The sequence below is a fragment of the Halichoerus grypus genome, chromosome 3, assembly GCF_964656455.1.
Source record: "Halichoerus grypus chromosome 3, mHalGry1.hap1.1, whole genome shotgun sequence".
Classification (NCBI taxonomy): domain Eukaryota; kingdom Metazoa; phylum Chordata; class Mammalia; order Carnivora; family Phocidae; genus Halichoerus; species Halichoerus grypus.
Window position 1 is genome coordinate 142,221,172 of NC_135714.1, and position 144,179 is coordinate 142,365,350.

A 144,179-nucleotide genomic window follows, 5' to 3' on the forward strand; every position below is an offset into this window, starting at 1 on the left:
CTAGGGTCATACAGCAGTGAAATGGTGACAAGTGGTTGGATACCAGCTTTGTCAACTTCTTTTCCTTCAGCTTTTCAAAAGGCACTAATTTTGTTCTTAATATGAGTTTGGCACTGGGCTGGCCATTGTAAGCTACAAAATTCCCTCTCCTGCCTTCATTGTTTTCTCTGAACAAGCCTGCAGTCTGAATGAAAGATAAATGAAACATATGATTCTAGCCTGAATCTAACCTGACAGTAGCTTTGGAGTCTCAAAATCAATATTTGTAATTTTGACAGATCTATTACATTAAGATTTTTCTCCTGTCTTATTAATTTTTTTCTGTCCCTCCATTGCTCTAGGAGCTCAAAGAAAAGAATGATTATTGCTTTACTTTCCCAAGAACATATTTTAGTTATTTTCCAGTCTTGGATGCTTAATTTCTCAATGCTTCAAACTCTCTTTTTAAAAATTGTGGTAAGATACACATAACAAAATTTACCAATTTAACCATTTTTATGTGTACAGTTCTGTAGGGTTAAGTATATTCACATTGTTGTGTAATCAGTCTCTGCAAGTTTTTTTGTCTTATAAAATTGAAACTCTACTCATTAAACAACTCCTCCTTTCCCCCTCCCCTTGGCAACCAAAATTTTATTTCCTGTTTCTATGAGTTTGACCACTCTAGATACCTCATTTAAGTGGAATAATGCAGTATTTGTCTTTTTGTGACTCGCTCATTGCACTTAGCACAATGTCCTCAAGTTTCATCCATGTTGTAGCATGTGACAGGATTTTCTTCCTTTTTAAGGTTGAATGATACATGATCTTTTAAAAAAATTCTTTTTGTAATCAGCTCCTAACTGGAAAGGAGAAATGACTTAAATGATCTAGAAAGACACCCAGAATAGAGGTAACTATTTAATAAAGACTTTACCACTGACCTACATCTTGGGAATGTGTGAAAGAAGTTGATGAATGCTGTTTGGAAAGATGGGCAGGAGAGATTGGAGAAGATTGTTATACCTAAACGAAAGTGTATTCTAATGTATCTTTTCCGTTGGAATTTAGAAAATGTTATACTTAATAGTTACACACTTATTTTCACATGGTTCTGTAAAATTGGCCCCCTGATACTCAAAGAACAAGTAACCAAATCACATTCTAAGTTAGCTTTGTGAGTAAAGATTTCCCATTGCCCCTGCTTTTAAGGGTTCCACTGATATTCAGATTTATGGAAGATAATATTAAAAACACACCCCGGGAAGGCCTATCATTGTGAAATATCAAGTATCCAAGTGAAAAGAACACATTTAAACTCAAACTTCAATAGATATTTGTTGCTTTTTTGCTGTTCAGTATTCCTCTTCCTAATAGTATTTTGAATTTCTTTGGGAGAACCACCTTCCCCATTCTCAGCTGTGTGGTTTGTGTGACGATAACCCACCATTTTCAGCTCAAGTGGGTTCTTACCAGCTCGTTAATCAGCATTTCCCATAGTCCTTGACCACAGCATTTGAATGGTTCAGGGATGAACCTGTAACTCAATCAGAGCTAAAGAGATGCAAGGAGATATTTCCTGACAAGATCAATATTCTCTTGGATGGTCTGATTTCAGAATGTGAGCTCTGGGATGGGAAGTCATTGTGCACCGAAAGAGCTGGTCCACTCTGAAACAAATAATGCAATATATGTTAAGAAAGAAAAAAAAGAAGAAGAAGAATGTAGCAGCAGGGGAAGAATGAAGGGGGGGAAATTGGAGGGGGAGAAGAACCATGAGAGACAATGGACTCTGAAAAACAAACTGAGGGTTCTAGAGGGGAGGGGGTTGGGAGGATGGGTTAGCCTGGTGATGGGTATTGAGGAGGGCACGTTCTGCATGGAGCACTGGGTGTTATGCACAAACAATGAATCATGGAGCACTATATCTAAAACTAATGATGTAATGTATGGGGATTAACATAACAATAAAAAAATTAAAAAAAAAAAAAAAAGAAAGAGCTGGTCCAGGTGTGGATGTAGAAAGAAGCCTTGCATAAGCCCTAGGATAATGCTAATATGGTAGAAAATGAGTGGAGAGATCAAGAAAATTGTGTCCTCACCGACATGATTTGAACCGCTGGATCAGGATTCTCCTAAAGATAGAACTACTTCTGGGGCATTATTTGAACATTGTGGCTCTAACATTAGGAATTACTCCTCTGTTTCATAGAAAAGACAACTCTGGGGCAAAAGAGAGACATAATATAGATGTGAAAGAAAGAAAGATTGGTTAACTATGAAAGAGAATATATAAAACAGTTATTAAAACATTTGGAAGGAATATGCAAAATGCTGTCATGACATTTCACTTTAAATTAAAGAAGGCAATGCAGCATAAACCTGAGGAAAGCAAACTGTTATGTATTTATTCATTTTTTAAAAACAACAAACTTTTTGCTTCCATATTTTGGGACAGCAGCAATTAAAAGGGGCTACTGATAAATCTTTGCAATTCCTATGTTCTTTGAGTTGCGGAACCTAACCATCATTCCTAATAGGGTTTGTTAAATTTGTATCTTAAAAAGCATTGGTTTGAATAGCTCACATGATGACTCATTGTCATAAATAACAAACTATAGAAATGATCCCTGAAAGTATAGTCTTTCATTGTCATAAATAATCTTTGCCTAGGGCACCTGGGTGGCTCAGTAGTTAAGCATCTGCCTTCAGCTCAGGTCATGATCCCAGGATCCTGGGATCGAGCCCCGCCTCGGGCTCCCTGCTCCATGGGAAGCCTGCTTCTCCCTCTCCCACTCTCCCTGCTTGTGTTCCCTCTCTTGCTGTGTATCTCTCTGTCAAATAAATAAATAAAAGCTTAAAAAAACTAAAAAAACCCCAAAACAAAACAAAATAATCTTTGCCTAAGAAAAACAGGGTAAATAAAAAGCTATTTTCTTTTCCCTTTAAATTAACTTACTTTCCTGAAATGAAGAATAAAGTCTCACATGTGAATCTTCCAGTTAAACATGGTGGGCTGTATGTACTTACTTACTTCCCTTTCCTTCTTAGGCAGAGAATTAGAGAAACGCCAGTACAGAGACATCAGCCAACCCTTGACCTCCCCCTGCCCCCTCAGGCCGGAGATTGGATAATTTCCTGGGAGAATTTGATCGGCCTAAGGGAAGAGTCTTGGTGATACTGATATTCAGGAGCCTCCTACTAAGAGAGGGATTTTAGTCTGAAAACCCTTCAGTGACATCTACCTGTTGACAAGCCAAAGAACTTCTATTGAGTTTTAGCATCTCACTTGTAAATGTAAATTCTCACTAGACTGTCAGTGGTATCAGGGATCTGAGTAAAGTTTCTTATAGAAAGATAGGAACCAAAACAACAGAAAAAAAAAAAAAAAAAACAGGCCTTATAGAAAAGGGAGATAATGCAAGTAATGGAACGGAACTAAAATGGAGAAAAACAACACAAAATAAAGAAGCTATTTTTAGAGAGATAAAAGAATGTAGTATTCACGAATGAGAACAGAACAATAAATAGTAAGTTTAGAAGCAGAACTTGAGGAAATCTTCCCCTTCAGTTTTCCCTCCCTTCCCGTTGTCCTCCGTGCTATTCCTTATGTTCCACATATGAGTGAAACCATATGATAATTGTCTTTTTCTGTTTGACTTATTTCACTTAGCATAATCTCCTCCAGTTCCATCCATGTTGATGCAAATGGTGGGTATTCATCCTTTCTGATGGCTGAGTAATATTCCATTGCATATATGTACCACATCTTCTGTATCCATTCATCTGTTGAAGGGCATCTGGCTCCTTCCACAGTTTGGCTATTGTGGACATTGCTACTATGAACATTGGGGTGCATGTGCCCCTTCTTTTCACTACATCTGTGTCTTTGGGTTAAATACCTAGTAGTGCAATTGCTGGGTTGTAGGGAAGCTCTATTTTTAGCTTCTTGAGGAACGTCCATACTGTTTTCCAGAGTGGCTGTACCAGCTTGCATTCCCACCAACAGTGTAAGAGGGTTCCCCTTTCTCCACATCCTTGCCAACATTTGTTGTTTCCTGCCTTGTTAATTTTTTCCATTCTAACTGGTGTAAGGTGGTATCTCACTGTGGTTTTGATTTGAATTTCCCTGATGGCTAGTGATGTTGAACATTTTTTCATGTGTCTGTTAGCCATTTGTATGTCTTCTTTGGAGCAGTTCTGTTCATGTCTTCTGCCCATTTTTTGACCGGATTATTTGGTTTTTGGGTGTTGAGTTTGAGAAGTTCTTTATAGATCTTGGATACCAGCCCTTTATCTGTAGTGTCATTTGCAAATATCTTCTCCCATTCTGTGGTTGTCTCTTAGTTTTGTTGACTGTTTCCTTTGCTGTACAGAAGTTTTTTTATCTTGATGAAGTCTCAAAAGTTCATTTTTGTTTTTGTTTCCCTTGCCTTTGGGGTAGCAATTCTCATATCAGACAAATTAGATTTTAAACCAAAGACTGTAGTAAGAGATGTAGAGGGACACTGTATCATACTTAAAGGGTCTATCCAACAAGAAAATCTTGCCCCCAACATGAGAGCAGCCAACTACAGAAACCAACTATTAACCAAAATAAAGAATTATATTGATAATAATACTTTAATAGTAGGAGACCTCAACATTCCACTCTCAGTAATGGACAGATCATCTAAACAGAAGATCAACAAATAAACAAAAGCTTTGAATTGACACATTGGACCAGATGGACTTCGTAGATATTTACAGAACATTCCACCCTAAAAAACAGAATACACATTCTTCTCGAGCGCACACAGAACTTTCTCCAGAATAGACCACATATTGGGTCAAAATCAGGTCTCAACTGATACCAAAAGATTGAGATTATTCCCTGCATGTTATCAGACCACAGTGTTTTGAAACTGGAACTCAATCACAAGAAACAATTTGGAAGTAAAGAGCTGCTAAAAGTTTTGAACCTGGGGAAAAAAGAGAATGTCCTAAAAGCTTTCAGAGGGAGAGAGGAAGAGAGAGACTCAGAGAGAAAGGTCAAATATGAAGGACCAGGAGTCAGAATGACTTTGGTCTTCTCAACAGCTATACTGGATGCTCACCCACCATGAAGACATATATTACACAGTAGAAAGTCAGTTGATAAGGTCAAGAATAGAAAATAATAATAGTATAGCATTAGAAACATAGAAGTAAGCAATGTAAAAGTAGATTTGTCAGTGGTTGCCTGAGACAATAGCCTCAGAGGTAGGAAAAGAGAAGGCAGCTCTGAGAACTGTCTTGTTATTGGTCAAACTCTAGATATGTTTTACTGTGCCAAATATTAAACTATAAAAAAGAACAATATGAGAGATTTCTTCCCAAATTTATTCCTTTTAATAAACATTTTATTTCATTAAATTTAAACTTTTTGACCCATTTAAAATATTTTCTTCAGTAATCCCTTCCTTTATCAAGCGTCACATCATCCATCCAGCCATCTATTTGAATGCTGTGAGATTACTACATAATAATTTGGATAACGAGGTTAGTTTCCTTTCTCAAAAATTGTGTCTTTCTTTTTTAGAATATTTTTGTGTAGTGGTTAAGTGGGAGGTGGAGACTGGCTAGATTAGATTCTCACCATGCCACATATTTGCTGTGTGACTTGGGAAAGAGACTTGATCTCTCCTGAGCTTCTGTTTCTTCATCTATAAAGTGAAGATTTGAATGGCACCTAGCTTACAGGGTTGTTGTAATACACTGAGCTACTGTTGTAAAGTTTTAGAATTGTACCTGGCATGTAGTGCACTCTCTATAAATGCTAATTTTGATTGTTATTACAGGCTACTTTTTAATTCAAGCTTAGTAGTGATTTCTGTGTCTTCATGAAACATGGGTATACATTTAAAGTAGGAATACTAATTACACACACACACACACACACACACACACACACACACAGCCCTGGGATGTATCTATTAGGAGTACAATGTAGTTTTCTTGGCATAACCAAGTCTTTGCTTAGGTAATATGGATGTCCAAACTTTTCATTTTTACGATCTGATTTTAACAGTGTTTGTAACACAGGCAAGATTCTTTATGTTTCATTACAAATCCTCTTAGTTTTGCTTTGAGATCTAGTGTTGAAATATTTGAAATAGTTCTGGTTATCATTTTGGTTTAAAAACTATTTTATTTTTTTGCTGAGATACAAAATGAAGGTGTGAAGATATCTGTTATTCTCAAAGCTTTCTTGTCCTTTCTGGCTGGAAAGCTGATTTCCAGCTTTAGGCTCTGAATAAAACCCATTATAGTTATATCGTATGTCTTTTCAATCAACAACATTCATTTGTTACTTCTTGTTTTTAAGAAATTTTATTATGCCCATGAGGAATACAAAGAAGTTTAAGAGAAGTGCTTATCTCTTACTGAGTTCATGGTCAAAGAGAAGAAAAGCAAATGTATCAAATTAAAAGCAATTATAGAAATGCCACTGGAAAGAATATGCTTAATTTCCAGTTGAGAAGGTGGCTGGTAATGAGATAGTCATTTCATTTTGTAATGTGGATTTATAATTATGTCAGAGGAAAAAGCACTCAGTGTAGAAGATCATATCTTAAGATGGAGGATTAAAAAAAGTTTGGTATTTTGCTTAAAATGTAAAATGGCTGGATTTTGGTTCTAGGTTAAAATTTTCTAAAAATCTAGAAATCTTATGCATGGTAGGGAGGGGGAGGTTTGGGCAAGGGAAGACGATATACTGAAGCCTGCTGCATTAGCTTTGTTTTAGAGACTGGAAATCAGTTTAATCAAGGTCTCCTGTGTTGTCCAATGACTTGAAAAGACGCATTTCTCCAACAGAGCCCCAATATAGTCAATATAGTTAGCGGACTTTTTTGGGACCCTGTCTGAGAAACTTGGAGCCCCCTTAAAACACCATCTTTCTGGCTTCTAGGAATTGCATGGGCTGTCTCTTTTCCCTGAAATTTTCACCTTCACAGTCCTCTTGACCTTCTGGTCTTGAGATAGACATCACTTCTTTTTTTATTTATTTGTTTATTTGAGAGAGCTGGTGAGAGACATCATGAGAGGGGGGCGGGGAAAAGGAGAAGCAGGGAGAGGGAGAAACAGGCTGGAGAGAAGGAGAAGAGACGTGGGGCCGATCCCAGGACTGGGATCATGAACTGAGCCAAAGGCAGATGCTTAACTGACTGAGCCACCCAGGCGCCCCAACATCATTTCTTTAAAAGAGCCTTTACTAACTTTTTCCATTCCCCAACCATAATCTTTGTAGCAACTGTTATTTGGCTCTATTAGGACATTCAATTGCTCTTTTCAAATTGCCTCTTGACAACTAGCCTCTATGTTCCCTCCGGACACATCTAGTCAGGTAGCATGTCTTGTTGAGACATTTAGGAAACTTTATCTAAGTAACAAAGGACTGGTCTTTCATACAGTGGTTCCCTAAATAGGCTCTATAACAATTTTTAAGCTTTATATATGCATTTTAAATTTACAGAATGTGTTAGTCTGATAAATATTCAGAATCTTCCCATTTTCTTCTTTCTTTGCTATCTCCTTACACATAGCACAGTGAAGACCTCAAAATAGTGGCATGTTAGTCATGTCTGTGTAGAAGATATATTATTACCTTGACTCAAAGTTCTGAGAGGATAGAAAATGAACTAGCAATTCTCACAAGTTGAAGACATGTTTAGTAAGAAAATATTGTCAGTAAAGTAGATGTTGTTTAGACTTCTATTCTCTAAGTTGGTTATGTTTAGTACTCTCAACACCTAAACAGTTATGTTGGACATGCTGAATTAACTTAATGGGTTGGTTGCAGAGTCCAGGCACAAACCTCTAGGGACCCCATGTCTGGTTGACCATGGCTGCACTCCTCTTTCCTGGCTCACGACCAGCACAATGCAATCATGCTGTCATCAGGTAAAACAGCCTTGCAACTGATTTCCCTCAATCCTTACAGCTTGTTTAGAGACATAGGTTAAAAAGAAAAGAAAAAGGAGTCTCAGTGTCTCAGTGGTCCTTGGTAAGTTGTCTATGAATGTGCCTGCAGGACATTTGCAGCCTCTGAGTCATGTCTGAGGACCCAGAAATGTCTGACTGTATCATCCATGCAGCAAGAAGTAAACTCAGCAATTTACCACTTGAGCTTTATTAGCTGGCTGACTAACCTACTGTTTTTCCTAACACAGTCTGGCATGCATGTTGTAACAGGGCCCTGATTAAAATATGATTAATCAAGTTTTGGTGGAAAATGCTCACGATGTTCTGTTCAAAAAGTAAAATGACTCAAAGATGACTTTTTAGTGTGGATAAAATCAGTGACATTGGCCTAGTAATGTACTAAACCAGTGGTAGACTCAGAGCCATAGCTTTATCAAGCTGTTAAGAGTTGAAGCCTGGAATCAGTGACAGCAGCATGATCTATGATTAGCTTCAAGATGACGTGTTTCAGAGTCCATGTTCCAAGACAGGGTAACATTATTTATAGGTATTTGCAATAGCGGAATTTTAAGAGCACAGGGGAAAAGATCAACAGCTATTGTCCAAGTTAATGAAACATAAACCCATTGCACATAAAACTAGCTTTGGCACACATGTACCGCTCACATAAAATAAAGACAATGGTAACTATGGCTGCTGAAGGGAATGGTCAGTTTTTCCAGATTAGGAGTCATTTGAGACAGTAAACAATTCTGAAATAAACTGTCAAAAACACAATGATTGACTTGCTTTGAATTCCCTGTTATCAATACATGTAACTCTTCAGTTTTTTTTGTTATATCCAAATGCATTGAAGAAGTATTATTGATATTTATTTTTTGAGGAATAAAGAAAAACCATTGAAAGAACTGGTCTGTAACAATTTTGTTCTCCAAAGTATACAGTAAGCTTCTTAAAGTCAACATAGTATCTTTTACTTTGTTTTGTGCCCCTCTACCTCATTCTTCTATCTCCTATATTTACCACAATGTGTGGACTAATGTAAGCACTTTATTCATTAATTTTTTAAATAAGCTGTTACTGAACACCTACTACGTGCAAGGATAATGATAAATGCTGGTGACTCACTGGTCAGTGAGATATTGACTTAAATGTTTGGAGGGGGCAGACAGGCAAAATAAACAGGCCATTTCAAGGGCATGAATTTAGAGTCCAAATAGAGCCAATAATGGATGCTGTGAGGATTATGGTTGGGGGATGGTAGAGATTAGGAAAGACTCCTTGAAGGGACTGATATCTATAACTTGAGGTCAGAAGGTTAGAGGACAATGGAAGTGAAGAGGATGTCAGAGAAAGGGGGGAGCCATGTAATGCCTAGAGGCCTGGGAGACCGAATTTTGAGCCTGGTGAGCTCCATATTGAGAACAGTGTGACATGGGACTTGAGAGTAATTTGTTGGATTTATTTTCACTTACAAAAGAGACGTTAAAATTGATATGACATAAAGGAAAGCATTGTTCAACACTTAAGATACCATGATTTGAATGCATATTTGAGGTACTCAAAGATCTTTATTCATATTGTGGGATGAAATTTTTAGTAATGATAAAATTAATTTTATCTTGATAACATGTATTCTTTTTCTACTTAAACCTCCAAATAAGGTGTGTGAATAAATCTCAGTATTCTTGAAAAGGTACGGTATGGCCAAGACATAGGGCATATTGGATTTATCTCCTAGAGGAGATTATGTTACATTGGTGTTTTTTGTTTTTGTTGTTTTTGTTTTTGCTGTTGTTGTTTTAGCAAGATCATTCTCATAGGAGTTGGTAAAAGGAGAGGAAGGAGAGAGATTGGTGGTAGTGCAAAAGAGTAGAAGATTATGATGTATCTGAAATAAGCATAGTCCAAATTAAGGACATGGGGGTGTTTGAAGTGCTAGGGCAGATCTGTCCCAGAAGTAGATATGCAGTTGTGTCATTAGAAGAGAGATGGAATTTGATGTAGTAGATTGAGCATGCAGGAGAAAGGACAGAATCTGGGTACATGCTGGTGCTGAGGCTATAGTTGATCAGCATAGAACATTGCTCTTCTGCTGCAGAGTTTGAAACCAGCATGGAGCTGGACAAAGGGGTCAAACACTTACAGATGGAACTATTACCTTGATTGCTGATAACATTGGTTAGGGAACATGGCTCTACCTCTGAGGCCAAAAGCCTTTGTGAGAATTTCACCCAGTAGTTAGACATACTTACTTTCCTCTGGCTTTGGAAAGGAGAATGAATCAGAACATAGGCTATCTGCATGCAGGTGGATTAGATAAAAGGAGGGTCCCTCTCTCTGAAGCTCACTGTCAAATAAGCCGATCTCTCTCTCTCTCTCTCTTTTTATGGGGAAGGGTTAAGAAGGGCTGGAAAGAACTGGAAGTGTTGCTCTAGGTGATGTTCCTTCATATGAAAACTTGAAGTCAGGATAAGTGGACTACATTTGAGAGGAGAGCATGGCATGGTGATGATGATGATGATGATGATGAAGATGATGATGATGAAGATGATGATGATGACTATATGAAGATTGCTGACATACATTGAGTAGTTACCATGTGCCAGGCATTGTTCCAAGTTCTTTATAAGCATTGACTTCTTCTTTTTTTTTTTTTTTTAGTATACAAATATATTTAATGCACTTAGTTTACTCTGGGCATCAATATATATATATAGTTATTATTATTAACATATAATAATACACAGCACTCACCACAACACATACCCTTCCCAATGTCCATCACCCAGCCACCCTGTCCCTCCCACCCCCTTCCACTCCAGCAACCCTCAGTTTGTTTCCTGAGATTAAGAGTCTCTTATGGTTTGTCTCCCTCTCTGGTTTCTTCTTGTTTCATTTTTCCCTCTCTTCCCCTATGATACTCTGCCTTGTTTCTCAAATTCCACGTATCAGTGAGATCATATGATAATTGTTTTTCTCTGATTGACTTATTTTGCTGAGCATAATACCCTCTAGTTCCATCCACATCATTGCAAATGGCAAGATTTCATTTTTTATGGCTGCATAATATTCCATTGTGTGTGTGTGTGTGTGTGTGTGTGTGTGTGTGTGTGTGTGTGTGTGTGTATACACCACATCTTCTTTATCCATTCATCTGTCAATGGACATCTGGGCTCTTTCCATAGTTTGGCTATTGTGGACGTTGCTGCTATGAACATTGGGGTGCAGATGCCCCTTTGGATCACTACTTTTGTATATTTGGGGTAAATACCCAATAGTACAATTGCTAGGTCGTAGGGTAGCTCTATTTACAACTTTCTGAGGAACCTCCACACTTTTCCAGAGTGGCTGTACCAGCTTGCATTCCCACCAACAGTGTAGAAGGGTTCCCCTTTCTCCACATCCCTGCCAACATCTGTCGTTTCCTGACTTGTTAATTTTTGCCATTCTGACTGGTGTGAGGTGGTATCTCATTGTGGTTTTGATTTGTATTTGCCTGATGCTGAGGGATGTTGAGCACTTTTTCATGTGTCTTTTGGCCATTTGTATATCTTCTTTGCAGAAATGTCTGTTCATGTCTTTTGCCTAATAAGCATTGACTTCTTAAATCCTTACAACAAGCATGAGATATAGGTCAGGAAATGGAAACACAAGTAAGTGACAGATCCAGGATTTGAATCCAGGCAGCATGGTTTAGAAATTGGTCTCTTGACAAGTAATATTCAGAGAAGGTGGAGGAGGAGAATAATGAATAGAAGAGCAGGGTGGCATGAGCCAAGACAGGAGGGGGTCATGTGGTCAACATCAAGTACAGCTGGGGATATAACTGCAGAGCTTCAGTGCCATGCTGCGACTTATGTACTGTTATCATGATGAGCTTCAAAATATAAGGAAACAAAGCAAAACAAAACAAAACAGTTGTTTATCCTGAGACTCCAACATGGAGAGCAAATTAATGGAAGCATTAAGGTAAACACCTTAAGACCTTGAATCGATCAATTTCCTATATTTTAGGTTTTATTATTATTATTATTATTATTATTATTATTATTATTATAAGTCTAAGTGCAGTGGTTTCTTCTGTGTAGACATAGCCTTTAACACTCAATTTGACCTGGATGGTATTAAATGGACATTCAAGTAAAAAAAATTCTAATTTTGTTGCCTACAAAGTACAAATGAATTGTATAGCCCTGCTTTCCATTGCACTTTGTACAACCAATGTAAGAATGTGAGTTGATACTTAGATATCAAGAGATTGAGATTTGGCTCCTGCCTTTGCCTTAAAGAATTAAATAGCATTTGTAACCTTAGTTCTTCTATCATGGGGTGAATGATGTGTACATCCCCCATGGTACCCTGCAGTGCTATTAGAAGGATGCAATGGATCATGAACCTTTGAACTAGGTTCGGAAGCTCTCTGAGTTTCATCTTTGCTGTCATTGTCAGTTGGGGATGCCAGTAAAAACACCATCTCATGAGCGAGATTTCTTGGATCTTTCTGCTGTGAAAAATTGGAAAATCAGTCAGATGTCCCTATTACTTTTGTGAAAAACCTGCTTTGAAGAACCCTGCAGCTTAAATTATAGGGCTTCAGTGTGAGATCTAGACATCTTCACATTGAACTGTGTGCTAAGGCAAACACGCTGAAATCTCTTGACTTATTGAAAACACAGTTCTAAATTATACTCAGTGAGGTAATAGTTTCCTTCATTGTGATGCAGTGTGTGCTGGTCTTAGGACGCTGCACCTGGGCCCTCTGCTTGCAGTTTCTTCTGCTAGTCTCATTTGGAGATTTCAAGATGGTGTATATCTCCTTAATTGTTTCTTGACAGACAAGTTAAGAATACCAAGCGGGCTCTGGTCTCCCACAACAGGCAAAAATGATCTTGTAGGCATTTGTAATGTATAGCATCCTGCACCTCTGAAGATCTTTGATACCAACATCTGTAAATTGTGAAATTTCTGTCATTTCTCTTACCTGCTAGATTTTAATTCACAGGCAGTAGGTGCTTCTGACTGTATAGAAAATTAGCAACAGTATGCCATCTAAGTTTTCAAGAATGTGCTTGAAAAATTGCTGATGGCTCTGGTAATGATATCAGAGTGAAAAACTGCTTACTCATCCATTTTATGTGCTCTCTACTCCTCTGTGCTCCCAGGTAAACACAACAGAGCACTTGGCTTTTATTGGATGGCATTTGGTTTGTCATTAAATATATAATACCATTAAGCATTTATTCACTAGTCAACACAATTCAAATGCAACAGGCCCCCTGCACAGCAATAGTGCTCAACCACATGCATATTTACAAAAAAGGGGTTGTTTCTGAATATGAAGACCCTTTAAGAAAGAACAATATCAAGTTTTAATGACCCAATGTAAGAAAAATGCTAACGATCATCGTGATAATGATGAGCCTGCTTTTGGCTCCCAAGTCCCGGAGGATACTTACATATATCTATATATTCCCCACCTCACATTCCCATGCAGTCCACCACCACGGTCATTTAAGCTGGCCCAGAGGCAGACTTTCTGGATAAAAATCCAGAGGTCAGGGCACCTGGGTGACTCAGTTGGTTAAGTGTCTGCCTTTAGCTCAGGTCATGATCCCAGGGTCCTGGGATGGAGCCCTGCTTTGGGGTCCCTGATCAGTGGGGAGTCTGCTTCTCCCTCCCTCTCTCTCCCTCTCTCCCCACTTGTGCACTTTTTCTCTCTCTCTCAAATAAATAAAATCTTAAAAAAAATCCAGAGGTCACAGAGCTTTGTCCCTCTCCCAAGCTCAGCAATAAAATAGCCCATGCTTCTTCTCCTGGGGAAGAGTGAGGAGGGGCTGAAGAGACACTGAAAGTGTGGCTCTAGGTGGGGTTCCTTCACTTGGAATCTTGATGACGGAGTAAGTGTGCCCTCCAGTGACCATTGTTTAAGAGCAAGGTAGAAAAAGGAAAAGAACATTAATATGATGATGATGTGCTCTTTAGGTAGCTTATCCAAAGCAAGAACAATCAAGATTTTTCCCCGGTTCCTTTATCCTCTCCTTTCTGAGCTCTGCCTTGGTGCTGTTGGAGGGGGAGCAGGCTCCTCTCGCATTTTCTGGCATGAGAATCATAAACCCATCTTGGTGTTTCTATCATCTTTTGGAAACTTTGAACCTGAACTGAAAGAAGGGAATAGGCCCTGTACTAATGTCTCAACTCTCTCTAGCTCCTCTTCAGCATCTTTCCCTGATCCAAGAAGGGCTTTTTCTCCTCCCAGTGGGGTGGTAAAATGCTATTTTGTATTATCCAGCATCCTCCCATGTGCTCTGGTTAACTTTTTAAATCTCCATGTTCTAGTCTTTCATCTCGGTTCTTTGGGTTATACAAATTCTTTTTGGAGCAAAGCTTAGCTTTCCCAAGTGAAAGCCTTGTCTCTAAATTGGGCTTTTAGAGCTTGTTTTGTAAATCCAAAAGATGAACATTTCTCCTTTTGGTTCTGGGTTCTGCCTTTCCCTAAATGATGGATACCTCAGTCCTACTGAGTGGAGGACTGTCTATTACTAAGAGTTACCAAGGATGATATCTTCAGATGCTATTTCACAGTGTATGTGTGATAGGACTATGTAAACAACATTCCCTCCCTCCCACTCCCTATACAGAAGGTGTTAACTCTGTTACCTTCTAGATCACATCACTGCATCATTACTTCCTTCCTGATCTAACTCCCACTTTAGCCCTTATCAAGTAGCCTTGATGATATGATATATATTTGTCTCAGAACTAAGCAGCCCCAGGGAGAAAAGACTTCCTCAACCTACATACTAAACTAAAGGAAGTTTAGGACCTCCAGCCCTAGCGGTAATTTCTGTTCTGGTTCCTCTAGCTCAACCATATCATGTATCCAAGACTCCTGACACACCTTCAGAAGGATAAAGGAACATTCTTTCTTTCTTTAGGCCCATCTCCAGTGCCCACTGGGACTAAACAGAGTAGGTCCAAGACCAGGCCACTTAGCAAGACCTAAATGCTCAGTAATAAAATTACTGAAGATGAAGGTCTCTAATTCAGGGAGGGCTTTAGAGATTGTCTTTGATTTTCAGAAGCTTCTGAGATCACATCCTGGCTATGTGACCAGCACTTACTAGCATAATTAATTCTCCTGGCAAGGAGTTAGTGGAGTGGTGATTTTACATCTGAAATCTGCATTAAGGAAAGAGATTTAGGAGTGAAACGTGTAAAGTATCACGCAGAACAGGCTTTCCTTTTGCCCTTCTGGACTCACACCTGTCAGCTGTCAGCTCGGGCTCTGTTCCAGTTTTAAATGCTGGATCACAGATCCACTGGGTCCAGACAGGGACATTCCAAACCCAAAGGCCACTCCCCCTTCTTCTGTTCAACCTCTCTGAGGAGCTGAAGAGGCAAAAGCTATTTCTGTTTGGTTATAGACTAGGATTTGATCTTTATAGATGGCATTTCTATTCTTAATATATCTATTTGCTTTTGAGGAACTCATTTCTTTATAATCACCCTCCAGTACCCTTAGAATAGGTGCCCCAGCTGGGTGCTGTCATATCATCATGTATCTGTCTCCAAAGCTTGTGGTTATTTGTAAGTGCTTATTTCATGCTTGTCTTCTCCTTTGGGTCATGAACTTCATGAAGAGTCACCTTAATATCCCTAATCCTTAGCCCAGAGTTTGGCACCATGTGCAGATGGGGCTGAGAAGATAGTGGGATTTTTTTTTTTTCATTTACCCTCCATAACACTCTTAGAAATAACCCCTATCACCATTCACAAAAATTGGATATTAAAATTTCATCTGTCTACCTGACTAGATATGACCTTAGGTTGGCATTTATTCTTTGTTTCGTAACCCATCAGAACATTTAAGATACTTGTTGGCTTTAAAAGGCTAATCGTCTAAACATCTAACATGTCTTTTCATATATTCCAATATTGGCCAACTGGGACTTGTTCTCCAGTAAGTTTAATAGGACAAAAACACATTTCTCTTCATATTCCTTGAGAAGGAAATAAATGAACGTCCCCTGTAGTACTTATGCCCTTAGGAAACAAAAGAAATGATGATTTTACTCCATGGGCTCAGCAGTTTATAATTATTAATAATGTTAATGACTAAATGACTAAAGAACACTCTCCAAAGTCCTTTAGTAAAGGATTTTCTTTCAGAATTCTCTTAATTGACATCTCTGAAAATTATCCTTTCAGCCATAGAGTGTGGATCTTATTTTGCTGAATTTCTCCCTAGATATAGTTATTATCTTTTCTTGCCTTCATCTTCTTCGCCTTTCCCGTCCCCTTCTCTTGCCCCTTCTTCTTCTCTTTTCCTATTATCATTAAGTCTGAGTGCCATTATTCCCTTTACTCATTGCAAAGTCACACTGTAGTTACTTTTCGGCACACCTGTGTACCACACTCATGGGCTGCCTGCAGCCTTGCTAATGTTTCCATTTTTTCCTTTGTAAGCATAAATATCCCTTGTCCTTTACAGAGGGCTTCACTGCCTGCAGAAACCTCATCCCCGTAATTCTAGGAGCCTTTTACTTCTCTGGGTATTTCTGACCTGAATTTTGGCCAGCTGTGTCTTACAAAGTCAGCAGGTTTTCCCCAAATATTATCATTCAGTGTTTCCTATGTGAAATCCTGTCCTTTCCAATGTACTTGCAAGAAGGAAATAGAAAAAACAACGTGGATATTTATATAGGATCTATTCTCTTTACAGCCAACTGCTTGTGAATCCTTAGACAATTTCAGTGAGAGCAAAGTAAACTGCTGATAGGGGCTGGGCAAATAGAGGTTAAGATGGTTGAAATCTTTTCTAATGTTCCATTGGGAGTGACTGGGCTTGTGTAACCTCCAGACAGCCGCCTGAGGTAATTCCCTTGATGTCAGGGAATCTGAATAAATTTCTAGAATTCAAGGCATTACTATTCCCTTTGCACAGAGGAGAAGTACAAAGCATGCAGATTGCCCCCCAGGTCTTTAGGCAAGGATCCAGTAAGTTCTGTAGAGTATCTTAGTCCTAGGAAGGGTTGAGGTGGGAATGGAAACTGACAACTGACACCTTGAATATGAGATATAAAAGTAATTTTGAGCCTTGCTGAAACTTAACCCTTAGAAGACTCAAGAAAAAAAAAATTGTGTTCATTGCATTTCCATGAAAATATTAGATAATTTTCTTTTGTTTCTCAAAACTTTAACTTAATTAGCCAACAGGATATATTTATTAAGGTATATTTATTAGGTAATTTTTTTTGCCTTCTCTCTGAAATTCTGTTCACATCTGAAATAACTTTGAACCTGCTTGACATTTTTCTATTCTGAGTAGTGATTTTTCCCTAATTGTCTTCAGATATCTATTCACCTAAGGGGATTTATGATGGAAGAAATGTAAATAGAATGAATGTGAAATCATTAAGCTTTTGACATGCAAAATAACATTATGCTGTGAGATAATATCCTTTCCAATCAGATCATTTTCTTGAATTTTTTTGAACTTCTTTATTTTTGCCTTTAGAATATCAACATCTAATCCTTGAAGAATAATTTCATCAAGAAAGTTTAGAGAAAACACTCCTGTAGGCCAAGAGGTTGGATTCAATAAGAGGAGAATATAATGCAGGGGAAAGTCCATCCCTTCTAGGCCTGCATGGTGAAAGTGGAGGAGGAGAAGAGGGAAGAATGTGTGTCCTGATTTTTTCTCCCCATGTGTAGCGTGTTATGAGAGATTCCAAGGGAATGGAGCTGCTGTGGTCATCTTACTTAGGACCCTAGAAAAGAGGCTGCTTCTTGTGGGATAGCCAACCTCAACTTGGTTCTTGGATGACATAGCAGATCTAGAAATAGTTGAGGGTCTGGATGGGGACATTTCCAGGGGCGTTGCTCTTTCTGAGGGAAGTAGCTGTAAGTTAGGGCTGCAGAGCATACTGCCTTGGCCTGGTCTGAATGCAAGGTTTAGCCTTTAGAGAGGCCCAGTGAATCAGTGGGAGCCAAGATGTGTCTTAGTGCAGGAGCTCTTCAGGAGCATTTCACGGACAAAAAGAGTGGATCATGTGATCTCCATGACTGGAGGCCAGCATGGTATCTGGCAGCCTTGCTGTAGAGACCACAGAAACAAGAGGATACTAATGCCCAATCTTCTCCATCCCACCAGGAGGTTAGGTGAGCTACACCCTTCCTGTTTACACACTTAGATGCTAGCTATTTGGGAGCCTGTGTGTGTGTGTGTGTGTGTGTGTGTATGTGTGTGTGTGTGTGTGTGCATGTGTGCACGTGTGTTTTCCTAAGAGATAATGAGCACTACCAAGGGGTCTATTAAAATTACTAGGTTGGGTTAAGTTTAAACTATATTGGATCTTTCTTTCTCTTCCTTCCCTCCCCTCCCTCCCTCCCTCCCTCCCTCCTTCTTTCCTTCCTTCCTTCCTCCAATTAACAAGTGGTAGGAGATTTGGAGGAAGACTAAATTTATTTTTTGCATTCCTGAGTACTTCCAACCTTTTTTAGGTATAAACCTTTCTCTCTAGGTCCTAATGCCACCTTATGCCTTCTGTCATATGAGTAGTAAACTAGTCAGTAGTAAAGTGATACTAACTAGTCAGTAATAAAGTGATACTAGTCAGTAGTAAAGTGATACTAACAAAATTTTACTTCCTTCAGAAATATTTACATTTAAAATAAGTCCAGGAAAAGTTCAATACCAAAATCAAAGAAAGGGAGGCAATAGCAAACTTTCAGACTTCTTGGGTCAATTGAATGAAGAATTTAGGCAATGATTTTTCTCTCAAAGCTCAATGCATATGTATATGCTGAGCTGGGGAATGAAGTACCTACAAAATGACTGTTATCTACTCCAGGCCACAGGAATCCCTATTATTGTAAAAGTTTTCTTTTTCCATAAAATGGAAGGTGTTTGTTTTGGAAGCTAAAATGGAAGTTGAGTCCTTAACCTGTGGGATCTAATGTTATCTCCAAGTAGGTAGTGTCAGAATTGATTTAGATTGTAGGACACTCAGCTGGTGTTGGGGTATTGCTTGGGAGTAAAACCCCACACATTTGATGTCAGAAGTGTTGTGAATGTGGGGGTCATGTGAGAGTGAGTGAAGCACACAGAAGGAATGTGTTTTCCCTACTTGTACTCAGGAGCAGCTCAGTGTTAGCCAACTGTCCGGGAACAGGTGCCAAGTGCGAAGCAGGGAAGGAAAGGACCTGATCAGAAGGGACAGAACTGGCCCTCGCCTTCACTACAGGGGTTTGCAGTGCATCTCATATGAGGCGTCAGCAACATTGTCTATTGTTGCCTCCCTGCTGAGAAGCAAATATCAATGTCATCAATCTGGGGGTGGGTGAAGAGAGGTGAGGGGGTTGGAATATTTTTGGGACACATCTTTAGATATCTTTAGCTGTTTCCCAAATAAAGTCTGGAGAATTTTATGTTGGTGTGAATCATAGTTCACTGTCACAAAGTGCAAGTCTGTGTCTGTTGTTTGGCCTTGGTTGGCTGTGAAAGATGAACCTCAGCCTCGGTTAATTACGAGCATCATAAGCACAGTGGAAAGAGTAAAGCAGGTTGTTAAGGTAAATAAAAATTTGTTGTGTTGAAGGTGTAAACAGTTGTTCTGTCTAGAATGGATGGAATTTCCAGGCTATAATTGCAAAAGATTGCATATTATGGGAAAAAAAAGAGGTTGCATTATAGACCATGTATGAAAGTAGTTATAGGCAAAATAACTTTTAGTTATATCGCCTTTCCATGGATGTTATATGTTACATAATTAACAGCTTTAGGACAGTATGGCCTAGAAAAGTGATTTTGTCTGTGAGCTTTGGGGTCAGAAAGTCCTGGGTTGAAATTGTGGCTCATGGCTCAGCCTTCTTTACTGGCTGAATGACCTTAGGCAAGTCACTTAAAGTTTCTGTGAGACAGTCTCATCTGCAAAAGTAGTGGTAACAATTATTATTACAAACTATTTCTTAGACTTCCAGATTTTAATTTATGTCATTGACTAGGGAATCATGAGAGACCCAGAAGTAAGTATCTCACTCTATTCTTCTTGCATTCAGATTAGAGAACTGGATCGAGTGTAGTCTGTTCCCTTCTCACACATATGTACACTTGTACACATGCACACACATACACACACATGCACAGATATAAAGGAGTTGAAGAAATTCCAGAGAAGTGAATTCAGAAATTATTAAAGTTCATAAGTGCTATGGAGGAAAATAGTGCAGAAAAGAGGAGTAGGGAGTAATGTGGGGGCAAAGAGGTAATAATTGTAAATAACATTTAAAAGAAATCCTGAAGAAGATAAAGGATTGAGCGTAGTTGGGGAAAGAGTGAGGTAGGAGAAGGAATTGCCTGTACAAAGGTCCTGTGGTGCTTGATTTTTTCCAGAAACAACAAGGGACCCATGTGTTAGAATAGAGTGAACAAGGCAAGACTGGATGTAGCAGGATATGAGATCAGAGCCCTAAAAGGGCCGCAACACCTAAGACCTTGCAGGCCATTCTATGGATTTTGGTTTTCCCTATTACTGAAATGAGATGCTATTAGAGAGTTTGATGGGACCACTTATGTTTTATTTTAACAGGGTCATTTTGGCTGCTGCACTGAGAAAAGACCGTAAAGGGACAAAGATAAGGTCAAAAAGACCCAAAAGGATGCTATTGCAATAATCTATACAGGAGATGATAGTAGGTTGTAAAGAGGAAGCCTGGCAGTTTGTACTCAGTTGGTAACAGCACGACATGCTGAGATTGAATGTGTGGTATAAGAGAAAGAAAGACTTCAGTCTAGGCTCCTGGAAGGATGAAGTTGATACGTACTGAAATGCAGAAGGTTTGAGAGGGAAGATCAAGAGCGCAGGTTTGGACATGTTAAGTTTTGAATGCCTATCAGACATCTAAGTGAAGCTATTGAGTAGGTATGTTTGGGTGTGTGATTCTGGAAATCAGAGATGTCCTGCCTAAGGTTACAAATCTGAGAATTATCAGTGGATAGATGATATGTAAAGCCATGAAGCCAGATGAGATCATCGCAGTGAGGGTCAAAGAAAAGAAATGGTCTCAGGACTCAACCCTAGAGTACATCAATATTAATAGATTGGAGAGAAGAGGAGGAACAGGTAAGGGAGACTGAGATAGAGGGCCAGAGAGATAAGAGGAGAGGCAGGGGAGTGTGGTTTGCCAGACAATAAGTAAATCAAATGTTAATGAGGGGATGGAGTAAAGAACTGTCGCAAATACTGCTGAAGTCAGGTGAAAGGCAGCTGAGAACTGAGCAGTGGGTTTTCACGAGCTTTTAGAAGCTTGGAACTTTCAGCCATTCCCCACCCCTGTCCCATTTCCTTCAAGAAGGGGAAAGGGGCTGGAAGTGGAGTTAATGATCAATGATGCCTATGTGAGGAAGGCTCCATAAAAAATCCCCAAAGCATGGGGTTCAGAGAGTTTCTGGTTTGATGAAAACATTTAAATGCTGGGAGGATGGCACACCTCAACTCCATGAGAACAAAAGCTTCTGTACTTGGGACCTTTCCAGACGTTGTCCTATGTATCTCTTCATTTGGCTGTTCATTTGCATCCTTTATCCTATCCTTTAATAAACTGGTAAATGTAAGAAAGTGTTTCCTTGAGTTCTGTGGGCTGTTCTAGCAAGGAATGGAACATGAGGAGAGGGGTTATGGGAATGCCAATTTATAGGTGGTTGTCAGAAACACAGGTGACCACCTGAAGACTTGTGATTGGTATCTGAAGAGGAGGAAGGCAGTCTTGTGGGACTGAGTCCTTAACCTGTGGGATCTAATGTTACCTCCAGGTAGGTATTGTCAGAGTTGATTTAGATTGTAGGACACTCAGCTGGTGTTGGGGTATTGCTTGGGAGTAAAACCCCACACATTTGATTATAATTCACATTTGATGTCAGAAGTGTTGTGAATGTGGGGGTCATGTGAGAGTGAGTGAAGCACACAGAAGGAATGTGTTTTCCCTACTCAATAGTAACAAAGACTAATCAGAGTGGGCTCAAAGATTAAAGAGGAATATTGAAGCCTGAAATCTTTTGAGGTATTTTGTTGTAAAAAGAAGAAGAGAAATAGAGCAGTAACTAGAGGAGCATGTGAAATCAAACAACTTTTTTTTTTAAGATGGAAATAATTAAGATCCAGTACAGAAGGAAAATGTGATCGTACTGGAAAGAAGTGGGAGAGTCATGAAGCAATGTTTTCGAGTAGATCAGAGGTAATGGGATCTAATGCATAAATGGAGTGTTTGTTTGCTTTGCTGGAATCATGGACAGTTTATCCAAAGTTATTAGAAAAGGCAGAACATATGGGCATAGATACAGGTAGCTTGGTGGATATAGTGATGGAAGGTTATGAAGATTTTCTGATTGCTTCTATTTTCTCAGAGAAATAGGATGCCTGGGTCTTATTTGAGAGATTGGAGGAGTGAGAAAGGGAATGGGCCAAAGAAACACAGCAGGTTTGCCAGGCAGTGCTAACAGTCTTCTTGATGCTAGAAGAATCATCAGTTTGAGCATCGTGCTTTTCTCTGGTCCCATTTGTTTGTGTGGATACAGATATGGTCTAACAGTTGAGTCAGATTTAACCAAGAGCTGAAGTTTGCCAAGTAATTATGAAGTAGTAAGAGAGGAAGAAGGGATTTGGAAGTATATCCAAAATGACTGATTGTAATTATTGATCATAGATTTCAAACTGGCCAAAGAAGTGGATGAGAAGATGACGGAGGGGAGGGACAGTGAAAGATGCCAAGATCTATGGATTGTAGACCATGGTCGGTCAAAAAATTAGCAGAACTGGGAACTAGAGGGAGTTAGCTAGAAATAGTGGTTAGTGGTAATTTAAATGCTTGCGATGGGTATCAGGTTAAGGATTTTAGATTTTATTATTAAATGGAAAGAAGAGGAATGGCAGGATCTGATTTCTTCTCCTTTCTTTTCTTTTATTCTTTTTCTTTTTAACTCACTCTAGCTGCTCTATAGAGAATGAGTTATAGTTGCAACTGGAGAACATGAGCAACTATAGGAGATGATGAGAACCAGAGAGATCTGGCATGTATGATGGAATGAAGTTAACAAAACTTTCTAATAAATTGGGTGTAGAGGTGGGCAAAAAGAAAGAATCAGGTATTGTTCCTAAACTTTTTGATCAAGCCATTGGGTGACACTTGGTACTGTAATATTGGGAGTGAAAAGAAGCATTTCCTTTAGGAGGGAAGTAAGAGCTCTCTCTTGAAGATACTCAGTTTGAGATGCTTATTAGATATCCAAGAAATATCAAATAGTGTGTATAGAATTCTAAAGCTCAAGAGAGAGGTCAGGGCTGCAGCCTGAGGGTAAACAAGAGGATGGTGCTTAAATTAGTGGGTGTGCATGAGCTCACTCATGGAGTGAGACTGGGAAGAGGAAAACATTACTGTATGTTTATGAGTGAACACATGGATGAGTATAAAGAATAAATATATTTAAACAAATAAAAAGCAAGGTTAATAAGCAATGAATTTGACTTACAAAAAAAGATAATCTCTTCTTTAATTCCCTCAGGAAGAGAAAACAAAACCACCTTCTGGGATGTTGGTCAGCTGGGAAGTTGAGCAGTTGGGAAAAACACTTTTCTGCCTCCATAAGTTCCTCCAGTCCTCTATGCTACAACACCTGCTTTACCCAGGTCAGACCATTATCAGAATCAGTAAGGAAGCTGTTTCCCCCCATCAATAGTTTTGATAATAAAACAGTTACCAAATGCTCCCAACATATTCTGGTATTTGATGAATCAATTGACATTTTTTTCATATTGATGAGTTTGATACTTTGACCAACCATATAGAACCATGAAGACAAAGGTCAAAGTTGTATGTCAATTTTAAAAAAAAGTGAGTCACTAAATGCAGCCCAGATTTAAGCAGAGGGGATTCCACAAGGATATGAATACCAGGAGGTGGGGATTGTTGGGGCCATCTCAGAGGCTGCCTGCCACAGTGACTTTATGACATATGTATACACCATGAAACCATCACCACAATCAAAATAATTGCTATTTCCATCATCCCCCTAAATTTTTCTTATGTCCCTTTATAATTCATTCCTCCTTCCACCTCCAATCTCTGAAAAGTACTGTTCCACTTTTTTCTGTCACTATAGATTAGTTTGAATTTTCTTGAAATGGAATTATACAGTGTGTATTCTTTTTTTTTTCATTCAGCATGATGATTTTGAGGTTCATCCATATTGCTTATGTCAATAATTTGTCCTTGTTATTACTGAGCAGTATTTCATTGTATGAGTATACCACAATCTATCCATTTACCTACTGATGGATATTTTGGGTCATTTCCTGTTTGAAATTATTATGAATAAAGCTGATGTGAACACTTGTGGACAAGTTTTTATGTGGAGGTGATAGTTAACTTTATGTGTCAAATTGGCTAGGCTGTGGTGCCCAGAGGTTTGGTCAAACAGCAGTTCTAGATGTCACTGTGAAGGTACTCTTTAGAGGAGATTAACATTTAAATCAGTAGATTTTTAGCAAAGCAGATCACATTCTGTAATGTGGGTGGTCCTCATCCAATCAGTTGAAGGCTTTAAGAGCAAAGACAAGTCCCTGAAGAAGAAGGAATTTGTATCAAAACTGCAACATAGAAACCTTGCCCAAGTTTCCAACCCTTTGCTTTATGGAATTAAGACTCAAGACTGCGACATCAACTCTTGCCTGACTTTCCAGCCCGCCAGCTTGCCATACAGATTTCTGACTTGCTAGCTCCTACAAGTGTATGAGAAAACTTCTTAAAATCAGTCTTTCTCTTTCTCTCTATTTTAGTACTGAGAATGGTTCTAGAGAAGCAGAATCTTATGGATGAATTTTCTGAACTGGTTCCTAGGTTTCTCAAATTGATTCTCTACTCTTATTAGATTTAAAGGCACTAATGATCCTATTTCCAACAGTAAAGAGAACACTGATAGTCCATGGCATGATCTGGCAATGGAGATATAGAAAAATCACCATTTGTACTGCTCATCAAATACTTATAATAGGTAAGGTTCTGGGTGACTATGTGTTTGAAACTTATCTTAGTCAGGTGGGACTGCCATAGCAAAATACCATAGGCTGGTGCCTTAAGCAACAGAAACTTATTTCTCACAGCTCTGGAGACCGGAAGTCCAAGGTCAAACTGCCAGCAGGTTTGGTGTCTAGTGACAGCTCTCTCCACGGGTTGCAGATAGCTGCCTTCTTGCTGTGTCCTCACATGGCCTTTCCTTGGTGCACGTAGGTAAATAGAGAGAGAGAAAGAGAGAGAACAAGCTTGCTGATGTTTCTTCTTATAAGAGCACTAATCCCATCAGACCAGAGTCCTGCCCTCATGACCTCAACTAACCCTAATTACTTCTCAGAGACCCCATCTCTAAACACCACTACATTAAGGGTTAAGGCTTCAACATATGGATTTGGGGGGGGGGACACAAACATTCAATCCATAACAACTTTAGAATACTTCTGTCAGCCTAATTAGTATAATAAGATTTTATGGTTGTTCTTAAATATGCTACCTGCACAAAGTCTTAAGGGTCTTAAAATGTTATTGGAAGTCTTTTCTTTTTATTACCTTTCTTTTTCTTTTTCTGTTGGCTTTTTAATTAATTAATTAATTAATTAATTAATTTTTTGTTTGTCTTCATTATTAGGCAGTCTTTTCTCTTGTGCTGGCAGAGAGAACCCCTGCAGCCAAGGCTTGCTTGGTGCTGCCATATGTCATTTATAAAAGAGAAACTGGCTCTTCCTGCTACTCATAGTTAAACAATATTCTGGGGAGGATTTTGATTGGCCTGGACTGGGTCACATGCCCATTCCCAGATTAATCACTGGGGGATGTATTATTCTGATTGGCTGGCCCGGGGTCCTATATCTATCTTGGAGCTGGAGATCTTGGTCAATCTGATCAAACCACGTGGACTTGGTGGAGTGGGGTGATTCTGCAAAAGCATTATAAGAGTTCACTTAACACAAAAAAGAGACAGTGGATCCATGACATCTTCTATAACTCCCCCAGGCACTCTTTGTTTCCTTCTCCTCTCTTACTTATAATTGGTACAGGCCTTAATTAAAGTCATTATTGCATTGTAATTGTGTGTTAGTCCTATCTGATTCTCCCTGTGATTATAAATTCTGTGGGGACAGAAACTGTTTATTTTCTTCTTCATATCTCCATTGCTTAGCATAGTTTTCAGTTCATAAGAGTATTTAACAAATATTCATTACTGGATTATATCTACTTAATTTTATCTAGTTAATTACTCTCTTGCTGGAGCCTTTATTGTCCCTGAACACTAGGTTTTCTCCCACCAAGTAAATCCTTCTCAGGTGTCCTTTTTGAGAGACAAAGACTTTTAAGAAAAAAAAATTCATTATTTACCTCTTACCAAAGAGTCTTTCTTTTTCCTTTTTCTTTCAAGTTTCTTGAAATAGGAGTAAAGATTTTCCACCTCCCCTCTTCCTGCCACCCAGTGATTAAACACTTATTTTTCTCTTTATTGTTACCAGTTACCTTCTTGTTGTAAAATCTATTGGCCATTTTCCAGCCTTGGTCCTTCTTTACCATGCCATGGCATCTGGCATTGATTGCCCTTTGGCTTTCATTGTTCTGTGGGTGTTCCTAATTCATTTCCTAAATCTTTGCTTACTAGAAAAACATTTTGTGTCTTTATATAATGTGCTAGGTGCCATGGATAGCAAGAGTACTGATCTTGCCATCAGCAGCTTTTAAACTAGTTGTTCACTTCTCATTTTCAATAAAATTTATACCTAAATGGCTAGAATATTCTGCCAGTTGAATTTTGTAAGCTCTGTATGTGTGCCAGTCCATTCAAAACGCTGTTAAAACTTTATCGTATTGATGTCCACTCCTGTGCTCCAGAGCCTTCACTGGCTCTTCCTTTCCTGCTAACTACTCACGGTCCAGTGGGAAGAGCGTGGTCTCCTTTGTTAGGGCCCACCCACTTAGACAGTGTAATCTCTTCTGCTTTCTTCACTGAGTCCAGCCTTCAAGTCAACCTTAACTGGCTCTTACCTAAACATTTGCTTTCCAAACATGGCCCTTCTGATTATTACGGTCATTCTCCATGTAATATGCAGGTATTAGTTTCTTTCACATCTCTACCTTTTGAGGTACTTTCAACCAATTCCAACTCTAGTTCTTCCATGATGCCTTCCTGGACTTCCCGTTTTAGAGGTGGTTACTCCCCGCTCTAAATATCAGTAGGAGTTAGATTATGCTAATCTTTAGTTTCAGGAACTCAGAGGAGCTGCACTTAGAATTTACCCCAAAGCCCAGGTGGGCAGGGAAAACTGCTCAGTATCTGTCAGGTTATAGGTTTTAACTCAATAAATGTGAGACGAGTGAATGAATAAATTACTGCTGTAAAACCAGTCCCGTAGGGGTAAAAAGTATTTGCCCAAGAATGCTTCCATTGGCTGTGCAGAGCCCAAGATGGAACTTTTCCATGGTGTTCTCAGTGTCATGCCAGAAATAATACACAGCCTGTCAGCTACTAGCGAGCAATGCTTGATTGACTCTAGCGGACAAGATAAGGGAAATCTGGAACAGAGTGAAGCAGGAATAAGCAGGCCAGCTCCATCTCTGAATGCTTGAGAACTCATTACCTTCCACAGAAGGGAGGTTATCAAGTGAAAAAAAAAGTACTGCCGGGTAACCATCCATTTTGGGGTGCTGGTTATTTAACCATCTGTCCTTTTATCTCTAAAAATTAGGTAAAAGCGTAAACAGAATGAATCAGTGGAGCTTATGTACTGACATTGCTTCCATTGACAGGTCCACCCAAGGACTTCTACTTGAGATGGAAAATTGAATAGGGATTTTAAGCAATACTTTAATTAAAGGGGATGATTTGGCAATCATCAAGTCGATTAAGAGTTCCACTTAAATAGAAGAGTGAATTAGAAGCATACTATAGGGGTGTTGGTGTAGTTTTAAATCATCAATCCTGTCTCATCAGGGAATTTACAGCCGTTCTCTAGCTCCTATTATTTATTAATGGAATAAACCCATGGGCTATGCCAATATTTCAAAGTTGCTTTTGTGACTTGTGTATCTTTATCTATTGTTGCTGCCTTTTCTGTGATAGAGGGTGCTTTCAGGCGCCTTTTGAGATTCCTTCAATCTCTATTCAACCTCAGTTCTTTAACACAGCTTTGCTGTCTTTGCTGTGACTCCTCATACATTCATGATCCCTTTGTCCTGTACTTTTTATTTCTGGTTGACGTTTTCTCTTTGGAGCGCTCCCTTTCTTACAGTCCCTTCATGCTCCGTGTCCTGCACCACAATAAAATCCCTGAGCATTTCTTTTCCCCACAGGCTGCCCTCTCCAAGCTTTGCACTACACACTGTTTTGTCTTTTTATTTTCTCATCTGCTTTTCAGTTCTAAGCCTGCAAATAACTCTGTCTCTCTGGTGCTACTGCTGTTTGTCTTCTAGGAGCCACACTTAATTTATGCTGACAGCATTCATCTTGAAGCTGCGCACTCCACACATCTCTGTCATCCTTCTGTTTGCTCACGACTCCGCCGGTGAGAAGATTTACTTCTTTTCCGCCCCCCTGAAGAAACCCTGTTTTTTTGGAAGCAAGACTGGTATTTGACAGAAGACCTCACGGAGCTCGTGCTCCCAGGAAACACGCAACCAAACAAACAAGTAAATAAACAGACACATGCAAACTTTTTTCTAGGTGGCGTTTTAAGTTTCTTCTATTCCTTTATTTACAGCATTCCAAGGTTGCAACAAAACCATTACCAACATATATAACAAAAAAAGATGTGGACCTTCTTCTGGGGCTTGCAAATTTCCCTCGAGGCTCTTCAAATGGCTTATACAAGAATTCTTCCAATAGTAAAATATTCAGGTAAAAATGTGACATGAGGTTGTAATATCTTACGTTTATATGCAGCTATGTTGTGCGTAATGTAGGCAATGCTTGTTCCTCAATTATGTTTTTAAATGCACACATCTTTTGTCTTTGACAAACCATTCACCTGGGAAGTTTTATAGTTAAACCCATCCATTTAGAGTTACTGCGAATCAGGTCAATGGCTTTAAAACATTTATGTGGAAAAAATAGTCCCCTTTCATTAACAGCATGAACTGTTCAGACAGATTTCTCCTAGTCAAAAACCGCAGGAAACTGTTCTAAGGTATAGTGAATAAATGAATAAATGAGTAAATGCTAATATGCATGGAGTAAAGCTGCCCGTGCATTTCATTCTGATCTTTGGGGTAATTTAGAACCTTCTCTTTTTTTCTTTTTGAGAAAAACTGTCCATCAAGTTCAAATATACAATGGTTAATGTGGATAAAAGACCATCAGGCATTTATATGAAACTACAAGACATCTTTTCAGTAGTCATCTCAATTTGGGATTTAAATCCAAACTCATCAAAGGAAATAAAAAAAAAACCCTATTAACACATTACACATTCTTTAAAGAAGAAAATCAGTATTTTACTTTTTTGACAGTTGAATGAAAGGGTTTAGACATATTTTAAATGGGGAAAAAAAGGCTTTAGTCCCTTTGTGGAATAAGAAGACAGAAGTACTATACTGGGGAGACTGCACAGAAAACCAGGAGAGAAACCACAGAATATGTGGCTTCAGTCCCATCAGATCAGAACATAGCAACAACTGTCTGTTAATTTCTTTTCTCTTAGCCCGAGTCACCTCCCACAAGCTTTACAAGAGCAGGGAATCTAAAACCAGCTTCAGAGCAGTTGCTTTCTTGAGACATGTGCTAATTTATTAGAGATGATTTTGAAGTTATAACATGGAGGGGATGATATATTACTTTAACTAGATTGCAAAACTGAAACACAACAATGAGCCTAACAGTTAAATAAATAAGGGGGCGGTAAGCAGAAAGAGGCAAGGCATTTGGAGAAGAGTCACTTTTTGTACGATGTGCCACATTTTACTTGCTGTTCATGATACTGAATGAATATATATTTTCACAAATGTCCTTTTATGTGCATATGGAATATAATAGGCATTCAACTATTTGTTGAATGAAAATACAATATATTATGTATATAGTATATAATACTGTACAAATACAATATGTTATGTAGAGAGAAAACTTGGTTTAATGTCATCAGAAACAGAATTTATCAACCAGTGATTTTGACATTTTGGGCCAGATGAAGCTTTGTTGTTGGGGGTTGAGCTGTGTATCGCAAGGTGTTTGGCAGCATCCTTGGCCTCTACACCCACCGGATCCCAGCAGCAATCCCCCCTGTCGTGACAACCTCAAATGTCGCCAGGTGTTGGCAAATGTCCCCTGGATGGCATGTCTCCTCTGGTTGAGAACCACTGATGAGAACGGAAGCTACAATGAGCACAATTGAGGTTAATCTACATAGCTTTCTATTCTTTCTCTTTTCAAGGCTAATTTGTGGTTGGGTAGGAAGGATGGGTTCATTTTAACAGTCAGTAAGTTAATGTGTATATACTAGCTTCGATGGGCTCCTGTAACAAGGTTTGACAAATTGGGTGGCTTCCACAACAGAAATGTGCTGTCTCACAGCTCTGGAAGCTGGAAGACTGAGATCAAGGGGTTGGCAGGGTTGGTTTCTTCTGAGTGCTGTGACGGAGGGTCTGTAGTAGGCTTCTCTCCCAGCTTCTGGCTGCCTTGGCCCCCCCTTGCCTCAGAGATGGTGCTTTCCTAGTGTCTTCACATTATCTTCTTTTTATATGTGCCAGGCTCTGTGTACAAATTTCCCCTTTTTATAAGGACACCAGCATGTCAGACAGGGCCCACCCTAATGATCTCATTTTAACTTAATCACTCTGTAAAGACCCTATCTCCAAATAAGGTCACATTCTGAGGCACTAAGGGTTAGGATGCCAATATATCTCTTTTAGGGGGGATGCAATTCAACTCATAACAGTATGATTCTAATTATTGTGCATTTCGTGCCAGAAGAGACTTTCTGGCATTTAACCATCAGCTGCTTTAACTTCTATTCTTTGGTTGGTATGTCTGACACATCTCTGCTTCCTGGGGGATGAAAATGGTATGATGTCTTTTGTGTGAATTTTTATGGCACCCAGAAGAGTGCTTGGCAAGGTTTTGTTTGAATGAAGAAGAAATGCTCCTTTCTGCGAAAGGGGAGGTGGTTTGTCACTTTAGCTCTAATTGATGTCGATTCACATCAGTGAACTTCTCTATTCTCTTCTTAAATCAAACTGACACAGTATTCATTTGAGTATTCATTGTTTTTTACTTTCATTTTTTTAAAAGAGATTTTATTCATTTATTTGAGAGAGAGAGATAGCACAAACAGGGGGAGGGGCAGAGGGAGAAGGAGAAGCAGACTCTCTGCAGAGTAGGGAGCCTGAAGTGGGGTTTGATCCCAGGACCCTGGGATTATGACCTGAGCTGAAGGCAGGTGCTTAACCAAGTGAGCCACCCATGTGCTCCTCATTTTCATTTTTAATTGAAAAAATTAAATGCACATTTATAAAATGAATGAGTAGAACACATTCAAATAGAATGTATAATCAATAATCGATGGTGTATAATCAATAGTCTCTTCAATTCTCTGGTCTTCTCCAAAGGTGACAATTGTTGACAGTTTCTTATATATTCTTCCAGAATATTCTTATATCTAGAAAATATGCTTATATTATTTTCTATGTCCTCTGATTTCTCCCTCTTCAATTCTGAACATGAACTGTCAACCACCCCCGCTTAGTTCCCCACCTCCCACACGCACACTAGAAAAATGGCAAAAACCTAGATACAGATAGCACATTCTCAAAGACAAAAAGATCCAGGCCTGTGATTTGTATAGGTATGAAATAAAAACCATATACTGAGGATTTGCACAGTACCAAACACGTGCTAAAAGCAATCTAAAGGCATGTTTTGGATCTGCCATGATCCAGAGGCACAGACATTACAGAATGCTGCGAATAAGCAGTGAGACAGGCTACAGAGATCCTCAGGAGGCCTGGGTATAATTGGATGCTGCTTGAGCATGCTGGACACTGTTGAGAAGTTCCTGAAGAGCCAAGAACAATGCCAGCAAGTCAGGCTCTTCTTAGAGCCAGCATCATTTCCAGCTCATGTGTCCCCATAGAACTTGCCTGGAATGAGATGCTTTACAGTGAAAGATCCCACGGTGCAGAAAGAGCATCCAAAACCCAAGAAGAGGAGGAGAAAAACTGCCAGAATTCTTAGTTCCAACTGAATTGACGCAAGTTGTGCAAACTAGAAAACACGAATGAAAAGAAACCTGTAGCATCTGATTTGAGGTTCAAATACGAATGTGGTGCCTTCATTTTCAAAGATGAAGAAATTGCTCTGGGATCTATTGAATAGATGCATTGAGTCATTTCGTGGTAGTACATAGTGGATTTGTGCTGAATCAGCCTCTTCTTACCATGTTCCTGTGCATGTTGTGGTAGGCATAGATTGGCAGTTGGCGGAAAGAGAATTCCCTGGGTCTATATCCCGGGGAAGGCTGATTACAATTGACGGTAAACAACCTCACAATTTAGGGAGACAGCATTAGCTCCCTGTCTTAATAGACTTAGCTGGCACTATCAAAACCATACATGTTTAAAGCTCAAAATAGAAGCACTGTGGGAAAAAAAGTCTTCTAATCTAGTAAGGTTTGTGGAAAGTTTTATCTAATAACTAAAAAAAAATTAAACAGGAGCCATGTTACATTTTACTGAATGTGAAGTTAAATATTGCAAATATGATGTCCTGGCACATTTTTATTAATTTTTGTTCATGTATGCTATCATAGACTGAGTATTTGTAAGCTTTGCTAGCCTGCAGTTTTAGAATACTAATGAGGAAGACTATTATTATTTTGCTTTCTTTCAAACATCGTAATTTCTCAGGCTAAGCTTAAAATTTTTATGGGAAAGGGTTTATGGCATGCTATTGATAATTCATGCCTGAAACAGCCTTAAAAGCACGAGACTACTTGAAAGTTTATCTTCTGAATTCTTTCCCCAAAGCTTGTCTAGAATTATCAGCACAAAGAATCCCCCATGCTCAAAAGCTTTAAAATTAAAATACTTAGTACCCATTCATAAGTTATTGAATTTTCTTTATCTTGTAGACTCCAGACTGGTGGTAGATTTGTGAACAACAGTCCCTTAGCCTCTCACAGACAGGTGAACATCCTACTAGGATCACAGTGTTGGGAAAATGCCCACTGAAAACAGCAATTGCTACATCTGTGACTTGACTAACTCCATTAATTATCCTCTGTGATAACCTCAGAAAAAATGGATGACTCATGTCTCTTCAGGAGGCAACTCCTGTCTGAACCATTTTGGTAGGCAGAATTCTAACGTGGGGCTCTGACACACATCCTCCCTGCTCTGCCCCAATAGTTGAACATATCCTATACAATCTTCTCCGCTTGATTGTGGGAAGGACCTGTGAATATGATGGGCTAGTCACTTCCACGATTACATTATATTATATAAGACTTTGTCTTAGAAGTCTGGAGGGAGAGATTCAAAGCAGGAATGGCTCTGTCCTACTGGCCTTGAAGATGTAACCTGCCACAATATAAGGAAGGCCACATGGCAGTAAACCATGGGTAGACTCCAGGAGGTGAGAATGGGCCTCAGGTAGAAGCCAGAAATAAAGAGATATTTTTTTAAAGATTTTATTTATTTATTTGACAGAGAGAGACACAGCGAGAGAGGGAACACAAGCAGGGGGAGTGGGAGAGGGAGAAGCAGGCTCTCCGCCGAGCAGGGAGCCTGATGCGGGGCTCGATCCCAGGACCCTGGGATCATGACCTGAGCTGAAGGCAGATGCTTAACGACTGAGCCACCCAGGAGCCCCCAGGGATAAAGAGATTATCTCAGTTCTATAATCACAGGGAGCTGAATTCTGCCAACAACCAAGAAGCCTAAAAGGTCCTAGGCCTCAGATAAAGTCCTACTCTGGCTGACAGTTTACAGCTTTGTGAGACCATAAACACAGGACCCAACAGAAATGTGCTAGACTCCTGGCCCTAGGAAACTGAGTTAATAAAGTCATCTTTTTCTAAGTGGCTAAGTTTGTGATCATTTGTTCTGCAGCAATGGAAAACGAACACAAAGTATTCTTATCTAGAAATCCAAATTCTTTCATGTATTCTGAAAGTTTTCAGGTTATATATGCATAGTGTAGGACACTGTCAGATTGTCTAAGATGAAATCTTGCTTAAGCAAAATGTTATTGGATGCTAGTCATCACTTTATCTAAGGAAATATGAAGTTGAATACCTAAAGCAGAACAATATAAGCATGGCTCAGCATTTTGTAAAGCAGGACACTGATAGTCTCCATCTATTTGAGAGATCACTAAGAGAAATACTTTATTTCTGACTTTGTTACAGGTTTTTTTTTTTTTATGGGAAAGAGAGAAGTGGAGATTAAGAAGAGGAAGACTTCCTCATGTTGAAAATGAAATAATAGGAAAGATGTGCCTTTCAAGCAACCCTAGAGAAGATGATATTCTCATTCACAAGGACCTGGGGACAGGCTGGATGCTTGAGCTCTGGAAAGGGAGGTTTGGCGAATGTGCCCTCAGGTTTTTTTTATCATTCTCTGGCCTGGGCTCTTTGGGATGAAGTTAAACCTATATAAACGTCTGTGCTCAGATGGGGAAGAGACCAGTGGAAAATCAGTCATGTGTTCACCTAAATTCTTGGTAAAATACATTCATAAGATGTTATCCAGCAGTTTCTGTTTTGAACACATCAATGTTACTTTCATGAATACAGTGAGTCACCACCACGCTTGTCTAGTCTACCATCTTAGATAATTAACTATCTTGTCAAGGCCTCAATATTCCTACCTGTGAAGTGTGGGATGATCATGCTTCCTTATGTTGCTCCCAGAGCTCCTAGAGCAAATAGTGAAGGAATGGGTGCTGTGTAGGTGGGAAAAGAGTTGATCTGATTGATGGCCAGTGAGAAGTTGAAGGAAGCATCCATGATGCAGAAGTTGAACTTTGTATTTTGGCTGAGAAAACCATAAAGAGTTGAATGAAGAGACACACTTTTTGTAGGATAAGGTGCAAATAGAAAACAAGTGTTGGATGATTATAGCAGAGTAATGGCAAGATGTGACTCAGCAAATTACAGACAGGAAACCGGTTTCCTCCAGGTAACAATGTCTTTATCTGGTGGAAGATAGTGTTGGCAGAGGGGAAGAAGGCTCACTGGGGACATGAGGAAGGAATTCTTGCAATCAGTAAATATTTTGGTGACAGGGTCCTTCTGTGGATATTTGTAAGGAAGGAAAGGTGAAGAAGACTGGGCCACAGCCTGGTCATTAGAGAAGTACTCATTGTTTTGGAAAAAGGAAAGTGGTAATGATAAATGGAGATCTGGAAAGAGGACTAGAAACATGGAAAAAATATGCTGTGATAATACAAGTTTGAGACCCTAGTGCTGGGCCTATTTTCTAAAGTGAAGATGGAGGTAATCTAAGAAGAAAATTAGCAAGGTAAATGAAAAGAATTTGGTCAGCGTGGAAGGTTGTTTAATATTCCCTAGCTGACTTTCTGAAGGACAAAGAATGTGGGTACAGTTTTATAGGAGGTAAGAAGGCGGAGCGTACTTGTGTTGAAGACAGGCTATGGGGCCAACTCTGCACTCTTGGCCCTCCTGTACTCCTGGCTGCTTGCCTTTTTGGGGAGCAGATAAGACTGAAAGCCAAATTATTTTGCTAGTCACAGAAACTCATATAAAAGACTTGTTGAAGAGGAGGTTAAAATGGTTGTTGAAAATGAGGTTTGTGGGGCACCTGGGTGGCTCAGTTGGTTAAACCACTGCCTTCAGCTCAGGTCATGATTCTTTAAAGTTCCCTAGCTCGGTTCTGAGAAAGGCTGTTCCAAAACTCTCATGTTGCTCAGGTCCTCAGCCCCACCCCCACATCTCCAATCTCAGCAGAAGACTTATGTTCTTTTCAGGTATCATTTATTGACTAGAAGGAAGTTGGTTGTAAGGATAATTTCAAAGCTGTCAGAAGGTTGAAGATAATCTTGTCTACTCCCTCAATTTACAGATAAAGAAACTATGAGTTAATTCCTTAGGTAACATAGAACACTTTTGTTGAGAAAGAATTAATATTGTGGCCATTCCTACAGCTTGTTGGAATTTATAGCACTCTATCAAAAAGCTGTTGTATTGACCTGGTAATTCATTTTCTGTACTACCCCTTAAATAGAGAAAATAGCAATAGTCCAGATTTCTTCCCTGTTCCCCAATTCCATCTCCTAATCAAAAATCACTATATTACTTCTAATATCTTGGATCCCATGTCCTGCTCCCCAGATTTACTTTGCTGGCTGTTTGCTTTGAGATGATAAAATTACATTCTAAAATCATGCTCTTGAAAATGCTTTCTGCTGCCATGTACTATAGTTCTGAAAGGAAAGAGTTTGAAAAGTGTTTTTGGGGTGCCTAGGTGGCTCAGTCGTTAAGCGTCCAACTCTTGGTTTTGCTCAGGTCATGATCGTAGGGTTGTGAGACTGAATTGGCACCTGGCTTCGTGCTTAGCAGGGAGTCTGTTTGAGATTCTCTCTCTCTCTCTCTCTGCCACTCCCCCCACTCTCTCTCTAAAATAAATAAATCAATCTTTAAGAAAAAAAAGAAAAGATGTTTTTGAATATCTGAATATTGGCTGTTAGGTAGAAGAATGTTTGCTCTCATTTGCTTCCAAAAAGGATCAGTGGTGAAAGATACAGGGATGCCCACTGAGGTTCAATATTCAATCAATCGCCAACCATTTCTGACACCTACTATATACCAAGCATTATTCTAGAAGCTGGGGATACAGTGGTAGTAAAATCCAGTCCCTGCTTTCTTGGGGCTTATTTTCTGTGTTGCATCAGATAATCAAGGAAAACCCAAGTAGACCTATAGTTTAATGTTGGGTGACAGTAAGTATTATGAAGAAATGACAAGCCTCTCTGAGAAGGTGACACTGAAGTAGACACTTGAATGTAGTTAGGGAGCGAGTCATGCAAAGGCCTGCAGGGATGTTGTTCTCACCACACATTGGAAAAGGCAAGTAGTCTTAATTTGGGAATACAAGAAATTGGTTTCTGTGTGATTTTATGGGTTCGCCATCCTAGAACTGTTTAGTGTCTGGATTACCTTTCAGAGACTTTACAAAGATATTCCTGCATTATTAGGTAGTTGAAACTAGTCAACCTTGAGATTTTCTTTCCAGCTTTAAGATCTGTATATTTGCCTGAGAAAACCATATGGCTTAGAACTTAAAATAAGAAAAACTTAGGAGAACAAAAGATGTAAACATGTCTTTGGGGAAGTGAACAATAAAACTATAAGTGGGAGACTATTTGGATACAACCTTGCTCCTTGTTGACATTCCCATTTGGGGAGCAAATACAGCTAAATATAAAATAGGATGGGGGCGTGATGAATCAGAAGTTAAAGTAATTTAGGTCACTCAGTTACGCACAGATGTATAACTACTCGCCAAATGATTCAGAAATCATAGGAAATGACTTATAAGAGCTGATACCAAGCTTTGTATGGGAGGTAATCTTATAAGAAAAAATTGTTTATAACTCTTGCATGATGCATCATTTTAAATTAGAACACCAGAAATGGTTGAAGAAGTATTTATAAATTTCTTTGAGCTCTTCTGAAGACAAGCATTGCCACAGACTTTCATTTTAATTTCTATTAAAATTTTTATTTTAATTTTTTATAAGTCAGGCAGCACATAAAGATAATTAGAATCACAATTTCTTTACTGTTGGAGTTTAAAAAAATGGACTGATCTATGTTTCTGTGTGTGAGCCTTAGAAAAGGAAATATATTTTAAAAATCAAATTGAAGGATGTTGATATTACCTAGAAAACTTCTAGAATTAAAATATTTTATCTTTTGGAGTAGAAAGTACATGCCACAAGTGATAGGTAAAAATGTGAGCATATTTTAACATCAGAACTTGGCATTAAAAATAGACTTACATGGACAATATTTGTACTTCATGTCTTAACTTTAGTCAAGTAATTTTGCAAACCAGAAAGAGCTCTATTTTTTTTCATGCATATGATCTCCCTTCTCCCTCTAAATTGAATACTTATCAAGATCAGTGAAAACTATACACAGAAATTAGAAAGTACACACGGTGACCAGTAGACATTACGGAGAAGTAAAGTTGAGTGCCAAAAGGGTAAAATATTTGTGAAGCATCACATTGTCAGTCAAAAGAAAGTGCCAGGAATTGAACACACAAGAGTTTCTAGTCTCTGGGCCAACTCCAAGCTCATTCTCCCTCTTAATTGACATTTATGGAGAACAGACGTGGTGCCACTGTGGTGTGTATGAAATTAGTTCTGCCTACTTCTTTTCTGAACACATATGTGTATTACACATGTATATTTAGCCAAAGAAGGGCCATATTTTGCCAAGTTCTCATCCAACATATTTTTCTAGTAGCTTAGGGGATGACTGGAAGAACTTGGGAATGAGGCCAAGGGCTGATAAATGAGAGGGGTCAGGCCAAAATGGAGGTGGGGAGATGTCATGCTTTTAACACGCATGGTTGATAGCATTGTTCCTGCTTTGCTTTTGTGTTTTCAAATGAGGATATTGTCAGGGAGACCAATGAACCTGAATTGTATGAAATATAAAAGATTACAGAAGAGACACAGCTGCTCAAAGCCAAGTTTGCTTTTAGGACGTCTTTCACGGAGACCACAGGCCTTCAGTCTATTGAAGAGTGAGAACAATTTGAACAGTGAGTGAAATAAAACAATTAACAGAGCCACATGGGGCCAGGCATTATAGTTTAGGGAAGAATACTGTACTTAGGGATAGCAATTCACAAAATGATACGTATATCATCCCACTCTTAATTTGTGTAGGCTTGTTTCTTGGTTCCTATAATTGGCCTGAGCACAGGAAACTTGTGAAGTTTAGGAGAACCTGGGGGGGAAACTCATGTTGAGAGCTCATCTCAAATTCACTCACGGTAACTGGCACTTAGATACCATTGACAAATTGAAGCTGGAGATAAGCTAGAGAATATTTGTCATATTTTCAAGGAATTTCTGACGTCCTAGCATTTGCGCAAGTTGTTCCCTCTGTAAGGAAAACTTGTGCATACAACCTAAGTTGCCTAACCCTAATTACCTTTCAGATGTTGCTCTGGACATTTTTCCTAGAAAGCCTTCTGTGTCACCCCCAAACTGGGTCAAGTGTCCCGTGTTTGTATATATGTAGCTCTTATCGTACTTACTGTAGTTCTTGTTGATTTCCTTGACGACAGGAATGCCTGTAACCTAACACCCAGCATAGTGCCTCCAAACCTGTAAGTCTTCAGATTTGCTGGAGCTCAGGGTCAAGGGGAGGAGTAGGGAAAAAATGAAAGCTGTTCGAGGGAGTCCAATTACGAAGGATCTTAAAAACTCACTTAAGGAGTTTGATTATAGTCCAAACATCTACTCAGTGTAAAGTAGAGCTCATCAACATCCTAAAGCATGTTGTAATTTAGCCAAAGCAGAAATAAAATTCAACTGATTAAAAATATATTTTATAGCAGATATCAGAAACCTGAGGGGCTCCTTTTAGTTCTACTGGCACTTTACCTTTCTAGGCATATACTTTGACATTTTATGGGACAGGGACCAACTGTTGTTCCTTCTCATAAAATGGACCCTTAGGTGCTTGAGAGATGGAGATTGTGGTGCTGAGGTGCGTACTTGCTCTTCAGAGCATCCTGTCCTGTCATTTTGTTCTTCACTGCATGTTCCTGGAGTAGGGGACTCCAAGGCAGGGGGCACTCTTACCTTAAGGGTTCCCTTGGCCTTGCCCCCGTCAACACATTCATATGGACTGAAGCATCTGCACTCAGAGGCTCACTGTTAAAACACCCACTTTGCCGAATGATGACAACTCTCCCTGTTCTCATACGATATAAAAAATTGCAACTGAAAAGTTGTCCTTCCCTGCTTTAGGCTCCCCAATGAGAGTAACCATATGATTACCTTCTGAAAACTTTGTTATGTTTCTGTTTTAAAGAACGAAGACATTTCTCTGACTTCTGGGATTCTAAGCCATGTGTATCCCTTTTGTTTATCTCAATCCCAAATGCTAAGCAGTGTCACTTTGGTTTTAGTTTGCATAGGACTTGTAATCTGGTCTGGTAGATTTTGGAGGCAGCAAATTATGGCCAGCTCTGTAATTTCCTTAAAAGGATATGATTGTCTCTTGAAAGGTTCTTGCTACTGTGGCTCAGGACCATTGAATTAGCCATAAATCTTATACGCCCTTTAGATGACAACGTACAACAATATAGTTGGTGGGAACAATAGCCTATAAAGGGTAAGTAATACTGGAACCCTGCTGGCCTTGACATTCTGACAGAGCAGGATACCCTGAGGAAGCCCGGATGGAGCCAACCTTTACTGGTCCGTGGGCAGTAAAAGAATGCAGGAATGACAGTCTGAAGGAGCCATTTCATACATGGCAAGAAATATTAGGGAGAAATAAATAAAGTCACTCTCGAGTACAACTTGTAAAGTGACAGTTGAGATCACCTCATTTATGGCAAGTGCAGGGTTGAATTTGCACTTCATTCTATGATGATTTTTAAGAGAAGGTAAAATACCATAAATATAAATTTAAAAGAAGCAATTTGATTATCACATCTTGTAAAACGTGAAGGCTAAATTGAGACTAACGCACATAGTGTTTTGAAAACAGTTGTTTTATAAAGTCTATTTAACTTTGAACTTTAAGATGACTTTTAAATTAACTTTGACTTCAAAAATATTTAAATGGGAGAACATATGATAAAATCGAAGTGGATAAAGACATCTTCTATGCATCTTATTATTGAACTAACTTTTTCCCTAAATTAAGACTCTTAGGAGAATAATTAATTTTTTAGCACCATTGTTGCACATTATTTACAATCGATTCAACACGGTGTAAATTTGGGATCCAGTGAAGGGAATATGTTTGTCTCCAGGTTGAACTTCCATCAATGGACTTAGGCCCTGGAGTAGATCATGTCGCTTGTATTAGTTTCTTGTGACTGCTGTAACCAATTGTCACAAACATAACAGGAATTTCTTCTCTCACAGTTCTGGAGGCCAAAAGTCTGAAATCAAGGTATTGGCAGAGCCACACTCCCTCTAAAGGTTGTAGGGGAGAATCTTTCCTCGCCTCTCTAGCTTTTGGTGGCTCCTGGCCTTCCTTAGCTTGCGACTGTGTAACTAATCTCTGTCTTCGCATGACCTTTTCCCTCTGCGTCCTTTCCTGACTCTTACAAGCACATTTTTATTGGGTTTAGGGTTAACCCTAGTCCAGTATGATTTCATCTTGATCCTTAACTAATTACGTCCGCAGAGATCCCATTTCCAAATAAAGTCACAGTGTGAGGTTCTGGGTGGACAGGAATTTTGGGGACAGTATTATTCAACTTATCATAATAATTATAAATTAAATCTGTCAAAAGGTAAATTAGAATCTTTTGGAGTGTTCTAGATTTTCAGGACTCCAGGTCACTGCTTAATAAATGTTCACCCCATCATACTTGAGGGGTTCTTGGGATCAGGAGGAAAATCGATTTTGCAGTGCAAATATTAAAAACACTAGAAACAAATATTCCCTAAAGTAATAGATGCCCTAAGTTTCTAAAATGAGACCAGAACTTATGCATAAAGAGATCACATATACATATTTTCTTTTCTATTGACTTGTTGCTGGATCTTTATGTGAATTTTTAATTTTGATTTTAGGGAGAATTTGGAACAGATGTTTGAAGCTTTTTTCTGTACTTAAGTAGAAAGAGTAGAAAAATGACCCAGTGCAGATTTTAGCTTATACCTATGTCTGACCATGTGAATGCTTTTCAACACAATTATCAAAGTAGATAAGACTATTTACACAGTTCTTAAATACTATATTTTATTCCTTAATATAGTTTGAATAGCACACTAGTATTTTCTAATATTGATATTTAAAAAATATGTTATAATTCTTTATTATAAGTGTACTACACTTACAGTGTACAGAGCCATGAGTATATTTTCCAAAGAGGAATGTTGGTAATTTCAGTCCTGCGTTTATTAGTGCAGCCTGTGTATGTCATCGAGACTTTAAGAGGTCAAGAATGTCTGATCTGAGAGTTTACTTTCTTACTCATTTTTATCTCTTCACTTACCTGTTGCCCTTGGTTCCTTTGAATTAGTACCGACCCACGTGGATGGTCTTTAGGTAATTGACAATTGTGCAGTTAACAAAACAGAAAATTGTTTACAAGTTCTGTTCTGGAATTCTAATATGCTGTTTGTGTGAGAATGTGTATAAGGATGGGCCATTATCTATACTGTATTTCTCAGATTGTCAGAATATTTCTCAGACATCAGAATTGAATACATTAATCATTCCTAGATATTGTAGGTACAGGTCTGTACCTAAAATAAATCTTTGTATTTCTATAAAACTTTCAAACTGCTTTGCTACCTATCTATGAATAGAAGGAAATGGCGAGTTCTGTGTGCTTTGTATATTCTGGTATCCTATATAGTGCTGAGCATAAGAGCTTTATGACAAATGTACATTCTTTCAATACTTGATGAATGAAAATCAGAAACGTCATTTTAGACAGTGCAAACACACAGACATCAATGGATAGTGATGACTTTGAAATCTCTGAGAAAGAAAGCCTCTCATTCAGTCTCTTAAATGGAAGCAGTGAGGAAAAAGCCAGTGGTTGGCTCAGAGCTCTGTTTTAGGAATATGATTACCAGAACCTACATTCAGCTAGAGGACATTTCGGACTCCCAGAAAAAGCACCAATAGCTGGCAGTGGGTGATTTCTGGTCACGGATGAACTTTCTCTTGATGTTTTCTTTGGGGAGAAAGCCCATTTCAGAGACCGGAAGTCCACTCTTGCCATTGGGTCTTGGAGGGCAGCCCTCTTGCGCTAACTTGAGCATGATGCACACACTCGCTTGGTATTCCCGTGGTGGGGCAGGCGGTGTCCTCCCTGGTGCAGCAGAAACTGTTTACACTCTGTGCAGCGAGCTCTGATGAGTCTTAGATGCTGGCTGTGTTCCCTACAAATGGAACGATCTTTGCGTTTTCGGGGTTGGGGGTCTTGATTGTCAGGGCATGTCCGGAGTTCCGGAGAGTCAGTGTAGGTGTGGAATGGAGGGGGCCAGAATCCAGGCAACTATCTCACAGCCAGTACCAGACAGGCTTAGGGAAGACACAGTATTTATATGGTGAGGTGTGTTACTAAAAGCCCTGGGCAGGGAGTCAGAACACCTGTGGCACGGACTGCCCTGATCCTTCTATTTAGTAGCTGTGATTTTTTTTAGCAAACCGTATGTGAATGTTCTGAGCTTCAGGTTTTGGTTCTGAAAGTCAAATCTTGGGGCATTAAGCGAGGTAGATTCTGCATTTCTGAGATGCTGCATTTACAATATGAAAGGCCCTCTGTTGCCTCACAAGAGGTGGATTGACCACCCGGCAAGGAATAGCGAACTATTTCTTCATGATAGACTTTCTTGTGTAACAGAAATAGGAACAAACCCCATTCAAATTGCATTCTCTATGCAACAGATTTGCTTGCCTAATCTGATACCGGAATGTAGACTCTACATCATCGGTGACAGTTCAGCGCTAGAAGGAGATCTGTATCAGCCACCTCTCTTGCACCACTTGGCATCCTTTGACCTCCTGTTTCTGGATCCTTCGGCTGCCGGTGTTGTTCCAGCCGCCACTGTGGCAACCAGCTCTGCACAGACTTGGTGGACTCTTGGGGCTCAGTTAATGTGGTTCTCTTGCTGCCTGCTGAGGTTCCGCGGTTTCATACCCAGGGATGCATGGGACTAGTTTGTCCCTTTAAGCACACTATTCTTTCCTGTTTTATTATCAATATATCAAAGGATCATAAGTAGGAATGACTACCTAAATTCTCTAGACATCATGATGCTACGCCCCGAAGAGACAAATAGGTTCTAACCTCACCATTTCTAATACAGTAGCTTGGCTTTATTTAGGAACATGTTTCCTTCGTTACAACATTTATTCTTATATCCAGGTATCCCTCACTTTTCGAAGGATCGCATTAGGCCCCTTTGCTTTTGTGAAAGACCTGTATTGGTACCTGTTTTCACTAACTGAAAAAAATCTGAGGAGGATTTTTGTTTTTATGAAAAAGGCGAAGAGTGCAAATAGCGTTCGGCGTTTGTTTCCCAGTGAGTCATTACGGAGGCAGCGCGCACCCCGAGAGTGTCGGGAGTGTCCCCGTCCCGCTCCTTGCCTGGGAATTACACTCGGCGACAAGCCTCAAGGGCTTTGAATTGTATCTGTGAGCTTCTGTGCTTTATCTCAATTTAGTTTGTGCATCCGTTAGCGAGATGTTGCCTAAGGTATCAGAAAAGCTTAAGAGAGGTTACTTTTTGAATCTGGCAATGCTGGAAACATTTTCCATATAAATGAATGATCATTGCTTCTTTGCTTTAGGTCATTTTGGTTTATGAAAGCTTTCACGGGAACACTCGACTTTCGGGGGGGGGAGGGGCAGGGAAACTACAGTTAGAATAATGCCAGGGTAAGTAATTGATTTCCTTTTGGGTATTGGATGTTAATATGATTACGTTATTAAAATACTATAATATTTGTATTTTACATAGTTGTGTTTGTCAGTGGCTCCTTGGGGTTTTGTACAAATTCGGGGAAAGGTGGAATTGCTGAAGACAAGACCTAGTATTGACCCCGGGATCGGGTGGGTGAATACAGCAGTCACTGCCAAGATGGGTAACATCGGGGTGTGGACAAAGGGCAAATGCACATCTAGAGAGAGAGAGAGAGAAAACCAATCATAGGAAGGAAGAAATATTTGTACAGAAATAATCAGAAACCAGAGGACTCTATTATATTGAAATAAACTTGTGTATAATATCAAGAAAATTAAAAATAATGTGACAGTTTTCCTTGTGATCTGTACCCAGTCACAGGACATAAACCATTACTAAACTCATATAACAGAGTAAAGCAAAAACACCTAAAGACTTGGAAAAGACAATCTCATCTAAGGTTATCTGAGATCAAATCCCTGTGCACTCATGATTCAGCCTAATTCAAGAAAGACTTACTGAACCCCTACCACATACAACACATTAAGCTACATAGAAAGGGTGATGCAGATTAAATAAATAATTGCAGACCTCAAAAGATTGACACTTTGAAGATAAGACAAGCCAAAAATATTTCAAATACTAGGTGGAGTATGATAAGCACACAAGAAACTCAAATACAATTTTATTGAACTTCCAAGTAAGATTAAATCAATTTTGGTTGGGGATCAAAAAGGACTTCATGATAGACGACAATAGCCCCCCTCTCTCGCCCTGCCACATTCACACACATATAAATAATTATTGCCAAGAAACATATGGAAACATATTTAACCTCACTAATAATTGAAGGAATATGAATTAAAACAAATGTAGAGGGAAGAATTTATTTTAAATGCTTAAATTTATCTCTCCCTATGTCAGGTTTTTGTCTCAGTAAGGCCTACCTTGACCACCCATATAAGATAGGAGCCCACATCACTGTCTTTTCCCTGACCCTGAATTACTTTCTTCATAATCTTAACACTGTAGGGAATTGTAGATACATACTATATATATACTACACTACATGTATACTATATATATTATATACCACATATATAATATATATAGTATTTTGCAGAATTTATATTAAATACAAAATACATAAAATACAATTTTGTTTGTTTATTCTACAGATAAAATAAGCTATAAACAAAGAAATAATAAATATTGTTTATCTCATCTGTGAAATGTGAGCTCAATAAGGAGAAGGACTTCAATGTATTCCGTTCACTGCTGTATCCTTAGCTCCTAGAGCAGACCTGGCAGAAGGTAGATATTTAATACATTTCTGGAATGAATAAAAAAATGAATGACTGAAAGCAAGTCTTCAATTTTTTTCCTCCACGTGGAGAGCCAAAAGATCCTAAGATCTCAAGATTAGAAATCCAATTAGTGGGGAAAGGATTCTTGCTTAGATCTCTGGCATTTTTTAAGCCCTAATTATCAGAACAAGAGCACAGAGCGTTCTTGGACAGTGGCCTGAGAAGTAATAAAATGATATTTTGCTTCTCACTCAGTATTATTCCTGAAGCACATTCACCTCAAAAACCTTACAGGGAAGAAGGTGCTGAATCCAGAAGAGGATTCAGGCATTTCTCAATGCTGTCTGAGATACCATCTTATTCGTGAAAGCCTCCAACATGCAACCCTCACAACAATAGGTACGTTTTTCACTATCAAACTGGTTACGGTTATTTTAACAATGCCCGAGCGTGAGAAAGTAGACAGCATCATACTTGGCTAGTGGGAGTATAACTTGGCCTAGAGTTTTAAAAGTATCACTTTATAACATTTATCAAATGTCAATACTTTTCATTTTAGAAATTCCTTTTTCAGGAATGTATGTTTGTCAGAAATCTGAGAAGGCAGTGTCGTGAAATGGTTATAAACATACACTTTGTAGGTCAGAAGAACTGAGTCCGACCCCTGCCTTCTGCACTTACCAGTTGGCATTAGGCAAGTGACTTACCTTCTCTAGGCTGTTCTCTCCTCATGTATGGAATGGGACTCATGATAATGAGAGTTAAACGAGGTAATGCAGGTATTTAGCACAGTGATAGGCACAGAGTAAACAGTAAATAAATGATGGTAATTATGATTGTTAGATATGCACAGAAATATTAATTTCAGTATTATTTACAGTTGTGGAAAATTAGAATCAAACTAAATATCAAGTAGTAGGGAACAGGGTAAATGCCTTTGTCATTCATGCTATGGAAAACTATAGAGAAATTAATCATAATATTTTGAGGAATATTTAATGACATAAAAATGTCCAACGGGGGGAAAAAGTTAACATGTGTTCCGATGCTTACTATATGATAGTCTCTGCTGGTTTTAATATATATATATTTTTATTTTTTATTATTTTTATTATTTTTTATTTTTTTAAAGATTTTGTTTATTTATTTGACAGAGAGAGAGACAGTGAGAGCAGGAACACAAGCAGGGGGAGTGGGAGAGGGAGAAGCAGGCCTCCTGCCAAGCAGGGAGCCCGATGTGGGACTCAATCCCAGGACCCTGGGATCATGACCTGAGCCGAAGGCAGACGCTCAACGACTGAGCTACCCAGGCGCCCCTGGTTTTAATATTTTTGAAAAATCTACACAATAAATCTACAATATAGGTACCGTTTTCTCTATTTATAATTAAAGAAACTGAGCCCATTGAGGTTACATGGTTGGTAATTGGCAGAATTTGTTGTTGAACTGTACTTACAGAGAAAACAGGAATTTTATCTATATATGTATAGATATGTATATATATATTTTATGTGTATAGATATGTATGTATCTATGTATATGCATATATATGTATATACATATCAATATGTGAACAAAGTTCTGGATGCTAAGATTTCAGGCAAGTTTAATTTTTTTTTTTTTCTTGGACGGGGAGAGGGAGGTGGGGAGGAGCAGAGGGAGAGAAAGAATCCCAAGCAGACTCCAGTCCCAGTGTGGAGCCTGATGCGGGGCTCGATCTCACAACCCTGAGATCATGACCTGAGCTGAAATCAAGAGTCAGACACTTAGCTGACTGAGCCACTGAGGCACCCCAAGTTTAATTATTTTTAAAATGCTTTTGTATTTTCCAAATTTTATGCAATGGGTATATATTAGGTTTGATAAAAGAAAAAATATGAATAGGTCAAAGTAATAGAAAAGCTTTTTTTAAAGGAGGTAGTATGGAGAGACTGATAAAAGAGAACATGGAAAACACAGAAAAGTTGGGAATCCCCGGTGTGTCTGGTTAATCAGAGGAGTCTTGTGTTAATCAGCGTGTAAGTAGAGGCAAAGTGGCTTTGAGTTTCTTGATCAACTTTATGCACAAACATTTCAGTTAGCAAATATTTTCAAGAAGAAGAGTAATTTTCTCTGAGGTTAATCAGACACAGGTTAAAGAGAAATGACTTTCATTTTGTCTATATTGGGTTTGAGGTTTCAGGATGACATATATAGCTTTTATAAGGAAAGTGGAAATACAGAGACAGTAGCTTTTGATAAAGAGGAACAACTGAAGTTATTGTTGAAATGTAGTGAGTGAGTGCAATCTCTCTGAATGAGAAAGAAATGCCATCTTGGTGCAAACATCAGCATTTAGGGGAAATGAAAAGGAAAATGAGTCAGAGAAGGAAACCCAAAAGTAACTTTCATGGGAGCAAGAAAGATACTGTATTCGAGAAAATAAGGAAAACGTAATATGTTGTTGAGATGTCAAGAAGGACGAAGAGTGAGAAAAGGTAATTGGATTTGGTGCTTAGGATTTATCCACAATTTCAGAACATTGGTGGCAACAGAAGCCGGGTTGTAAACTGTTAGATTGTGTGGATGTGAATCAAGGTTAAGAAGCCAACTATTTAAGAGGCTTGATGACTGGGAAGGGTTATTTCTATGGTGAAGGGAGAAGGGTGTGAGGTACAGGAAAATACATCAGCAGTAAAGAAGTTGTATGAAGGAGAAAGGCAAAAAGCCTGGAAAAATTCCCAAGGGATGTTGTACAGATGTGAGATCAAAAGTGAGTAGAGTGAGTGAACTTTGGCAAAGAGAAGAGGTATCATCTTTTCCCCCTCAGATAGCAAAGAGAACAAGAGGACTGCAAATACTCAGTGAGGTTTTATAGATACAGTGAGAGATTAGGAAAATTGAGGGACTTTGTTTCAGAGGGTCTCAATTTTCTCGGTCAAACGGGAAATGAGGTCATCTGTCTAGAATGGGTGGGATTGGTTACTTAAGGATAGCAAAAAAGATGTGTGAAAATCACTGTGGGAAGATGATGTAGCTCATTACACCAAGACAGATGAAACAATTTCCAGGTAGCAATGTGCCCACGTGATTTTGGAGAGCATGGTTTTCCAGTTCAGGTTAGTCAGTGTCTTTGGCAGCACTCAGGAGCCTGGAACCATGCTCAAGAAATAATATTAACAGGTAGCATTTATGGAATGATCTGCAGTTTATAAAATGCATTACACATGTCCTCTCATACAGAGTAAACTGGTAGTTGATCAAGACTGGCAATGGACAAGGTGGGGATTTTCCTGTACGGTTAGGGTGGGCTGCCTTGAAATAGTTGCCCTCAAATGCACAGAGAAGCCAATGAAACCATGCCAATGTGTGGGATGAGGAGACTAGGGATCATAATGAGGTTAAAGAGCATATTCTCTAGCAACGACAGGAAGTGTGGGAAGTTACGATTTTGTGGTCAGAGAGAATTGCGTTTTGTTTTATGACATAGATTATAGAAAAAATAAACATCTCCCAAACTTCTAGCTAGTTAACTCAATTAATGAAAAAAAGATCTCTTTCATTGATTTCTGCAGATATTTTATCATAAATTAAATTATTATATTTAGTCAGATTTATTTTTAGGCTTTGAAATATTATTAAAATATCTTTTAATTTTTATTTTATATAATAACCTGATATTTCTGGCTTCTCTCTGATCAAATAAATTTTATCTATAGCTATATCTTTATTTGAATACATCCATGTTTATAGTTATGTCTATGTCTGTATCTCTATCTATATATCTATTTTTGATTGATTGGTCTTGCATTAAACCTACATATTAACTTAGCTGATATTTCTTTTTTTTATTATTACGTTATGTTAATTACCATACATTACATCATTAGTTTTTGATGTAGTGTTCCATGATTCATTGTTTGCGTATAACACCCAGTGCTCCATGCAGAACGTGCCCTCTTTAATACCCATAACTTAGCTGATATTTCATCGTATATAGCATTCATATCCAGAAATAAAGTATTCATTCTTTACTTCTCCAAATAAAAAAGAAAAAATCCCTTAATATTTCAGGTTATATGAATCATGTTTGATATGTGTATGTTTTTTTAAATCTGAAAACTTTATTAAATTCTTAAAATAATTCTAATAATTTATTTTATTTTATTTTTAAAGATTTTATTTACTTATTTGAGAGAGAGAGAACAAGAGAGAGCACGAGCAGGAGGGAGGGGCAGAGGGAGAGGGAGAAGCAGGTTCCCTGCTGAGCAGGGAGCCTGACATGGGGCTCGATTCCAGGACCCTGAGATCATGACCTGAGCTGAAGGCAGATGCTTAACTGACTGAGCCACCCAGGTGCCCCTCTAATAATTTGTTTAAGTTGATTTGGGGGGTTTTATAGATAAAATTATAATAAATTGATTGTTTTTCGCTCCATATTTACGGTATTTTTATTCATTTTCTTTATTTTATAACCAGAACTTTCATTTCTTCATTTATTGCAAAACCAGAATTTTGAACACAATATTAATAAACTTAAGCTTATATTTTTATTTAAAGGAAATGCCTTTAAAATGCCTTTTCAGTATTTAACATAGGTATTCCTTATCATGTTACTGAACATTGGGAATGATGTATTGGAACTTATTAGATAACTTCTCTGGCATAGTTCAATAATTTTAGGAAGCCACTTCTAGTTAAGTAAAGCTCGCAAGACCACATGAGAAGTAACACCTGAGTGACCTAGGCTGGTGCTTGGAGATCTGGCTCCTGACTATCAATCTGCTCACCCGTACTTTGTTTCCACCATCCATCTCATAAATAGTAATTCTTATGTTCTGGTTCTTCTTGGTACCAACTTTCTTTAGCACAATCTGCTATTGGCCATTATCCCAGCTCTAATCAGCCGCCTTTATTCACAGACTCTGCAATTGTTTCTTCTCTGTTCCCTGCGCTCAGAAACAAACACATGTCAGCAACCTCTTCTTCAAGGCTCTTGGAACACTCCCATCAGTCTTCTGCTCTCTGGGGCTTCTTGATAGGACCTGGGCGAGTCTCAGTCTGTTCCTAAATCTTTTCAGCATCAACGAAATTTATTATATTTTTTTCTTGTTGAACTAAAATGCCACTTAAAATGACTTCTTCATATTGGGAAATTCTTATATTTCGGAGATAACCATACTTAGTTATAGTGGGTTATTTTATATGGTATAACTAATTTCTGTATGTTAGTCCATCATTTTAAAAATAGATTTTTCACACCTATGTTCCTAAGTGAGATAGAGTGTTTTTGGCATTAAACAGATTTGAGTGGGGAAGACCACATTTTTTTTTGTGAAATAAATTAAGTAATTTCAGAATTTTTTCCTAGGCTTTTAAATGTGAATTACAAGGAAATCATCAATTTGAATGCTTGAAAGATTTCTCCAAAGGGCTTGTCAGGTTTAACTGACCTCCTTCCGCAACTGTGGTTAAGCGTAGTTCTTGGATGACTTTTTCACTTTGTTACTGAAATAGTTCTTTGTGAGGTTTCTAGCTTAATTCTGGAGATTTCATATTAAAATTTACCAGAAACTTATCATCCTCATTTTGATTTTCAAATTTATTACATTTTTGTTCATATTCTTTACATTTTAAACCACAAGTTTTTTATAACTTTAGTTGAATTGTCTATTAAATAATAAGAGAATGTAAATTTAAAAATTATTTTTAATAAAAATGTCTTAACTGCATTTATTGTATTTATATTCGGTATTTTCATTTTTTTCTAAATATTCTGATTTTTCTTCAATTCAATTACTTTATCAGGAAATATTTCTAAACATTTATAAGTATTTTAATTTATAAATTGATATATTATAGTCAATGCATTAAAAGTAAGGATTAATATACCCATATATTATATTTAGTTAGACTTTTTTGTGGCTTAGTAAATGGTTATATCATGAATATTGATGTACCCTTGAAAATAAGATGTATATTGTATATATATTATAGTTTAAATAACACTATGATAAAGTATTCCTTTATAAGTATATAGAGTATACATTTAATAAAGCGTAAAATAAAGTAGCATTCATGAAAATACCACACATTTTCTTCTTTGATGAGAATTGTTTAAAAACTGTGTAAAACATATCAGACCTCCTGGATTGTGGGGCAAAGACCTGTATAGCTGTCCTACAAATAGTGAACATGTCAATGCGCGAAGGCTCATGTTTCTGCGGCCTAACTATCATGAATAAAATAATAAATACCCACCAACCACACTGGAAGAAAGACTGAATTATCTTTCTCTTCTATGGAAATGATAGTAAAAAACATTGCTATACCAGAAGAGTTCTATATCTGTCAAAGAAATTGAATTCATGAACACTTCCAACAAAGAAAGCTTTGGGCCTAGATGGCTTCAACAGCAAATTTTACCAAACACTTAAAGAGGAAATAATATCATGCATACACAAGCCCTTCTAGAAATATGACAATCATCTAATTTAATGATCTCAGCATTACCATGATTCTAAAATGAAAGATATTACAAGAAAAATAAAAAGCTAAAGACCATTACCTGTTAGGATCACAGATGCAAACATCTTTAGCAAAATCCTAGCAAATCGTGAGCGCAGGTTCCCGATGGTTTCACTCATATGTGGAACATAAGGAATAGCAGGGAGCACCATAGGGGAAGGGAGGGAAAACTGAACTGGGAGAAATCAGGAGGGAGACAAACCATGAGAGACTCTGGACTCCAGGAAACAAACTGAGGGTTACAGAAGGGAGGGGGTGGGGGGATGGGGTAGGTGTGGTGATGAGCACTGGGTGTTACATGCAACTAATGAATCATTGAACACTACATCAAAAACTAATGATGTACTATATGCTGGCTAATTGAACATAATTAAAAAAATGCTAGCAAATTAAATTCAATAGTATAAAATATGATAATACAGCATGACCGATGGGTTTATATTGAGAATGCAAGACTAGTTAAACATTAAAGAAATCAATCAATATAATTTATATCAATAAACTAAAGAAGAGAAATCATATAATCATTTCAAAAACACACAGAAGAGCATTTGACAAAATTTGACATCCTTTCAATGAAAAAACTTTCAGCAAACTGGGAATAACAAGGAACTTCCTCAATCTGATGAAGGACCTTGTTTGAAGAAGAGGAAATTTGGGGGCGGCTAGGTGGCTCAGTCCTTAAGCGTCTGCCTTCGGCTCAGGTGATGATCCCAGAGTCCTGGGATTGAGGCCCACATCGGGCTCCCTGCTCAGCGGGGAGCCTGCTTCTCCCTCTCCCACTCCCCTTGCTTGTGTTCCCTCTCTCCCTGTGTCTCTCTCTGTCAAATAAATAAATAAAATCTTAAAAAAAAAAAAAAGAAGAGCAAATTTGGACACACAGAGAAAAAGCCGTGAGAGGACACAGTGACAAGGCGTGCAAGCCAAGGAAAGAGGTCTCAGAAGAAATCAAACCTTCTGACACCCTGATCTTGGACTTTTACCCTTCTGAGCCATGAGAAATACATTCCTCTGGCTCATATCATCCAGACTGTGGTACTTTGTTATGGCAGCCTGAGCAAACTAATGCAGGTATTCACACACACACACACACACACACACACAGACACACACACACAGACACACACACAGAGCTAACATCAAACTTAATGGTGAAAGATTGAATTTTTAAGATTGGGAACAAAGCAAGGATGCCCCCTTTTACCACTACTGTTCAAAATCATAGTGAAAGTCCTAGGCAGTGCAATAATATAAGACAACTAATAAGTAGTATACAAATTAGAAAGGGAGAAATGATACTATCCCTATTTATACACAATTTTGGGGAATTATGTACATATCTCTAAGGAATCTATAAAAAAGCTCTTATAACTAACAAGTGAGTTTAGGAAGGTCACAGGATACATGGTAAATATACAAAAATAAATTATATTTCTATATATTAACAATAACAATTGAAAATTGAATTAAAATCGTTCCAAAAAAATCTCCAAAAATATAATGCCAAAAAAGAAAATACTTAGGTATAAATCTATCAATATATATACAGAATCTGTATGCTAAAAACCACAAAAGACTGATGAGAAAAGTCAAAAAAGATGAAAATAAATAGAAAGAAATGTTCATGGATTGAAGATTCAATATTGTTAACATGTCAATTTTCTTCAAGTGAACTATAGATCTAATGCACTCCCAATCAAGATCTGAAACAATGGGGTTTTTTTTTGCACATAGGAATGAAGTGATTCCAAAATTTATATGGAAAGGGGAAAGAACTAGAATAGCCAAAGCATCTTTGAATGTGAAGAAAAATGCCAGGAAAACTCACCCAGTTTTAAGACTTACTAAAAAGTTACAGGGGCACCTGGATGGCTCAGTCAGTTAAGCGGCTGCCTTCAGCTCAGGTCATGGTCCCAGGGTCCTGGGATCGAGCCCCGCATCAGGCTCCCTGCTCGGCAGGAACCCTGCTTCTCCCTCTCCCACTCCCCTGCTTGTGTTCCCTCTCTTGCTGTGTCTCTCTCTGTCAGATAAATAAATAAAATATTTAAAAAAAAAATAAAAAGTTACAGAAATCAGGAGTATGTGGTATTAGGGTAGACAGACCAGAATAGAGAATCCAGAAATAGACTCATACTGATATGGTCAAATGGCTTTTAACAAAGGTGCAAAAGCAATTCAATGGAGAAGAGAATCTTTTCAACAAATAGTGCTAAAATAATTAAACATCCACAGGCAAAAAACAAAAACAAAAAGAGAAAAACACAACACACACAAAAACAAACCTCCAACAGACCTGTGCCTTGCACTCAATACAAAAATTAACCCCAAACAGATCATAGACTTAAATGTGAAACCTAAAATTGTTAAATTTCTAGGAGAAAACATCAGAGAAAGTCTCTGTGATCTTGGATTATTTAAAGAGTTCTTAGAATTATTTGGTGTCTTTGTGATGACAAAACACAATTAAAAATGGATGAGTTAAATTTCATCAAAATTAAAAATTTCTTTGCAAAAGTTACTTTCAAGGAAATGAAAAGACAAACCAAAGACAAGGTGAAAATATTTCAAATCACACATCTCATAAAGATGTATTAAGTATGTATGAAAACTCTCAAAAGTAATATGAAGAAATATTAAAAATGAGTAAAAGATCAGATTAGACACCTCACCAAAGAACACACACAGTTAACAAATAAATGCAAATAAAGATTAGTCATTAGAAAAATGCAGATTAAAATGATAAGATATCACTACATACATATTAGGACGAGAAAAACAAACAGGTGAACAAAAAAACCTAAAGTGCTCATGAGAATATACAAGGGGAGTTCCCCTATATTGCTAGTGGAAAAGCAAAATGAAAGACAGACATTTCAGAAAATAGTTTAGAAGTTCCGTTATAAAGGTCAGTGTACACCTACTACATGACCTAGAAACTAGTCCACAGTATTATACTCAAAAGAAATAACTTGTGTTCCCACAAAAACACTTTACAGGTATTTTATTCATAATTTTCCCAACTGGAAATAACCCAAGTATTCTTCACAGGGGGAATTCATAAACATTTATGGAACTTCCACACATTGGAATGCTATTGAGCAATAAGAAGGAAAAAATTATTGCTAAATGTAACTACATGGATGAACTTCAAATGCATTATGCTGAATGAATCTTACCAAGACTAAGAAGACAACATACTCTGTGATTCCAACTCCCGGAAAAAGTGAAATTATGGGAAGAGAAAAATGGGTCAGTGGTTTTGAGGAGCTGGTCACAGAGGGCATAACTTAGGGACAATGGACCTATTCTGTACCTTGATTGTTGTAGTGTCAAACTCATAGAACTGTATATTTAATTTACATACATTGTACTGTATGTATATTAAAAATGAATAAAGGAAAACAAAAAATCATCTATGAAGAGATGATGAAGAAGATCAGATATTAAAAAAAGAACATCAGATATAAAATAAGAGGAAGTGTTCTGGAGGTATGTTAAGTAAATAATAGAATTTTATGGGTTTTTTTTTTTTGTATTTTTTTTATGTTTTGGTCTTAATTTTTAAAATTTGCTATGTTATGATTTCCTTTATTTCCACAAAAGAAAACTTGGATCAGCTTCTTGGTATTCAAACTATTCTTGTTTAAAAAAATAAAGATGATGATCTGCAATTCAACACTTAATATGAACTTGTGATACTTAAAAAAAGACATTTGTCAAACATGTTGAATTTTATGAATATCCCAATTTAATTTTAATTTTTAATTTTTATTTTTTTCACATTAAAACACTCGTAATTGAAGTATTTTTATTTTATGTACAATGAGTTAGCATTAAGGTAGGTATGTTGGATATCTATAGTTAAGGTAGATCTCTTGGATGACCCATTCAAGGAAGTTCCCTTAAGCCAACTTAATCCTTTGGGCACTGATGGAAACATGGTGGCACTTATGGAGGCTGTATTTCTGGATCAGACTGTGCCAGTTTGAGCAGACATGTCGAGAACGAGAAGCCTGGCCAGATTTCCTCAGATGGCTCCAGGAGCGCTGCTGGTGGACCCATCTTGCTCTCTTGGATGCAACGAGGCAAAAGACCCAATTTAATTTTTAAATTGAGGACGGTTTTGCTACTAACGGGTTCTGTAAATGGAAATAAGTAAAGCAAGAAATCATGTACTTAGTTTTGCCTTTCTTTTTTAATTTGTCCCTGATGCTTCTCATATATATGAATCTAACACTCTGCAGCTATGTTCTTTTATGACTTCACTTTAACACAAACAGCTTAAAGATTATGTTTGTTAACAGTATTTCTCCTTATATCAATCTTCTCATCCTGTGGAGTTTCAGTTCAATAATCATTATATATCTATAATATAGTTGTGTCTTCACATGTGTGTTCTTTCTTAAATTCAGTCATTAGTTCTCTGGAATGCACATTCATGATTTTTATAGAAAAGTTAATTAGTAAATTTTCCAAGACTTTGTTAAACCTGAAAATGTCTTTCTGTTGTGCAAACAGATGAATGATAATTTGTCTATATTCAGTCAATATGGGTGATATGTTATCCCATATGAACAAATGTGATATGATTTTTAATAAACAAATGTGATATGAATTTTGTGCTTGAAACTTATATAATAGGTTTTTTATTTAAATCCATATTTCTTTTTTTTTTTTAAAGACTTTATTATTTATTTGTCAGAGAGAGAGAGAGAGAGCACAAACGGGGAGCGGCAGGCAGAGGGAGAAGCAGACTCCCCGCTGAGCAGGGACCCTGATGCGGGACTTGATCCCCGAACCCTGGGATCATGACCTGAGCCGAAGGCAGACACTTAACCATCTGAGCCACCCAGGCGCCCCTAAATCCATATTTCTTATATATGCTTGATTTCAGTGCTCTTATTACTCAATAATCTTACTATTCCTCCAGGTGTTGGTTTTTATCTCATTCATTTTGATTTATTTGGGAATGTCTATTACTTATTGGCAATGTGAATATGGTATAGTTGGGTCCAAGGGCTGCTGGGGTCCTCAGCAGTGCCTGAAGTTCCAGTGGATAGGACGAGTTCAGGCTGCAGCAGTGGCCAGAGCCAGGAGCGTGGGCACACTCGGCTGTGGGGGCCAGCTGCAGGTACCTGTGTGGTGGCCGGGGATGGTTGCAGACACACATGTAGTGGTGGGACCCAGGGTAGGAAGCACGGGCTGGGGCCAACTGTGGGTACACTGGCAGTGGCAGGAGCCCTGGTGGTCAGTGTGCATTACTCTGTTGTCTGGGTCTTGCCACAGTGCGTGGCAGGGGACGCCGGTGACAGTAGACAGGGCCTGGCCTGGGCCCATACTCAGCTGTGAAGGCCCTGGGTGTTGTCAGTGTGCTTTCCTGTGGGTGCACAGTCTCCCTGAAGGTGTGTGCACTGCCATCGAGGGTGGCGACAGGTGTCAGGTCAGTAGCATGAAAGTGCACAGCTGGAGGGGGTAGTCCTGAGTTCCTGCATGGTGGTGGGGGGTCAGCTGCAGTAATCCAGCCTGGTATCCTGCACTCATGAAGCTGGGGAGGCCTGGGCTGCCTGCCAGGGCACTTCCTGGGCTCCAGCAGGGCTGGGGGCGGGGGAGGGAGTGGGAGGTACTCAGATGGCTAACAGCAGCATTTGCTAATACCGGTGGGGGGAAGCTGGGGAAATCTGCAGGGTGTCTGCACTGCCCACTGGTTTTTTCATTGGCAAATTTGTCTGCAGAGCAGGTCGCTGTGAACCGTGATCACTCCTGCTGGGGGGCTGCCACTGGAAACCCCTGCTTTTCTTCCTCATTTCTAGATGCCTCTACAGATCTCAGTTTTGCCAGTGTGAGCTGAGTGAAGCTTAAGTGGGACCTTCGTGCAGTGCCCTGAATGGTTGGGGAAATTGGTTGCAAACCCCCACTCTTTTTTCCAAGTGAGGGCAACTCTTCCTAGCTGGGAAGTTCCCTTTTGGCTCCGAGCAATGTTGGCGTGGGGGTTGGGATGATGCAGGCAAAATGAAGCTGTTTTCCTTCTCCTCTTGTTCGGTTATTTTTAGACTTTTGGTTTTAATATGTTGCTGAAGTTTCTTAAGTGGACTCCAGAGGGCCCCCGCCCCTCCCCGCCCAGTACTGTTTTTGTTCATGGATGGCTCTCTAATTGCCAATCTTTGTGGGGGGGAGGCAGGCTGTCTGCTAGGGGTCTCCTGAATTGTCATTTTGGAGATGTTCAGCTATTTCTCCCCCCTCCGTCACATACTTTATAAATCAAGTCATTTTTCACCCAGAAGTACTTATTATTTTTATTTCTTTTATTCTCAGGTTTTTTACTGCTGAAGAATATTTACAAAGATCTATGGTTAGTTTTTTTTTTTTAAAGATTTTATTTATTTTATTTGAGAGAGAGAGAGAGAGAGAACGCAAGCAGGGGGAGAGGCAGAGGGAGAAGGAGAAGCAGGACATGTGTGGCTCTATCCCAGGACCCTGGGACCTGAGCCAAAGGCAGACGCTTAACGGACTGAGCCACCCCTATGATTAGTTTTGTTCAATAATATATATTTGAATATAATTTGTTAATCTTTTTGAATGGATTAGTGGAAGAAAACTTTGGTCACTGCTACTCATTCAACCATCATTGCTAAAGCTGCAAAATCATGTGTATCAAATATTATTAATTTGTCTTGTTAGTGTGAAGTCATAATTATGACTATTAATTATAATTCTGAGTCATAAAATAGTGAAAATTTCAAGGCTTGTTGACTTGTTGGCACTTAATAAATGGCCATAGGCTAGCATGCTTTTGTGAAGTGGTGCTTCTGTCTGTCATTTGTCTATTTTCTTCCCCTTGCTTTCAATATGCATGTTATTAAAACCATCCTCTTCCTTAAACAATGCATTCCTTCTGATGTTGTGAGTTTCATTTGTTAGGAACCAAGAACAAATTAACCCAATTTATTATAATAATGCCTAAAACAGGAGTAATGGCTTCTGAGTAAGAACTTGAAAGCTTATTCTAAAAGTGATGTATGCGACTTAACAGCAAATGAACATTGTGATATTTAGTGCTGTTGGTCAGGGACCTTATTTTCTTATTTACCTATTATTTGCTGCTCCTTAGATGTTTGGGATTTCCACTGTAAATATAATGTTATATAATATTTTTCAAATGTGTCCTCTCAAGCCTGTGACTCCTTGGTTGATCTCACTACACAAAAAGACAAATCTCCTTTGACAGAGAAGCTGTATCTTCCTTCTCACCTCTTGGAAGTTGAAGGGATAATGAATGTCACATTTCATGCTAATTCATCCTGACAGTCTTATTCAAATCTTGGAGATGAGCATTTCCCAGGGAGCAGGGCTCTGTGCCCCATGAAATATGCAAGTTCACATGATGTATCAAAGTGACTCAGCTAAGTGGTTTCCAGGACCGTTTGTTGTCTTCTGGATGAAAATCACAAGTCCCACACTTAAAGTTGAAGACATTTTGTGTAAGGCCCAGAAGGAACTGAGAGTGAATCACCAGCTGACTTTACATGGGAAAAAAAAGAGTGAAGAAACTAAGGTCACTTAGAAAAGACTCAGGTGCCAACACAGAGAGTATCACAGACGGTTTCTCCTAAGGGAGTGCCTTCCTCTGGAGGCATTTTTTCCCCTGGGCTATGTTTCTCATATGAAAAAAGGTCCGGTTGAATAAAAAGATGTCAGTTGTTCTTGTAACTACTAGTTAGGTCATTAAAGATCAATGATATGGTTTATCTAAGATAAAATGAAAAGAAAAAATATTAATGAATATATTAATAAAAGAAAACTGAAAACTTGTTATGCATATAGCCTATTGGACCTAGTGTCGTTAATATAAATTTGAAGGAATGGAAGGTAGGTAAGGGAAAAGAAGAGTGAAAAGATCCACTTATAGGAACCAAGGAAGATGAAAACATTTGAACTGTTTGTATCAAACGTATTATTAGCAAATCGATTTAACATGACATTTAAGAATATGAGTTTTGGAATCAGATAAAGTTGTATTCTAATCACAAGTCTATAACTTATAAATTTTGTTATGTTAGGGTGTTAGGGGTATTGGGAGAATTAAATGGAGTCCTGTTTTTTGTAGCAGTCAGGATTAAAAAAATCTGTACACAGAAAATTCCATCATAAGTACCTTAAACATTAAGGAAAATTTTATATAACAAGAATATTGGAGATTGGGTCATTCCAGGGTTGATTAATTCAGTGGCTTAACAGAATCATCAAATTCTCTGGTTCTCTCCATCTTTCTGCTCTGCCATTCTCATCCTTTTGGCTTATTTTCATAAACTGTCACCACAATCCCAAGAGGTTACTGCAAATCTAAGAGTTGAATAAAGGTAAAATAATGTCCAGATAAGGGAACGGTTCTTACTAAGCTCTTATTATCAGTGAGGAATATCTTTTCCAGAATCCCCACAGCAGATCCCCTTTGATATTATTGGCCAGGACTGTGCCAAATGCCATTTCCTGGCTGGGTAGACGAGATTGCTTCAATGAGCTGTGACCAATCATGATATTCCTCCTGTGTTTGGAGAACAAAGCACCAAATGCACATGGTGACGGTGGGCCGATATTCAGATGCGTCCTGTTTCTGTGGAAGAAAGTGACTGTCAGGCAACAAAGAGTATCTATCTGTCAGAGTATATGACAATTTACTATATGATATTCTACTATGTGATACTCTACTAAAGTGCTTGGCATAATCAATGTGAAATAATTACTAGATATTATTAGAACTTTGGAAAACATTTTTAATGAATGTTTGTTGTATTAAGAATATTCAAATCTGCTACAGAGAATAAGAGAAACAAATACTTCAGGAAGATAAATGAAACTCAGTATTGATAATAAGTAAGGAAGTCATTTCTGAGGCATGCTAGACATAAAATAAACCAAAGGAGTTAGTAAAGAGAACATACATGTATAGGACATAGATAAAAAAAAGGGGGAAGAGCCCAATAAAGTTACTGAATATTTATGACTTACAGGTTATATCACCTTGGGCATCCATTGGTAGCACCCATTCTGATCCTATGTATCCTTTCCCGAAACAAACAAATCAAAGCTATGGCTGCTCAGCTAGTTATTGGTGAGTTAGAATTGTGGCAAGTACTTGTTTCTGAAGGAAAAAGAGTGTGTTTATTCCAGACATCTTTCATCTGTCAAGTTCTGTTATTCAATCTCAATTCTGGTATTTATAACCCTTCTGGCTGCTGAGGTGGGAGTGGGTGGGGGGCGAGTAGAAGGAGAGAGAGAGAGAGAAGAGTGTACATACACATTGTCTAATAAAGAACTCAGGTAATGTGGTCCTTCTACTCCACTTGTCCCCTGTCTTGTGTGTGTTTGTGTGTGTGTGTGTGTGTATGCATGTGTGTGTGTTTTATTGAAGTATAATTGACATATAACATTATATTTGTCTCAGGTGTACAACATAACAATTCAATATTTGTATATATTATGAAATGGTCACCACAATAAGTCTAGTTAACATCTGGTCCTAAGTGTTTTAACCTATCCCATCTCTTTCTCCTTGGTTCTCACTGTGTGTTTTAAATTGATTCAGTAAGTTGTGATTTGAGCATTTTAATTTGGTCAGTGACTCTTTTAGGAACAGTTCACCTAGGAGTAATAAACTCAAAGGCTACCATAACATCATGGTAATTTCCTGTTGCAACAATAAGTTTATATGGAGAACAGGAGAGGTGGAAGAGACAGTAGAGATTACTTATTTCGGTTCTAGCATTTTATACCTGGGAAATATGTAGCAGTGGACAGATTTTAAAATTTGTGCTTACCCATGTCAAAACATGTTAGTTCATTGTGACTACAGAAAGGAAGGAGACAACTTTAAAAAAACAAAAGTGATAGTGTTTTGGGGTTTAAAACTTTAGTTACAATTCATGTAATGATTCTATTCCTTTTATGTAGAGGGTATTACTTTCTGGTGAGGACATGCTCTTTGACGATTTATTATTTTTTCTGATTCTTTTATATAAGACTTTTACTCTATAAAATCAGAACTGCTTACTGTGTTTCATGTTTAAATTTTGGGAACTTCAGAGAAAGAAGTCTACTGGGTGGTTAGAGATATATTTTGGTCAAGATGGCTCAGGATTTCATGTTTTTCTCCAAGTACATAGCAATAATAGAAAAATTGTAAAAGAGTTAACCAAAAACTAGATAAATCTTACTATTTACCAACGATGGAAGGGGCTGACCTATCGAGCTTTAGATCCACAATTATGTAATAGTAGCTTTGAGTTCTGTTCCTGCATTGCAAAGGGCACTAAAGGACTCATGGGGACAGTGATGAAGGCTTTACACACTGTTGAGATTTGGCAAATAGGAGAATGTTAAGGTACCCACAAAGATCATTGTGATCATGAATGAATGAATGTACCCAAATGCTCTGTGTCTAGATTTGATATATCATTGTAGGACAGGTGACCCAAAATACTTTTACAAGATCTGGTACTGAAAAGACAGCTCTAGGGCTAGATAGAAGAAGCATAAAGGAAACAAAAGTAAGATCAAAGTAACAAAAATTCTTTGATTCACAATAAACCTATTAACATAATTTTAAAAATGTATGAAGAAACCTAATATTAAGCAAGATAATAAAAATACAGTAATGTTTGTGTTTATGCAAGTAAGCAAAAATATAGTCAACACATAGATTCATTCTAGATAAAATTAATTTTAAGGAACATTTTTACAATAAATCTGTTGAAATGCTCTCCATAATAGGCTAATTGACTCCAGACTGGGCACTGACCATGAATGATTATAAAACAGGACAAATTATATGAAATTATTCTTTTCAGACTCTAGATAAAAGGTGCAAGAGTGTGATTCCTCAGTTGTGGGTAACATACAATGTGAGCTGTATTACAGTCCTGACTTTCTGTTTGGAGATACTTTCTAATCTACTGTGCAAGTAGGGGGAACCCAAAAAAGCCCAGTGGTCTTGCTGAGCTCGTGCAGTAGAGATCAGAGTTCGGGATAGTGAAGGAGCTGGTTTGTCTGAGGAAAGTTACCAGAATGGAGGACATTACAAAGAAAAGGAGTTCATAAAACTTAAGTTGCACATGCTCAGGACAAAATTCCACAATGATAGGCAAACAAACAAACAAAAACGATTGTTGAGAATGAAAACCGCTGGGGAGTTGGGAAGGCAACAGTTTTTGTCGCTTGAAAAGGGCTGGGAGATTTCTGATTTCTGATTAATCAGAAAGAGTGGAGAGAGCTCAGTGAACACTCAGGATTTCAGTAGAATTCTCAGTCAGGCCACCCTTTTGGAATAGAGCCAGTCTATCTCTAGTGTAAAGATGACTCTAGTCCACCCTAACAAAGTTTACAAACAAGCCTTTTAAATGATTCAGGAGAGTTACAAATAATTAACTGCCTGGCAGAACAAACCTTAAAACTCAAGGAAGACAACAAAATTCAGACATGCAACAATGTACACCCATAATGTCCAGCATACAATAAAAAATTACTATATATGTGAGGAAGCAAAAAAATGTGAGTGACCCACTTCTAAAAAAATTAGCATAAAAACCAAAATAGATGCAGCATTACAGAAATAATGTACTTAACAGACAAGGACTTTAAAAGAGCTCTTATAGCGATGCCTGGGTGGCTCACTCAGTTAAGCGTCTGCCTTTGGCTCAGGTCATGAGCCTAGAGTCCTGTGATCTAGTCCCACATCAGGCTCCTTTTTCAGTGGGGAGCCTGCTTCTCCCTCTGCCTACAGCTCCCCTGCTTGCTTGTGCTCTCTCTCTCTCTGACAAATAAATAAATAAAATCTTTAAAAATAAAATAAAATAAAATAAACATATTCGAGAAATTAAAGGCAAGGAGGGATATAATCAGGGAACAAAAAAGAAATCTCAACAGAAAAATCGAAATTATAGAAAAGAAGGAAATGAAATTTTTGAACTGAAAATTATGATGTATAAAATAAAAAATACGACCATTTCTACAGCTATAAACTCCAGTGTCCTTTCAGTTCTAAATAAAAGATAACACAATCTCTTTTATGTGAGCTAAAAAATAAAGAGGAAATTTAAAAATCCAGGAGTTAATCATACCATTAAGGCCTTGCAGTCAAGAATTAAAAAACCATCAAAAACTAACCCAACTATCCTCTCAGCCTCTCTAACTGTGATCTAATGGCCTTGTGTCTCTTTTTCCTTTCGTGGGTGTCTTCAAAACTCACTCTCTGTGTAGTATGGTTTTCTCCACAAATATGGCTGTCCCATACCACCCAAGTTTAAATATTCAGTTCCATCTACAAACTGAGGAAACTATTTTCTCTTGGTCTCAATTCCAAATTCCTATGAAAGAGAATCTAAGTCAGATGTCTATCCCTGGCATAATCTCCTAGGGCTGTGGGAGCCAATTAGTGTTGCCTGAACAAACATGATCACCAAGGCCACCCCCAAAGGATTTTTCTAAGAGGAGGAACACTCAATAAATGAGCCTACCCCCAAAGCCAGTATTTTGTGCATATCAAATAGATTTTGGTAATTGAGCTATGAGAAGTTAAATATGCATTTCACACCTTTTAAAAATGACATTCAGTAAATGCCAGAGTATTAGCAAATTTTGAAATAAACCTTTTATAAAGTATAAAAAGTCCTTTAAAAGTTTAAAAATAATTTATGCAATTGATAAAATCAATAACCAGTCTTTGGGTTGATTAAGAAGTTAGAGAGTGCCACCTTCTCTTGGGGATAATGACCATGCACATCACTTAATACACTCTCATGTCAAATGATCCTGCTTTTTAGATCAACTAGAAAACTAAGGATCCTGAAACTAAATCACACTAGTCTGAGGCTAGGCAATTTTCTTAAGCAGGCATATTTGTGTATGTTTTGTCTACGGGGCAGGGAGCTGAACCGCGATCCTCTGCTGTATGAGTTTTGAACTAGTAGTAAGAGCCGTTAAGCCCCCTGTGTTTCAAGGAAAGAGGTATTCTGAAACATGGAGAAATAAAGGAGATATATTGCTGACTTCATGACTTCTCTCTTCTTATTTCATTGATTTGGAAAAAAAAAAAAAAGAAAACTGTTCATGGCTGTGAAGCTTTGTGAGAGCAACCTGTAAGGAGAAATCATAAGAATTAGGGTTTAGAGCTAATACATAGATATTTAAGAAACTAACACCAGTAAGTAATAATAGTAAGTAACTAATAACAGTAAGGTGGGCATTATGAACAAAGGATGCCAACTGGATTAATTTGAGTGAAACACAAGTCCTTTAGGTAAAAAGGAGCACATTCTTCAGATATTTACTGGTTGGAGAGATGTGCTGTGGCAGGATTAGAAGAGAATTAACATGATTCAGTTGTTTTTGTGGGATCAGAGGCTCAGATGAGTGAAGACTCAGGGCTACGATTTTAAAGGAGAAGTGAGATCCAGTCATTTGGGCCTCGCTGTTTTGTCACGCTTACCATGTGAGATCACTTCCCCGTTTTAAATTTTGTTTTGCTGTGTTTTGCTTTGTTTGCATGTTCAGCAGTGCTGTCCATTAGTGCTTCATTTGGCACTAACTATGACCATCAACTGTAAACTGAATATGACACTGCCCTTTTGTGAGTCGGTTTGAGCTGCCCTTGTTTTGCAAATAGAAAAAGAGTATTGACTTCTAATAAAACTTAGGAAATCCTTAGTAAGGGCTTTATCATCTCATTAAAACTCCAGTAATTAGGGAAATCGGTCAGCCACCATCTCACTTTTGTGTGTGTGCTCTCCCACTATGCCAATTTGTCCATTCACTCATGCATTTGACATGTTCACAGGAATTTCTGCCTAAAGCAGTGAGAAAGTTGAAGCATGGATTCTTATTAGACTGATAAAATTAGACAGGACAAACCACTTAGAAAAATTCATTAGGAAACAACACTGACTAAGAAAAAAATGGGTAGTTATTCTATAGTCATTCTGTGAGTCTATAGAGAACTTAGCTGACTTGTGTAGGTGTCAAAGCATTTATTTTCAAATAAATTATTTTCTCCAGTAAGTTTATTCATATATTAATGTATAACATGGCCATCTTTTCAGAGCAAAAGATAATACTCAGGTTATACTATAATCTTCCTGGGGCTATTATAATGGCAATCATGTTAATTTTTATTTTTTACTTGTAAGTGATCTATAGTTTCAAAGCATTCTCAAATAACCCACATGGTTAATAATAAAGGAACAAAATTAAAATTATGATTATTCAGTTAAAAATTGTTTCTAAAGATGCTTCTTGATAGAAAAAATGCTTTGTATGGAATGAGTACAGCTAATATATAATTGGCATGATGCTGGCATAATATATTATTCACATCAAGCTAATTATATAAATGAATATATCTACTACTATCTTATCCTAGTTTCTATGTGCATATTAATTTCTTTCTCTAAATATACTTATATGGTCTAGAAGGATATATATCAAAATATTAAAGATTAACTCAGTGCAGTTTTTATTATATTTTTAATATTTTTCTAAATCTTACATTTCTTATCAACAAATATTTATTTTATACAGTGTTATTTGTCTAACTGTTGTACTTGTCTAATTTAATGGTTGAAAAGAGTAAGGAAGTCTTGAGACATCTTCCACCAAGTCGGGAGAGTGGGTACCCGAGTAGGATGCATTTGAGCTAGGCAATAAGATATGTGATGCTATCATACCCCTCATGTGTGGAGCACCAGAAAAGTGGAAAGTATAAAGGCCCACTGTGGAAATAAAAAAACTAGGTGATATCATTAAGATAGTGACATAGGTCATTTCCAATTTCAGTCCTCCTCACCAGAAGACCAACTAGCAACTATTCATAGACAAGACACCATTGTGAAAATCCCAGACCTCAAGGGTAAGGCTGACGTACCCCTCTGGAGCACAGAGATGGACAAGGATCTCATTAGAAGGATAAGAGTAACTATTTCATTTTGACCATATTGTCCCTCCCCCAGGCTGGCATAGCATTGCATTGAGAGGGCTGCCCTGGGTCTATAGTTTCTCCAGGGGGAAAAGAAAATCCAAGGTGGACATCTAGCTTCCTCAACACTGGCACATGCTTCCTGGGATGCCCACTTGAGTCTCGCCTCACAGGGATCACAGGGGGAATTTGCAGGGCTTGACCACTGGGGATCAGATAGAGATGGAGAAGGGTAGCAGGGCTCTCAGAAACCAGCACTCAGATCTTGGCAGACTCAGTTCCTACTTACAATGGTGTCTGGGCAGAGATCCCAGACAGTGTCTCAGGCCATCTGCAGAGCTAAGCTGGTGGCCCCATCTAGCCAGAGAGCTCAGCTAGCAGTACCGCCTGATTTAGTACCCACCAAATGGGCCACATTGGCCATGGAGTCCATATTATGGCCCCACACAGGCAGAGAAGCAAATTCAAATCCACACTCCACTTCCCTGAATAATGTCTGGTCTTGCACTCTGGAAAGTGTGGCCACAGATGCCCAGCATCTTGGAGGACATCTTATAGCTTATCTGATTGCAATGCCCAGTCTGCAGCCCCACCCAGCTTTGGGGTATAGCCTGTGGCCTGCCTAATCCCAGAGCACAATCTGAGCCCCCATCCAACCACAGAGCTCTGCCTGCACCCTATCTGAACATGGAGTGCAGCCAGAGACACAGTCTGGTTGGGGAACACAGCCTGAAGTCCCATCCAACCAGAAGTAACTGCAGAGCCCAGCTGCAGTCCTGCCAAATTGTGAAGTTCAGCCAGTGGCACTGGTCTGCCAGGAAAAAGAGCCTGGAAGACTCCCTCAGCCAGAGGGGACTTCAGAAAGAACTTGAAGACACAAATATATGGAAAGGTATCCTGTGTTCATAAATCAGAAGCATTAATGTTGTTAAAATGTTCATATTACCCAAGGCAATCCCTATTGAAATTCCAATGGCATTTTTTTTTACAAAAATTGAAAAAAAAAATCATTAAATTCATAGGGAACCACAAAAGACCCAAAATAGTCAAAGTAATTTTGAGAAAGAAGAACAAGGCTGGAGAGATCACACTTCTTGATTCCAAACCATAGTTATCAAAGCAGTATGGTACTGACATAAAAACAGACACATAGACAAATGAAACAGAATGGAGAGCCCAGAAATAACCCCATGCATATATGGTTAACTAATACATGATAAGTATTCTCAATACTCAATGGGGATGGGATAGTTTTTCAGTTAATGGTGTTGGGGAAACTGGATATACACATGCAAACGAATAAAATCAGACCCTCTATCTTATGCCACTCACAAAAGTTAACTCAAAATGGATTAAAGACTTGAACATAAACCTGAAACCATAAAACTCCTAGAAGAGACCTTGACATTGGTCTTAACAATGATTTTTTTGGTTACAACACCCAAAGTATAGGCAACAAAAGCAAAAATAAATAAGTGGGACTATATCAAACTCAAAAGTTTCTACACAGCAAAAGAAAAAATCAACAAAATGAAAAGTGAATCCATGAAATGGGAAAACTTATTTGCAACCATGTATCTCATAAAAGGTTAATATCCAAAACATATAAGGAACTCATATAACTCAATAATATAAAAATAATCTGGTTAAAAATGGGTAGAGGACCTGAATGGACAATTTTTGAAGGAAGACATACAAATGGCCAACAGTTACATGAAAAGGTATACAACATCATTAATCATCAGGGGTATGCAAATCAAAACCACAATGAGATATCACCTGACTGACCTCTGTTAGAATGGCCATCATCAAAAAGATAAGAGATAACAAATGCTGGCAAGGATGTGGAGAAAGGGAACACTTGTACACTATTGGTGGGAATATGAATTGGGCGGCCACTAAAAAAATTAAAAAAAATAGAATGATCATATGATTCAGCAACTCTACTCCTTGGTATATATACAAAGGAAATGGAAACAGGACCTTGAAGAAACATCTGCACTCCATGTTCATTGCAGTATTATTTATAATAGCCAAGATATGAAAACAACTTATGTGACCGCTGATGGATGAATGAACAAAGAAAATGTGAGATATATGGAATATTATTTAATCATAAAAAGAAGGAAATCTTGTTATTTGTAACAAAATGGACAGGCCTTGAGGGCATTATGCTAAGTGAAATAAGTTAAACAGAAAAAGACGAAAACTAAGTGAGATAACTTGTATGTGGAATCTAAAATAAACAAACTCATAGAAGCAGAGAATAGATGGGGGTGGTTACTAAGAGTGGAGGTTAGGAGAAATGGTTGAAGGTGGTCAAAGGGTACAAACTTCCAGTTACAAGATGAATAGGTTCTGGGGATATACTGTATAGAAAGATTATCACAGGGGCACCTGGGTGGCTCAGTCATTAAGCATCTGCCTTCGGCTCAGGTCATGATCCCAGGATCCTGGGATCGAGCCCTGCATGGGGCTCCCTGCTCAGCGGGGAGCCTGCTCTCCCTCTCCCACTCCCCCTGCTTGTGTTCCCTCTCTCGCTGTGTCTCTCTCTGTCAAATAAATAAAATCTTAAAAAAAAAAAAGGAAGAAAGATTATCACAGTTAACATGCATCTTAAAATACTCAACACACACACATTCACAACAGATCACTATAGTGGTAATCATTTTGCAATATATATGTGTAGCAAATGTTAAACTTATGCAATGTTATATGTCAATTATATTTAAATAAAGCTGGAATAAAATAAGGGAATATTAGGAAAGATACGCTGGATCCCAATGTCGATCTGTTGTTATGTGAGGGTTGCTCAGAACGCTGCATCTGTTGCTTGGAACAAGTAGTCTTCTTTTTACTTTTTTTTTTTTTTTAGTTTAATTTTTTTATTGTTATGTTAATCCCCATACATTACATCATTAGTTTTAGATATAGTGCTCCATGATTCATTGTTTGTGCATAACACCCAGTGCTCCATGCAGAACGTGCCCTCCTCAATACCCATCACCAGGCTAACCCATCCTCCCAACCCCCTCCCCTCTAGAACCCTCAGTTTGTTTTTCAGAGTCCATTGTCTCTCATGGTTCTTCTCCCCCTCCGATTTCCCCCCCTTCATTCTTCCCCTCCTGCTACATTCTTCTTCTTCTTTTTTTCTTTCTTAACATATATTGCATTATTTGTTTCAGAGGTACAGATCTGAGATTCAACAGTCTTGCACAATTCACAGCGCTTACCAGAACACATAACCAGTGATCTGCTCTTAAATTTAAACCAATGTTATCTAATTTGGATTTATCAAATGTAGAGCTCATTCTCCTAATGACCAATACCACGAAGACCGCTGGTTTTGTGAGCCATAGCTAATTGAAATTTGGAAGATGATACTCAGAATTCAATCAAATTCAATCTTATTATAAAGTTCTCATTACCCTGGAAAAACCGATATAATAAATTTGAGTAGGAAGATCAGATCTGAGCTAAACATTAAAACTGATCATGAGGATGTTCTGTAGCATGAATTTGGAGTGTGAGATCAAGGGAACCCAGATTCCAGTTGGGATATGTGAGCATTTTACAGCCCAGATGTGAAATCCCTTGCTGCCTTTCCCCTCTCCCCCCTGAATCCTGGAAATAGTCCTTTATCTAGTTAAGCTGATTTAAAAACAAGCTAAAGTGTTATTTGAAGATATTCTGAATCCGAACTGTTAGGCTTATATTGTAAAGACACAATATCATGTTTGAATAAGCGAGGCATCCCTCCAGCTCTGCCTCCACTCCAGTCTACAAAATTAAGAGGATTCCTTCAGTTCACGATATCATTGTTATCACTGTCCACACAACAGTGACTCGAAGACAATTTAGTATTTGTAAAAAAATGAATTAAGTTAAACTATTTCAAAATTAGGATTTTCAAGAGATGTCTTCCAACATTTACTTGGCATATACTGAATAGTTCTATCAGGTTCATTCATTCAACCATATGGGGCTACATTTAGCAATTTGGGTATTTAGGACTTACCAGGGAGATGTATTGCTTACAGTTAAATATTCTCTGAGTGCTTTAGTTAAATGTGTTGTTTCTGGCCATGATGAGAGACTGGTAATAACTACTAAAGTTGTATGTATATGGTTTTGTCCATTGGAGAACATTTGGCCATAATATCCCAACTAAATTTTGTGAGAAATTGTCTTGGTCTGTCTTCAAATGGAGGTAAGGTCTGTTTTACTTTTGGTTTAGTTTCTTAATTTTAGCAAAAAAAACGTTCCTCAGTTGATCATGTAAGTAAATGGAATTTCTCACAACCAGAAACTTTATAAAATGCCTGCCATCTAAATTTTTTTTCAAAGGTAATATCTCAAATTTTCTGCTGCCTAGTTCTTATTAAAGGTTTGATTTCAAGAAATAATATTCATGAAACCTTGCTCAAAGGATGCATAAATCTTCAATTTCTCTAGATCAGCTGTTTTCTGAGTATGATGTGAAACTCTTACTTTCTGGAGGCCTGCGATGTCAGACTGTTTCTCTAACGCTGTGGTATTATTTGTCATTTTCTTCGCATTCTCTCATGAGTGTACCATGAAGTTTTCCAGAGGCACGTGGCATGTGAAGATATCATCACTCTGGTGTATTCATGTGTTTTAAAAATTTCTCAGTTTTAATTTTCAATGTGGTTAATATTGGTATATATATAACTCTGGTAAACAAAAGCCCTTTGTGGCTACAATAATTTTCAAAAATGTAAAGGGATCCTGAGACCCAAATGTTTGAGATCTACTGCTCTAGGTAAATACATTTATATGTATTCACACCATCCAGTAAAGAGCTGTGTACCTGCACCACACTTTTTTTTTTATACACCAAAAAGTTGCTTCTATTAAACTATGATTTGACATTATAATCCTATGTTAGCCTATGCTAAGATTCATGACAATAAATAGCCCTGGGAAATTTATCATCTTATGGATCCAAGGAAATAGTTGGGAGGACATTGGTGATTTTCATTTATATAATGCACACTTTTTTTTTTAAGATCCCACTAGAGAAATTTCTCTATTTTGGTATCATAAAGAATTTGTCTCACCTCTGTCACTGTTGTGTTTTTACGGATGGACGTCATGAATCTTGCAATTTCATTTTCTGCCTTGGCTTTGATGTGTTGGAATCTAACCATCTTTCCACCAAATGTGCACCCCTCTCTTGCTACCATTTTGCATATTTTTTGGCATGCATTTTCATATGCCAATCTGCTGGCTTTTTCTGACTTTGGTACTCACATTTTGTCTGAATTTTTACATTTTTTACTGTCCACACATGTACACAGAAATCCTTTCAATCCTATGTACATGCATATGCACATACTTGATTCTCACAATTTTGTGAGAGAAGTGTGGTTGGTATTGTCCCCGATTTGCTGATGAAGAAACTGTTTACTGACTGATTTAACCAAGGTCACCTGGCTGGTAAAAATAGCTAGGGTTAGAATAGATTCTAGATTTTCTGACTTCAACTCCACATTTTTGAAAAGACCATATTACCTTTTTCTTCCATTGCTTTCCAAGGAACCATCCAATGAAGCCCCTTAACTTTTTAAGAGGACTAGCAAGGTTCTTTGTTGTAGAATGGGCCCTACTGGCTTAACAGAATGAACCCAGCTCCCTAAATTGCCAAAATTTGAGGAATGGAAAATTCCAGCATTTTGTGGAAAGCATCTATTCAGCATTAGAAAAATCCTCAATTTTACATTTATTTTATAATTATATAAATGATGGCATAAAAATTCTTGAAAATATTCCTTGAAGACTCTAATTCTCCAGTAGCATAGTTACTGTTACTGAAAGTAAATTTCTTTCATGATATCAATATGTCCTGTCTCAATTTATCACTTGCTGTCTGGCAGATTGAAACACAGGGTCTAAGATATGTTTTCAAGACTAAAAAATTGTAAAGTGGGAACTCGTAGCTTCTTTTATTTAGAACAAATACTTAGGTAAGGTAGATAATCATTTTTTTTCCAATCATTTTTTTTCTTTGACATGAGATAGCAAACCTGCTAAGAGGGATTTTTTTTTTTTCTGAATCTATAACCTATTGAACATGTAATTTGTTGTAAACAATATTAAAACCCTTCTTTATTGGTTGCAAAAATTGGAAAAAAGAGAAGGGTCAGGCACTCTAAACTGAATTAGCAAAGAGAAGGAAAGTGAGCTCACTGCAGAAACCATGTGGTAGCTTTTCTACTACCATGTTGGGAGATGGTCTGATAGCTTTCCTGGAATAGTAATACATCATTATTTTCCCTAGAACTCCTAGGCAACATTAACTAAACAAAGAGTATAATTTATTTATTTATGTTGGTGGAGTTTGGACCATCTCAAACCTTCACAAAGAATTCATAATTCTTATCACAGAGCACCCAAATGACTCAATTTGAATACAATACATCACAGGAGGGTGGGAAGTAGCATACAAACCAAATGCCTTCCATTGACTTTGGATACCCATTAATAAATTTGTATCTGAGGAGTCAGCAAAATATATCAAAGTCTGACTATATTGGGTTAAACTGTAGAAATCTTTCCCTAAAGTTTGGAAACCAATCGCTAGAAGGTCAGTTGGGGCTGCCCAGCTCATAACATTTTCCGTATTTGCATTGCTTTGGCTTTGTCACTTTCAATATTGGCATGGGAACCTGTTCTTTGTGGTTTACGGGTTTTTTTTTAGTTGCTTATTTCTCAACTTAAGTAATAATCCTCTTTTGCTGACAGCTCTTTAGTTACTGTAGAAATGATTGTGTTGTCATGAACACAGCTTTAGGATTTCAGGTTGAGGTGGGGGAGGATCAGAGGGTGTTCAAAAAAAATCTCATGTTTCCACCCAAACACACCCACCTAAGTACTTTCAGAAGGCTCAAGAAACAGAAGCAGAATTCTTTTTCCTGTTCCACTTTCAAAGTTCCTTATGTGGAATCAGATGCTTTTAATACATGTTTCAAAAGAGTATTCCATTTAACCTCTAAAAATAAACAAACCACAATTCTGCTCCCCATTTTTTTTTCTCAATTTAATCATTTGTTCCAATTTTCCTACCTTTGAAATCAGATGATTCAGCTCTTCTTTCTGCCTTAAAAGTTTGGTTTGATTCAGATTTCAGAAGCTAATATTTGATTCTTCAATCTTCCTTATTTTTCTGTCTAAATAGTCTTCATATGTTTTCTATCATTTAATTTCTTTTCTGATTTGGATCTCTTTTCTTTAAATTTCCATTAGGCCTATTCTCTCTTTTGTCTGTTTTCTTGTTTGTGTCAATTGCACTCCCCATTCTTGTTCTGAAAAAAATGAACCTTGTCTCCCATGAGTTCACCCTCCCTTTTTGCTTCACTGCCTGTGTTGCATTTTATTCTTCTAAGTCAGTAAAGACATCTCATTTAAAGCATGGCTCAGATCTCATCTTTTAAAAATGCTTTTAAAATGTTTTTAAAAAAGCATTTCTCCACTTAAGCTGGTTTCTAACGGACTCAACTCCCATGATATCTCCAGTTCTTCCCATTCTAATCTACTTGCTTTAGTTGCTTCCTTCCTCCTCTGTCTGATTATTATGGTTTCCTAATATAATAATGACAGAAGAAAATGGGCTCTGGGTCCACACCTGTGTGGGTTTTACATTAGTTCTGCCACAGCTGTATGACCTTGAACAAATTACTTTGCTTCCGAATTTCTTTCCCTGCAAAATGGGGATGATGACTATCACAAAGTTTTTGGAATGATTAAATTAGAGCATGCAGTATAGAATTGCATTAATACTAAGTGTTCAATATTATAGAGGTTTTTTTCAGTTTTCAGAAAAATCTGGCATTGTTTTGCTGATAAACAGATTACTAGGAAATCAGAGTGGTGTGTATAAGTTGCCAGTTTCTAAGAGAAAATGCTTTCTTCCTTTGTTTTATTTTTCCCCCTATCATGCACATATTCATTTTTTAAATTAAAATTGTGAAAAATTTTAATATAATAGTATAATAATTTATGAAACATATATATACATTTGGTCGTCCAAACTTAGTTTGAACAAATATTAACGTTTTGTTATAATTATATCAGATTTTTTTTTTTTTAAAGAAGTTAAGTTTCTTAGATTTGGTTAAAGCCCTGTCTGTGTCCCTTCCGCTATGTCATTCATTCCTTTCCCTTTTTAGAAATAAGCCATGCTGAATTTGCTTCTGATCATTCTTACCTATATTTTCATGCTTCTACTATATGTGTATATATATAATATAAGATATCATGTATATTATAAATGACATATACATAATATACTGTATATATTCTGCAACTTGCCATTTTGTTCAACATTTTTTTTTTAATTTACCACATGTGCCATATCTTGTTGCTCTGTTCTGTTTATTTCTATTGTATTTCTATTCATACTATGCCATTGTATAAATATGTTATATAATAATAGTGCAATCACAAAACTAAGTGGAGTGGGTGATTCTAATCTTACCTGAGGATACAATCTGATTCAACTCCAGTGATACACTCAGCCCAATTGCTCTAGAGATACCTTGGGACCTTAGGGGAATTAGGGTCTCTTCTCTAGTGAGGCACATTGCTTCAACCAAGAACAACCTAGGGAAGTCACATAATATCCTGATATTTGGACCTAGGACCTCATTAATGAAGGATGATTTGTCCTATCAGTAACTCCGGAGTTCAAGGAAGATACTTAGACTTCTTTAGGAACTTTCTCCTTAAGGGTTGCTAAGGGGAGTAAAATAAGATAATGCATACAAAATAGCCTATATCAAGCTGTTTAGAAAGTCACAAATGTCTCACAAATTAAAGAATTTTAAGATGAATCTGCCACAGGTCCCTACCTAATAGAAATGTATGAATGTGATTCTCTACATAATTTTTTTTCACTTTTAGATTAAGAGTAAAACTGTTACCATTTTATGCTGTTTAACAGGTTACACAACCCTTTACATATCTTTACTGGGCAAATAATAGTTGAAATTAAATGTGCGTTGAGATTGAATTGGACACACATAGTAACTCTAGGAGGTAAGATTTATTATCCTCATTTCACAAAGTATTGTATTCAAAATAGGCAAAATTAGTTATAAATGTAAAAAGTCCCATGTTAGTCTTTTAATTAGATCTTAACCATGTTAGTATAGCAGTTGAATAACTGAGAAAAATGGTGAAAACATTTTCAGCAGAAGGGTCTGTCCCGTTTAGAAGTTAGAACTGAATTTAGAGAGAATCTGAAGTATGATTGGTTGTTATTATGTTAAAAGACATACTTAACATTTTGCCCCAAGAGTTTTTTCTCTACAGATTTGGACCAAATGTAAGTAACTCTCTTATGGAATTAATGGGGAATGCTTTGAAGATTTTCATCTCTTGAGTGTAAAATGTTATTTAATAAGGATTTGTTCTTTTTAATTTAGATATAATTGACATATAACATTATGTTATTTTCAGGTATACAACATAATGATTCAATATTTGTATATATTGTGAAGTGAGCGCCACAATAAGTCTAGTTAACATCTGTCACTACACATAGTTACAATTTTTTTTCTTGCAATGAAAGTTTTTAAGATCTACTCTCTTAGCAACTTTCAAATATACAATGTGGTATTATTAACTATAGTTCCTATGCTGTATATTATATCCTCATGACTTATTTATTTTATAGCTGAGAGTTTGTACTTTTTAACTCTTAAAATATTATTCAAGAAGGATTTGGTTTTGATCAATACTCTTTGGATAAGTATGGAGTATTACCCTAGTTTCTTCTTCTTTTTTAAAACCAGCCCTGTTACTGAATTAGAAATTTGGTTGGAAATCTCATATTTGGGAAGAGGGGAAATTTTTTGGAAAATATCAAAGTAAGGCTTAAATGTGTATTATTTAGTTATTCATTTTAAGAATAGTTTGATTATGAAGAATCTTCCAGGGTCTTTCTTTTTTCCTGTAAGAAGTGGTTGATCAGAGAAAACCTTGGTAATCAAAATTATGTCAACATTACAATAACACCATAAGAAAGGCTGCCATTTAGTTGCTAATTTAACTCAATTATTGACTTTATAAATGTATGGGTGAAAGCTGTTGAGTATGGCTATATAAAGTGTAAGTTTTGTTTTTAGTGATAAACAGCTTAATGCAGCAATAAAAAGTAATATTTTTAGGAATCTTACTGGTCCTTGGTCCTGGGAAAGGAATTGCATTTTATGTAAGTGTTACCCTTGGCAAATTATCTCATCATGTAGAATTGTGCCTTATAAGTACGATGCCCTGGATATTTATTTGTTGTAAGAGAGAAAAGGAAGAAAGGAAAGACGGGAAGAAATTTCTTGAGTTCCAAATTGGATAATGATAATAATAATCATATAAAATATAACAATTGAAAAACATATGCTTAATGCTCACTATATGTGAGGTTCTGTGCTAAGTGTCTAAGTGTTCTATATATAAGGGACTGCAATTTTTGTCTATGATTCTAAAAATCAAAAAGTTTGTTTTAAGCTAAATTGGCAGCAAGACTGTCTGAACTCATTTGGTGGCAAGAACTGTCCTGAATGGGCAATTTTTAAATTATAATCTTCACCCCATCAAGGTAAATATTACAGGCTGTGAAGAAATATTGTGATTGATTACAGCGTCACATAACACATGGTATATGTACTATGTTATCTCTCTAAAAGAAAAGTTATAACTCTAAATTCTGAGACATATCTGCCTATGAGAATTTGTGGTCATATACCAATTCATTCAATTTTCACAATGACCTTATGAAGTTAGCGCTATTGCTACTTCCATTTTATAGAGAAAGACATGGAAACAAAGAGGTCAATAAAGGAATATTTACCAATAGTGGCTGTTCTAAAGTCTGCAATTGTCTGGTTATAAATTCTTTGAGAAAAATGTTTTTGTAAGGTGTTATCAGTCTTCATGTCACTTTTTTAGATTTACCAGAGGAAAAAGGGGATTACGATGAATACTTAACATGTTAAAACTTCTGGGACTTATAATATTACTGCTACTATTTCTAGGAAGTTCCAAATAGATTAGAAAAAAGTTTAGAAATCTGTTTCTCTTGGGTGGTTCCTGCTACTAAAGTTTAATGGCTCTCTGCCATGTGGAGTTTCATAATATAGTAATAGAGAAGTAACAAGGGAAGAGATAGACAGCTCACCCTGGGATAATTTCACTGACATCTGGCTTTATTTTTGCTTGTTGCATCTTCCAGACCCCACCCTCAGTCACTTTATGTAATATGCATTACACATATCTTACTACACTGTGAAAAGGTTAAGAAAAATTGCTTTTGACAACTAATTAGTGTTTATGAAATGCATAGTATAATATTAGCATTTACTCAATGCATGAATACAGTATTAGTCTCATTTAAGGCTACACATCCAGTAATTATTATGGGCTTTTAAATATCGGTGCTTACTGAGATTTAAGTTTAAATTGCAATGTAGTCATGTTTTTACATCAATTTCAAACATCTTTCTACATGCAGTGAATACCATATTTGACAGTTCTACCAGTTTCTTTCAGATTTTAAAGTTTGTGTTTAAATAAACATAACCCAGTAATTAATTCCCCACAAACTCTCATGATTTGTTGCATGATCTGTTGGTCTTTGTGCGCTGACATGTTTCGTAGATGCTGGCAGCGCACTCATACTTGTCTGAAGAGAAACTAGCAATACCAAATGATGCTGCGCTATGGCCCTGGTCAAAGCTGTTGTCTTTGGCACTTTCACTAATTGTAAATGCAATAGGATCCTGTCTTTGCCTTTAGAGGATATCCATGCAAAAGTTAATGCAAAACATCTTACCAATTGTTGGAGCAGAGGTAGTCTCAAATCACACTACTGCATGGGAAGAAGCCAATTGTCCATTTGGAGGGTGATACTGTTTATAATGCACTTGGTTGCTGTGTGATAAGCCTCCCAGGAATGTGTGGAGGAAGGAGAATGTAGTTTAATTCAGAGTGCTTTGGAATGTTGCAGTTTGCCCCTGGTTATCAATGTTATTTAACATATTTTGATTGAATCACTTTAGATCCATCTGAAAACCTGTGTTTGGAGAAAATCTTTTGGTCTACTATGATAATTTGGCCCACACTTTGCGTGTAGACTCCTACTTCTTCCCTGTGTGCCTACACTCATCCTATAACCTTCAGGTTGTCATAAATTCACATTCACATACCTGTAAGGAATGTAAATATCTTTGTTCTCTCTTAATTCTCTCTTGTGCATGCACACATGCAGATATGCACACACACACACACACACACACACACACTCTTAGGCATCTTTGTAGGCATCCAGGATTCTTCTCTAGTTAAATTGTATTATTTGACACGTCTCCTTATATATTTTGTGAAGAATCATTATCCTTAAAAATATTTTATTTTCGGGGCACCTGGGTGGCTCAGTCGTTAAGCGACTGCCTTCGGCTGGGGTCATGATCCCAGGGTCCTGGGATCAAGCCCCGCGTTGGGCTCCCTGATCAGCAGGAAGCCTGCTTCTCCCTCTCCCACTCCCCCAGCTTGTGTTCCCTCTCTCGCTGTCTCTCTCTCTGTCAAAACATAAATAATCTTTAAAAAAAATTTTTATTTTCAAGGTCTAACTTGATGAGGAACATAAGGCTAGAAGAAACCATGATCTCTTTATATTAGTCAAGGTTGTTGAAATCTTACAACATACATTAAAACATATGAGGAAACCACATGTAAATGACAAGCTATCTGTGCAGTGAGGGATTATTAACTTAGAAATATCTTGATCAGTTAAGGATGATCGTTGAGATTTTTCAATGAAGGAATGTATTCAGAATGGAGAAAATAAATCTGCATTCGTTTCATCGGCTTTGCTTCTTTTTTTTTAAAAATTTTATTATGTTATGTTAGTCACCATACAATACATCATTAGTTTTTGATGTGGTGATCCACGATCCATTGTTTTTGTATAACACCCAGTGCTCCATGCAGTACGTGCCCTCCTTAATACCCATCACTGGGCTAACCAATCCCCCCTCCCCCTCCCCTCTAAAACCCTGTTTGTTTCTCAGAGTCCATTGTCTCTCATGGTTCATTTCTCCCTCTGATTTCCCCCCCCTTCATTTTTCCCTTCCCTCTCCGAGTGTCCTCCATGCTATTCCTTATGTTCCACAAATAAGTGAAACCATATGATAATTGACTTTCTCTGCTTGACTTATTTCACTTAGCATAATCTCCTCCAGTCCCATCCATGTTGTTGTAAAAGTTGGGTATTCATCCTTTCTGAAGGCTGAGTAATATTCCATTGTATATATGGACCACATCTTCTTTATCCATTCATCTGTTGAAGGGCATCTCGGCTCTTTCCACAGTTTGGCTGTTGTGGATATTGCTGCTATGAACATTGGGGTGCATATGGCCCTTCTTTTCACTACATCTGTATCTTTGGGGTAAATACCCAGGAGTGCAATTGCTGGGTCATAGGGTAGCTCTATTTTTAAATTTTTGAGGAACCTCCACACTCTTTTCCAAAGTGACTATACCAACTTGCAAACCCACCAACAGTGTAAGAGGGTTCCCATTTCTCCACAACCTCTCCAACATTTGTTGCTTCTTTTCCTGTCCATTTTTGCCATTCTAACTGGTGTAAGGTGGTATCTCAATGTGGTTTTGATTTGAATTTCCCTGATGGCTAATGATGATGAACATTTTTTGATGTGTTTGTTAGCCATTTGTATGTCTTCTTCAGAGAAGTGTCTTTTCATATCTTCTGCCCACTTTTTGACTTGATTATTTGTTTTTTGGGTGTTGAGTTTGAGAAGTTCTTTATAGATCTTGGATACCAGCCCTTTATCTGTAGTGTCATTTGCAAATATCTTCTCCCATTCTGTGGGTTGCCTCTTTGTTTTGTTGACTGTTTCCTTTGCTGTGCAGAACCTTTTTATCCTGATGAAGTCCCAAAAGTTCATTTTTGCTTTTGTTTCACTAGCTTTTGGAGATGTATCTTGAAAGAAGTTGCTGTGGCCGATGTCAAAGAGGTTACTGCCTATGTTCTCCTCTAGGATTTTGATGGATTCCTGTCTCACATTGAGGTCTTTCACCCACTTTGAGTTTATCTTTGTGAATGGTGTTAGAGAATGGTCGAGTTTCATTCTTCTGCATGTGGCTGTCCAATTTTCCCAGCACCATTGATTGAAGAGACTGTCTTTTTTCCATTGCATGTTTTTTCCTGCTTTGTCAAAGATTTTTTGACCATAGAGTTGAGGGTCCATATCTGGGTTCTCTATTCTGTTCCATTGGTCTATATGTCTGTTTTTGTGCCAGTACCATGCTGTCTTGGTGATCACCGCTTTGTAATATAGCTTGAAATCAGGCAACGTGATGCCCCCAGCTTTGTTTTTCTTTTTCAACATTTCCTTGGCGATTCAGGGTCTTTTCTGATTCCATACAAATTTTAAGATTGTTTGTCCCAGCACTTTGAAAAATGTCATTGGAATTTTGATCGGGATGGCATTGAAGGTATAGATTGCTCTGGGTAGCATAGACATTTTAACAATGTTTATTCTTCCGATCCATGAGCATGGAATATTTTTCCATCTTTTTGTGTCTTCTTCAATTTCTTTCATGAAGGGAAAGGCTCTCATCTTTTCCCCATTGAGGATGATATTCGCTGTGGGTTTTTCATAGATGGATTTTATGAACTTGAGGAATGTTCCCTCTATCCCTATACTCTGAAGAGTTTTAATCAGGAAAGGATGTTGTATTTTGTCAAATGCTTTTTCTGCATCAATTGAGAGGACCATATGGTTCTTCTCCCTCCTCTTATTAATGTGTTCTATCACATTGATTGATTTGTGAATGTTGAACCACACTTGCATCCCGGGGATAAATCCCACTTGGTCGTGGTGGATGATCCTTTTACTGTATTGTTGGATTCTATTAGCTAGGATTTTGTTGAGGATTTTGGAATCCATATTCATCAGGGATATCAGTCTGAAATTCTCCTTTTTGATGGGGTCTTTGCCTGGTTTGGGGATTAAGGTAATGCTGGCCTCACAGAATGAGTTTGGAAGTTTTCCTTCTGCTTCTATTTTTTGAAACAACTTCAGTAGAATAGGTATTATTTCTTCTTTGAATGTTTGGTAGAATTCCCCAGGGAATCCATCAGGCCCTGGACTCTTGTTTTTTGGGAGGTTTTTGATCACTGCTTCCATCTCGTTACTGGTTATTGGCCTATTCAGGTTGTCAATTTCTTCCTGTTTCAGTCTTGCAGCTTATAGGTTTCCAGGAAGGCCTCCATTTCATCCAGATTGCTCAGTTTATTGGCATATAGTTGTTGATAATAATTTCTAATAATTGTTTCTATTTCCTTGGTGTTAGTCGTGATCTCTCCCCTTTCATTCATAATTTTATTAATTTGGGTCCTTTCTCTTTTTTTTTGGATAAGTCTGGCCAGTGGTGTATTGATCTTATTAGTTCTTTCAAAGAACCAACTTCTAGTTTCGTTGATCTGATCTACTGTGTTTCTGGTTTCTAATTCATTGATCTCTGCTTTAATTTTAATTATTTTTCTTCTAATGCATGGCTTAGGCATCATTTTTTGCTTTTTCTCTAGTTCTTTAAGGTGTAGAGTTAGTTGGTGAATTCGGGATTTTTCTATTTTTTTGAGTGAGGCTTGGATGGCTATGTATTTCCCCCTTAGGACCGCCTTTGCAGTATCCCATAGGTTTTGGACCGATGTGTTTTCGTTCTCATTGATTTCCATGAATTGTCTAAGTTCTTCTTTGATTTCCTGGTTGACCCAAACATTCTTGAGCAGAGTGGTCTTTAGCTTCCAAGTGTTTGAATTTCTGCCAAGTTTTTTCTTGTGATTGAGTTCCAGTTTTAAAGCATTGTGGTCTGAGAATATGCAGGGAATAATCTCAATCTTTTGGTATTGGTTGAGACCTGATTTGTGACCCAGTATGTGCTATTCTGGAGAAAGTTCCATGTGCTCTCAAGAAGAATGAGTATTCTATTGTTTTAGGGTGGAATGTTCTGTAAATATCTATGAGGTCCATCTGGTCCAATGTATCATTCAAAACTCTTGTTTCCTTGTTGATTTTCTGCTTCGATGATCTGTCCATTGCTGAGAGTGGAGTATTGAGGTCTCCTACAATTAACATATTGTTATCAATATGACTCCTTATTTTGGTTAACAGTTGGCTTATGTAGATGGCTGCTCCCATGTTGGGGGCATAGATATTCACAATTGTTAGATATTCTTGTTGGATAGACCCTTTAAGAATGAGTCCTTCTGTGTCTCTCACTACAGACTTTAGTTTAAAATTTAATTTGTCTGATATAAGAATTGTTACCCCAGCTTTCTTTTGAGGTCTGCTGGCATGGAAGATGGATCTCCATCCCTTCACTTTCAGTCTGGATGTATCTTTAGGTTCAAAATGAGTCTCTTGTAGGCAGCATATGGATGGGTCCTGTCTTTTTATCCAATCTGCAACCCTGTGCTGTTTTATGGGAGCATTTAGGCCTTTCACGTTGAGAGTGATTATTGAAAGATATAAATTAATTGTCATCATGTTGCCTGTGAAGATGTTGTTTTTATAGATTGTCCCTGTAAATTGCTGTTGTATATCACTCTTGGGGTCTTTCTCCTTTTATAGAACCCCCCTTAATATTTCTTGCAGGGCCGGCTTAGTGGTCACATATTCTTTCAGTTTCTGCCAGTCGTGGAAGCTCTGCATCTCTCCATCCATTCTAAATGAAAGCTTGCTGTATAAAGTATTCTTGGCTGCATGTTCTTCTCATTTAGTACCCTGAATATGTCTTGCCAGGTCTTTCTGGCTTGCCAGGTCTCTGTGGATAGGTCTGACGTTATTCTGATGTTCCTCCCTCTGTACGTAAGGAATCTCTTCCCTCTAACTGCCCTTAAGATGGTTTCCTTGGTTCTAAGATTTGCAAGTTTTACTATTACATGCTGGGGTGTTGGCCTGTTTTCCTTGATCTTGGGAGGGGTCCTCTCTGCCTCTAGGATGCGAATGTTTGTTTCATTCCCCAGATTAGGGAAGTTCTCAGCTACGATTTGCTCAAATACATCTTCTAGTCCTCTCTCTTTCTCCACTCCCTCCAGGATTCCAATTATTCTGACATTGGAACGCTTCATGGTGCCACTTATTTCTCTGATTCTATTTTCATGGATTCTGAGTTGTTTTTCCCTGGCCTCCTCTTTTCCCTTTTTATCTATTATATTGTCTTCCAGGTCGCTTATTCGCTCTTCTGCCTCAGTTACCCTAGCTGTTAGATTATCTAGATTGGATTGGATCTCATTGATAGCATTTTTAAGTTCTGCCAATTCACCTTTTATTTCTGCCCTTAGAGACTCTGTGTTGCCATTAATTTATTTCTCCATTCTAGCCATTGTCTCACAATTGCTAGCCTGAATTCTATCTCCGACATCTTGGTTATATCTGCATCCATTTGTAAATCTGCAGCATAAGTCATAATCTATGAGTCTTTTCTATTTTGGGGGTTCCTCCTCCTAGTCATTCTGTTGATGGGTGTTTGAGGGAATGTATAGAGTCCAAATTACTGGCCAGAACCCAAGCAAGATGCACCTGTTTTCTTGGGACCTTAGGGTTGCTGGCCTCTTGTTTTCCCAGCCTGTCTTCTGGGGGAGGGGCCTGCCGCGCTGTTACTCAGGCAACCCTGTTTGGGCGGAGTTGCCCTGCCCCCCTGTGGTGGGGGATGTGCTCAGCGGGAATCAGTCTTTGGGGCTTTTGTTCTCTGGTGGCTTTCCCTGGCGGCTTTCTGCGTCTCTTCCACAAGTCAGAGAAGAAGAGACCATTTCCAACCCTCTGTCTCAGAGCAGAGAGACTGCAGTCTGTTCTTCAGTGAGCTCTCCAGGCCACACTGTCTCCGTTTCTGTCCGTGCTGCTATAAACTGCAGCGTCCTGGGTTGTGCGCCCCTCCGCAGCGCTCCCAGTCCTGCCTCCAGGTCGGAGCACGTCTCTGCCCTTTGTGCTTCTAAAACCGCCAGCTGCTCCCAGTTCGCCTGCGCGACCCCGCTGCTGCTCTGGGTATCCACCCCGGGGGCTGCCCTAAAGTCCTTTCCCCACTGCTACCGGTCTGTGAGTCTGTGCCCCAACCCCAGCGCGTGAGGCTGTCACTCACTGGCGGTGTAGGATCCCACAGCCAGGCTCCCTCCCGCTGCCGTTTATCCTCCGATATCTGCCCGTGGAATCACGGCTCCGCGCTTCGCACCTCGAAACCAACCGCCTGTGATATTCTGTTTGTAGAGATCCAGATCTTCTCACATCTCAGGCTGGTTTCGTGGGTGCTCAGAGTGGTCTGGTAGATATCCAGCTCAATTCCGGGGACCAGTTGAAATAGGGTTCCCTACTCCTCCGCCATTTTTCCTCTCTCCATCAGCTTTGCTTCTGGGGAAAAATGAGAACTATTGTGACCTTCATGGGACAAACACAGCTTTTTCTTAGATAGACTGTGTAGTCAGTTGAGACTCTCCCATTGAAGAAGAAAGAGGGTTAGATGGGTAATGTCTAAGAGAACCATGGAATTTCTTTGAAGCTTCAAAGTAAAGTCAATTTCAAGTTTATTTACTTTTAAACTTGAAGGAATGGTCAATTTAAGATTGAGCAGAGAATGAGACAGTTAAATTGCTAGCTTCTAGTGTTGTGTGACTAAAATGGGATGAGAGATCAGGTACAAAATCGTTCCCAGATTTGCTCTAAAGCCCTGGTTTCTGAACTATGTACTCAGGCATCCCAGGGTTGCATAAAGTCAGAGGAATGCCATTGGGATATTTTAAAATTTCAAGGGAAAGATAGTTGATTACCACATGAATCTTGAGGTAGTTCACAGTGTCAACATTGGATCATTTTACTTCCATTTGCTGATGTCATATCTTCATGAAGCTGTGCTTTTAGTGATTCTTGACCAGATAAAACATGGAATTATTAGCCATCTCTTTTGGCATAGGAGTGCCATGAGAAAGTTACTAAAACACTAAGGATTCCATGAATAGAATAAGTTTGGGAACCTTTGCTCTCAACTCACTATATATGTATATACATAATATATATATAATAACATCTAACATATATAATATACTATAATATATTATATATATTATACAAATATATTACATTAATGACAATTAATATTTATACATATATTTTAATACATAGTTTTGTAAGACATTACTGTTAATTTGGGGCATTATACTATATTCTCCTTGAATCCATAAATCCTATTTACAGAAAGCCATTCTATTTAGATTCTAAGAACTTAGACTAAGCATTACCATTCACTTAGTAGCACTTTAACAAAAGTACATGTCCAGTGCCTTGGATGAAAGTTGTAGAGCAGTCCCAATTGTCATGGATAAGACATAAGACTGTACCTGTATTCCTTTGATTTTCTCATTCAGTTCTTGAGATTCAGTGAAGCTTAAACTTGTCCAATTGAGTAGAGTTCTTTCTGTTTTCAGGGAGTCACATTTAGGGGCTTCTCTACCTCTAGATCTTTTATTTTTATTCTATGAGGTCAATAAATGTTAAGTTAGTGAGTGAAGTATTAACCAATGGTGAACAGAGAGCCTGAAAGTGGAAATTAGGGAGATCATAAAATTGTGTTTACTCAGGGTATCAGTTTTTTTTTTAATTCTTTAAAAAAATTATTATTGAAGTACAGTTGACATACAATGTTACACTAGTTTCAGGTGTACAACACAGTGATTCAATAATTCTATACATTACTTAATGCTCACCACGGTAAGTATTAGTGACCATCTGTCACCACACAATATTATTACAGTATTATTGACTATATTCCCTATGCTGTACTTCTTATCTCCATGACTTATTTTTTTTTATAACTGGAAGCTTGTACCTCCTAATCCTTTTTACCTGTTTTACCCATCCCTCCACCCATCTCCCCTCTGGCAACCACGAATTTGTTCTCTGTACTTATGAGTCTGTTTCTGTTTTGTTTGTTCATTTTGTTTTTTAGATTCCACATATAAATGAAATCGTAAGATATTTGTCATTCTCTGTCTTATTTCACTTTGGTATAATACCCTCAAGGTCCATCTGTGTTGTCACAAATGTATATATGCATATGTGTGTGTTTATATAATAGAATATATATAATGTATATATGTATATATACATATATAATACCACATCTTCTTTACACATTCATCTATTAATGCACACTTGGGTTGCTTCCATTATCTTAACTACTGTAAATAATGCTGCAATAAACAAAGGGAGTACATACATATTTCTGAATAAGGAACCTCCATTACACAGTCAGGGTATCAGTGCTGTAATTCTCTTCCAAAACTCCTGAGTTCCAGAGCTGATCAGTGAGTGAACAATTTTATATATTGTAATCTCGCTAAAGGTATTTTGTTTGCCTCAAATTCTATCAAATACATCAATTCTGTCTTTTAAAAGGGAGAATTTGTATCCTAAATTCTAATTCTTGTTGCATTGTGGCCTTTGGACAATAGTCACCTTTGCAGATCTGTCACAATGATAATAGTAACTTCAGTCTCTGGATCAGAAGGATGTTTGAAATTCAATATACACCTACCAGTTTCACATCACTGTCAATGAGAATCATCTCTAAGTACTTGCTCAGCTCTCCCTCTGTCTGCATGGCCCATTACCCTCTTCTCAGCACCCCCTTTGCTTACTCAGTTATGGCTGTCACATGTGATCTGAACACTGCTGAAAGGCTGCAGCCTTTGCTCCATGATGCCTATAAAAATCTGTGTCTGAAAAGCTTAAGGTGGAATACTCCTCACAAACCAGGATTGCAAGCACTTGGGTGACTTTTTCCTTGTATTAACACTGCTAGCATCTGTCTTCTGTTCTTATTTCTCAGTGCTCTAGGCTTCTTTCTTTCTTAGTTTTTTTTTTTTTTTTTAGTTTTTGATGTAGTGTTCCATGATTCATTGTTTGTGTATAACACCCAGTGCTCCATGCAGTATGTGCCCTCTTTAATACCCATCACCGGGCTAACACACTCCCCCAGCCCCTCCCCTCTAGAACCCTCAGTTTGTTTCTCAGAGTCCATAGTCTCTCATGGTTCGTCTCCCCCTCCGACTTCCCCCCCTTCATTTTTCGTTCCTACTATCTTCTTTTTTTTTTTAACATATAATGTATTATTTGTTTCAGAGGTACAGGTCTGTGATTCAGCAGTCTTACACAATTCACAGTGCTCACCATAGCACATACCCTCCCCAATGTCTATCACCCAGCCACCCCATCCCTCCCACCCCCCACCACTCCAGCAACCCTCAGTTTGTTTCTGGAGATTAAGAATTCCTCATATCAGTGCAGTCATATGATACATGTCTTTCTCTGATTGACTTATTATGCTTAGCATAATACCCTCCAGTTCCATCCACGTCATTGCAAATGGCAAGATTTCATTCCTTTTGATGGCTGCGTAATATTCCATTGTATATATATACCACATCTTCTTTATCCATTCATCTGTCAATGGACATCTTGGCTCTTTCCACAGTTTGGCTATTGTGGACATTGTTGCTAAACATCAGGGTGCACATACCCCTTTGGATCACTACATTTGTATCTTTGGGGTAAATAACCAGGAGTGCAATTGCTGGGTCATAGGGTAGCTCTATTTTCAACTTTTTGAGGAACCTCCATACTGTTTTCCAGAGTGGCTGCACCAGCTTGCATTCCCATCAACAGTGTAGGAGGGTTCCCCTTTTTCCACATCCTCACCAACATCTGTCATTTCCTGACTTGTTAATTTTAGCCATTCTGACTGGTGTGAGGTGGTATCTCATTGAGGTTTTCATTTGGATTTCCCTGACGCCAAGCGATGTTGAGCACTTTCTCATGTGTCTATTGGCCATTTGGATGTCTTCTTTGGAAAAATGTCTGTTCATGTCTTCTGCCCATTTCTTGATTGGATCATTTGTTCTTTGGGTGATGAGTTTGATAAGTTCTTTATAGATTTTGGATACTAGCCCTTTATCTGATATGTCATTTGCAAATATCTTCTCCCATTCTGTCGGTTTTCTTTTGGTTTTGTTGACTGTTTCTTTTGCTGTGCAAAAGCTTTTTATCTTGATGAAGTCCCAATAGTTCATTTTTGCCCTTGCTTTCCTTGCCTTTGGTGATTTTCTAGGAAGAAGTTGCTGTGGCTGAGGTCGAAGAGGTTGCTGCCTGTGTTCTCCTTTAGGATTTTGATGGACTCCTGTCTCACATTGAGGTCTTTCAACCATTTTGAATCTACTTTTGTGTGTGGTGTAAGGAAATGGTCCAGTTTCATTCTTCTGCATGTGGCTATCCAATTTTCCGAACACCATTTGTTGAAGAGACTGTCTTTTTTCCACTGGACATTCTTTCTTGCTTTGTCGAAGATTAGTTGACCATAGAGTTGAAGGCCCATTTCTGGGCTCTCTATTCTGTTCCATTGATCTATGTGTTTGTTTTTGTGCCAGTACCATACTGTCTTGATGATGACAGCTTTGTAATAGAGCTTGAAGTCTGGAATTGTGATGCCACCAGCTTTTCTTTTCTTTTACAACATTCCTGTGGCTATTCGGTGTCTTTTCTGGTTCCATACAAAGTTTAGGATTATTTGTTCCATTTCTTTGAAAAAAGTGGATGGTATTTTGATAGGGATTGCATTGAATGTGTAGATTGCTCTAGATTGCATTGACATGTTCACAATATTTCTTCTTCCAATCCATGAGCATGGAACGTTTTTCCATTTCTTTGTGTCTTCCTCAATTTCTTTCAAGAGTATTCTATAGTTTTCTGATAAGAGATTCTTTGCCTCTTTGGTTAGATTTATTCCTAGGTATCTTATGGTTTTGGGTGCAATTGTAAATGGGATCGACTCCTTAATTTCTCTTTCTTCTGTCTTGCTGTTGGTGTATAGGAATGCCACTGATTTCTGTGCATTGATTTTATATCCTGCCACTTTACTGAATTCCTGTATGAGTTCTAGCAGTTTTGGGGTGGAGTCTTTTGGGTTTTCCACATAAAGTATCATATCATCTGCAAAGCGTGAGAGTTTTACTTCTTCTTTGCTGATTCGGATGCTTTTTATTTATTTTGTTGTCTGATTGCTGTGGCTAGGACTTCTAATACTATGTTGAATAGCAGTGGTGATAGTGGACATCCCTGCCGTGTTCCTGACCTTAGGGGGAAAGCTCTCAGTTTTTCCCCATTGAGAATGATATTCGCTGTGGGTTTTTCATAGATGGCTTTTATGATATTGAGGTATGTACCCTCTATGCCTATACTCTGAAGCGTTTTGATCAAGAAAGGATGCTGTACTTTGTCAAATACTTTTTCTGCATCTATTGAGAGGATCATATGGTTCTTGTTCTTTCTTTTATTAATGTATTGTATCACATTGATTGATTTGCAGATGTTGAACCAACCTTGCAGTCCAGGGATAAATCCCACTTGGTCATGGTGAATAATCCTTTTAATGTACTGTTGGATCCTATTGGCTAGTATTTTGGTAAGAATTTTGGCATCCATGTTCATCAGGATATTGGTCTGTAATTCTCTTTTTTGATGGGGTCTTTGTCTGGTTTGGGGATCAAGGTAATGGTGACCTCATAAAACGAGTTTAGAAATTTTCCTTCCATTTCTATTTTTTGGAACAGTTTCAGAAGAATAGGTATTAATTCTTCTTTAAATGTTTGGTGGAATTCCCCTGCGAAGCCATCTGGCCCTGGGCTCTTGTTTTTTGGGAGATTTTTGATGACTGCTTCAATTTCCTTAGTGGTTATAGGCCTGTTCAGGTTTTCTATTTCTTCCTGGTTCAGTTTTGGTATTTGATACATCTCTAGGAATGCATCCATTTCTTCCAGATTATCTAATTTCCTGGCATATAGTTGCTCTTAATATGTTCTTATAATTGTTTGTATTTCTTTGGTGTTGGTTGTGATCTCTCCTCTTTCATTCATGATTTTATTTATTTGGGTCCTTTCTCTTTTCTTTTTGATAAGTCTGGCCAGGGGTTTATCAATCTTATTAATTCTTTCAAAGAACCAGCTCTAGTTTTGTTGATCTGTTCTACTGTTCTTTTGGTTTCTATTTCATTGATTTTAGCTCTGATCTTTATGATTTCTCTTCTCCTGCTGGGTTTAGGCTTTATTTCCTGTTCTTTCTCCAGCTCCTTTAGGTGAAGGGTTAGGTTGTGTATTTGAGGCCTTTCTTGTTTCTTGAGAAAGGCTTGTATTGCTATATACTTTCCTCTTAGGACTGCCTTTGCTGCATCCCAAAGATTTTGAATAGTTGTGTTTTATTTTCATTTGTTTCCATGAATTTTTTAAATTCTTCTTTAATTCCCTGGTTCACCCATTCATTCTTTAGTAGGATGCTCTTTAGCCTCCATGTATTTGAGTTCTTTCCGACTTTCCTCTTGTGATTGAGTTCTAGTTTCAAAGCATTGTGGTCTGAAAATATGCAAGGAATGATCCCAATCTTTTGGTGCCGGTTGAGACCTGATTTGTGACATAGGATGTGATTTATTCTGGAGAATGCTCCATGGGCACTAGAGAAGAATGTGTATTCTGTTGCTTTGGGATGGAATGATCTGAATATGTTTGTGAAGTCCATTTGGTCCAGTGTGTCATTTAAAGTCTTTATTTCCTTGTTGATCTTTTGCTTAGATGATTATCCATTTCAGTGTGGGGGGTGTTAAAGTCCCCCACTATTATTGTATTGTTGTTGATGTGTTTCTTTGCTTTTGTTATTAATTGGCTTATATAATTGGCTGCTCCCATGTTAAGGGCATAGATATTTACAATTGTTAGATCTTCTTGTTGGATAGACCCTTTAAGTATGATATAGTGTCCTTCCTCATCTCTTATTATAGTCTTTGGTTTAAAATCTAATTTGTCTGATATAAGGATTGCCACCCCAGCTTTCTTTTGGTGTCTATTAGCATGGTAAATGATTTTCCACCCCTCACTTTCAATCTGGGGGTGTCTTTGGGTCTAAAATGAGTCTTTTGCAGACAGCATATCGATGGGTCTTGTTTTTTTATCCAATCTGATACCTTGTGTCTTTTGATTGGGGCATTTAGCCCATTTACATTCAGGGTAACTATTGAAAGATATGAATTTAGTGCCATTGTACTGCATGTAAGGTGACTGTTACTGTATGTTGTCTGTGTTCCTTTCTGGTCTATGTTACTTTTAGGCTCTCTCTTTGCTTAGAGGACCCCTTTCAATATTACTTGTAGGGCTGGTTTCGTGTTTGCTAATTCCTTTAGTTTTGTTTGTCCTGGAAGCTTTTCATCTCTCCTTCTATTTTCAATGATAGCCTAGCTGGATATAGTATTCTTGGCTGCATATTTTTCTCATTTAGTGCTCTGAATATATCCTGCCAGTCCTTTCTGGCCTGCCAGGTCTCTGTGGATAGGTCTGTTGCTAATCTAATGTTTCTACCATTGTAGGTTACAGATCTCTTGTCTCGAGCTGCTTTCAGGATTTTCTCTTTGTCTCTGAGACTCATAAGTTTTACTATTAGATGTCGGGGTGTTGACCTATTTTTATTGATTTTGAGGGGGATTCTCTGTGCCTCCTGGATTTTGATGCCTGTTTCCTTCCCCAAATTAGGGAAGTTCTCTGTTATAATTTGCTCCAATATACCTTCTATCCCTCTCTCTCTTTCTTCTTCTTCTGGGATCCCTATTATTCTAATGTTGTTTCATCTTATGGTATCACTTATCTCTGGAATTCTGCCCTCATGATCCAGTAGTTGTTTATCTCTCTTTTTCTCAGCTTCTTTGTTTTCCATCATTTGGTCTTCTATATCATTAATTCTCTTGTCTGCCTCATTTATCCTAGCAGTTAGAGCCTCCATTTTTGATTGCATCTCATTAATAGCCTTTTTGATTTTGACTTGGTTAGATTTTAGTTCTTTTATTTCTCCAGAAAGGGATTCTCTAATATCTTCCATGTTTTTATCAAGGCCAGGTAGTATCTTTAAAATCATCATTCTGAACTCTAGTTCCAACATCTTACTAACATCCATATTGATTAGGTCCCTGGCAGTCAGTACTGCCTCTTGTTCTTTTTTTTGAGGTGATTTTTTCCATCTTGTCATTTTGTGCAGAGGAGAATAGATGAATGAGAGAACAAAATGTTAACAGGGTAACAATGACCCCAGAAAAATAAACACTAAACAAATCAGAAGAGACCTGAAACTAGGAGAAAAGAAAGGGAAAGAAAGAAAAAAGAAAAAAAAAGAAAAAGAAAAAGATAAAAAAAAGGAATATGATCACATATGATCAGGCTGGTGAATAGATCAGTGCCACACACTAGATTTTGGGGATATTTTGGTCTGTTAGAAGAAACTGCCTCCCAAATTTTAAAGAAAGAAAAGCTTATATATGTACAAAAATAAGGGTAAATATGATGAAGGGATGGAATATGACTGTAAAGATGAAAATTATAAAAGATTTTATAAAAGGAATTAATGAGATAAGAAGTCGGTTGAAAAAAGAAAGAAGAGAAATAAAAAAAAAAAAAGGGAGAGAATGTGATCAGGCAGGAGACTAGAACAAAGCCATACACTAGAGATTTGTGGTATATTTTGGTGTTAGAAGAAACAGTATCCCAAAATTTTAAAGAGAAAACAACTTATATATATACCAAAAATAAGGTTACTTTGAAGGGATAGAATATGACTCTAAAAATGAAAAATAAAAAAGATTTTTAAAAAAGGGATTTATAAGATGTTGGTTGAAAAGGGAAAAAGAAAAATTCAAAAAAAGAAAATTAAAAAAATTAACTTTGAAAGACTAAAGAATCAGGGGGAAAAAAAGCCATGAATTCTATGTGCAGTATTCCCCTAGTGCTGGCGTTCTGCGTTCTCATTGATTGGTAAACTTGGTCTTGGCGGGCTGTCCTTGCTGATCTTCTGGGGGAGAGGTCTGTTGCTGTGGTTCCCAAAGGTCTTTGCCAGAGGCGGAATTGCCCCACCCTTGGCGGTCCAGGCTAAAGTAATCTGCTGGGGTTTGCTCTCGGGAGCTTTTGTTCCCTGCAAGCTTTCGGTACAGCTTTGGAGGAGGAGAGTGAAAATGTCAGCCTCCCAATCTCTGCCCCGGAGGAGCCAAGAATTCGGGGCCCCACTCCTCAGTGAGCCCCCAAAGAAAAGCAGTCAATCATTCCCGTCTCCCCGGTCTCCGGCCGCATTCTGTGCTCACCCAGCCTGTGACCAAGCGTTTCTATCTCTGGCACCCCACCCAGTGTGGAGTGTCCAAACCCAGCGGATCCCTGCGGCGAGCTCCTGCGCTGCTCTTCCCGGGGGAGGAAGGGGAGTCTCCCCAGTCTGCTGCTTTTTGGGTCCCTGCTGGAAGAGCAGTGGCCCGACTGTGCCGGGGATCATGGTTTATGGCAACCCGAGCTGAGAGCCCGCTCCTTGGCTCCGTCTCTGCAGCCGGCTTCCCTGCTCTGATACCTGGGAGCTCTGCTGCACTCAGGCACCCCTGGTCTTTCTGTGACCCCCAGGGTCCTGAGACCACACTGTCTCAGCGAGTGTTCCACCCCCCCCCCCCAGCCCACCCCAGCTTAGGCACTGGAGCAACGTCCCTCAGTGAAGCCAACTTCTAAAAGTTCCGATTTTGTGCTCCGAGGCTCTATCACTTGCTGGTAGTGGCTGATAGAAGCCCCCTCCCCCGCCATCTATCTTCCCACATATCACCTCGGATTCACTTCTCTGCATGTCCTACCTTCCAGAAAGTGGTCGCTTTTCTGTTCAGAGAGTTGCTGCTATTCTTTTCTTCAGGCTCGTGTTGAGTTCGTAGGTGTTCAGAATGGGTTGATCCCTATCTAGCTGAATTCCTGGGACCAGACGAAATTTAAGTCTCCCACTCCTCTGCCATCTTGCTCCTCCCCAGTGCTTTAGGCTTCTTATTAGGACAATGGACAAGTATATACATCTTCATTTCACCTCAGATAGTGATCTCTTAAAGTGTCCTATACACAAGATTCACTTTACACTTGAGGTACCTGTCCCTTTGATCTTAAGACATACACAGTTGACCCTTGAACAATGTGGGAGTTAGGGACAATGACCCCCTACACAGTTGAAAACCCACATATAACTTTTGAGTCTCCTAAAACTTAATTACTAACAGCCTACTTTTGACCAGAAGCCTTACTGATAACATAAGCATTCGATTGACACGTATTTTGTGTTTTTTTTTTGTATTCTATACAGTACTCTTACAATAAAGTAAGATAGAGAAAGGAAGATATTATTAAGAAAATCATAAGGAAGACAAAATACATTTACAGACCATACTGTAAAAAATCCACATATAAGTAGACCCATGCAATTCCAACCTTTGTTGTTCAAGGGTCAAAAGTATACAGTCTTAAGTGGCAAATAGGGCTGGATCTTACTTACACAAATAATTTAGAGCAGTGGTTTCCCAATCTTTCTGAGCAGAGTCTTTCTTTCTTTCTTTCTTTCTTTCTTTCTTTCTTTCTTTCTTTCTTTCTTTCTTTCTTTCTTTCTTTTTTCTTTTGAGAGGGAGAGAGTGAAGGGGGTGTGGGAGGGGCAGAGGGAGAGGGAGAGAGAGCATCTTAAGCAGGCTCCATGCCCAGTGCAGAGCCTGAGGTGGGGCTCAATCTCACAATCGTGAGATCATCACCCGAGCCAAAATCAAGAGTCGGTTGCTTAACCGATGCAGTCACCCAGGTGCCTGAGTAGAGTCTTTTTTAATGAGATTTTGCACAACTCCAATATATGAAGTAGACAAAAGCAGAATTGGTCTGCTTCAGATTCAGATCATGACCACTCATGCTCATTTTCTTCACCAAAAATATTTTCTCTCTTTCTCTACTTAAGAAAACTAAGCCTTAGGGGAATACCTTTTGGAAAAAAATAGATTAAAACATATTATTGGTGAATTTAGAAAGAGAATTCATCTGATTCTAAGGAAAATGTTTCTATTTATTAAACATATAAACTACTCTTATTATTCTTTGCAGCTTACATAACAATTTAGAATTTGGCATAGAGAGGGAGTTGACAGAGTACAACCTGTGGGCCAAACCTGGCCCATTACCTGATTTTGTAAATAAAGTTTTATTGGAACATACACATTTGTTTGTGAATTGTTTATGGAGTTTTTCATGTTACATCATAGAGTTTAGAAGAGATTGGACACCCCACAGAGCCTAAAATATTTTTTTTTTAAAGATTTTATTTATTTATTCATGAGAGACAGAGAGAGAGAGAGAGAGGCAGAGGGAGAAGCAGGCTCCCAAGGAGCAGAGAGCTCGATGCGGGACTCGATCCCAGGACCCTGGGATCATGACCTGAGCTGAAGGCAGATGCCTAACCATCTGAGCCACCCAGGTGCTCGAGCCTAAAATATTTATTATCTGACCATTTAAATAAAAAGTTTGCCAGAAAAGTATCCTTTGGGAGTCATATGCTTAGCACTCTATAAGTAAACAGTAGGTATTAACCTACAACATATGGATTACAAATAACTAAAGGTACTCAAGTTATTGGTATGGCTTAAATCCAGTTTTTCACTATTTGTATTTTAGAATATATTGACATTTGAAGTTGACATTTATTTTTATTTTCTTTGAAATTAACTTTATTTTTATTCTATTCCTTTTTGTTCTGATTAAACTTTGTCTCCACATTTCCAGTTTACCTCAGAAAAGGTGAAATTTCCCCACTGACATTCTTGATTTAAAAAGGGCTTTGCAGATTTTCGAAGGTATTGATATAATATGAAAGTTACTCTGTACCAAGGAAGGAAATTCTCTCTTCCCCAACTCAGTCTTTGAATGACTCCAGATCAATGTGTATACACAGTGTCCTTGCTTTTATCTAATATGAAGAAAGCCAGTGTGCTGATGGCCTCTGAAAGGCTTTCCAAGTTGGCTCAAGATGAAATAAACTCTCCTTAAAGTAAAATAAATGGTATCCCACAATGCTATTGATACAATACATGCCGTCAACAATGTCTTTCCATTTTTAATAATACATCATAGCAGAAGGAAAGAGGTTCATAGAAGAACCAGCTTTTACTACTGAAAAAGATCTAAAAGAGATTTTACTCTATTTCGCTTTTAAAGGAACGCTCCCCTTCGGCCCTATTCTTTAAGAAATGCCGGTAATAGATAATCTAAGAAAAGGTGGAATCATTTGCTGGCTTTCTTCAAAGAAAAGCGCTTATTTAGTTGACGTAGCAAAATATTTCATATTGACTAAGGGCTTGAACAAATGTTTGAGTTTTTTTTTTTTTTTTGGATCGGTGATTATTTCCATTCTGTAAGTTTCAGCATGTGAAAGCTGTCGAATCTCAAAATTTTGTAAAAATTGGGATTCATTGCTTTTTAAATATTGTATAGCCTAGAAGAAGCTATACTTGTCAATAAAAAATTAGAAGGGAGGAAAATAAAAGAATGCCAAAGGAGAAATAAACAGGTTACTCAATGGGTGGGTATTACTGGAGGAAATTCAAGTATTATATTATTGTTGGTCAGTTAGTTGCACTTGTTGGATAAACAACTCTATGTAGTGCTCTTTGTTAAGCTACATTAGGTCAATATTCTGTGACCTGTGTGTGTGTGTGTGTGTGTGTGTGTGTGTGTGTGTGTGAATAGAGACATGTAATGGATGATGGTCACATGTTTGACACACTTGAAAAATGCAGCCACAGTCATGTGATTGATTTAAGGTTATTTGGAGGTTTACCTTTTTCTCATTCATGAAAATATATCAGAAAGTAAGAATGACATTATTGTAGTAATAACCTGAATATATTCTAGCAAAAACTGGCTCTGGTATCACCAAGCTTGTATAGTCCTTAGCAACAATGATCTTGGAAGGAAAAGAAACCCTCCTTCGACCCCCAGGATTTATTTCGATCCTGAAAATGGTTCTTGTTGAACTTGTTTAAGCAGTTGTCCATCCCTGGACTAATCAATGTGTCCCAGCATTTGGAATACTCTGAGCCCCTCAAGTCATGCGCCCCCTCCTGGGAGGGGAGAACAGAAGACCTAAACAAAGCAGGAGGTAGTTTATAAAACAAAAAGAAAGATTTTGCACTAGAAGAGGGAGAAGGGATGGTGGCAGGCAGAAAGCACAAATTGTTTCTCCCAACGATGTGACCATGACACATCAAGTTGTGTTGACACTACCGCTGAGGATAGTTATTTTAGTGAGATTTAAAACAAGTGAAGGATGGTTCTTGCCCATAAAACTAATTGGTCGATTCTTGGGACAAGTCTTTAGATGATTCACATGCTTCTCTGGTGAATTAGAAATGTCAAGGAAGGAAGAGAATTTATCATACACAGAATCCAATAACTCCTGTGTTTTTAGACTGCAATATTTAAATTCCAGGATGTCTTGTATGTAACATTAGTAAATATTGACATTTTATGAGGGCTGATGAAATCACTAAACTTGACTTTTTCCTTTGTCTATACTTTCTGAACTACTACATGGTTAGAGTATGATTTTGTTGGAAGATATTTTGTTAGAGATGTGACTTGTTGGAAGTTTGTATGCAAATGTCACACTATTGAACTGTTTGATTCTTTGGCATGTGAACCAGAATTAGTCTACAATGATCCAAAAGAAGTATCCTAAGACCTTTTATATAATTTATACCCGTATTTAAATGGATATGATATATATGCCATATAATTTATATTCATATAAAATTAAGATATCTGAAAACTATAAACTTAAAGATCTGTGCTTCTACAAGAAAGAAAAAAGTGATTAAATTATTACAAATTTGAATAAATCAAGGGCTTCCAAATTATTCTCATCATGCATCTACATAAGTAAAAATATCATGAACATGCATCTCAATAAATACATTTTTTACTTATAAGTTATAGAGACACTGATCTATATCTAAAATGTAAGTAAAGCTTGATTTCTGTCTTATGTTTTAAGATTAAAAATAAATATAAGTAGATGTTCTTTTTTATCCCAGTTTCTTGCATACTCTGCTATAGAGACCATTGATGTGAACAACTAGGAAATAAGAAAAGAAATAGAAGTTCTGTACTTTATTCCACTAGAAATTCTCTTAAATTGGTCATATAGTAAATTTTCTTTGACTCATCTAATTATAGGTTTCTATGGGCTGACTTGGTTTCAGGTCAGTGTGGTTATTTCATGGAACTTACTTCAAAGACTTTTGAATACAGGATCTGGCCCTGTGTGCACATATATGTGCTTGTACTTTTTTGCTCTTTTAAAATCTTGCTTTTTCCTCACTTTAATCCTAAGTTTGAGAATTTTGTGAGGTGATCTTTTGTGTATCTATCAGAAATATTTCTGAATACTCCAAATATTAAGAGCAAATTCCAAAGATGATCCTTTGAAATATTGTCAAGTAGAAGTTATTTTCAATTTCTTACATTTTGACACCCCTCTTCTCTTCCTGTTATGTTTCTCATTTGAATCTTGTTACCATTGGGTCTTTCAGTCAGTTTTTTCTTAGTTAAGATATTTAGGAGCTAGAGTTTACTTTCTAGGTTACATGAACTTAAAGTACGGACTCTAGAACACCTAAGTCACTTCAAGGTTCAAAAACAATGATGGTGGGTGTTGATGTATTTGATCACAATGCTCTGCTACTTTTCCTTAAATCTCCATTAGAATGTCCTTCAAAACATGTGGGAATTTTTCAAACTTTGAGTAGTGGGCTAAGGGAAGGAGTTTGCATGGACACAGAAAGGACAAAGTATCCACTCCAAGACTTTGTTTTAGTATATATTATGTCTTTAAAATTTTCTAAGTCTGACCCATATGAATGATTTGAGAATATTAATCTTAAATAAATATCAATTCAGGCCATACATTGGCCCATCTTTAAGATTTATATCATTTAATAAATTCCTTACTGATAAAAATTTCATCATTCCAAAGTTGAGCATGAAAATATGTTGTTGTCCTGCAGAATAAAACATTTTTTTGTGTGAATTTCAATCTATTGAAAATAGAATCCCTTGTGTTTGACTTATTCATGATGGATTTGCCTAGAATTTTTCTTCCTCCTCCTTAGCCAAGGTCTCAGAAACACAAACTCTGACATGATTACAAAATTATAGAATTAAAATAATTGGGAATGGCCTTGAAGAGTAATTTAGTTTATTCCACTTCAGGCAAAATCATTTCAGACAGGTGAAAATCTACTGTTACAAAATTCTATCACTTCTGTAGTGGGTTAAATGGTGGCCCTCAAAAGGATATGTCCATGTCGGAATCCCCAGAACCTGTGATTGTGACCTTATTTGGAAATAGGATCTTTGCAGATGTAATTAAGTTAAGAAGAGGTCATACTGGATTTGAGTAGGCCCCAAATGCAATGATGAGTGTCCTTACAGGAAAGGAGAAATTTGGACGCAGACACAGAGAAGAGAATGCCATACGAAGACAGAAACACAGAGGGGAGAACACCATGTGAAGAAGGAGGCAGAGATTGGATTGATTTATCCACAAGCCAACGAACACCAAGGATAATTGGCAACTACCAGAAGCTGGGAGGAAGGCACGGAATGAATTCTTCTCCAGATCCTTTGGAGAGGGCATTGCTCTGTCAGCACTTTGATTTTGAACTCCTGGCCTCTAGAATAGTGAGATAATGAATTTCTGTTGTCCTAAGCACCCAGTTTGTGGAGATTTTTTTTTTTTTTAATGGCAGTCCCAGGAAACTAATGCAACCTCTCAACTATTATTTAGAAAAACTATTATTATTTCACAATTTTGCCTAAGATTAGCTCTGGACTATTGTCATTTTTACACATATCCCAACATGCAAAGACAGAAAGGCCAGATAAGGAAAGTGACCATGGGCATTGAAGAAGCATCACAAACTGAAAAACAAAGGCTTTTTAAAGACATAGTAATGTTCTATAACCAAACCGGTCAGCTTCTTTTACTGTAATATTGCTCCTTTTTTGTTCTAAGAAGAAAGAAAGGGAAATTTAAAAAGAGAATCTTGGTTCTAGCTCCTTTCTTTATATTCCAGCAGGTTTTTTTTCTTTTTTTCTGAATTTGCTCTTTTCTAAAAGCTAAGCTGGCTCTAATCACAGCCTTGCACTTCAGATTTCTCTAAAAAATATTTGTTACCTAATGATGTTATTCAAGTCTTCTAAATTTTCAAACTGTAGTATAAATAAAAATCACTGGTGTATTATTATAAAATGCAGACTGAGCTCTACCTCTATGAATATTTATTCATTGGGTCTGATGTAAGGCTCAGAAATTGACATTTATTTTTATTCTTTTTATCAACTCCCCTATGATTTTAATGTTAGGGATCCATGGGCCACACTTTGAAAAACATGCTCTAGTCCATCTAAGCTCATCAGATGGCAGTGAGCTCTAGTGAAAAACCAAAGTATCCATGCTTTATGTTTCAATTTATCTTTCAAATCCCATTTTTCCTTCAACAAATTTCTATGATATTAAGACTATTTTTTTTCTGTGACCCTGAGAACCAATGCCTATTTCCAAAGTTTTCAGGGTTCCTCAGCATTTTGTCTGTTTGTCTGACAGTTGTATTAATTTTTCCCTCTTAGAGAGTTTCGTGAGGAGTGTGGGGATCCCCCTCTCCATTTCCAGCTCTTCCAATGGTCTGCACAATCCCTCTCTCATCTCTTCTCATCTCTCCTGCATCTTCCTGTGCTGGGGCATAAGATCTCACTCTTCTAAGCAACCCATGGTCAGGATTTGGCATGTGAAAATCACAAATAATTAACCAAAGAAATATTAGGCCTCTTTACTATTATTAACTCAATATTCAGAATTCAGAGGGTAAGCTATCGTATCCAGAATTGTATTTACTTTTTCATTTTCAGTGTTCTAGGAACAATATGGATACTTCTAGCAAAAGCAGGTTCATAGATTCATTATTATTTGCAGTTTCTTGACTCCTATTGGAAATCCTGAACTCCATTTTGATTTCCAATTTTTAAATGAAAATGAATTTTTTATTTAGATGTACTGGGATATATTGTTTCAGCTGGCTAACATCTGGATGCTTTCTCAGCACATGCTGAAGCCGATGTTTCTAGCATTGGGTAGTTTGTTCCAGGAACATGAAGTGCTCATTATTTACCATTGTTATTTTCTCTGACTCTTGAGAAAAGTCAGTGCTACAAAAGTGCAAACTTAAAGGAAAAAATGAATTAAAGCTGATAGAGTTCAAAATGTTGATATTTGGATTGTTATCTCCTGGGTTCATCCTAAAATGATTCTTTCATTTTTAGAAGAGCATAAAAGAAAGACCAACTTAGATTAATTTTACTTCTTTTTATGTAGACTATAGCCAGTCATTTATGATTCTAAATCTTCCACTTTATAAGAACCTCTTGGAATCACAGAACGCATTACTTGATCTTGAAGAGATGTTAGAGATTATGGAGTTATGCCTCCCACACAGTTAAGAAACACCCTCTGCTAAATCTTCGGCAAAGGTTACTGACGCTCTGTCTGCTTAATGGGCACTATTCACAGGTTGCTCTCTCTGGTTGAAAAACGGCCTTTCCATTGATTTAACTTGAAAACAGTTTATTAAACATCATTAATAAGATGGAAAATAGGTGCAATTAATTATTCATTTGTTCATTAATTCACTGCCCACTTGATAGAAGAGATTTAGTACACTTTATGATGGAAGTAGTATAGGGTGGTGGGCTTTGCAGTCAGACAAGTCTGACTCCTGACCTTTTCACAAACTTGTGTCATGACATTAAGCTAGTTAGTTAAATTTCTAAGACTAATTTTCTTCATCTGTTACTGGGAACTTTAATAACATCACCTACTCAACTGAATTGTTGCAAGATCTGAACGTGTGTTGGGAAATTAGTAAATAATTCATGTTAATCACTATTACAAGTTACTAATTTTTAATCACCTATTATAGCAGGAAGAAATTTGTCAGACATTAACAATATACAGAGATGATATCAAGGTTCATTTGTTTTTTTGGGGGACCCTATTAAATTTCTCTTTGTTGGGTCACCTGGGTGGTGCAGTAGGTCAAGCTTCCGACTCTTGGTTTTGGCTCAGGTCGTGATCTCGGGGTCGTGAGATTGTGCCCCATAGGGCTCTGCACTCAGCACAGTCTTGCTTAAGTTTCTCTCTCCCTCTCCTTCTGCCCCTCCCCCTTGATCTCTCTCTCTCTCTCAAATAAATAAAAAATCTTAAAAAAATTCCCTTTGTTCATGCAAAGGAAGTCTGACAGTCTGGTCCACCTTTTCTAAGAAAGTAGATTTGAAAGAATGAGAATGAGTGAGGTTGTTGCTTACATGACACCAGAGGTATTGAAGGGAAACCTGGTATAGCAATTTGATGCAAGAGGGGAAAATCATTGAGAAGAAGCTAAGTAATTCCTCCTCCTCTGATGCATTAGCTTTCTGGATTTTGTAAAGACATTCAGCAGTTACATTTATACTACAGTGAAGGAAAGGAAATGGTGATCCCAGAATAATGGAGAACACGAGAATATTAAAATTTATTGTTTTATATAAGGTACAAAATAACAATTTGTTCATCCAACAAATATTTATTGAGCTCCTATTCTGTTGTAGTTTCTAGAGATAATTCAGAAAACAAAGATTAAGAAAATGAAAGAAAATTCCTTTTTCATAAAGCTTTCATCCTAGAGAGTAGGGTGCTGAAACAGTAAATAGATAAATACATCATAGGCAGGCAGGAAGTGCAATATCGGGGGATAGAGAGTGACAGAGAATGAGACAGAGTCTTTTTTGATAAGGCAAGCAGAAACCTGAACATGGTAGGAGAAAGCTCTGAGATTAAGGGACATTGCATTTTAGGCAAAGAGAAGAGTAAGTACACAAATCCTGAGGTAGGATTATGCCAGTGGGCCTGGAGTGAGCAAGATACTGGGATGTGAAGGAAATGAGTCCAAAGAGGCAGCCTAGGGCATCCAAGAAAGAAAAGGAAAAATGAGAAAAGAAACAGAAGTTGAAATCAGGGATGATGCTTCATACTTGATGAAGGTAACATTTAAATAAGCAGGGTGGACTAAAATCTATGAGGCTTCTCTTGGGAACTCTTGTGTGTTAGAAGATCAGGGTCAGCACTGAGGTGTCATCAATGGGGATGAAGAGGAAGTAATGGATCTGAAACTCTTCAGAAAGAGAATGGAAGGCTTGGTAAATTGGACTTAGAGGATGAAGGAGAGAGCTGACCCAAAGACCATCTTAGCGTCTTGAGTCTTGCTGACTGGAAGAACTCTGTGGTGGTACTACTGACAGAGAAGAAAGCTAATGAACAACCAGTAGACAATGAGCATCAGTGTCCAATATGCTTGGGGTGAGCTGGTAGCAGCCAGTGGAAAGTTTCAGTTAAAGGTTAGACCATTAATTTAAAGAGTCTGGCAATGAAAGGAAGAGAGAAAGAGCACATTACTTACGGAAGGCAGTAGGATTAAGCAAATACACTTCTCAGGTTACGATGGAGTAAGTACAGGATCGCAAAAAGGATGTAAAGAAAGGAGCTATTGGAGAAGAATAAATGCAGGGAAACATCTTTTGGAAGTTGGGGAAGAATAAAATCTAGGATTCGGTGCTGTGAATGGGTGGATAATAGAATTTTAAATAAGATTAATTTTGCTTATAGGATCTGGGATTTCTAGATGTGTTCATCCTATTGAATAGTTGACAAATAGTATTCCAATACCACAGATTCCTTTGAGTTTAATTTCAGGAACTCAGGAGAGTAGGAATGAAGTGTGTTGATAATTAGCCACATTCCCACAAATAGAGGACAAATAATTTTATAAAACCAAACCAAACCAAAAATGAGGTTGGTGAGAGGCTAGAGTGATACAAAGAAGATAAAGGAGATTTTAGGTTACACAAGGCTCTGTGAGTTTCTGAGATCCAAATTCATTTATTTCTTTACTCAACAAATATTTGTTAATCGCCTATTATGTGATGGTCACTCTGTTGGTCCTGAGGATGGTGGGAAGAATCAGAGAAATATAACCCTGCTGTCATGAAGCTTCAGTCTAAAGCAAAAGCAGATATTAAACAGTAGTTACATAATTAATACTAAATGTATTAGCATTGTGACCAGTGCTATAAAGTAGCACATAAAAGAGTGGCCATTATGTTCAGTTTCATCATCTTTTCTGCATGGTGTGACAATGATCTCAAGTACATCGTCTGCTGTAAAATTAAGGTACCTGTATTATTTATCATTCAAATCAATTCCCTGGTGTTAACAGTTATGGTAGGATAACATAACAGTGGGCACAAAACAGGACCACTGGTCACTGTATTTAAAGGAGCACCGAGGAGAGGATTCACAGTAAAAAAAAAGTGATGTGAAGGAGAATGATTAATTTGTCTGGCATGTGAACAGTGTTTTTCCTGTGACGAATCAAAGGGTAAAGAAAAGAATTATTTAGAGAAGTCCAGTGAGGTGTAATTAAGGCTAATAGCATGAAGGTAAACAAAGGAAAAATTGAGCTAAGTACCAGCCAAGACTGATTATAAAAGATACTCCTAGGGAAAGGTATTTTAGCCAACACGAGCTGAAATATTGAAAATTAAAATAGGGAATACGTATGATATATATACTATAAGAAATACTCCTTCACCATGAAAAGATGATTGAACTGAGAAATCTTTTTTACCTCTAATTCTTAGTACCTTGAGAAGTTCCAAGCTTTTATTTTTTATTTTTTTTAAGGCAAAGAGCCCATCTCAGTGATTGTGGTCACTAATCACACCAGAGGTACTGAAAATCCTGAGACCAAACATTGGCAAAGCTCAGATCATATCCTAGTTTTCATCTGTTCACTTTGTTTCTGCCTAAAAAAAGCAGAGTCTGTGGCTTAAAGGCCCAAGAGTTCTTTCTTAAAATATTAACTTACAAAAGACATAAATTAAATGAATGTCTTCATTGGGCGCCAGAGAAAGACCAATCTGAGATATCCTAACTGTATACCTTAAAAAGCAAGGAAAACTGGTTTTTTCTGGGATAGGAAGGGCGGCAAGGCAGAATTCTAGCTTCTATAAATATTACATAATCCTTTTAATTTGGAAAGAATCAAAATTCATTTGATCTTAAATATTTGGATACTCGTCTCAGTACTCTGTTAGTATAAAGCTAGCCTCCTCTGTGTGCGAGCAGGAATCGGCAGCCAAACTCAGCGGTGCTGGTGACTCCGTGTAAAGTGTTTTCTCCACCTTGGGGGACAGGGAGCATAGGATGCTGAAGGCTGAAGCACCGTCTTCAAATGAAGCATCTGATCCTTCAAGATCCCCTGGCTTTTGCTATTTGAGATATCAGCTGGATTTCAGTTCAGATAATTACATTTTGCTTGTCCACTGCCCCTAGCCATTTCAGGTGGAATCTTCATTTCCCATTAGGAATTGCTCTGCATGTGATACCGTGCTTAATTAAACAACTGCTGTGGTAGTCCACAGGTAGTGTTTGTTGCAGTGGTCAGTGGAGTGATCTCTCCACAGGCCCATGGCAGCCGTATTCAGTCCAGGCTTGAATTCTCTCCAGGGAAGTTTCTAATCTAAAAGCCTCCTTTAAAGAAAATAAGTCTATCTTTAAGAAAGAAAGATGAGTTTAGAAATGAAAGAAGACATATTGGGTTTTGTGTATTTGTTTTAGTAGAATGAATTTCTAGATGGCTATTCAGTATGTATTCCCGTGGACTGATTTAGTCTGTGCTTGCTCAGACTCTATGCTTGCTCCTTTTTATAAGAATCTTGGGATCGATTAGTTTCGGTAGAAAATGTGAATGATGGGAAGGTCTCAGGCGATTCATTGCCCTTCATTCCAAGGATTTGGGAGAATTTGGATGATTAAATGGCCAGGGAATGCTCAGACACATTTTCTTTGTTTTACATTTACTGAAAATGTTCTCAGTTGAACACTTTAATTAGATGAAAATAAGGTTTAGAATCCAGATGTAAGCCATCCAAGGAAAGTACTGAACTAAAGGCTAACATCTCATCTCAGAACATTTATTATTCTTTCAGATGGATTCAATTATGAATTTTTTCTATGGGTATAATTCTACCTTAGAAAATTTCTTTTTAAAAAAGATTTTATTTATTTACTTGAGAGAGAGAGCGAGAGAGCGAGAATGCACAAGAGAAGAGGGAGGGAGAAGCAGACTCCCTGCCAAGCAGGGAGCCAGATGGGGGGGCTCGATCCCAGGACCTGAGTGGAAGGCAGACGCTTAACCGACTGAGCCACCCAGGCATTCCTAGAAAATTTCTTTTTTTTTTTTTAAAGATTTTATTTATTTATTCATGAGAGACAGAGAGAGAGAGAGGCAGAGGCAGAGGGAGAAGCAGGCTCCCCGCCTAGCAGGGAGCCCGATGTGGGACTCGATCCCAGGACCCTGGGATCATGACCTGAGCCGAAGGCAGACGCTTAACCATCTGAGCCACCCAGGCGCCCACTCCTAGAAAATTTCTAATTAAAAAAAATAAAAGTCACTTTTGTACTCTTTAATCTAGCATAAATAGAATGAATTCTTTTCAGGGGATATATTCTGATCAACACAATATATAAATTGTTCAATGATATGTTAAAATGCCAACTTTTTATAAATTAAAGTTACAGAGAGGATACTGTGATTGTCAAAAAATGTAGAATATTGAATTTTTAAAATTTTATCTATATATCATAAAAGACATATATTGGAGAAGAGGGAGAAAAATCTGATAAATTTTGGAGTTTTTTCTGTACTGGTTCACATAGATACACTATCCTTTAATGATCTTAATCGTAGTATTCTCTATAGAATATATTAAAAGAAAAAAGTCCAATCACTGGAAATGTGTTAATGTGGTCTTCTTTTATTGTAATGAGAACAACATTGACATAGTGTAATGTCATATTATTGCTGATTTCAAAATATCAAATAATTACAAAATGCTATCATTGTTGAAATGGTCAGTAAATAAATCTATTTTTTATACTAGAGAAATGATGCCTTATTTTGGTCTTCTGAGGACTACCAAAGGAATGAGAAAGAGTAGAGCTTCTTTGTTTTGGGGTTTTCTGCAATTTTATTTTATTTTTTAAAAGAGAAGAGTAATGCAAGTGTCCCCTTGTATGCTAAGATATATTCCGATATAAAGCTTTAGAGAGAAAAACAAAACCTGGTTCCCTGTTGTGCTCATTGAAGGAAAAACTCAGAAAATATCAGCAGCAACATGTTCTCTTATCAGTTTTCCCTCATCCTCACCACTGATCTCCATTTTTATGCTTTCCAGACAGCTTGGGAAGAAAAGCTAAGTTAAAATGTCCAATTTTCTGTTGAGATGGCAAAGCTTTTTTGTGAAAAACTGAAGTTTTACCATCTGAGAAAGGAATCTTACCAATAGCATGTTAGTCTCTCAAAATAAATTCTCATGCTGACACTTGTCAATTATCCATATATCAGTTATTTGAAATATTTTTTTCATCATAGGGTGATTACCTTTTCTGTAATAATGTCTTTCACATTTCTAGACTCTTATCATCCCAGTTTTGTTTATGTGGTTTTACATTTATCTCCTTTCTGTTCCAGAAAACCTTTCACATAGCTATTATGGACACTGAAAATAAAACAAGATAAAATGAAAAACACGTTATACAAATGAAGAAAATGGACTCAAAGAAAATGAGAATAGGACAAAATGAAGATGTCAGGAAGATGTGACTGAGTAAATTCTTTAAGGTTTTTTTTTCACCACTTCAATAGGGCCATGAGTTTTGTTGTGCATTTTTCAGTAGGTAATATAAGGATAAGAATAATCATTTGCTTAGAAGAAGCTCAATTAGTCTTGATGCTAACACCAGCAGTGATACCTCCCATGAGTCTTTATAAAGAAGAAATGGCAGGGGCGCCTGGGTGGCTCAGTTGGTTAAGCGACTGCCTTCGGCTCAGGTCATGATCCTGGAGTCCCGGGATCGAGTCCCGCATCGGGCTACCTGCTCAGCGGGGAGTCTGCTTCTCCCTCTCCCGCTCCCCCTCTTGTGCTCTCTCTCTCTCTCACTCTCTCTCTCAAATAAATAAATAAAATCTTTAAAAAAAAAAAGAAGAAATGGCAATTAATGAGTAATATTCTTGCAGCATCCTTACGTATTATGGGACAGAGTATAGTTATGGGCTGTCTAGTTAGACCTAGAGTTGAATCCAGGCTCTGTACTTTAAGGATAGCTATGCGGCCTTAGGAAACTTATTTAACTTATTTAAGTTCCACATTTAGCATTTGTCAAGTGTGTCCATCTCATAGGCTGAGGTGAGGAATAAATAAGACAATGCAACATAAAATGTCCAGCATAACAACTGGGCACGTGAAAAGTGCTCAATAAATTTTAGATCTTCTTAATCTGTAGTTACTTGGGAATGCAAAGGCACTTCAATGTTAGCTCAAAGAACTATGGTTGCAAAGGTAATTTGATGTAAGAATAAATGAAGCATTGCAGTCTTGAGTGCATGTTTTTAAACATGTACACACACAATTTTGATTTTTATCTGTTTCTTGGCTCCTTTCTATACAGTAATTTTAGTCTAAGCATCTGGCGTATGTTGAAGCAAGTTTAGTATTTTGTTTTACAAACTCCCAGGTTGGTTATGAGAATGAAAATGTACAAAATAGCTGGCCCTGTCAAGTGCTGAGGATGGACTCAAGAAGTTCCTGAAGTCAGCAAAGATGTGGATCAGGAGATAATTCAGACCAGCTAAGTAGACAATAAATGAATCCTTTTATTGTTTTTTTTTCCCCTTTCTACAAATCATTTCCTCATTTTAAGTAAAGAAGGAAATAGAAGGCTGAGAACTTTGGCTGGAAATGGCTTTTTCAAAGCATTTCTCACAAGTGAGAAAAGGAACTGGGGGTTGCCAGCTTCTGTAGGAAGAGCTATGTATCCACTACCACACAGAGATGAAAGAGCCACATTTTCCTAAGTATTTTTCTGTGATTGGAGTTACAAAGAGTGATGAATTTAAAAGGTCAGCAGTTGATGCTTGTTTTTAGTGTCGTTCTGGCTGGGAAATTGTATGTTCAGAGAATGGAACTCTGACAAGTGAATTCTAAGTCTTCCAGAGAAATAGCTTAAATCAGAGCAAAAAAATCAGATGGATGGAAGAGATGATGGGTTTGTTAGGTTTATTGAACAATCAGTTTGGTACATCAAAATCTGCTAATCCATTAGCTAATCTCTTAAATAGATTTTAGTTTCTGAAACAGTATAACAGGAGTAATTGCCTTAATTTTCTTTCTTTTCTCAGAGCAAGAAATAACATAAAAACTATTCCATGTAGTTCTCTTCCCTTTATTTTGCTCATGTCAGATGTACTATTTGATATGCTATATGTTATTTAGTCATATCCTTAGATCTTCTTTTAACAGTTTTAAGAGCTTTTTGCTCTCAAAGGATCCTACCACTTTTTCCTTTTTCTCGTCTGAAGAAGAGAACATGACACAATGAAGAGACCACTGTCTTGAATTAGGAGAACTTAAATCCTTATTGTAGCTGTATAACTAGCTAATAATATGATATTGTTCAAGTAATGTATCTTCAATTGTTTCGTATTTCCTCTTCTCAACAAACTTAGTGATTATACTTTTTAAACTTTTTTAAAATCAGTAGAAACATTTCTTGAGGTAAAAAAATTTTTCATCAACCCAATATTGAAATTAGATGAAAGCTGAATCCTCTTATTGAAATGAGGTATCTTCTTGTTCTGCCAGTCTCTCTCCTTCCTCTTGCCTTTTGGTGCATTCTCTAAGATACCTGCAATGAACCTCTAGGGCAGTGTTTCTCAAAGCACAGTCCATGGAACACTGATGGTCCCTGATGGTCTATGGATGATTTATAGGACTTTAGGCAATTTATTTATTTATTTATTTTTAAAAAAGATTTTATTTATTTATTTATTTGACAGAGAGAGACTCAGCGAGAGAAGGAACACAAGCACGGGGAGTGGGAGAGGGAGAAGCAGGCTTCCCGCCGAGCAGGGAGCCCGATGCGGGGCTCGATCCCAGGACCCTGGGACCATGACCTGAGCCGAAGGCAGACGCATAACGACTGAGCCACCCAGGCGCCCCTAGGCAATTTAGGACAAGAACATGAAATATTTGCTCATATACATTTCATAAACAATAGTAATGATTTTCATAACAGAAATGTCTTTATGTTCTGAATAATCATTATGTTTTCAAGGATTGTATATGTGCCACAAGCTCTGAGTTAGTTTATTTAAGTAACTTATATTCACAGCATTTGTGTATTATTCTTTGCTTATTAGTAATCCTTTTTTTTTTTTTTTGTCGAGACCATAGTGCTGAGTATATCCTGAATTCACAAAATGAATCAACAATTAAAATATACTTTGCTGTAGTATTAAATTAATGACAAAATAATAGTACAATTGCTGCAAATAAAAATATCTGATAATCATTAAGTATGAAGAAAACTACAGTTTCATTATGGAATGTGACTCTTTTGCTACTGGGACAAGTGAAATTACAATTATGATGATTTATAAGAATAGCCAAAGAGCAAAACTAATTAGGAGACATGTTCACGAATATTTGAAAATCAGACTTCATTAGATCAATGGGCCTTTTGACCCTGGCCTCTAGTGTGTTATCTGTTATAGAACTTCTTCAAATAGTAGAAGGAACCCAGAGTTTTACATAATCTTCAAAATTATGCAGCAAAATCTCTGACAAGTGAATTATTTCTATAAAAAAAGAAAAGAAAAACCAAAAATAAATGCACTGTCACTAAAATGAAGAATAGGCCAAAAATAGAATTAAATTTTTAGTTCATATATTTAAAACATGTATAAGATATTTTTTAGCTGAAAAGTTTGTGAAATCATTCTCAGACTTAGTATCATACTTGGAGAGAAATCATAATAAACCTTTCACAATACTATTTTATCACATAATGTCAGTGGCATCCTCTGAAAGAGATATTAATACTACATATCTAGAAGAGCAGGCATTTGCTTTAAATTGGATACCATAATTAATATGCAGATTATGAATCAGTTTTGAGTACAGGCATACTTTGGAGATATTGCAGGTTTGGTTCCAGATCACCCCAATAAAGTAGATATCACAATAAAGCAATTCAAATAAATTTTTTGCTTTCCAATGTATATAAAAGTTATTTTTATATACTATAATCTATTAAGTGTGCAATAACATTGCATCTAACAAAAATGTACATACCTTAACTAACAAATACTTCACTGCTAAAAAAATTGCTAACATCATCTGAGCTATCAGCGAGTTGTAATCTCTTTGCTGGTAGAGGGTGTTGCCTTGGTATTGATGGCTGTTGACTCATCAGGGTGGTGGTTGCTGAAGGTTAGGTTGGCTGTGGCAACTTCTTCAAATAAGACAGTTAGGAAGTTTTTGCATTGATTGGCTCTTCCTTTCTCTGTAGCCTGTGACGCTGTTTGATAGCATTTTGCCCACAGTAGATCTTCCTTCCAAATTGGAGTCAATCTTCTCAAACCCGGCTGCTGCTTTATCAACTAGGCTTATATAATATCTGAATCCTTTGATGTCATTTCAACAATCTTCCAAACATCTTCACCAGGAGTAGATTCCATCTCAAGAAACTACTTTTTGTTGCTCATCCATAAGAGGCAACTCTCCATCAGTTCAAGTTTGATCATGAGATAGTAGCAATTCAGTCACATGTTCAGGCTCCACTTCTAATTCTACTTCTCTTACTATGTCCACCACATCTGTAGTTACTTCCTCCACTGAATTCTTAAACCCCTCAAAGTCATCCATAAGGATTGGAATCAACTTCTTTCAAACTCCTGTTAATGTTGATATTTTGACCTCTTTCATGAATCACAAATATTCTAAATGACATCTGGAATGGTGCATTCTTTCCAGAAGGTTGTCAGTGGACTTTGCCCAGATCCATCAGAGGAATTATTATGTATGGCAGCTGTAGCCTTACAAAGCATATTTCTTAAATAATAAGGCTTGAAAGTTGAAATGACTCCTTGATCCATGGACTGTGGAATGGATGTTGTGTGAGCAGGCATGAAAACAACATTAATCTCATTGTCCATCTCCATCAGAGCTCTTGAGTGACCAGGTACATTGTCAATGAGCAGTTATATTTTGGGAAAAGAATCTTTTTTTTCCCTGAAAAGTAGTTCTCAACAGTGGCCTTAAAATACCCAGTAAATATGTTGTAAACAGATATGCTATCATCCAGGCTTTGCTGTTCCATTTATAGAGCACAGGTGGAAGAGATTCATCATAATTCTTAAAGGCCCCAGGATTTTCAGACTGGCAAATGAGCATTGTCTTCAATTTAAAGTCACCAGCTGCATTATCTTCTAAGAAGAGAGTCAACCTGTCCTTTGAAGCTTCAAAGCTAGACATTGACTTCTCCCTTCTAGTGCAAGATGGCATCTTCTTCCAATAGAAGGCTGTTTGTGTGCATTGAAAATGTTTAGTGTAGTCACCTTCATTAATTATCTGAGCTAGATCTTCTGGAGAACTTGCTGCAGCTTCCACATCAGCACTTGCTACTTCACCCTGAACTTTGATGTTAACTTCTTTCCTTAAATCTCATGAACCAACCTCTGCTTCCAACTTTTCTTCTTGCAGCTTCCTCACCTGTCTCAACTTTCACAGAATTGAAGAGAGTTAGGGCCTTGCTCTGGATCAGGCTGTGGCTTAAAGGAATGTTGTTATTGCTTTGCTTTGATCTTCCAACAAGACCACTGAAACTTTCTCCATATCAGCAATAAAGCTGTTTCACTTTCTTATCATTTGTGTGTTCACTGGAGTTGAAGTTTTAATTTCCTCCAAGAATTTTTCCTTCTCATTCACAACTTGGCCAACTGATGTAAGAGGCCTAGGTTTCAGCCTATCTTGGTTTTTGACATGCCTTCCTCCCTAAGCTGAATCACTTTTAGCTTTTGATTTAAAGTGAGAGACATATGACTCTTCCTTTTACTTGAACACATAGAAGCCATTGTACGGTTATTAATTGACCTAATATCAACATTGTTGTGTCTTATGGAATAGGGAGGCTCAAGGAGAATGAGAGAGATGGGGGAAAGGCTGGTCAGTGGATCAGTCAGAACATACTCACATTTATTAAGTTTGTTATCTTATATGGTCAGAGTTTGTGGAACCCCAAAACAATGACAATAATAACATCAAAGATTGTAGATCACTTTAACAAATATAATATAATAATAATAGTGAAAAAATTTGAAATATTGTGAAAATTACCAAAATGTGACACAGATACATGAAATGAGCATATATTGTTGGAAAAATGGCATTGACACAGATACATGAAATGAGCATATATTGTTGGAAAAATGGCATTGACACAGATACATGAAATGAGCATATATTGTTGGAAAAATGGCATTGACACAGATACATGAAATGAGCATATATTGTTGGAAAAATGGCATTGACACAGATACATGAAATGAGCATATATTGTTGGAACAATGGCATTGATATAGATACGTGAAATGAGCATATATTGTTGGAACAATGGCATTGACACAGATACATGAAATGAGCATATATTGTTGGAAAAATGGCATTGATACAGATACGTGAAATGAGCATATATTGTTGGAAAAATGGCATTGACACAGATACGTGAAATGAGCATATATTGTTGGAACAATGGCATTGACACAGATACGTGAAATGAGCATATATTGTTGGAACAATGGCATTGACACAGATACATGAAATGAGCATATATTGTTGGAACAATGGCATTGATACAGATACATGAAATGAGCATATATTGTTGGAACAATGGCATTGACACAGATACATGAAATGAGCATATATTGTTGGAACAATGGCATTGATACAGATACATGAAATGAGCATATATTGTTGGAACAATGGCATTGATAGACCTGCTTGATGCAGGATTGCTACAAACCTTCAATCTGTAAAAAAAAAAAAAAGCAGTATCTGTGATGTGCAATAAAATGAGGTATGCTTGTATATATGTAGCATGTATATGAGGGAGAAATGTTTGATAATTTTTTTATCGTTAAAACCTCTTTGTGTTGGTTAATTTTATGTGTCAACTTGATTAGACCATGAGGTGCCCAGATATATGGTCATACATTATTGTGGGTACATCTATGAGAGTGTTTTTGAATGTTAACATTTAAGTTGACAAAGTAAAGTGAATTGCCTTTCCTGATGTGGGTGGACCACATCTTATCAGTGGAAGACCCACATAGAACAAAAAAGCTGACCTTTCTCTAAGTGAGAGAATTCGTTCTGCCTGACTGCCTCTGAACTGGGATATCAGCTTTTTCCAGCCTGTAGACTCAGATTGAAACATCAACTCTTCCTGCATATGAAGCCTGCCAGCCTTCAGACTGGAACTATATCACTGGCTTTCCTCTGGTCTCCTGCTTGCCGACTCACCCTACAGGTCTTGGGACTTATGCCAGTTTCCATAATTATGTGAGCCAATTCCTTATAATAAATCTCTTTCTCTCCTTTTCTAAGACAGATATATCTAATATATATATGGTATGTGTAATTAGTTCTGTTTCTGTGAAGAACCCTGACTAATACAGTTTTGATACCAAGAATGATTCTAGAGAAACAGAACTTTAAGGATGAGTTTTCTGGGGTTTCTGGGATTGGCTTTTTAATATGATTAGATTTAAAGATGCCAATGACTTTATTTCTAGTAGTAAGGAGATCACTAATAATCTATGGCATGATCTGGCAATAGAGATATGCAAAATATTACTATTTGATACAGTAATCAATCACTTATAAGAAGCAAGTATCTGGGTGACAATGTGTATAATATCGTTAGATGTTTTTATCAAACAAATGAATATAATCAGGTTGGCTGATTGCTCCTGATGTCTCTGGACAAAATGGTGAAAGAAAAGGATGAGCTCAGAGATACAAATGCCCAGCTCAGGTGCACAAGTGACCTGAAAGTTCCCATGTATTCCTGAAAGGAGACCCTTAACTCCTATAGCTGCAGGGTGAGGTTGATGAATCTAACCCAGAATCTCATCCTGAAACTGGCTGAACTGTAATCCAAGTTGAACTCCCAGCTTTGCAGTATGTTTACTTGTAAAGTAAGAGTGCTGATGGAAAAAGAATGAGATCCTAAGAGTTGGAATGGGAACATGTGGGAAGACTCCGATGAAACTGGGGATATTGAACCCCTAAAATCTGATGAGTCTTCTTTGCTAGTTGAAGAGGCCTGTCCACCCTGACTGAGGAGATTAACTCTGCCTCACCTGAAGAAACTGTAGTAGCTTTTCCCTAAGGTAGTTGCCCTGCAAAACAATGCTGATTCTCCTCAGGACCCACCTCCACCAGCCATCTTTGCTTCTAGACCCATAACTAGACTCAAGTCCCAGCAAGGCCCTTAAAGGTGAGGTACACAGTGATTCACACAGAGGTGTGCTACACTTTAAATGAACTGCTTGATCTTTCTATTTCTACAGACAGAAATCTGGGGAACATTTGTGGGAATGGATACTAAGGGTTTGGGATAATGGTAGAAGAACTTTTAAGCTGGATCAGGCTGAATTTTTTGACGGGGCTTTAATAAGCAGACATTATGCATTTAATATTGTAGTTCAGGGAGTTCAAAGGCGTCAGACAGTTTGCTGCTGAAACACGGACCAAATGGTAGACCACAGTGAGTGAGTAAGAAAGGCCCTGCCTGCCTTTGCTTAATGTAGAGGGTTCAAAGGCTTAGGGAGATTAGAATATTAGAATGGATTTGTCATTTAAGACCCATTCACCCACTCTGGGAGGGTCCAGAAGTCATACCTTTCACCACTACTCTAAGACATAAATTTGTGAGGGGAGCCCCAGCATCCTTGAAGAGCTCTGTGACCACTCTTCTCTGTAAGACAGACCTCATGGTGGGAACTGAGGTTACTGGATTGGGAAACCTAAATGCATGGCAGTAATTGGATCCCTGTGTGGTAGGGGTCAAGTTGCAGCACTTAACCACCAAAGGCAAGGAGGTTATGGTTAGTGTAATGGATAGCAGAATGAAAACTATCAGAATAGTCTGATTCACACAGATCTATCTATGGTGTTGGCTAGTTGATCACGGTGTTCCTAGAAGTGAAATAGATAGGAAGCCTACTAAATTCTTACCTGATATATATAAGCAGAAAAGTTCTAGTTTAAGTGAACAAAGGTCTAAACTGACTCATAAAAACAGGGTATGGCCCCTTCAATAAATTCCCAGACTTGAGCCAGACCTCAAACCCCTTGAATGAAGAGAAGACCAAATCCCCTTGAGGAAGGATTCTGGAACACTGCCAAAAATTCATGCTGTTAATCTTTCTCCAGCCTTCCCCCAAAGGGACCTATGGGTTTTTTTTTTTTTTTTTTCAGGGTAACTGTATAGTGCGGAAAAGGAAATAATCAGACATTTCAGGAACTACTAGATACTAATTCTGATTTGATTCCAAGAGACCCAAAATATCACTGTGGTCTACTAGTAGGGGCTTTTGGAGGTCAGGTGATGAATGGAATTTTAGTTCCTGTCCATCTCACAGCGGGTCCAGTGGGTCCCCAAACTCATCCTGTGGTTATTTCTCCTGCTCCACAATGCATCATTGGAATAGACAGACTTAGGTGACATAATCCCCACATTGGTTTTCTGACCTGTGGAGTAAAGGCTATTCTGGTGGGAAAGAGCAAGTGGAATCCATTAGAACTGTCTCTATCAAGGAAAATAGTAAATCAAAAGCAATACTGCATCCCTGGAGGGATTGCAAAGATTAGTGCTATAATCAGGGACTTGAAAGATGCAGGAGTGGTGATTTCTACCACATCCCCGTTCAACTTGCCTATTTGGTCTGTGAGGTGACAAATGAATCTTGGAGGATGACGGTGGATTTTCATAAGCTTAACCAGGTGGTGACTCCAAGTGCAGCTGCTGTGCCAGAAGTAGTTTCATTGCTTGAACAAATTAACACATCTCCTGGTACTGGAATTACACCTGTTGATCTGGTAAGTTCTTTCTCCATATCTGTCCATGAGGCCCACCAGAAGTAGTTTGCTTTCAGCTGTCAAGGGCAACACTACACCTTCACTTTCCTATATTAGGGATATATCAACTCTCTAGGCCTACATAATGTTAGTTTATGTAGGGCATTTAGTTCACAAGGATCTTGATTGACTTTCTCTTCCACAAGATATTATATTGTTTTATTACACTAATGACATCATGCTGCTTGGACCTAGTGAGTAAGAAGTAGCAACTACTCTAGACTTATTGGTAAGATATTTGTGTGTCAGAGTGTGGGAAATAAATCCCACAAAAATGCAGGGATCCCTTACCTCAGTGAAATTTCTAGGGATCCAGTGGTGTGAGGCATATTGAGATATCCCTTTTAAGTTCAAGAGTAAGTTGTTGCTTCTGGCCCCTTCTACAACAAGAAAAGATATAATGCCTATTGGCCTCTTTGGGTTTTGGAAGCAACATAGTACTCATTTGGGTCCGTTATTGTGGCTCATTTATCTTGTGATCCAAAAAGGTGCTAGTTTTGAGTGAAGTGCAGAACAAGAGAAGGCTCTGCAACAAATCCAGGCTAGTGTACAAGCTGCTTTGCTACCTTAGCCATTGGATCCAGTAGATCCAATGGTGTTTGAAGTGTCAGTGGCAGATAGGGATGCTGTTTGGAGCCCCTATAGGTGATTTGCAGCATAAGCCTTTAGGATTTTGGAGCAAAGCTCTGTCATCCTTCATAGATAATTACTAATCTTTTGAGAAACAGCTTTTGGACTGCTCTTAGCACTTAGTAGAGATTGAATGCTTTACTGTGGGTCACCAAGTTACCATGTGACCTGTCCATCATGAACTGCATGTAACGACCCACCGGGCCATAAAGTTGTGTGACAGCAGCACTCCATCGTCTAATAGAAGTGATACATACATGATTAGGATTGACCAGGCCCTGAAGACACAACTAAGTTACACAAAGAGGTGGCTCAAATGTCCATGGTCCCCACTTTCTCTCTCCTAAGCCTGCACCTATGGCCTCATGGGGATTTCCCTGTGATCAGCTGAAGAGGAAGAGAGGACTCAGGCCTAGTTTACAGATGGTTCCGTATGATATGCAGGCACCACCTGAAAGTAGACAGCTGCAGTATTACTGTTCCTTTCTGGGACATCCCTGAGGGACAGCAATGAAGGGAAATCCTCCCAGTGGGCAGAACTCCAAGTAGTGTACCCTGGCTGTTCACTTTACTTGGAAAGAGAAATGGTTGGACATATGATTATATACCACTTCACGGGCTGTTGTCAGTGGTTCAGTTGGATGGTCAGAGACTTGGAAGGAACATGATTAGAAAATTAGTCACCAGGAAACTTGGTAAAGAGTGGACAGACTTCTCAGAATGGGCAAAAAATGTGAGGATATTTGTGTTCCAGTGAATGAGACCAAAGGGTGACCTCAAGAGAGGAGGATTTTAATGACCAAATGGACAGGATGACCCATGCTGTGGAGCCTGGTCAGCCTCTTTCCCCAGTCATCCTTGTCATTACCACAGTGGCAGGGATGGAGATGATGCATGGGCTCAGCCACATGGACTTCCACTCACCCAGGCTGACCTGGTGACAGCCACTACTGAGTGCCCAATCTGACAACAGCTGAGATCAGCCCCAAGTCCCCAGTATGGCATCATTCCTCAAGGTGATTATCCAGCTACCTGTGGCAGGTCGATGATATTGCTCTGCTTCCTTCATGAAAAGAGCAGCATTTTTTGTTAAACTGGAATAGACACTCTGGGTACAAATTTGCTTTCTTTGAATGCAGTGATTCTGCCAAAATTACCATTCATGGACTTGTAGAATGCCTTATCTACTGCCATCGTGTTCCACACAGCATTGGCTCTGATCAAGGAACTCACTTCACAGAAAATGAAGTGGGCCTATGCTTCTAAAATTCACTGGTCTTACAGTAATTCCCACCATCCTCCGAGCAGCTGACTTGACAGAAGGTTGGAATAGCCATTGAGGACTCAGCTGTAGTGCCAGCTTGAGGACAATACCTTACAGGGCTGGGACAAGGTTTTCCAGAAGGCTGCATGCTCTCTGAATCAGTGTCCAATATATGGTGCTGTTTCTCGATAGCCAGGAGTCATAGGTCCAGGAATCAACGGGTGGAAACGGGAGTGGCATCATTCATCATTACTTCTAGTGATTCATGGCAAATTTTTGCTTCCTGTTCACACGCCCTTATGCTCTGCTGGCCTAGAGGTCTGAGTTCCAGAGGGAAGAAAGCTTCTACCAGGAGACGCAATGATTTCATTGAACTGAAAGTTAAGACTGAAGCCTGGCTATTTTGGGCTTCTCAGGCCTCTGAATCTAGGTAAAGCAGAGAGTTACTGGGCTGGCTGGAATGACTGGATCCTGGGCACCTTGAAGAAATTGGTGTACTATGCCCCAATGGGTGTAAGGGAGAGTATGTCTGGAATATAGATTCCTTAGGACATTCATTGCCCTGTGAGTAAGGTCTATGAAAAGCTAAAACACAGTCCAGGCAGGACTACTATGACCCAGACCCTTCAGGAATGAAAGTCTGAGTTACCTCATCAGGTAAAGAACCATGACCAGCTGAGAGGCTTGATTAAGGCAAAAGAAATACAGAAGAAATAATGGGAAAAGGTAGTTCTAAATAGCAGTTATGACCATATGACCAGTTACAGAAATGAGGATTGTAGTTGTCATGAATATTTTCTCCCTATTTTGTGAATGTATTTGTATATATCCATATTACATATTACAAATAATGTATTTATGTACATACACAAGAGAAATCACAACAAAATATTCACAACCATATATATAATGAATGTCTTTGTTTTCTCTTACCCCCTTATCATGTGACATAAGATGTATTGACTTAATATCATAGTATTTAAGTAATGTTAATTTATACCATAGTATTAAGTTATAAGAAGAGTAAACATCACTCAGGGACTTGACTTCTTTTGGGGAAGGGGTTAGTGCATTCTTGGTTGTATGCAGGATAGTTTATCATGTTAAATGGGATAATGACCTGGTATCATCTGTATTTGGAGATTAAGTATAGTTTAATCTCCAAATAATTTTGGAGGTATGTATGAGGCCATGTTGACAAGGGGTGCACTTATGATGGTTAATTTTGTTTGTCAACTTGACTGCTCCTGGAGTGCCTAGCTATTTGGTCAAAAATTATTCTGGGTGTTTCTGTGAGACCATTTTGGATAAGATTAACATGTAAATTGGCAGACTGAGTAAAGCAGAGTGCCCTTCCTAATGTGATTGGGCTGCGTCCAATCATTTGAAGGCCTGAATAGAACAAAAAGGCTGACACTCCCTAGAGTAAGAGAGGATTCTCCCTGCCTGAGTGCCTTTGAACTGGAATTTTGGCTTTTTTCCTGCCTTCAGACTCCAACTGAAACATCGCTCTTCCTGGGTCTCCAGCCTGCCAACTCACCCTGTAGATCTTGGAGCTTCAGACTCCATAATCATGTATATATATACATCTTACTGGTTCTGCTCCTCTGGAGAAGTCTAATATACTCTTGCTGCACACACAAAAATATATATAGTTTTTTCAATCAGTAGTTGTTTTATGAGCTGCTTTCCAAATGCCAGCATTTTTCAACTGTGGGTTTCTTGACTCCTTCATTATCTTCCTAACACAGCAGCTGGAGAAATCCTCTTAAAAGATAATTCAGATCATGGCACTCATGCTCAAAACCTTCCAATGGCTTTCATTTCATGCAGAAAGCCAAAGTCCTTTTGTTACCTAGAAGATCCTACAGAATCCCCTTCTCACCCTGGGCCTGTTTCCTCTCTCTTCACATCTCTTCCTACTCATCCCTTCTTCCCCTTGCTCCAGACACGGGACTTGCCTGTTAATCCTTGAAATGGCTGGGCTTGCTTCCACCTCGGAAATGTTGCACTTGTTCTCTCTGCTTAGAGAGATCTTCCCCAAATCTGCATGGCTTCCTCTCCATTTTTTTTTTTTTTTTAAGATTTTATGTATTTATTTGAGACAGAGAGAGAGACACAAAGATAGTGAGAGAGAGTGCGAGTTGGGAGGAGAGGGAGAAGCAGGCTCCCTTCTGAGCAAGGAGCCTGATGTGGGACTCGATCCCAGGACCCTGGGATCATGACCTGAGCAGAAGGCAGACGCTTGACCGACTGAGTCACCCAGGTGCCCCATTTTTTTAGTTTTTTACTCAAATGTCTTCTGCTTAGGAAAGTCTTCCTTGCTATCCTATTTAAAATTGCAAAACCTACCCCCCCAAAACTCCTATGCCTTACCTTCTTTGTTTTTCTCCTTATCGTGTATCATATCTAGCAGATAACACATTTTAATTTATTTGGTTTAGGGTTGATCTCCACATGAAAATGAAAGCTCCAGGGGTTTGTACCTCCCCCACCAAAATAAGGCCTAGCACTTTGAAGATCAATCTTTAGTAAGTGAATTAAAAAATGCTTTCAAATTTTGAAGAAGTTTTGTAATATGCATTTCACCTTTATGTGTTAAGCTCTGTGAGTTTTGGTCTCAAAGCCATGTGACTGCTGTCTTGATTATTGTGGTGAGTGGGTGACATGGACTGTACTTGGGAATACATTTCCCATCAGTTTACACGGATTCTACACGGAGCGACATCTACTTTTCCAGACAAGGAAATAAAATGTGTTTCATATATCCTTCCATGGAATATCATTTAAGACACACTTTAGTTTAACTATCTGATCTCTTTCAATTCTACCCCATGAAAACAGAATAATTAGTATGAAATATCAGAAATTAAGCTAAATCGCTTATACCTAATAGTGTTCTCTGTTAAACAAAGGTTAAGTACAGCTTATCAGGCTAAATGAAAGGACAGTAGGCTGCAGTCAAAAGTGTAGTTTCCAAATGTGGTTAACTTATTTCTCATTTACATTTCAACAGCTGCATGTGTCATTACAGTTTTCCACACAAGGTCAAGCCAAAAATAATGTTATTCCCAGATAACAAAGTTTTTTTCTACTTGGGAAATAATAGAAAAAACATCACAAAGGTGCTACCTAGATCTCTGAGCATAACATATTAAAATAAAAAGGAAAACCTAAACTTACTGTATTATGTTACGATTAGCTAAATCGTAATGTAGTAACAGATGAAGAAATATTAGTTTTCAAACTAAATCAAAATGGGGAGTTAAGTTTCTCAGGGCTTTGTTTTTTATTTTTGTTTTTTTTTGGGGGGGGTTTTTTGGATATATTTTAATCTAACCATTCCATTTCTGCCTTTTTTTTTTTTTTTATTTAATTCAGTAAGCCAAAACTAATGAAGTACTGTATGGTGACTAACATAACATAATAAATAAATAAATAAATAAATAAATAAATAAATAAAATAAAATAAATTCAATAAGCCAACATATAGTACATCATTAGTTTTAGATGTAGTGTTCAATGATTCATCAGTTGCCTATAACACCCATTTCTTCTGTTTTTGATAGCTTATTACACTAAATGGAATACAGTTGCTTTATTATTTTCTAATTCTTTATTTGAAATAAGAATATTTGAAAGCAGTGATTTGAGTCATTATAGATTAGGAGAATAATGAATGTTAGTGTGGTGTTTTCCTGTTAAATTTCATTCCTTTGAACAGTGAGGGTCACACCTGACAGAGGGTCTCTTGCTACTTCCCAAGGCATTTCTCGGGGTGGTTATTATTTGAATTGTTTGTAATGATCCAGAACATGGCCCTCAGCTTTATAGACTCAGCAGCCTGTTTTTCAACTGTCTGAAAGTGGTTTTTTCTGTCAGGGAGAAACTTACACTATGAACTCAAAACCCTGATGTATAAACAGAATGGCCAATTTATTAACCTACAGTAATGTTTTAACTCCTTCCAAACAAGCTGCATGGAAAGCCAAACTCTACCCAGGAGTTTGCTTTGTTGAGTAATTGTGGAGTTAGGTTCATGATTTGAATGTTTCAAGATGCCCAACTAAGGGAACGTAAATGCACCTGATATCCACTGATTCAACAAGTTGAGACCTTAAGGATAATGTACCATTTTCTCAGCAAGTGCTCCAGTAAGTACTTACAGTTTTCGTCTTTGAAAAACCACTTTTTTTTTTCTTTACTTCACGGCTAATATTTCTTTCTTGGGTTGTGTTATTACATCTCTTTAAATGACTTTTGCACTACTTCTTCTGCTTTGAATCATTGTGGATTGAATTTACCATTTATCTTCCATAGGACAGTATTCTTTCCTTTATTTTCAAGTTCTTGTAGATAGAGAGTAGGCAGCTATAGGAATTAACATTTTTTTGCTATATGTATATATATATATATATATATATATATATATGCCCCTATATATAGCCTTTTTTGATATATATATATATATATATATATATATATATATGCCTCCCTATTAATTAACTTATGAGTCTGGTTTATTATCAGCCTAGTAACCTGAAGGGTTTTAGAGATGTTGCCTTCTAGATAGAGTTTGACAAAAGCAGATTATTTTGCTTATGATTCCTGAATGATCACATTTTCTACTAATCTGGAGATGACTCCACTATTTTAAGCTGTGTTTTTATCTGTAGGTGGGCTGAGAGAAGATGTAGCTCTATACTTTTAAAGTAAACATTACTAAAATAGTCAGTAATAGCCACAGGTACCCACTCTGTGGCTCTCCTTGACCTAATGAGTGCTAACTGGACTCAAGACCCCAAAGCTAATTGCTTCATGTTGTAGCCTGGATGCTAACTGCCTGGGCTTCTTCAAGCCTCAGCGTGTGGAGGAATATGATCCCTTGATATTTCGATAAAAATGGCTTCAAGTCCCAATCTGTCCCCCACAATTGATGGCAATTTCTCCTAGCCACGTTTTCCTCTAAATTCCTTTCTCTTTGACGTTTCTTTTTCCTTAGACTGCCCGTGGCCTCCTTTGGGCTTCGTGTCGTGGGAGGCAGCCATGTTGCGTTTCCTCAACACCACTCCTATAATGCAGGAAGAGTCAGGTTATTAGGGATTTGTCAGTCATTCGACAGGTTGGAGGAGCTATGTTTAAGAACAGTTATTTCCTCAGTGGTTTAAGTTGTACAGCATAGCCTAACATTAAAAAAAAATCCTTAACAGTGAATATTACACATCCTTGTTCCTAAAATTCCATCAGCCGTCTCTTTTTCCAGGGGCACTGGTCAAACACTGTTCTGTCCCTTTGCGTCCCAGGCCGGCCCTTGCCGTCTGGCTGGTCTGGCTTCACTCCTGCCTACTCCCTTCTATAGGTTTCTGCCCTCCTCTCTACTGCTGCCCCAATCCCCTTCCTCTCAGGCTGCTGTTGGAAACCCACAGTTATTTTTATGTAGCAACATTTAATATTTTTTTTCTGTCTTCAACCATCCTGACAATGGGCCGAGGCCTATCATTTTATAACCAAAGTCAGCAGTCAGATTGATTTGCTTCTAAAAGGTAGTTCTCATTCTGTGGAATTCTGCTATGGGCTTTTATACGTTGTGTCCTTTATGTGCCCCACACCATACAGTTAGTGAAGTGGCAAAATCAAAGCATGAATGCAGGTGTGCTAACCCCCAAGTGGGGATATTTAGCCACTTAAGCTTTTTTTTTTTTTAAGATTTTATTTATTTATTAGAGAGAGAGCACAAGTAGAGGCGGGGAGGGGCAGAAGGAGAAGCAGAAGCAGACCCCCGCTGAGTGGGAGCCTGACATGGGGCCTTAATCCCAGGACCCTGAGATCATGACCTGAGCCGAAGGCAGATACTTCACTGACCGAGCCATCCACATGCCCCTGTTTAGCCACTTAGTAGTGGACCCAAATGTGTCTTGATTCTTATGCTTTTGCATATCTGGGAGTCTTAAAGTGAGTCAACATATTCTCCCAGTGCTTTCGATAAACATATGCAAAAAGATTCACTCTTCTTTCCTTCGTTGAGGACAGTCCAATAGCATGCTCTTTCTTACAGTATTACTTGAAATGTACATATTTATTTCAACATTGTGGGATCCATTTGGGCTTTTGACATGTTTGTAGGAGTAGTAAAAATTAGAAAACAGCTGAAAATAGCTGTTTGTTCATATTCCTCAGCACTTCTGATAGTGATTATATTATTCTCTGCTTAGTTTTTGATCCTATTTTCTGCCAAAAATAGAATAATTTGAGTAATAAAAAAAACCTTAAGTACATAATGATCACCATTATTAGGTAATGGAGCCAGATCTCCTCTTCACATCCAAGGAATCTAGAAACCTTTTCTAGTGTCAGGAAAAAGGAGAAATATTTCTCCACTAGTTTTCTATGGTGTGGTAAACTAGAAAAAAAAAAAAAAAGAAAGAAAGAAAGATAGAAAGGAATTAAGAAAGAAAGAAAATGAGAAAACACTGTTTCCTAAAGCTGGATGGTACTAGCTAGCAAAATATGCATTTCATTACTGAACCTTGGCGGGGGGTTCCGCAGAATTCAGCAGGGGCTTGCTGGTTACCCAGAGGAGTTTAGATACACTCTATTCTCAAATTGCTGGGTGGTGAATTGTGAGCCTCAGGGAGGTAAGTGTTTAGGATACCATAACATGATTGGGGAAATGGACACCACCAAGTCAATTAACGAGAGTTACACTGAGATAGGTAAGCTTGCCCATATTATGAAAATAAACAATGTGATTCTTAAGAAATAATCTGGGGAGAAATTAAGTTTTTATTTTGGGCAACTGCAATCTCAAATCCAAAGGAAGCTTCCCTGCATGCATTCAGATGTTTGCCTCAGGGAGCCCCTTAGATAGCAAGGGGGTTGAACAGGAAAAGCAATTTCAACATTGGCAACCGAAGGGAGTCATTTTTTGTTGTTTGAGTTTTGGCTACAATTTGGGGGTGATTGAAGGGCTTCTATAATGAGTCAAATTATAAAACTTTTAGAGCAATGTTCACAAAATACTTTTTAGAAAAATTGAGATGTTCTTTTCCAAGAGAACGTTTTCCCATAAGTTTCAATAATGTTCATTCAGTTCACTGGCATACCTTAGGCTAAATTATTACCAGTTTTTATTAAAAGCTAATTTTCAGACTTTTATCAATCCAGCATCTGGAACACTGTACATTTCAACTTGCATTTTTCTGTAGGTGGGTAACGCAATTATAATAATTAAATTATGGAAAATTTATTACCTCTTTTTTGCTACTCATAATTTTTTTTACCTGCTTTTGTAGCTTAGGGTGAATTGTTGAGAGTCAGAGATCAGTAAGAGAGTATTTTCCAATCTCATTGCTATGTGGGTATGTTATGCTTTAGAATATAAATTCTCATCCATTTTTTAATATCTAGACAACAAGCCAAATTCTGTAAAGGTATTATTAGAATGACAAAAAAAAAAAAAAAACAACCAAAAAACCCAAAACCCATAATACTTGAAATGGAAAAATAAGAAAAGAGGCCTTTTTGGTGTCTATTTCTCTGTTGTTCCTTTCTGTTTTGATCAACTTAAGTCTCTTTTCTCTATTTCAATTTAAAAGTAAGTTATTAAGGCAAGAAAGTAAAAAAAAACTGGGGCATACACTATATTCAGATATAAAATATTCTAAGAAGGAAAGTGAAAGTTTACTACTCCCTAGGAATACAAATTCGCCAGGGTTGTTGAACTATGGAATGTTAAATGTCCCCAGATGAATTCACAGCATTCAGGAACAGTGGGTATACGATCTGGCTCATCTTCAAGAAAATGATTCTGCTCTGTATTTTGAGATGCTTCTTTCTATGAAATTAAATTAATTTAGGGGATTAGCCACAGTTAGTCGTGATGCTTAGAGGAAACCTAAACTGTTGGAGGCAACTCTACACTCAGTTTTATGATCACTTGAAAAATTTCCTAAGCACATAAAAATCCTAAGGCCTTAAAACCCAAATGAAGACTGAATGACTCTTATAATTGAGGAGATGACTTAGGTTGCATATCTCAGGTGTCTAGGAGCCCTTTACATTTTATGAAGTTAAGAGCTCATGACGATTAACTGGGCATATACTGTTTAACCTTTAGAACTGTGGAAAACTGAATTAAAAAACTTAGCCCCTAAAGACCCACGGGCTTGGAAGAGAAAGTCCCATTTGCTCAGCTGGTATGCACCAAACACTACACCATGTAATTCATTGGTCAATAATTGTTTTATCCCTAAACACCTTTTTTTTTTTTTTTGGATTGTCTGTGATTAATTCATTCAAGCATCTCTATATATTCATTCTCTCTCTACATGTATCTATATCTATTGATTCTATATATCTATATCGATTCATTCTCTTTATACACACACACACACATAAGCATATGTACATATACACACATATATGTGTGAAGGTGTTCATTCCCCTCACTCTTTAACATTTATTTCACAAACTTAAAAAAGACTATCGCATACCGATGAGAAAACTATGTGATTCACAAACTAAAGTTATTTTTAATACTGTGAGGCACATAAGTTGTTCACTTCATTGTGAGCATGATCGATTGATTCATACTCCAAATGGACACAGAGCAGGATATTATGAGCTTCCTTGTCTCTCACTGAGCTATGATTTATACCTTCCAGACAGATTTATTTGAAAAATGATTGGATAATCTCATCCTATATTTAAGCATTATTAGAGGTAATAGATCATACTTTGATAGATGCGTCGGGTCCTGGAGAACTTGTCTTCACAAAGTGACAAAATTCACTTTTAAGTGGCTTCATCCAGCACAGTGGTGATCCCGAAGAAGGGACTAAACTCTACTCACTCATAGAGTTTTAGTAGTGTGTGATCGCATCACTGGCCTTAATATTTCAACACTCAGTTGCCAACCAGAGATTTCTTTCAAACAGCGCTCTAAAATGTTACCTGCTTCTCCTAACCTTCCATTCAGGAAGAGAACAAAATATATCTAAAGTCTGACATCTCTGTTTCAATGCTTCAGAATTATGGGCTACAGGCCATGAAGTTCATAAAAAATGTGCTGCATAGTTAAATGAAATCTGTTTCTTTATGTATAGAGGGTGGGAAAAACTTCTCAGTAGATCACAGGGGGAAAGGGCACTTACAAAGAGGAGAGTTTTTCCAACATCTATAAAAGGTTTAAGTGATGATCAATACTAAGAAATATTTGATCTTCACATTTTTTGGGAGAGTAAAGGAAGTGCTGGAATTAATGGGCAGGGAGGCAGCACTCAGAATTTATGCTGCCATTAATGCCTAGTATGGATATCTATATTGTTCCATATGGTAACTGGGTAATGGCAGCACAGTGCTAGGAACTGAAAGGGAACTGAAATGGAGGCTCAAACCATATGTAATCCTGGTAAACGTGATTACTTCAAAATGATTTTTGCTTTTCTTTCTTCACGGTAAGTGCCTATAGCGCTCAGATGATGGGTTCCTTTCTGTTTTAATCTGAAAGTATTGTCTCTTAACAACTCAGGATAGAAAGGTCTTTGTTGAGGATAAAAATAGGCCAGTAACAGCTCCAGTCCTCTCACCATGATTCCAAGGAAAGTCTGATTTATGGCTTCGGCTCTGCTGTTGGACAGAGGCCTCAGCCCATTGGAAATCTCCAGAGCTGTGGGAGAGGGGAGAGGCTGTGGTCCACCGCATTTGGGGAGTTCCAAGGCCTGGTTTGCTTTTGGCCAAATCCAAATGTTAACAGTTTGTTAGGGCCTTATTTACAGCCCCTAGCTGGGCTAAGAAACTAAGTATGGATTCTACTGGTGTTTCTATGACTTAAGACTGTATAAACAATCAGCCTTACTTTAAAATCTATCAGTTACGTGTGGCCGTTTCATGGAAAAGAAGTTAATTGTAGCATTCCTCATTTTGCAGGGGAAAAAAAAAAGGCATGGCAAAGGAATTTTTTTTCCCCTTTTACGATAACAGTAGAAAGTGGTGCATAATGGAAAGCCAAATTGATCAATTGTTATTTTTAGGTAAGATGATTTTATGACTTGATTTGGGCAAAACTGTTTCAGTTTACTCTGCTGTCCTGGATAATTATTAATAGTGTCCCCTTTGAATCTCAAAAGTATGCAAGTTTAGACAATAAATGCTGTAGTCATCCTACTTTTAAGTATACAAATTTGTTTTGATTTTTAGATAGGCATAATATGTTAAAATGGTGGTACATAGGAAATAGGTTAGGACTGAAGAAGGTGTAGAAATTAGCTTTTTGAAACTCCTCCCACCAAATGAAAAGCATCTCTACTATCCTAGAGTCTCATCTGGGAGCTTCCATGGATCTATGAACTAATTCATAACATAAAGAATATACCAAAGAAGATTCTGTGTTCTTATACTTAATACATTATTTCAATGGAAATGTTTAAAAAATTTTTTTGTGTGTGTAAGAGCAGAGCAAGTGAATTCTCCTCCTCTATGCAGTTTTTCATCCATATATAGGAGAATAGGAGAGTTTCCTGGAAGATGTGATTCTCAGTGTGAAATAAGAGGTTCTTTTCAACCTCGTGAAATACAGACGTAGCTGAACTATGAGAGGGGAGAACAGTCAGTACAAGAGGTGAGAATTCCCATCACAGATCTAACCTGTAGGTTATTTTTGCCTATTTTGCAGGAAATATTTTTGCCTGAGATCCAAAACCACTTTTTTTCATTTAATATTCATGCAAAGTTGGTAGTATAGTTTTCAGATTAGTGTTAATTTTTAGTTTAAAAGTAAACATAGCAATTGGGAGCTAGTATATAGGTACCTTCAAATAAGAGTAGATTTCTTGGTACAGTGCAAGGGTAGCTCTATGTAACCCACTGTAATCCAACTTTTTTTTTTTAAAGATTTTATTTATTTATTTGACAGAGAGAGAGCACACACACAAGCAGGGGGAGTGGCAAGCAGAGGGAGAGGGAGAAGCAAGCTCCCTGCTGAACAAGCAACCCCATGTGGGGCTTGATCCCAGGACCCTGGGATTATGACCTGAGCCAAAGGCAGATGCTTAACTGACTGAGCCAGCCAGGCGCCTGTAATCCAACTTGATTACCCTTTACAGTAGTTATACTCAACTTCTTAATTATATAGACTAAAATCAAATTAAACTATTTGCAAAAAAATGGTAGATTTTTTTAATGGGTCTACAGTGGGCGTCTATGCTATTGCCTTCTTAGGTTGCTGTCGTCCCACCTCTGGGACCACCCCTAATGTCTTTCACGTGGTTCGAGAGAGACCTGATTCCCGTGCACCATCTCCTTTTTTTACAGTTGTTTGGTTCAAGTACAGATGTATGACCCAAACTAAGCCAACCTGAGAGCTTCCTTGGGATTTCTCATACTGTAGTTGAGAGAGCATCAACATCTTCCAGGTGGAGAAATGTGTAAGATATAAAATGTGTGAACTGCCACCGTCATGTGAAAGCAACGGTCTATAGTGCTAGAGAATGAAGCTGGAACAGGGAGAGAGATAGGAACAAAGGGGAGGGAAGGATAGCTGCCAGGATTTTATCACTGGTTCCAGGTTTTCCTGAAGAACAATGATCTCCCTGTCCTTGCCACTTTCTCATGATTCAGCTCTTTCTTGATCTCAGTGATCCACTGATGTCTCTCCTTTTACCTAAACTAGCTTGGGTGAGAGTCCTGATGAATAAAGCACCCTTATGATCTCAGCTGCAGTTTGCTCTATTTTAAAAATACCCACTCGAGGACAATTTAGTGGCAGAGGTTTGTTTTTATATTTTTTTAATGTTTTTGTCACATTAGGGGTTGGTAGCTAATGTCTGAGTTCTAGTGAAAAGTCTAGGTTCTAGGTTCTAGTGAAAAGCAGAAGGAGGAGAAATTAAGAGAGAAGGAAAGAAAACCCACAAACAGTCCTTGTTTACCAGGACAAAAGCAAAAGATGGCTGCTTTGTAGTTTGGTGCTAAGAAGTCTCTTAAAATTGAATGGAGGTAAATGGATTTGTTACGAAAAGTAGAGGGAATGTAAAGAATTAGGGAGGGAGGATTTTTTATAATTTGTTTTGAGTGAACCAAAGCATCCACCAAACATTTTTAATAGTAAGTGAAAGAAAAAGCTGTATTTTGGATGCGTGACAGAATTGGGGCCCTGTTAGGTTTGAAAGAGAGCAAAAATGTTTAAGCCAGGATGGGCTATGTTAGGCTATAGTAATATACAATTAAAATATCTCAGAGGCTCCACACAATGAATAATTCATTCTTGCCATGGGTCCAGGACAGCTGTAATCCACGGAATCAAGTCTTGCACTGGCAATTAAATACTTTTGCCAGGATGTGACATCACTTCCATCCCATTTCATTGGTCGAATTAGTTTATATGGCCGTGTCAGGCTTTGAAAGGTGGATACAAAGTATAATCCTTCCATGACCCTGAAAAAGATAAGCTGGACATATCTTTGAGTGGCAATAATATTTACCACAATAGAATTATGAACAGAAAAACTGGAACTCCAGATTCTTTAGAATCACTTCCATTGATTAAAAAGCATGAAATATGTCATATGAGATTACGTGCTCTGGGTTTCCTCTTCTAAATGCACACATTTCTCCTTTAACCCCAATTTCTCAATAAGAAGGAGAACTAGTTCATTCCTTTAGAAAGATAATGTACTGGTTTTCTAAAGAAACATGAGTACACATTCCTCAGCTTCACAAATGAGAGAAGTACAAAAGTATTGCTTACCTAAAATATATTTTAATCCTAGACTGTTCCTTCAAAGTTTGTTTTAATTAGGATAGAGATATAAATGGGGCAAACTATTATGTCTTCTTTGAATTCCCATTAGAAAACTTTTGCTTAGTTTCAGGTGGTTATATTTTGCTATGAATCATTAAGAAAATTTCCACTGATCTGTGACATAATATTTTAATCCCGTGGGGCTCTACAACTGTAATTTATAATGTTTAGGTTAAAAGATTAATTTCAATACAGCATTAAAATTACATATAGATATTCTTTTAATTAAAACAAATAAGCAGCCAAATTTATAACAAGCATTTTGTGCATACGAGAGAAATTATGTAGCGGAAGTGGTCTTCCTGGAGATGATTTAGATATATCCAGAGAATTAGATAATGTGAATAATGGACTCAGAAAATATTTCTTCTCTACCTCCAGAGTATTTCTGTTTCTATCATTTCCACTTAAAAAAAAATTACTTCTGACGCTTAACTAAAGTGTGTTTCTTTTTGCTTCTTTTCTTCTATTCCTTAATTCCTATTACCCAGTTTACTGATCTTGCTTTTTCTTTAGTTGCTTGTCTCCCCACTCCTGAGGTCTTATCCCTGTACTCCTCTCCTTCTTGGATACTGATATATTTATTTTCCTCCCTGAAAATGTTGTCAAAGGTAAATGTCCTAAGGCATTTTCTGAAAATTCAAGGAATTTCACTCTTAACCATTTTAAATTATATTACATAATGTAACCAGTCACTGTATTTTTCTAGGCATCATGATCTTTTTTCTTTTTTTTAAAGATTTTATTTATTTATTTGAGAGAGAAAGCACGAGCGGGGTGAGGGGCAGAGGGAGAAGCAGACTCCCCACTGAACAGGGAGCCCGATTAGGGGATCAATCCAGGGAATCTGGGATCATGACCTGAACCAAAGGCAGACGTTTAACCGACTGAGCCACCCAGGCGCCCGATGGCCATGATCTTCTAACTTGAATATAATTTATGTCATTTGTAACTGTTCATGCTGAGATGCCTGAAAAACACCAAGACAAAGTACACAGTTTTCATAATTCTGATACCCATTCTTTCAGTGCTGTCCAATAGAACTCTCTGCCATGATGGAGCTATTATATATCTGCTCTGTGTGATATGGTAGCCATTGGCCACATGAAGCTACTGAGCACTTGAAATTTAGCTAATGCAACTGAAGAACTTAATTTAATTAATTTGAATATGAATAGCCGTACATGGTACACTGGACAATGCAGCTAGATGATTAGCAACTACTTATGTGTTTTACTAGCTAAGTCCAGTTACACCTCTATCAAGAAGTGTTGACCACGTTATCTAACATTGCACTATATTGGTGAAGCTCATATTCTGCTTTTACTCACTTTAATATGAAGAGACCACCAAAACAATCTGGAGAAGAATGGTAAAAGATTTATAGGGGGGCACCTGGGTGGCTCAGTCTGTTAAGCATCCAACTCGATTATGGCTCAGGCTGAGGTCATGGTCTCAGGGTTATGAGATCGAGACTCACGTAAGGCTCTATGCTGGGCATGGAGCCTGCTTAAGATTCTCTCTCCCTCTCCCCTTGCCTTTTGCCCACCCCCCTCTCCCTCCCTCTAAAAGAAAGAAAGAAAGGAAGAAAGAAAGAAAGAAAGAAAGAAAGAAAGAAAGAAAGAAAGAAAGAAAGAAAGAAAGAAAGAAAGAAAGAAAGAGAAAAAAGGATTTATGACTAGGTCAACCAGTGAATCACCAAATTTAGAAAATACCATCTCCTCGCTGAAGCCGCTACTGAACTTTTCCAGATTTCTCTCTCCTTGTTCTTGCTTCAGTGGTCCCTTCCCTTTTATAAAATCCCACAGCAATTTATGCCTCTCTCATAGTTCTTGTCAGATTCGACCCTGTATTAATGTTACTTATGCTCCTGTTTCTCCCCTTCTAGACACTTTGAGGGTGGGACTCAGAACAGAAAGCTGGTTGATCTTTGTATTTCTCAGAGCACCAACATGGTAAGCTTATACAATCAATATTGCATTGTGGCAAGATGTATGAAATGTCTGTCTTCCTGTGGAGGTGAACAATCTGAAGGTGACCATCAGGAGGAGGCCTCCCAGAATCTCCACTGTGTGGCCAGAGCTTGAGTAAGATGCGTGACCTCAGCCTGGAAAGGTTACCTTTGATTTCTGCTCACAAGTCGCTCTGGTGAACTCTGACTTCACACTCATTTGACACGGCCTTCCTCTTTAACCAGTTTGAATATTTCCTCTGCTTTGTTCTATTTCCTCCTTTTGCCATTTTTGCTCTAAAATTACTTTTGGTGGGACTACTTTTGGTGGGAGGGCTGTTGTCTTCAAATTTATATTTTTATTGAATGTTACAGTAAACTAGTAGTGACTACTAGGACCCATTAGAGAGGAAACCACATTACCTTCTTTTTATTATTAAATCTTCAGCCAATTCCTTTCCAGGTGGATTCTTCAGTGTCTAAAAAGCAATCTGTAGCAGTTAGGAATTGGTGAATTTGTGGTGTAATCAGAAAAACAACCACACAGTGAACGTAAATATTGCAGGACAGAACAAACAGGTGAACATACATTGTTTAATGGCTTCTCTGTTTTTAACGGCTACAGCTCGCTGGGATTACAGATGCAATGATGTTTCCATGCTGGTTTCCGAACTGTCTCTGTTGAACATCTGTGTGCTCAGAATTATCCGTGCTCTGTCCCTTTGACCTGTTTCATTTGAACTATTCTGGATGTGAGGTTTTTTTTTTTTTTTTTAGCCATTAAATCTAAGTTCAGGGTGTGAATCACAGCTGGGCGATGATAGGTAATTGGACAGGGAACTTACCAGGGGCATGAGAGCATCAGCGATCCCATGTTCTCAAAGGAAATAATTCTTTTCAGAAAAAGGAAAGTAATATTGGGAAGGGAATTTTTTTTTTCCCCTGGAGAAAGTAAGTAGATTTTTCAAAGAAAAAAAATTTTTTTTTGGTGGTTCTGAACGTTTTATCTTAAAAAAAAAAAAAGAAAGAAAGAAAGAAAGGGAAGGAAAGAAAGAAAATTACTTTTTTTTTCAAAGAAATTCTGTTTCAAAAATGGGCCAAATATTTTAAGAAAGTGCTTAAGATTATGGACCCAAATAGTAAATCTTAGTATTTTCTCACCACTTTAAATTAATGAATCTTTTAAAAGGGCATGTTGTGGGAATTGGATATGTGAACGAGGTATCTGTCCTTCACCATGGAATACTTCGTCATGATGGAAATCACAGCACTCAGGAGCTACAACACTTTCATCACAATGACTCGATACAATATTAGAAAATGAAAGTGGGAAACTGACATTTTCCAACACCACAGCATTGTCTTTTAGAACTATTACTTTTAGGTTTACAAGTGTAATATGCAATCTCTTTTGATTGTGAAAAGATAATTTTTTTTTAGCCAATTACAGAAAAGAGTTTCTTTTCCCATTCATATTATCAAAGTGTTTGCATTTAAAGAAGAGAGCTAAAGTAAAATGTATATTTATCTCACAAAGAGCACACTCCAAGGATGGTGAGACGTGAATGGTTTTTAGAGTGTGCTAATGGGGTTTTAACACAGAGTGGACAGAAAGTACTCTCATAGATTCATTCAACAATTAGCTCAGGCTTGGCCCTGGTCCCAGTATAGCAATGTTGTATCAAGTAAAATAAATAGTATATTTGAGAATGGAAGATATCAGAGTGCTTCCCACATGTTTCAGTTTTACCTAGTAAACAATTATGTAACAATTTTCAATTAAAATTTCTGACGAAGTTTATTCTAAAATTAAACAATTTTAGTCCTATTAGTTATAGATTTATGATACACAATGTAATGTCTGTCAGAACTCACTACCAAATACCATCTTACTCAATTTTATGATGTTGCCAAATGGAAAAAACTAAAATTGCCTTAAAAATGGAGAATTTCAAATGGAAACATATTTCTCTGAAATTTGTGAGTCTTGCTTAGATTAATTTCTTCCCAGGCCTTAAATCTTTCTCATTAGTTTGTTACTAGGAGAAATATTTAGCATATGGTTTAAGAGCTGATAGTTTGGTAAATAATTGACCTAAGGGTTTCATTTGGCCCCAGGCTTAAAATGAGTCAACAGTGTGACACAGATGTTGAAAAAATAAATCTTACATAGCATTAACAGAAGTATCATCTCCAGATGTTCTCACAATACTGTGGAAATAATAAAAGGACATTGACAAAATGATGAGTTTCCATAGGAGGGGGGACCAGGAGGGTAGGGGGATTTAAGAGCCTAATCATCTGAAGAATGGTTGATGGAATGGGCCATATAAAACTCAGAAAAATATAAATTTAGGTGATTATGGTTACTTTCTTCAAATATATACCTACACTATATATCCATATCCATACCTATACCTACACCAATATCTCTATCTCTATCTTATTAGTGGGAGAGTAGACTTACTCTTTATGTCTTCAACAGGCAGAACAGGATCAATGGTTGGGAGATAGATGTTTCAGCTCCATTCAGTGGGGTCTCTCTACTCATCAGAGGTAATAAATGAGAAGGGGTTTTTAAAATAGAAGTGAACTGCTGTCAATGATAGTGTCCAGGAGGAAACTGAGGAATTACCTGTCAGTGACTTCGTAGATAGTTTTCATATCTTAGGAGATTGATCACACCTGATGACCTCTACTCTCTCAATTCTCAGATTCTGTTAGATTCTTTAATAATCTTATATTTATTATTTATTTCAGATAAATTTCTTCCATTCATTTTATTAAGCTAAGAAAAAGAAAAAATGTCGACAGAGATCTTTTATAATAAGCGGCAGTGAATACTTGGCAAAACAGTTCGGAACAACCAGAAATATTTCCGTGTATGATTCTGGGAAGAAAAGGTAAAAGCCAACCATATTTGTGTCTTTTTACCTGTCTTTAATTAAATCATACCATTAAAAATTCACTTTATAGAGTTATATTTTAGCTTTGAGCCATGTTAGTTTTTTGTATCAGAACCCTGGACAACTCTAGATTGGGGGCCTGGGTTAAGAAGTTACAAATAAGAGGGCGCCTGGGTGGCTCAGTTGGTTAAGCAACTGCCTTCGGCTCAGGTCATGATCCTGGAGTCCCGGGATGGAGTCCTGCATCGGGCTACCTGCTCAGCAGGGAGTCTGCTTCTCCCTCTCCCACTCCCCCCTCTTGTGCTCTCTCTCTCTCTCAAATAAATAAATAAAATCTTTAAAAAAAAAAAAGAATAACAAAGAAGTTACAAATAAGAGAGCCAGCTAGATGTGGGCAAGGCAGTGGTCTTGACTAGGTGTCAGGTGAGGATCCCAGAAATATTCAGGAGCCAGGCAGGCAAGCAGGATGTGGAACAAAACCATGAGAGGGTGAGTACGAGGAGATAACCCCCGAGTCCTTAAATCATGAAGCAATCCTTTGTCTCTGAAGAAAGTTCCTCGTTGGGACCTTCAAATGGAACAGGAAATGCAAGAACCCAGCGGCAGCCGCCTGGCAACCACAGTCCTGTCACTGCTCCAGCTTTGCTGGCTGCCAGGTATTTGACATATTGTTTAATACCAGGAATTCATAGGACTGAGTTTTTGTTCAAACATTTCACAATACCAAAGTCCCGCTGAGAACAGTTTCCATAGGCGGCTCAACATCATGTCTTCCTACGGTTTTCTATGACACAGTTTTTCCTCAAATGCCCCACATCGCTATTGATAGCAGGTCTTGAACACAAACACTACAGACAACTGGAGTTCCAAAGTGCCAAATGAGGCATACTGTTAAAGATGGTCCTGTACTTTGACTTGAACCTGGGGTAACTTCTCACTTTATGTTTTATCAGTATGTAGAACCAGACAGAAGAGAGGAATCATGGGATTCTTTTGAGCCTAAGACTTCATCTGCCCCTTGTTAATTGATTTCATTCATTGCTCTTATTTATTTATTTATTTGTTTATTTATTTATATTTTATTTATTTATTTGAGAGAGAGCATGAGTGGGGGGAGGGGCAGAAGGAGAAACAGACTCCCTGCTGGGCAGTGAGCCTGATGCAGGACTCTATCTGGGGCTCTGGGATCGTGACCTGAGCCGAAGGCAGACGCTTAACCGACTGAGCCACCCAGGCGCCCTCATTGCTCTACTTTAGAATTAATTGGTACTTTTTGTATAGTTGGCATTCTCTCTGGATAAGTTTAGAGCTTCTCCCTCACTTTTCCGTGTTCAATTATCCTTTATGCTATCATTAGAGTCCAAGTTTTAAAGGACAGATATAATTATGTAGCTCCTTTGCTAAAAATCATCTGTGGTTCCTCAGTGTTTGGGCTCACATTAGGCTTCTTAGCAAAGCAGTCAAACTTTCTCTGCCACCGTCTTATGCTTTGTCTACTCAGATTTTACTCATGTTGTATAAATCCAACATGTAGATTAACACCTCTGTGTTTGTTTTGTTCATGCTGTTTTTTATTCTTGGAATGTCTTTTCCCTCTGGCTTTCTTCTCTGCATCTTTCCCCTCCACCTTTCTGCTGGAGGACATATAACTTATCCTTCCCAACTGAACAAAAATCTATCTTCCCTGGAAAGCTGTACCTGATTTTTAAGAAATTAATCATTACATCCAGGGCACCTGGGTGGCTCAGTTGGTGAAACGTCTGCCTTTGGCTCAGGTCATGATCCCAAGGTCCTGGGATCAAGTCCTGCATTGGTGAAGCGGGGAGCTTCAATTGGGGAGAGGGGAGCCCGCTTCTCTCTCTGTCCCTCCCCCGCAACTTGTGCGTGCGTTTGCACGTTCTCTCTCTCTCACAAAAATAAATAAAATTTTTTTTAAAAGAAATTAATCATTACCTCCTTTGTGCTCCTCTGTCTGTACCCCTACTGGTGAGCATGGTCATATTGTAATATAATTTTGTTCTATATGAATCTTTCTTCCTTCTAGACTGTGAGTTTCCCAAGAGCAGGGACAATGACATTTATTTTTGTAGTTCCAGGGTCTGGTACATAATAGATATACACTATGTAGCTTTTGAATACTTACTGAATTGCATTTGCTCAATATTACCATTTCTTGGTCCCTTTTGGCTCTGAATTTCCATGGTTCTCATTGGTACTATGGTGATATAGATAATATTATACAGTTCAGATGGAATCGCTCCACTGAACAAACTCCTTTAAACAGCAAGTTAAATTGCCTTGTGGCTTGCTATGTGAGAAAAATCCCCGTCCAGGAACTACATGATTCTAGGTCAGTTTAACAGTTACTGGCTTTCCAAAGTCTATACGGTTTTTGGTTGTTGAAAGGGACTACCGGTCTTGTCCTTCTCTGCTGGATTCAGCTATGGTTTTTGTGGAGACATCTTGACAGGGATAGTCATGGGGGCACAGACAGAGAGTGGGTGTACATGGATCTTGTGAGATTTTTTTTTCCTCTTGCTGCTTCCCTACTCCTAGTCTTGACAAAAACGGAGTATAAGCATGAGAAGCATATGAGGTAATTTGCCCCCTCCAGCAAAATGAATTCCCCGTGAGTGGATATAGTATCACAATTATATGAAATGAGTTTGGCCAATGTTTATAAACATCTGTATGATGTTTTATTATTTCATATATTTATTATTTTAAGAAACATTCTTAACACTAGAATAGCTCTGGATGGCAGCCTAGAAGTAGAATGTCACCATTAAAGTAAATATCCGAAAAAGACGATCTTGTGGCAGTTGTGAGTAGCCAGGGAAAATAAGATCCATTCTGATAGTCAGCATATATACATCAAGTCTGAAACACACAGGAATTTACTCTTTCCTCCATCTATGTTCCTTCAAAACAATGGCAAGCTCATATCTGACATCAAGTGTTTCCTCCTGGGTTTGGCCTCAGCTCCAACTTATTATTTCTGGCATCTTTCTCATCAGTGCCTAGCAGTTGCAGCAGCTGGATTTGGCCAATAATGGCTCTGGCCAATGGGTGTGACTAGAACTGAGGCACATTCGGAAGGGTTCATCTGTTTATCATAGCAGCACCCAGCGGTGGGTCTGTTAGCATTTCCTTTCAAAACTGTCTTGCTGAGAGGTTTGAAGTTTGATCTTTTCAATATTCCACTGGCTTAAAATTCATCATAAAGGATGTTTGGCTTTTTTATTAAAATCTAGGCTGGTCAAAACTTTCAGAAATACTGTTTGGTGAATAAATTCTTCACTGGTTTCCAGGGGGGCAGGGAGAGAAATAAGATCTACTTAGACTTCATATTTCTCTTTTGTGTGATTCAAATTATTAAGTGTATAAACATTTTGTCATTGTGTCACTTGGAGGGAATGAGTAGTGACCTGAAGGAGAAGGTCAATTTTCTTAAAAATTTAAACCAAAGCAGCTCTGCTGGATAAGGGTTTTTAAATATACCCTTGTTTATAATCTTGACTACATAACACTAAATTGACAACAGATCCATTGTATTGCTTAAGGACCAGGACATTTAGGACACTTACTATTCTCATTGATTTGAAAAAAGATTTATATCAATAATTCCCACTAAATACTAGAGGAATTTGGCAGAGGCATCCTACTGCATGAGTGTAAGAGTAAATTCTGGCATGTTCATTTCCATCAAAGTTCACCAGCGTGGCTTTAGTTCCACAAAGAGAATATAAGATCCAAAAATAAGTAGCATAAATTCCAAACATCTACCAAGGAGACTCTGGGCCTCTTTGAAGATTCCAAAAGTCCTCCTCTTTGTACCACCTTGTTTTTGATAAGAATAGCCTACTTGTGCATCTCACTTTATAAAATGAAAAAGTTTCTAAAATAGTTAATTTAAATTAAAAAACAAGAGCTACCATTTATTGAGTATTTTGACATTCAAGAAATGGCACTAGACATTTCCTTTTATTACTTTACTCTCACAGCAGCCCTGTAAGATGGGGATATTATCCACATTTAGCAAATAAGTAATGTGAGAGGCTCAGAAACTACAGATATGATTCAAGGTCACAATGAGGCATATGAAAGCATAGAGGCAATAAAAGGAGGCACAAAAATCAGGATCTCAGTGTATTTGACTCCAAGTCCTGCGCTTTATCTTCTACAGCAAGCAGCCACCATGTATTGAAATATTTCAAATGTACTCGAGAAATTGACCTTTTTAAGAAAGCCTACCCCAATTTTTTTGTGGATAATTACCAAAACTTTTTTTTTGTTGTTAAAACATTGCTTATCTATTTTAATTTTTTGAAATGTTGTACGTTATATATTCTGAGGGATGATCAGACTCTAGTGTCGCTATTGTATTGCCAAAAGCATTTCTTAACTAGAGCCTATGGGTGGGCTTCATGGCATCAATAACATCTTCTGCAGTGGAAGGCACATTTTATGTGTATTTGCAAAAATGCATTTTTAATGGGGTCAATTGTCCAGTCTTTCATCATATTCCTTGGGGAGGGGGAAGTTTAAGTATTATTGCTCCAAATAGTGGGAAAATTTACTGCTTAAAAATAAAGGGACGTATTTCAAAAAGATTTCCACTACTTCAGAGAACTTGTAGCAACATTTTCCTATTCCTTTTCTGTTGAAACAGATAGAAATTTGGGAAAGGAGGAGAGAAAAACCAGTGACAGACATTGAAGATATTTTGAGATTTCAATAGGTATCAGGACCACCCAATTTGACCTGTAAATCCTGGAAATTGGGCTTTATCTCTGTGGTCAATAAAGTTAAACTTGTGTATAATTGTTTGTTCATGAGAAAGGTAGTTCTGTAATTTATATAGAGCCAGACCGGGGTTAGCTGCTAACATTTCAGTGTCAAAGTGCTGTGTGCAACACTCAAGAAGTCACAGGAGAAATGAGGTTACTCGGGGCATCTGAAAAGAGATCTGGAAGAGTGGACACGTAGTTCTTGAGATCGGGTGGATTCTGGTTGCATGACTGAACCCCCAGTAGGCTGCAGAGCCACAGTCCTCAAAGTGGGGCACACACATTCCTGGGTGTCTATGATGACTATCGCAGGGGCATGAGAGCACATCAGTAGCTTTATGGAAATCAATTTCCAAATCTTCAATTTTCATTAATCATTCCTCATGTGGGCCACTCTGAGAATTCACCTTATAAGTGGGTTCTCCTTTCTCGCCTTTCTTTTCAAAGTCACCCGGTTCCTACTTCACCAAAAAAGGAAGATGGGGTATAATCCTCACCCATTCCTATTCTCATCACGGTGCATTGTCCAGAGTGGGAGAACCTCCAGAGGGAAATGAAAGAATGAAGGAACAGAAATACTACAGTTGTGTAGTGAGAAAGGGAATGCCTGATTGTTATGGGCAAACCCTTAAAATTTAAGTTTTCCAAGTATTTGCTTACAATACAACTGAAAGAGACCTAATCAAATGATCATATTACATCAAAGAATTATTTTTTATAACTAGATTACCATGTAATTTTTGACCTTTAACTGAGAAGGAATTTAGAGAATTGAGGAACACTACTGAATTATTTTCATTTAACAAGTTTTTCCCCCCAGTGTTTTTATTAAACAAGAAAAGAAGGTAGTAAAACTTAGGCTGTAGTCTGTCTCTTTCTAGCAATAGATAATATTCATCCTTGAACACATAAACTAATTTCAACAGCCCCATCCATTTCATGAAAAGATGCATTTCAAAAAAAATGCTTTTTATAATTAGCAATTATTTATACATAATTAATATATATATGTTGTTTTAATCAATTGTCTACTACTACTAATAGTACTGAAAACTCAATCCAGAAGAAAAATCATTTAAAACTTAGAGCTTTATAATCATAGAAAAGTTTAAAAATCTCTAATCTCAATTACTGTACATATTCTATACAGAGAAATGTGATAGGATGAAAAGTAGTCTCTCAAGCTTAAAAAATAATATTTAAATAAAATTTTCTGGTAGATGTGGAAAGGAAGTTCAGTAAGAAAATAGGATAATGTAACATTTGGGTCTGCTAAAGAAGAGATTGTCCTGTGTTTTCCGCATGGATAATAGTTGTTGAGTATCAAATACTTTTGG

At 37.9% G+C, this 144,179-nt stretch overlaps 2 pseudogenes; one reads left to right on the plus strand and one right to left on the minus strand.

Moving 5' to 3' along the window:
- Window positions 1–2,502: 2,502 nt before the first annotated feature.
- Window positions 2,503–2,625, minus strand: LOC118548307 (small nucleolar RNA U3; annotated as a pseudogene).
- Window positions 2,626–20,941: 18,316 nt separating this feature from the next.
- LOC118548271 (uncharacterized) lies at window positions 20,942–120,723 on the plus strand (annotated as a pseudogene).
- The last annotated feature ends 23,456 nt before the right edge of the window (window positions 120,724–144,179 follow it).